The sequence below is a fragment of the Bos taurus genome, chromosome 4 (assembly GCF_002263795.3).
Source record: "Bos taurus isolate L1 Dominette 01449 registration number 42190680 breed Hereford chromosome 4, ARS-UCD2.0, whole genome shotgun sequence".
Taxonomy (NCBI): Eukaryota; Metazoa; Chordata; class Mammalia; order Artiodactyla; family Bovidae; genus Bos; species Bos taurus.
The window spans coordinates 40,361,904-40,506,082 of NC_037331.1; the positions used below are offsets into that span (position 1 = coordinate 40,361,904).

Below are 144,179 nucleotides of genomic sequence, written 5' to 3' on the forward strand. Positions count from 1 at the left end.
AGAAGTTAAGGTTCAAATGCTTTAGGCACTCACTCAAATAAACGATTCCAATTTGGAGCTTGAATGCTGCCAGCTGAAGCTGAGGGTTGTCCTTGTTTGTGTTCATCCAAGCACTTCATTAGGAGTAAAGAGGCTTCTTTTTTGAGCCAACATATAACCTCTTTATCTTCCTTATATTGTGCCCATTTATCTGAAGCTCTTGAAGTATATGAAATACACATAATCCCTCTATCACTTAGCAGCCCTATTGAAAAGAAGTACTAAACTTTTCCCATGTTAGCTTTCCAAAATTAGAATTCTGTAAGTTGCTACCCTAAGATATTGAATGGAAAAACTGTGTTCCATGCTTATGTTTAGAAAACTGGATTAAAGGAATATTGGTGGAACATATGTCATGCTTATATGTTTGGTGACTCCTCAGAAGAGCTATTTATTTTGCAACATTTCCCAAATATTTACCCAGGGGACCAAATTTTCCCGTATAGTATCTGTTATCATACCCCAGAACTAGTGTTCTAAGTTATACCATTTAGTAAATGTTACTACAGGATATTTTAGTCCTTAAATATAAGGTTCTTCAAGGTTTCCAGATTATTACACAGGTAATATGTAGGCTGTTGATGACTTCAAAGAGAACTCTAAAAACTTTGCCTTTGGGAGGGCCTTTTATTATTTAAAGTTTTTTTTTTTTTTTTTTTTAATGATAATACAACTTAGCAAACTCTCCATGGCTTAACATGACAGTAATTTCTTTCTTTCTCATAATACTTGCTGGTGAGGCTGTGCTCCACACCATCACCCAGGAAGTCATGCTGATGGGAATCTCTGCATATTGTCAGGTGTAGCAGCAGATGATAAGAACCTGAGGGCTCTGCAGTGCTTCCTAGAGAGCATTGTGTGGCACTTCCTAGGAAGCATTGCATGGAACTTCCATCCATAGACTCTCAGCCAGAATTTATTGCATAACTGCTCTAATTGTAGGGATCTGAGAGATGCAGGAGAGTGGACAAAATATTTGGGGCCACCTCTGCCTCTGCCACAGCTGACAATAATCCTTATCTCCTTTTTTATGAATAAAATTGCCATGGCATTAACAGATTGATATCTTCTGAATTTCATAATGATCTAGATATTGTACAATGGTGAATAGAGTTTCCCACAGAATGAGGATGTATTCAATGTAAAGGAAGATTAAATCATTAGTAAGATATTTCACATTTAAGGGAAGTTTCAGAAGGTTACGTAAGGAAATTGAAGTCATGTTTAGAATTCACTTAAACGGCAGCTATGTAGTTAACAGGAAAGTGTCATGTGGTACAAAAAGTTAATAAAATAGTGCTGTTACTACTATAATCAGATGATAAAAGTTAGCATGTCAGTGCAAGACAAAGAACATAGAAAACAACTATTTCAAATATTGAGAACATTTTGTGTACCTTATTCTGCTCTTGTGTTATTCAGTCACTCAGATCAGATCAGTCGCTCAGTCGTGGCCGACTCTTTGCAACCCCATGAATCGCAGCACGCCAGGCCTCCCTGTCCATCACCAAGTCCCAGGTTCACTGACACTCACGTCCATCGAGTCAGTGATGCCATCCAGCCATCTCATCCTCTGTCGTCCGCTTCTCCTCTTGCCCCCAATCCCTCCCAGCATCAGAGTCTTTTCCAATGAGTCAACTCTTCACATGAGGTGGCCAAAGTATTGGAGTTTCAGCTTTAGCATCACTCCTTCCAAAAAAATCCCAGGGCTGATCTCCTTCAGAATGGACTAATTGGATCTCCTTGCAGTCCAAGGGACTCTCAAGAGTCTTCTCCAACACCACAGTTCAAAAGCATCAATTCTTCGGCGGTCAGCCTTCTTCACAGTCCAACTCTCACATCCATACATGACCACAGGAAAAACCATAGCCTTGACTAGACGAACCTTTGTTGGCAAAGTAATGTCTCTGCTTTTGAATATGCTATCTAGGTTGGTCATAACTTTCCTTCCAAGGAGTAAGCGTCTTTTAATTTCATAGCTGCAGTCACCATCTGCAGTGATTTTGGAGCCCAGAAAAACAAAGTCGGACACTGTTTCCACTGTTTCCCCATCTATTTCCCAAAAAGTGATGGGACCTGATGCCATGATCTTCGTTTTCGGAATGTTGAGCTTTAAGCCAACTTTTTCACTCTCCACTTTCACTTTCATCAAGAGGCTTTTTAGTTCCTCTTCACTTTCTGCTATAATGGTGGGGTCATCTGCATATCTGAGGTTATTGATATTTTTCCCGGCAATCTTGATTCCAGCTTGTGCTTCTTCCAGCCCAGCGTTTCTCGTGATATACTCTGCATATAAGTTAAATAAGCAGGGTGACAATATACAGCCTTGACGTACTCCTTTTCCTATTTGGAACCAGTCTGTTGTTCCATGTCCAGTTCTAACTGTTGCTTCCTGACCTGTATATAGGTTTCTCAAGAGGCAGGTCAGGTGGTCTGGTATTCCCATCTCTCTCAAAACCCTCCAGAGTTTATTGTGATCCACACAGTCAAAGGCTTTGGCATAGTCAAGAAAGCAGAAATAGATGTTTTTCTGGAACTCTCTTGCTTTTTCCATGATCCAGCAGATGTTGGCAATTTGATGTCTGGTTCCTCTGCCTTTTCTAAAAGCAGCTTAAACATCTGGAAGTTCACGGTTCACATACTGCTGAAGCCTGGCTTGGAGAATTTTGAGCATTACTTTACTAGTGTGTGAGATGAGTGCAATTGTGCGGTAGTTTGAGCATTCTTTGGCACTGCCTTTTTTGGGATTGGAATGAAAACTGACCTTTTCAGTCCTGTGGCCACTGCTAAGTTTTGCAAATTTGCTGGCATATTGAGTGCAGCACTTTCACAGCATCATCTTTCAGGATTTAAAATAGCTCAACTGGAATTCCATCACCTCCACTAGCTTTGTTCGTAGTGATACTTTCTAAGGCCCACATGACTTCACATTCCAGGATGTCTGGCTCTAGGTGAGTGATCACACCATCGTGATTATCTGGGTCGTGAAGATCTTTTTTGTACAGTTCTTCTGTGTACTCTTGCCACCTCTTCTTAATATCTTATATTTCTGTTAGGTCCATACCATTTCTATCCTTTATTGAGCCCATGTTTGCATGAAATGTTCCCTTGGTATCTCTGATTTTCTTCAAGAGATCTCTAGTCTTTCCCATTCTGTTTTCCTCTATTTCTTTGCATTCATCGCCGAGGAAGGCTTTCTTATCTCTTCTTGCTATTCTTTGGAACTCTGCATTCAGATGCTTATATATTTCCTTTTCTCCTTTGCTTTTTGCTTCTCTTCTTTTCACAACTATTTGTAAGGCCTCCCCAGACAGCCATTTTGCTTTTTTGCATTTCTTCTCCATGGGGATGGTCTTGATCCCTGTCTCCTGTACAATGTCACAAACCTCATTCCATAGTTCATCAGGAACTCTATCTATCAGATCTAGGCCCTTAAATCTATTTCTCACTTCCACTGTATAATCATAAGGGATTTGATTTAGGTCATACCTGAATGGTCTAGTGGTTTCCCCTACTTTCTTCAATTTAAGTCTGAATTTGGCAATAAGGAGTTCATGATCTGAGCCACAGTCAGCTCCTGGTCTTGTTTTTGCTGACTGTATAGAGCTTCTCCATCTTTGGCTGCAAAGAATATAATCAGTCTGATTTCGGTGTTGACCATCTGGTGATGTCCATGTGTAGAGTCTTCTCTTGTGTTGTTAGAAGAGGGTTTTTGCTATGACCAGTGCATTTTCTTGGCAAAACTCTATTAGTCTTTGCCCTGCTTCATTCCGTATTCGAAGGCCAAATTTGCCTGTTACTCCAGGTGTTTCTTGACTTCCTACTTTTGCATCCAGTCCCCTATAATGAAAAGGACATCTTTTTTGGGTGTTAGTTCTAAAAGGTCTTGTAGGTCTTCATAGAACCGTTCAACTTCAGCTTCTTCAGCACTACTGGTTGGGGCATAGACTTGGATTACTGTGATATTAAATGGTTTGCTTGGAAACGAACAGAGATCATTCTGTTGTTTTTGAGATTGCATCCAATTACTGCATTTTGGACTCTTTTGTTGACCATGATGGCTACTCCATTTCTTCTAAGGAATTCCTGCCCGCAGTAGTAGATATAATGGTCATCTGAATTAAATTCACCTATTCCAGTCCATTTTAGTTCGCTGATTCCTAGAATGTTGACGCTCACTCTTGCTGTCTCCTATATGACCTCTTCCAATCTGCCTTGATTCATGGACCTGACATTCCAGGTTCCTATGCAATATTGTTCTTTACAGCACCGGACCTTGCTTCTATCACCAGTCACATCCACAACTGGGTATTGTTTTTGCTTTGGCTCCATCCCTTCATTCTTTTTGGAGTTATTTCTCCACTGATCTCCAGTGGCATACTGGGCACCTACCGACCTGGGGAGTTCCTCTTTCAGTAGCCTATCATTTTGCCTTTTCATACTGTTCACTGTTGATTGTCTTAGCCGATTTCAAATGTGCAATACAGTATTATTTACTAGAGTCATCATGTCATACATGTTCAAGGCTTATTTTATAACTGAAGGTTTGTACTTTTTGACTTCCTTTCCTGACTTCACCTATGCCCACCCCTTGCCTCTGGCAACCACCAATGTATTTTCTGTATTTATGAGCTTGATTTTTTTTTTTATTTTGGATTCTGTATATGAATGAGATCGTACCATGTTTGTCTTCCTCTCTTGGACTTATTTCACTTAGCATAATGCTCTCAGGATTTGTTCATGTCATCACAAATGGTAATATGTCACTTTTTATGGCTGAATAATATTCCATTGTGTTTGTCTATCTATCATAATTTCTCTGTCCTTCCATTCCTCAGTGAACACTTGAGTTGTTTCCAGATCTTGGCTTTCGTCTGTAATGCTGCAACAATATGGGGAATGCATATATCTTTCAAAATTAGTGTTTATGTTTTCTTCAAAAAATGCCCAGAAGTAGAATTCCTGAATCTTATGATATTTTTAATTTTTTGAAGAACTTCTGCTGTTTTTCCATGTTGTGTGCTCCAATTTACATTCCCAACAACAGTGCACAAGGGTTTCCTTTTCCAACACTTGCTATTTCTTGTCTTTTTAATGACAGCCATTCTAGTAAGTGTGCAGTGGTATCTCATTGTGGTTGTGATTTGCATTTCAACTACCTGTTAGGCCATTTGTATATATTTATTTCAAAAATATCTATTCAGATCTTCTTTCAATTGTTTAACCAGATTGTTTTTTTTCCTATTCGTTAAGAATTTTTTATTCTTTATGTATTTCACACATTAGCCTCTTATCAAATACATGATTTACAAATATTTTCTCCTATTCTATAGTTAGTCTTTTTATTTTATTGGTTTCCTTTACTCTGCTGAAACTTCTGAATTTGATGTAGACCTATTTGTTTTCCTGTTGTTGCAAAATTTGAAAAAAAAATCAAGATTGTTGTCAAAGAGCTTACTGCATATGTTTTCTTCCAAGAGTTGTATGGTTTCAGGCCTAACATTCAAGTCTTCAGTGCATTTTGTGTTAATTTTTGTGTATGGTATAAGATGGTGGTCTAGTGTCAGTTATTTACATGTGGCTGTCCAGTTTTTGCACCAACATTTATTGAAGAGATTATTCTTTCCCTGTTATATATTCTGAACTACTTTGTTGTAAATTATCGACCATATATGCATAGGTTTATTGCTGCAGTCTCTAGTCTGTTCCATTAATATATGTCTGTTTTTATGCTAATAACATCCTGTTTTGCTTTGTAATATAGTTTGGAATATGATGTATGATGCCTCCAGCTTTGTTCTTCTTTCTCAAAATTGTTCAAAATTCAGAATTTGTATGGTTCAACAGAAGTTACAATATTAAAGCAAAAGATTTAAGCACACACACATTATATTTCAGATTCATTGCCATTGTAGGTTATTATAAGATATTGAATATAGTTCCCTGTGCTATAGAGTAGGTATAATTAATATTATAGGTATAATATTAATTCCAGATTCCCAGTTTATTCCTCCCCTCTTTCTCCTTTGGTAGGTATAATATTAATTCCAGATTCCCAGTTTATTCCTCCCCTCTTTCTCCTTTGGTAACCATAAGTTGTTTTTTTCTCTGTGAGTCTATATTACAATTCTCTTTCTCTGACTGACTTCTCTTAGTATGATAATCTCTAGGTCCATCCATGTGGCTGCAAATGGAATTATTTCACTCTTTTTGTATGCCTGATTATATATTCTGGTATAAATTGTGCACATTTATATTATCTAGTGTGATCATAGTTTTATGCCCTTTTGGCCTGCAAAGCCAAGTGTTCTAGACTTGTGCCTTGGGTGGCACTTGCAAAAATCAGGGCTCCAGAAAAGGAAAATAGTTCTTTCCTGAAGGATACTGGTGAGGTATAATAAGGCAGAATGAGAGCACAGAGATGGTATTTGCCATGTTCCACAGGCCTCTAGATAAATGCTAATCCTGAAGTCTGACCATGAGATCAAAGCTCCAGATCAGGCAAAGAGGTCTCTTCAATAGAAAGAATGGGAGTGTTTCAATCTGTTGAATGTGCAGTGTCCTTGGCATGGCAGTCTGCCAGGAGCTGTCAGTTCAAATGTTATCGTCACATGAGAGAAACAGAAGCCACTGGCCTCTAGAGCCAGGCAATCAAGAGCTATCCCCTGGGAAGCGCTCTCCAAATCCAGAGCACCAGATGTAAAAATCAAATCACCAAATCTGTGTAAAAGCTCACTCTGAGAGACTTTGCCAACAAAAGTCCATCTAGTCAAAGCTATGGTTTTTTCCAGTGGTTATGTATGGATGTGAGAGTTGGACTATAAAGAAAGCTGAGCGCCAAAGATGGTTTTTGATGGTTTTGAACTGTGGTGTTGGAGAAGACTCTTGAGAGTCCCTTGGACTGCCGGGGATCCAACCAGTCCATCCTAAAGGAAATCAGTCCTGAATATTCATTGGAAGGACTGATGCTGAAGCTGAAACTCCAATACTTTGGCCACCTGATGCAAAGAACTGACTTATTGGAAAAGATTCTGATGCTGTGAGATTGAAAGCGGGAGGAGAAGGGGATGACAGATATTGGATGGCATCACTGACTCAATGGACATGAGTTTGAGTAAGCTCCGGGAGTTGGTGATAGACAGGGAAGCGTGGTGTGCTGCAGTCCATGGGGTCGCAAAGAGTTGGACACGACTGAGTGACTGAACTGAACTAAGAGATACTGGTTCTCCATAGCACTGCAGAGGGAGAATGTGAAATTGGCACCCACTGGCTGGAGTGAGGCAGAGGGGGAGCAAAGCATGGTGTCCAAGGTGGGGCAGGGGAGATGGCTGCTGCCTGCTAGAACAAAGCAGAACAAGAGTGTGAAGATGGTGTTGCAACCCTCTCTCCTCAGCAGGTCTCTGTGTGTGTGAAATGAGATGCCTGCCACACAGTCTGACATTTTAAGGTTAGCAGTTGAGCCTCTTACATATGCATTCTGGGCGCGTCTTGTTCTGCTGCTTTTGTACCTGGCCCTGGGGCAGGTTAATCTACATATGTGAGCCCTTTAAAAGTCATTTCTCAGTTTGTTGTACCTTTGTGGGTCTTGTGGATGCAAGACCCATTGACTTAGAAAGCTGTATGTTCAGGGGGTTCATCCCTGAGCTGTAGATCTTAAAACTCAGGGTGCCCAATTGTAGAGTCATACTCTTTGCTCCTTAGGAACAGCTGTGAATTTTACATTTCTTCCTGAATGTTGATAGCTGTGCTAGGTGTTGGGTTTATGGCAAAATTATGTCTCAGCCTTTGCTACCTGCTTATTGTTGGATTTTTCTCATTTGCTCTATGTATCAGTTCAGTTCAGTCGCTCAGTCATTTCTGACTCGTTGTGAACCCATGGACTGCAGCACGCCAGGCTTCCATGCCCATCATCAATTCCCAGAGCTTACTCAAACTCATGTCCATTGACTGGATGATACCATCCACCCATCTCATTCTCTGTCATCCCCTTCTCCTCCTGCCTTCAATCTTTCCCAGCATCACAGTCTTTTCCAAGGAATCAGTTCTTCATATTAGGTGGCCAAACTACTGGAGCTTCAGCATCAATCTTACCAATGAATATTCAGGATGGATTTCTTTAGAATTGACTGGTTTGATCTCCTTGCAGTCCAAAGGACTCTCAAGAGGCTTCTCCAACACCACAGTTCAAAAGCATCAATTCTTTGGCACTCACTTTCTTTATGGTCCAACTCTCACATTCATATATAACTCCTGGAAAAACCATAGCTTTGACTAGATGGACCTTTTCTCTACCTTTTGTCTAGGTTGATCATAGCTTTTCTTCCAAGGAGCAAACATCTTTTAAATTTCATGGCTGTAGTCACCATCTGAAGTGCTTTGGAGCCCCCCAAAAATAAAGTCTCCCACTATTTCCATTGTTTCCCCATCTATTTGCCATGAAGTAATGGGACCAGATGCCATGATCTTCATGTTTTGAATGTTGAGTTTTAAGCCAGCTTTTTCACTCTCTTCTTTCACTTTCATCAAGAGGCTCTTTATTTCGTCTTCTTTTTCTGTCATGAGGGTGGTGTCATCTGCATACCTGAGATTATTGATATTTCTCCCAGCAAACTTGATTCCAGCTAGTGCTTCATCCAGCTTGGCATTTCACATGATGTACTCTGCATATAAGTTAAATAAGCAGGGTGACAATATACAGCCTTGACGTACTCCTTTCCCATTTTGGAACCAGTCTGTTGTTCCATGTCTGATTCTAACTGTTGCTTCTTGACTTGCATACAGATTTCACAGGAGGCAGGTAAGGTGATCTGGTATTCCCATCAACTGACGACTTTTCCACAGCTTGTTGTGACGCTCACAGTCAAAACTTTGGTGTAGTCAACAAATCAGAAGTAGATGTTTTTCTGGTTTTCTCTTGCTTTTTTGATGATCCAGTGGATGTTGGCAATTCGATCTCTGGTTCCTCTGCCTTTTCTAAATCCAACTTGAACATCTGGAAGTTCACGGTTCATGTACTGTTGAAGCCTGACTTCGTGTGAGATGAGTGCAACTGTGCAGTACTTTGAGCATTCTTTGGCATTGCCTTTCTTTGGGACTGGAATGAAAACTGACCTTTTCCAGTCCTGTGGCCACTGCTGAGTTTTCCAAATTTGTGGACATATTGAGTGCAACACTTTCACAGTGTCATCTTTAAGGTTTGAAATAGCTCAACTGGAAATTCCATCACCTCCACTAACTTTGTTTGTAGTGATGCTTCCTAAGGCCCACTTGACTTCACATTCCAGGATGTCTGGGTCTAGTGCATGATCACACCATCGTGGTTATCTGGGTCATTAAGGTCTTTTTTGTTTAGTTCTTCTGTGTATTCTTGCCACCTCTTCTTTATCTGTTCTACTTCTGTTAGGTCCATACCATTTCTGCTCTTTGTTGAGCCCATCTTTGCATGAAAATTTCCCTTGGTATTTCTAATTTTCTCTAAGAGATCTCTGATCTTTCCCATTCTATTGTTTTCCTCTGTTTCTTTGCACTGATCCCTTAGGACAGCTGCCTTATCGCTCTTGCTGTTGTTTGGAATTCTGCAATCAGATGGGTATATCTATCCTTTTCTTCTTTGTCTTTAGCTTCTCTTCTTTTCTCAGCTATTTGTAAGGCCTCCTTAGACAACCATTTTGCCTTTTTGCATTTTTTTTTTCTTGGGTATGGTTTTGATCCCTGCCTCCTGTACAATGTCACGAACTCCATCCATAGTTCTTCAGCGACTCTATCAGATCCCATCCCTTGAATCTATTTGTCACTTCCACTGTATAATTGTAAGGGAATTGATTTAGGTCATACCTGAATGCTCTAGTTGTTTCCCCTTCTTTATTCTATAAGTCTTAATTTTGCAATAAGGAGTTTATGATCTGATCCACAGTCAGCTCCCTGTCTTGTTTTTACTGACTGTATAGAGCTTCTCCATCTCTGGCTGCAAAGAACATAATCAGTCTGATTTAAGTATTGACCATCTGGTGATGTCCATGTGTAGAGTCTTCTCTTGTGTTGTTAGAAGAGTGTGTTTGCTATGACCAGTGCGTTCTCTTGGCATAACTGTTAGCCTTTGCCCTGCTTCATTTTGTACTCCAAGGCCTAACTTGTCTGTTACTCCAGGTATCTCTTGACTTCCTCTGTTTGCATTCCAGTCCCCTATGATGAAAAGGACATCTTTTTTGGGTGTTAGTTCTAGGAGGTCTTGTAGGTCTTCATAGAACTGTTGAACTTCAATTTCTTCAGCATCACTAGTTGGGATATAGACTTGCATTACTGAGATATTGAATAGCTTGCCTTGGTAATGAACAGAGATCATTCTTTCGTTTTTGAGACTGCACCCAATTACTGCATATCAGACTGTTTTGTTGACTATGAGGGCTACTCCATTTCTTTAAGAGATTCTTGCCCACAGTAGTAGATTTAATGGTTATCTGAATTAAATTTGCCCATTCCAGTCCATTTTAATTCACTGATTCCTAAAATCTTGCTGTTTACTGGTGTCATCTCTTGTTTGACCTCTTCCAGTTTGCCTTGATTCATGAACTTAACATTCCAGGTTCCTATGCAATATTGCTCTTTACAGCATCAGACTTTACCTCCGTCACCAGTCACATCCACAACTGGGATTTGTTTTTGTTTTGTTCCATCTCTTCATTCTTTATGAAGTTATTTCTCCATTCTTATCCAGTAGGATATTGGGCACCTACCAACCTGGGGAGTTCATCTTTCTGTGTCCTATCTTTTTGCCTTTTCATACTGTTAATGGAATTCTCAAGGCATGAATACTGAGGCGGTTTGCCATTCCCTTTTCCAGTTGATCACATTTTGTCAGAACTCTCCACCATGACCTATCTGTCTTGGGTGGCCCTACACGTCATGGCTCATATTTTCATTGAGTTAGACAAGGCTGTGGTCCATGTGATCAGTTTGATTAGTTTCCTGTGAAAAAGTCAGTCACTGTTTCCATTGCTCTATGTACAGGAACTCCATAGATAGTTTTTAGGTGTTTTGTTTTAAGACGAAATTGCTCCATATGTAGCTGTAGATATGGCTTGTTGGGGAAAAAGTGATTTCAGAATCTTCCTATGTTGCATCTTCACCTAGAACCAGAGATAAATATTATTAACAGAGCAAATACAAATAATATAGTAAAATAACACATTTCAGCAAGAAATTATTTGTAGGAGATATTTCTGAATCATAGTGACTCAGCTGTCCATCAGTTGGTTACTCCACTCATACCCCCTCATATAAGCATACTACCTGTGTGATGGTTTCAGGGCTGCAGTGGGAAGACAATGAGGGAGGGACTATGCCAAAGCCTTTGACTGTGTGGATCACAATAGACTGTGGAAAATTCTGAAAGAGATGGGAATACCAGACCACCTGACCTGCCTCTTGAGAAACCTATATGCAGGTTAGGAAGCAACAGTTAGAACTGGACATGGAACAACAGACTGGTTCCAAATAGGAAAAGGAGTACGTCAAGGCTATATATTGTCACCCTGCTTATTTAACTTATATGCAGAGTACATCATGAGAAACGCTGGGCTGGAAGAAGCACAAGCTGGAATCAAGATTTCTGGGCAAAATATCAATAACCTCAGATCTGCAGATGACACCACCCTTATGGCAGAAAGTGAAGAGGAACTCAAAAGCGTCTTGATGAAAGTGAATGTGGAGAGTGAAAAAGTTGGCTTAAAGCTCAACATTCAGAAAACTAATATCATGGCATCTGATCCCATGACTTCATGTGAAATAGATGGGAAACAGTGGAAACAGTGTCAGACTTTATTTTTTTGAGCTCCAAAATCACGGTAGATGGTGATTGCAGCCATGAAATTAACAGATGCTTACTCCTTGGAAGGAAAGTTATGACCAACCTAGATAGCGTATTGAAAAGCAGAGACATTACTTTGCCAACAAAGGTTCGTCTAGTCAAGGCTATGGTTTTTCCAGTGGTCATGTATGGATGTGAAAGTTGGACTGTGAAGAAAGCTGAGTGCCGAAGAATTGATGCTTTTGAACTGTGGTGTTGGAGAAGACTCTTGAGAGTCCCTTGGACTGCAAGGAGATCCAACCAGTCCATTCTAAAGATCAGTCCTGGGTGTTCATTGGAAGGAATGATGCTAAAGCTGAAACTCCAATACTTTGTCCACCTCATGCGAAGAGCTGACTCATTGGAAAATATTCTGATGCTGGGAGGGATTGGGGGCAGGAGGAGAAGGGGACGACAGAGGATGAGATGGCTGGATGGCATCGCTGACTCGATGGACGTGAGTCTGAGTGAACTCCGGGAGTTGGTGATGGACAGGGAGGCCTGGCGTGCTGCGATTCATGGGGTTGCAAAGAGTCGGACACGACTGAGCGACTGAGCTGAACTGAACTGAAAGGAAAAGTTGCTACTTAATAGTCAATACATATATCTCTCACACTCTTATCAGACCTTTAATTTTAAATGATTATTCAGATATCTTAGTGGAAATATGCAACATTAATATGTGTTGATATTTCAAACAAGTTCCAGAAAAGAGAAAATTTTTAGAATCTTGCTCTGTAGTCTATATCAAAAGCTTCAGATACTTAACACTTTCTCATTAACCATACTTATTTTAAGATGCTTCCTTCAGTTCATTTCAGGCATACAGTGGTGTCCGACTCTTTACAACCCCATGGAATGCAGCACGCCGGGTTTCCCTGTCAATCACCAACACCCAGAGCCTGCACAAAGTCATATCCATTGAATTGGTGATGCCATCCAACCAGCTCCTCCTCTGCCATCCCCTTCTCCTCCTGGCTTCAATCTTTTGAAGTTTCAGGGTCTTTTCCTAGAAGTCAGTTCTTCACATCAGGTGGCCAATCTATGGGACTTCAGCATTAGTCTTTCCAGTGAATATTCAGGACTGATTTCCTTTAGGATTGACTGATTTGATCTCCATGCAATCTAAGAGACTCTCAAGGGTCTTCTCCAACACCACAGTTCAAAAGCATTAATTCTTCGGCTCTCAGCTTTCTTTATGATCCAGCTCTCACACCCATACATGACTACTGAAAAAACCATAGCTTTGACTAGATGGAACTTTGTGGGCAAAGTAATGACTCTGCTTTTTAATATGCTATCTAGGTTGGTCATAACTTTTCAAGCAAGGAGCAAGTGTCTTTTAATTTCATGGCTGCAGTGATTTTGAAACCTAAGGAAATAAAGTCTGTCACTGTCCCCATTTATTTGCAATGAAGTGATGGGACTGGCTGCCATGATCTTAGTTTTATGGATGTTGAATTTCAAGCCTACTTTTTCACTCTCCTCTTTCACTTTCATCAAAAGGCTCTTTAATTCATCTTCAGTTTCTTCCATAGGAAGGTGTCATCTGCATATCTGAGATTATTGATATTTCTCCCTGCAATCTAGACTCCAGCTTGTGCTTCATTCAGTCCAGCATTTCAAATGATGTACTCTGCGTATAAGTTAAATAAGCAGGGTGACAATATATAGCCTTGACATACTTCTTTCCAAATTTGGAATCAGTCGATTATTCATGTCCAGTTCTCACTGTTCCTTCTTGACCTGCATACACATTTCTCAGGAGGCTGGTAAGATGGTCTGGTATTCCCATCTATTTATTATTCACAGCTTGTTGTGATCCATAGAGTCAAAGGCTTTGGTGTAGTCAACAAAGCAGAAGTAGATGTTTTTCTGGAATTGGCTTGCTTCTTCTGTGATCCAAAGGATGGTGGCAATTTGATCTCTGGTGCCTCTGCCTCTTATAAATCTAGTTTGAACATCTGGAAGTTCTCAGTTCACGTGGTGTTGATGTCTAGTTTGAAGAATTTGAGCATTACCTTGCTAGAGTGTGAGATGACTGCAATTGTGTGATAATTTGAACATTCTTTCACATTGTCCTTCTTCGGGATTGGAATGGAAACTGACCTTTTCCAGTCCTGTGGCCACTGTTGAGTTTTCCAAATTTGTGGGCATATTTAGTGCAGCACTTTCACAGTATCATCTTTTAGGATTTGAAATACCTCAGCTGGAAATCTATCTCTTCATATAGTTTTGTTCATAGTCATGCTTCCTAAGGCCCACTTGACTTCACATTCCATGATATCTGACTCTAGATGAGTTATCACAGCATCATGGTTATCTGGGTCCTCAAGAACTTTTTTGTATAGTTCTTCTGTATATTCTTTCCACCTCTTCTTAATATCTTCTGCTTCTGTTAGGTCCATACAGTTTCTGTCCTTTATTGTACCCATAGCAGAGACATTACTTTGCCAACAAAGGTTCGTCTAGTCAAGGCTATGGTTTTTTCTGTGGTCATGTATGGATATGAGAGTTGGACTATGAAGAAGGCTGAGCACCTAAGAATTGATGCTTTTGAACTGTGGTGTTGGAGAAGACTCTTGAGAGTCCCTTGGACTGCAAGGAGATCCAACCAGTCCATTCTGAAGATCAGCCCTGGGATTTCTTTGGAAGGAATGATGCTAAAGCTGAAACTCCAGTACTTTGGCCACTCCTGCGAAGAGTTGACTCATTGGAAAAGACTCTGATGCTGGGAGGGATTGGGGGCAGGAGGAGAAGGATGAGAGAATGAGATGGCTGGATGGCATCACTGACTCAATGGACGTGAGTCTCAGTGCACTCTGGGAGTTGGTGATGGACAGGGAGGCCTGGCGTGCTGGGATTCATGGGGTCGCAAAGAGTCGGACACGACTAAGCAACTGAACTGAACTTGCATGAAATGTTCCCTTGGTTTCTCTAATTTTCTTGAAGAGATCTCTAGTCTTTCATACTCTTGTTTTCCTCTATTTCTTTGCATTGATCACTGAAGAAGGCTTTCTTATCTCTCATTGCTATTCTTTGGAGCTCTGCATTCAGATGGCTGTATCATTCCTTTTCTTCTTTGCCTTTCACTTCTTTTCTTTTCTCAGCTATCTGTAAGGCCTCCTCAGACAACCATTCTGGCTTTTTGCATTTCTTTTTTGGTGAATGATTTTGATTACCACCTCCTGTACAATGTCATGAACCTCCATCCATAGTTCTTCAGGCACTCTGTCTATCAGGTCTAAACCTTTGAATCTGTTTGTCCCTTCTACTGTATAATCATAAGGAATTTGACTTAGGTCATACCTGAATGTTCTAGTGGTTTCCCCTAGTTTCTTCAATTAAAGACTGAATTACGTAATAAAGAGTTTATGATCAGAGCCACAGTCAGCTCCCAGTCTTGTCTTGCTGACAATATAGAGCTTCTCCATCTTTGGCTGCAAATAATATAATCAATCTGATTATGGTATTGACCATCTGATGATGTTCATATGTGGAGTCATGTCTTGTGCTGTTGGAGGAGTGTGTTTGCCGTGACTAGTGTGTATTCTTGGCAAAACCATCTAAAGGTGTTTCCTTAGATGTTTCCAATAACTAAATTATCTTCTTTAATGCTTAGAAAATGGGGTTTGTAAAACTATATTCCACTAATTACCTATCCTGTCATATATAGTACCATCTTTCCATAATGACCATAGTCCTCACCTGTGTAGACTGAATGTAGTGTTAGGGCAGAACAGTAGCTGTAGCCTTGACTTCTGGACCCGAGATCAGTCCAAGTTCAGTTCTCTCCTCCACACTGGCCTTATTTATGCTTATATTACTGTTTAGACACTCATTCTTTTCCAGAAATAAGCCCTTGTCTTTGTATTCTCCTCCCTTGCTCATGCTTATCCCTCTCAAGACATCCTCCAGGGAAGAAATCTTTACATGCAGTAAATATGAATATTTGTCATGAATACTGTCAAACAGATCAAAGAACTCCTTCCGTAAGATTTAGAGAGTCAAGTTACTATTGCTTCACCCTCTACCCTGCCAAGCTGATTAGCTCTATAACCATCTGAAAATAGCATTTTCAGATTTCACAGAGCAAACGACAAAGCTAAGTGAAATGCTGCTGCCGCTTCTAAGTTGCTTCAGTCAAGTCTGACTCTGTGTGAACCCGTAGATGGCAGCCCAGCAGCTTCTCCATCCCTGGGATTCTCCAGGCAAGAATACTGGAGTGGGTTGCCATGTCCTTCTCCAATGCATGCATGCATACTAAGTTGCTTTAGTCATGTCCAACTCTGTGTGATGCTACAGACAGCAGCCCACCAGGCTTCTCTGTCCACAGGATTTTCTAGGCAAGAATACTGGAGCGGGTTGTCATTTCCTTCTGCTAAGTGAAATATTTATAGTAGCAAATTTTCAAGCACGATGAACTTTCCTCTCATAGCAGTATGCTTTTATAGCTTTACCCTTTTAAGTCATTCTGTAATAAATCTACCTAATACCAAGAACAAGACAAATAAAACTGTTACACAGGTAGTCTAATTTCACTGTGATTTAATGTGGGCATGTTTACTTCCTCGTGACTAGAAAACACTTTGGTATCCTACCAAACTACAGATTCTGATTCAGTAGGTCTAGGATAGAACCTGAGATTCTGCATTTTTAAGAAGTTCACAGGTGATGCTGAGGCACCTGACTCAGATTTCACACAATGAAGTAAACAAGAGTTTAAACCGTTTGTCCTTAGCTATGTCACTCATGAAGCGCTAGTTCCTTCATGAGTGTATAGACTGGAGCATTTCAGAAATATGTGGATATAAGCTTACTAGCATCTGAGAACAGTTGGGAAAAGAGAATAGGAGTTAATATGTAAAAATGTTAGATAAGGTCAACAATAGCTAATATATAGTTATAGTAGTAATATCAAATATCATTCAAATCATACACATTCAAAACTAAATAAATGAAAAGCAAATCATTTTTCTACTAAAGGAAGTTTTTATTTTCACAAATATTTAATAATGCAGCTACCTTTGAGCCAAGAAAAGAAAAAGCAGAGTATGCCTGTATTTTTTTGATGCCAGTATTTGGCACTAATTCATCTTTAGTTCATCAACTCAACTAGCTGTAAATAACTCAGAAAAACAAATATAGGCAATTCTGTTAGTATATGCAGAAAATCATAATGAATAGTGGTTAATTAAGTGGAGTGGTTATTTATAGTTGTAGGTGACCATGAAGAGGCAGATAGAGAGAAAGCAGCCACAGTGTCTCTAATACATTGAACTTCAACCAGAACACTGAACTGACAGAACACACCCGCAGCAAACTCCAGCTAGAAAGATCCTCTGTAATTCAGACCAGACATTGATAATGGGTTAATAAGATCAACAGCTTATCAAACATGTAAAAATCTAACATACAGCTATGTTTCCCCTAAGATGACACCCCCTTTAACCTCTTTTTTCTGAGTACTGAAAGATCTACACATTTTCTTTTCTTCATGTGCTCGTCAGCAACAGTAAGCCTCAACCCACTTTAGGATGCTACAGATTCTCCAGTTTATGTTAACCCCTTTGCAGATGATACAGATTTTCAAACTTTAAGTTTTAAACACCTGGGTTTTTGGGGTGATTTAACAATGTTGAATAAAAATGTGCCTCTTTAAAATATGGGGCAATTTTTCAATGAAAAAAAGCAGACTAATCCATCCATGTGTACAATTATACTTGCTCTGGGGCAATTAACTCAACATGAAGCATACTCCCCAAAGTGCCGAACTCCCGCCTCAGCACACGCATGTGGAAGCACACACACACACATCCAAACTCATTGTCATATAAAAATAACTGTCTCCCGCTTTTAAAACAGGGTATTATACTTTCTACTAGGTATTTTTAATGTATTTCATTTGTCTTTATGTATGGATTGTTTTTCCTTTTGTATATTTAAAGAGTTTAAAGAAAATATGGTAAGTAATGATAAAAATTAGAATATAGTGAGTACTATGAGCTCATAAGTCAGAACCTTTCTCCCCGCCTACCAATGCAGAAGACATAAGAGGGGCAAGTTCCATCCCTGGGTCAGGAAGACCCTCTGGAGAAGGGCATGGCAACCCACTGCAAGTATTCTTGCCTGGAGAATCCCATGGACAGAGGAGCCTGGCGAGCTACAGTCCATAGGGTTGCAGAGTCAGAAATGACTGAAGCGACTTAGCACACAAATAATATGAGGTGCATTTCTTATTTTTTTTAATTTTTAACAATTTCATATTTTTAAATATGAAGATTTAAAATCTGTGTCATTGATTGTTTATACAGTTCTATCTACCCTTAGGTGGGTATGTAATTTTTTATTCAATTCTTCTGAACTATTTCTGCTTTACATCATTCAACCCTATTTAGTTTAAGACTTAAAGAAGTATCCTTTGTATTCTTCCTAAATCAGCATGTCCACAGGTATCCTAATGTAGTGAAAGTAGACTCAGTATATGAAGACAGATGGCTAGGATCTCACATGTTGTTTTGCCAAAAGTTTTACTTTCCTTTAGGTTTGATGAATTCGTTAACAAAAGAAACCACTCCTTACTCACAAATAAACAATTTCAATTTTTTTTGAGTTAATTTCAATATACAGTCATTTTAAAAAAAGAAATACAAGCGATGAAGAAGTCACAGCTTATACACCACCAGATTGGGCCTATCTATATCCAGACTTGAGCAGCACTGAGAAGTCCCTCCTTAATCTGGAGCCCCAACAGGGAAAGGGTCCTGGGAAGTACATCCACCCCATGGGTAAGACTTCAGATTGAAGTTTTGGGATCTCCCATTTATAATCCCAGGCCAGCCACATGCAAACTGATAGCCAAATTGCAGTTTTGGTTTTTAACTTTTACAGTGCTGTTTGTTTCACCTCGTGACTCATCAACATTTCTTAGAACCCCTTGGGGGCTCGTAAGCCCTTCAGGGGTTTAGTAGATTCCAAGATCTACTCTCTTTCCCATATAAAATACTGTCTGACTGGTGGGGCTCACAGGCAGGCACAGAATTCAGGCAGTGTCCAGGCAGGTCAGAAACCTGCTCTCCTGCTCCTGAAGCCTGAACTACACTTTGTTCATTTTAATTTCTCTAACACATCCTCATATTTTAGGAGGATACTTTTTCTATTCCCAGGACATGAAAGGATATTACATCAGTATGTTTTGAATATCTTCAAGATTTTTCCAAAGATCCTTCCAAACTGGTGTTATCTCGGTTTGCAGTTTTGGGTATTTATTTACCCTGGCAACTGACATGACAAGATTATTCCTGATTTTAGTATCTAAACAAAGCAGTTACCAATAATTTATCCTATAAAACACAAGGCAGAATGTGGTCCATCGTCCCCTTCTGTGGGGAGCCTTTTTAGGAGGACTCGTGGTCTCTGCCGTAAGTGAACTTGTGCTTAAGAAAGCAGGACTACCTAGCAATACATCTTCTGGTAAAAAGGAAAGGTCTTTCATAATCTAGAATTTAAGTTCTGCACCTTTAAAGCATGACCAACTATCTTTTTATTTCCTTATCCCCCAACTGGCTCAAAAATTAGTTAAGGAAAAAGTTGTAAAGATTGAATTTAGAAATAATATTTCAAAAGGAAATATTAGATTCATACAGAAACAAAAATTCAGATAGAACAATTAGAAAACTAGAGTAAATATTTTGTGACACAACAGGAACTAGACAAAGTACAAGATTTTAAGGAACATCTTTTAATGTTCAAAACCAGTCTTTCTGAGGTGACAATGAAAGCAAGAAATTTTACAACAAATGACTATGAATACACATTCTACAGCTAGTAATCTTCCACATAATTTCTGTATTATCATTTACATCTCTTAGTACTAGCACAGCATTCTGAAGGTGCCAAGTGTAAGTTGTATGCAACTGAGTAGAAAGATGAAAATTTGCTCAGATTTCCAGAAGAGCTGTAGAACGTGGAAGATAGCAAAGTTCTCAAGCATGTCCAAATGCATAACCATTGACAAAAATATAAGCATATATTGTTATAAATACCATGGTTATAATGCCTTGCTGATGCTGTACAAAGGATTCCGTAGAGGAAAAAAAAACTTGAGAAATGTATAATAAATGGTTCATAGGCTAGTCATTTAGTTTACATTTTCAAATATCTTTCAAAATATTTGCTCTTCAGAGGCAATGTACTGACAGTACTGGGTCTGTGTTTTGCAGGGACACTGATGAGGGTAGTGATGTTTTCCTTTTGATGAGGAAGGCTAGTGTTCAGGGTCCAGGATTTGTGTAGAATGACCATCTCTCTGCTGAATTTAGCATTGGGAATAAATCAGTGAATCAGTACCAAGTAAAAATAAGTGGATCACGCTCAAGCCACATCTGTAGAAACTGAAGTCCATTCCATTGTGAACATGTTGAATTTTTAAAAGTGCTGGTTTTTCGTTCGAAGTGTGGAATTTAATGATGTCTTAATAATCCTTTTGAAATGTGCTGCTGCTTATGGGGGCAGGTGGGAGGGAGTGTCACCAGTTCTTGAACTGTAAGATAAGGTGTGTTTTGCAAAAATAAAGCATGAAAATCTTGACTTTTGTAAGGTGATATTAAGAAAGGTCCTGACATAGCTGGTTCATAAATGTAGAGACTCTTTTACTCCCTGGAAAGAAGAAAGATAAGGTACATATCAGAAATTCATGGGAAAATAGTTAAGACTCAAATTCTATATATTAAAGATGTTGTATTTTCTAGAAATCAGCCCAATTTATCCAGCTGTAGAGAAAACTTCTCTGATGTGCTTCACGGATAAGGCAGTTATTTTCCCATTCCAGGGTTCATGGAAGACTCCTTCCCAGCTCTCAAGAGCTGCACGCAGTCAGATGAGGAGGGTCACTCATTAAATCTGCTCTGCGTGAGCATTTCCACTCCTTGCTGTCCCTTCAGACCATCCTCTGTTTAGTGGTGTATGTACTGCTTCTTTTGAAAAGACTATTGGCTTATTCTCTTCGTGATCCATTGAATAAATCCACACCTTCACTCTCCCATCTTTACTTTATTCCCTCTGCACAGCGTCTCCTTATTTTTCAGTTGTTTATAAATATTCCCAAAGGCATAATTAATTACAATATTCAACATGAGGCCTGTTTAAGGAAATCTATATCTGTGATTCTTCTAAATCTAGTAAATCAAGTAATCAACCTAGAAAATTTTTCTTCTCTATTTGTAAAGAAAAAAAGACATACTGTTGTATAAAGAGCAGTTACTTTCCTTGTAACAGAAGTTTAAGCCAAACCAATATACTTGTTGATAAAGACACTCTGGAAAGTTTTCAGTCTTTTACTTTCAGCTGCATAGCTCTGCTGAATCGCTCAGTTGTGTCCAACTCATTGTGACCACATAGACTCTAGCCCGCCAGGCTCCTCTATCCATGGGGATTCTCCAGGCAAGAATACTGAAGTGGATTGCCATGTCCTCCTCCAGGGGATCTTCCTGACCCAGGAATCAAACCAGGGTCTCCTGCATTGCAGGTGGATTCTTTACCTGCTGAGCTACCAGGGAAGCCCAAGCTACATAGAGACCCAAGATGTTGGACATTCAGGGCTCATTAAGCACTGATGAAATAGGTTATGTAATTTCAATAGAGAATAATACCAAAAAATTTACAACTACTATAGTTCATTTTGAAAAGCTTATCTTCCCACTAGAACAAGTTTTGTTTTAACTTGGCTTTCAATAGATGATATTTTGGTCTATTATATAAATGGTCATATGAATTACTGTGTTTAAACATAACTTGTTACTGGATTGATGACAGGTTTTAAAGGTGATGCCATATTTCCTTTATTATAACATGAATGTATTAGCATTTTGAATACATTCTGTCCAAATAGACCATAGGCAGAATTGTTCAGTCTCCTCTTAAGGAAATATATATAGGCAGAAAGCATCAGAACAAAAGATCGAGTTGCCTTCCTCAGTCTAAGCTTTCAATCTCACGAACACACACACAAAAATTGGTCCAAAAAGGCCAGTTTGTTTTTTAAATCTTCAATTTAACTGATTCACACTTTGAAAATAGTTTTATACTGTTAAAATGTACTTTTCTGTAATGTCTCCAAAAAACAGAAGGGATGCTGATAGATCCATGGCTACTGGAAAATCATAAATTTTTATTAGGGATTAGCTGTGAAATTCATGTAAAATGGCATGATTTGAGCACATGAAGGTCAATAATTGTCAGTGGCAGCTCCAGAATTTCTATACAGGGCAGCTTACTGTCAGCAATCTGAAAGTGGAATGAGAAGACTTGTTTTAAAATTGTGATTGGTTTTCTTCAGAGCAATTTGCTGCTGTTGTTGTTCACTTGATAAATTATGTCCAACTCTTTGCAACCCCATGAACTGGAGCATGCCAGGCTACCCTGTGCTTCACTATCTCCCTGAGTTTGCTCAAACTCATGTCCATTGAATCAGTGATGCCATCTAGCTATCTCATCCTCTGTCACCCTCTTTTCTTCATTCCCTCAGTCTTTTCCAGTGAGTCGGCTCTTCGCATCAGGTGGCCAAAGTACTGGAGCTTCGGCATCAGTCCTTGCTTTAATTTAGATTATATATATATATATATTTATTTATTTATTTATTTATTTATTTATTTATTTTCTTGTTTTTCTTCTGGGCTTCCCTGGTGGCTTAGACGGTAAAGAATCTGCCTGCAATGCAGGAGACCCGGGTTCAATCCCTGGGTCAGGAAGGTCCTTTGGAGAAGGGAATGGCAACTCATTCCAGAATTCTGGCCTGGAGAATTCCATAGACACAGAAGTCTGGCGAGCTATAGTTCATGAGGTGGAAAGCAGTAGGATACTACTAAGTGACTTTCACTTCGCTTCATTTTTTTTCTTTGATATCCCAGGGAAGGAACGGTGTATAGAACCTATGGGTTAGTAGAGAATCCACTCCCCTCAGGCCATACCAATGCCATGTATGATTATTAAAGAAAGGCTTCCATTTAGAGAAAATAGGGTCTGGTATACACTCCTCTGTGTACAAGGGGACATGGGTACTAATATTTAAAATACAGAGGCCTGAACTCCCTCTTTAGTTTTGCTAAAACTCATCCATCCATATTTATCTGATTTTTCCTTTAAACTCTAATTATTTGGTTTTAGTGAGTTCAACTTTATTCTATTTTCTTGTACTCATTTAATTCTAGTTCCTGAATTATAATCATTCATCAGGGCTTCCACATGGAACATCTAGGGTGCATGTCATGATTTTGGACAGCATGTCTATATGCAGCAGCTCTGTTTTTATATTAATATGCTATTTGCATTTAAAAATAGCATATTTTTATCTGATTTTATCTCTACCATTTAGTGACTCTTTAATTCTCATTATTTTATAGCTTATCTAATTTTACTTTTTATTTTCTTTTCCCTTATAAATTTCAGTCTTCCCAAATAGCTGCCATTTTCAGTTTCACATAACGTTTCCTAGTCAGATATATTAAATTATTTGTGATTTTTAAAATAACTATCTAGAAATAATTAAGAAATAAAAATTGAGTACATGTATAGCTTTGGTGCAGCATTCTAACTTTTCAAAGGTAACACCTTCACAGTTTAGCCCATTTCCTCCCAAAATAAAGATGAAATATAGTGATCTGTTTAATATTGATAAGCCTAAGTACTCATTCAGTCTTCATTTTAACTTGCATTAAGTGTCTCAAAGTTTCAAGAATATATTAAAAATGATAGTTGACTAGACATGTTCATTAATATTTGCAGCCTAGTTTATAACTGTTTTGATAAAATGAAAACAAGTAATATTTAATGTTACTGAAGTAATATATGGTTTCTGTTATATACTTACTTAATTTACTCTCTTTGATCTGCATGCACAATATGAAATCATGAAAGCAATAAACATCACCACACCAACACTGAGCAAGACGATTTCTACCAGGCCCAGGAGGTTTATTTTCCCAGTCACTTGATTTCTGAACATTTCCGCCTTCTCATCACCAATGGTACCAGTCTGTAATCAAGTTAATAAATAGTGTTATTTGAGTAGGTTTGAGAGCAGAATACTCAAAACTCTCCACTTATGTGTATCACTTTTATCGAAACAGCACACGAATGTCAGTCATCTTTATCTGCAAGACAAGCCTGTTGGAATTCTCTTTGTATGTCAAAGAACACAGTAAATGCCCAGGTAGAATATTTAGAGAGAGAGAGAGAGAGAGAATATTCCTTCCTTTAAACATGTTATCTAGTGTTATTGAATATACTGATTTCATTGATCGGTATAGCAGTCTTACTGAAATATTCTCCAGTTTCCCAGAGGTTGCTTCTTAGTGACAGAAGGAAATGGCAAAGCTCAACTGTTTCTATCCTCTAAAGGCTTATGCAATGCATTTCCTAATTCTGTGGTTTATCGGTTCCATGATTTATATTTAAAATATCTTGTCAGGCACTAGATAGACAGCCTACATCTACTCTTAATTTGCCCATTATAAGCTTGGGTGGTTTTATTAGCACTACAAGGCTCATATTGAGTTATTTGGAGTTTAATATTTTCATGACTCTTTCCTAACACATGTACTATGACAAGAAAAATTATCTAATAAATGTATTATGAAGTATTTTTATTTTCATAAAAGTTAGACTAAGTCTAACATAATCCTGATACTTCTGTATGACTTGTTTTAAAAAATAATTAATTATATAATTAATAATATATAAACTCACCCATAGATACAATGGAAAAACAAGTTCAAATACTGTGTGTGTGTGTGTGTGTATTTAATTTTCAAACATCAAAAACTTTTTCTGTATATTAAGCTTACTGTTTTTAGTGACTAATAGATAAAAATACTAACCTCATTAAGCCAAAGAATAGGGACAATATAGTTGTGCTTCAGATTCTTCAATGCTCTGTAATAAACATTGAAAATAAGTATGAAAATATATACTAATATGCTATACACATATGACAGATATTAGTAATTACTAGTGAAAATAAATGTTCAGAAATTAGTTGCTTTTACAACCTGGTTAAGTTACGTGCTTTGTTTCCCCTGTAATGAAGCATTTAAATTTTAATATTGCTGTTTCTCAGACATCTTTCCTACATACACATCTTTTTAATACAGATTTTTAAAAATATTTATTTATTTTTGGCTGCACTGGGTCTTCGTTGCCATACGTGGGCCTTTTCTAGCTGCGGCCAGCAGGGGCTACTCTGTAGTTGCTGTGCATGGGCTTCTCGTTGGAGTGGTTTCTCTTGTTGTGGAGCATAGGCTCCAGGAGCGCAGGCTTCAGTAGCTCTGCATATGGGCTCAGTAGTTACGACTCAACAGCTCCAGAGCACAGGCTCAGTTGTTGTGGTGCACGGGGTTAGTTTCCCAGAGGCCTGTGGGATCTTCCCGTATCAGGTATCAAACCAGCGTCCCTTGCAGTGCAAGGTGGACTCTTAAGCACTGAACCATAGGAAAGCCATCTAATACAGGTTTTTTAATTAGAGTGACTTTTTCTAAGTATGTATTTTTCCTTTAAACAAATTCTACCCAGGAAACTAAAATATGAATGCTGAAACTATTGTCATAAAAATATTTGGACAGTTAGCAAAGAGAGAAATACCAGAAATACTCATTCCAAAATATGGGTAAGTACCATTTCACTACACATTAGATGTAATTCTAAATTACAAATGACAGTTATAAGCATTTGATAATTATTTAATGACATTAAGCCAAACAGAAGTTGAAATTTTATTTCCATCTCCTTTGATAGATATATCCGCATCTTATAAGAAAATTTGAAAAATCGAAATAAAACTTGTTTAAGAAACTCACTCAATTTTTTTTGCTGGCTTGACCAGCATGTTGACCTGCAGCCGTTTTGCAAACCGTAAAGTAAATCCAGTTATCTAAAAAGAGAACAAACTAATTACCAGCTTATTTTAAAAACATTCTTTTATAATATCCAGACCTTATTTTTGTTATGTAGAGCCTAAGGTGAAAGTGTACTACTTGAACCTGTGAAATTTGTTATTTATTAATTGGACTTAATCAGACATATTGAATATTACTATGAGTATATGCATATGTGTATACAGATATATCCTTGCCCAACCTAATGTCAAGGTTTAGTTAGATTTGTGATGTTTACTTGAATTGCTTTTGGGGAATTAGTAATGACATCAACAGTAGTGAAATCTAAAACTCATTTGACAAAATATATCCTGGAATTTAAATACATACTCAGTCAGAATCCATGTATCATCAGTATAATTATAATGTTACTTCTGTCATCATTTAAACTAAAATATGACTACTAAAGTCCTGACATTTCATTTAGCTGTTGAAAAGGGGAATATTAATATAAATGAAAAATTGAAACTATTAAACTATAGGGACTTAATAGATTTTTCTTGACAGTAAGAAATATATTTGATCTTGCCTCAAGTGCATGTATACCCATAAAAAATTTTTAATCCCTCATGATCTACAGGGTCCCTTCATATAAGCAATATTTGCAGTTAAGAATAAAGTACATTTGAAAGAGTAACATATAAAATCATTTTAATCCAAATAGAATGATTTTCATTATTCCTGACCTTTACTGAAAAACTAAAATTATCTTGACATTTCATAAGCAACAACAGGAAGAAATCACTGTAATTTTCCTTGAAGTAAAAATAAGTAATTTATTAAGAATGGAGTACAATAAATGTGACTAAATGTGACTGATAGAAAGGAGATAATTTAATTTTTTCTTCATTTTTATAAAATAAATCCGATCAATAAAGTATTTGCTTACAGGTTCAACATCTAAGTACGTGCTATGTTCTTCTTCATTTGGACTTAAGCTTTCAATAGGTTCTGCAAGTTCAGGACTTCCATGTAGAAAATGAGGAAGTGAAATGTACACAGGTTTTCCTGAAAGCAAGTTTTAAGAGACAGTTGGGATAAACCATTTTCCTCATTTCATATACCACCTAGGAAAGATTTCCTTGAAAACAAAGCTTTATAATTTAAAAAAAGAAATGCAAATTTGGCTTTGAAATCTAATCAGGGGATGAGAGTGAGGGAAAATTATAGTATCTGATCACTTTTGAACAAAAATAAAATGTAAACTTCTACATCATCCTACTGACTATTTAGTTAATGTCTGTTGTTCATCCCTTAAGGTGTTTATTTTCACCTTAGGTGTTTTCAATATGTAAAGCTTAGCTACTGAACACAAAGTTACAACCATATACCATCATGTTTCAGGCTGTAAAATGTCTTTGGACTGAGAATTTATTTAAAGAGGCTTTTCTTTCTTTATTCTCACCCACTCTAACATGAAGAAGGTAAGCAAAATAAGATAGACTCCAGATGCCATGTTTGAATCAATTTTTGTTTCAGAGACATCCTAAAATATACTTATTTTATTTACAGATTCTAGATTAGAATAAGAAAAATGTCAGATGGACAAGTTGGGATGCTCAAAGTATTCTCCAAACTATTTTCATTTTACCCTACATCTAAAAGGAGCACAGCCATTCTGCACAGCAAAAGAAATGGTCAGAAATGAAACGGGTAGGAGAAAATACTTCCAAAACACGTATCCCATAAGTGATTAACATCCAAAATATACAAGAATTCACGCAACTCAAAAAACATAAATAAACCATTTAAAAATGAGCAAAAGACCTAAAGAGACATTTTCCAAGTAGCACGGGAAGTATCGATAAGCATGATTATACCTAATAAAAACTAACTTTTGGAACACGAAAATAACTGAGACCCTGAAGCAAGACAAACATCAAAACAAAAATATCCTACCATCACTCTTACTTTCTGCCCTTATTGCTTTCTCACTTTATATTTCTGGTGGAAAGGAATCCTGGGTGAAGTTTACATTTTAAAGGATAATGCAAATTATGCCATGGATTGTGACACTGAGAACTTGTACTCACCTTCTTTGCATTTGCCAATGTCTAGCACACCATATAAGGTACAATTTTTTGAGATGATTTTTTCTGTGCAGAAACAGTGGTTGTCTGGATTTTGAAATGGAGATGCAAAAGCAAAGGATGGAAGAATAAATCTATACACAGGGATTCCTTTCAGATTTATTTCAGCTCCAAACACAGCATAGATGGACCTGAATACAGATAAGAAAGAGCTTCATTCCGGGAATCTAAACTTCGTTGTGGAAATTTGTTTTATCTTCTATTTAAATTAATACTATTGCTGCCTTAAATTAGAAAAATTAGATATAATCTTATTAGAATCCTTACCTTTTAGGAAAAAAAAAACTTGCAAAATTTTAAGACACACTAGAACTTAATACTTGAGTATGAGCTATTCTTATCTTTGTTTTCAAACGCTTCTGAGAAATATTTTTGCTTGTGAATTACTGTGGAGTATTTACAATTAAGGCATTCCTCACAGTTAGTTTCGTTTATGGATTAAATATTTTCTAATCCCCAGTTGACTATTTGAAGAAATGCTGTTCTCTTCAATTTTACAGATAAGGAAAAAGATTCAGAGATATTATGCTTGCTTTACGAAACAGTGTTAAGAAACCAGGTGAGCATTCAAGGATAGACGCCAGCGCTTGCGTGATGGCTACTGGGCCCCCATCAATTTGAAAAGATGCTGTATGGTCAGTGGGGCACATGGACATGGTTCTGTGTTTGTGGTATCCTCTTCTTTACAAAGACTGGGCATGCCTTTCTAGATTTGACTGTTATCACTCTTACTGCTAATTTAGAAAAAGAATGAAAAAAGTAGTTCTTAAAAATAACAAAAAGAAACTGATTTGTATTATACACAACGTCCTTCTACATCAAATTTTAAAGACTCATAAATATATTGTGTGTGTGTGTGTGTATGTTTGTATTGGTGGCTCAGTTGTGTCCAACTCTTTGCAACCCCATGGGCTGTAGCCCACCATGGTCCTCTGTCCATGGGATTCTCTAGGCAAGAATACTGGAGTGGTTTGCCATTACCTTCTGCAGGGCATAAATACATCATGAATTTCACATTGTATTTATTCTTAATAGATCAGGAAAAAAGTCCCTAAAAGTATTTTCTTTTTCTCAAATAACATGATTAATAAGCATGAGTTTCTTGGTCTGTGTTTTATCACTTAGAAAAAGAATTCTGACTTGGAAAAATACATCATTGTCTTTCTCTTACCTGCAAATATCAGAGGAGAAAAATTGCAATACCCTTGTCTTCTCAACAAAAGGTGGAAATGAGGCTGCATCTGTTTAAAAACCAAACCAGTGGCAAGGGATTAGATGGAAAGAGTGCATCTTAGACAAATCTAGAAATCTTGATTCCAGCATGGTTAAGAGAGATATAATGCAAACTGTATATATAAAATTAAAATTCTCCAGTAACTGCATTTTAAAGACGAAAAAAAAAATGTATCAAGTATATGTTGTTTAACCCCATATATCAAAAATACCATCATTTTAACATATAAAAATTAACAAATTTCTGAAAATCCAGTGTTTATACTTACCGTATTTCAGTTTGTACTAGCTGTGTTTCAAGTGCTGCTGAATTGTGACCTGTAGCTGCTGCTGCTGCTGCTGCTAAGTTGCTTCAGTCGTGTCCAACTCTGTGCGAGCCCATAGACGGCAGCCCACCAGGCTCCCCCGTCCCTGGGATTCTCCAGGCAAGAATACTGGAGTGGGTTGCCATTTCCTTCTCCAATGCATGAAAGTGAAAAGTGAAAGTGAAGTCGCTCAGTTGTTTCCGACTCTTAGCAACCCCATGGACTGCAGCCAGCAGGCTCCCCCATCCATGGGATTTTCCAGGCAAGAGTACTGGAGTGGGGTGCCATTGCCTTCTCCGATGTAGCTAGCAGCTACCATATCTAATAAGACTGTATACTATACGTAGTCATTGGTATTCTGTTTCATATTAAATTTTCCCATTCCATAAGTACAGATGAAAGTTTTTAAAAATGTCAAAATTACGTTGTCAAAATTACGTTGTTAAAACTGCAATTTTATGTTTTTAAATCTTCCATCTATCAGTAGAATAGCAATTTTTTAATCTTGAGATTCCTTTAAAACTCATTTTTGTAAATGTTGTTTGTACTTTTAATAGCGATCCATTCACCTACCCTTATGGCTGATCAATATTTTTTAAATCACTAAACAATTTCACACAAATGGTTGGAAAATGTACACATCAAACAAAAAAGGGCATTTTTTGAGCTTAGTAAATCTCTACTACGGTTGTGCTCCATAGTACACACTGGATGTAAGAAAAAATAGCTAGATAATTCCTCCGTTTGCTCCACAAATGAATATCACCAAACATGAGCCACCACTGAATGTGTTTGTTCCAAACAGTAAGACCTACCCTTCAGTTATGAATACCATACTCTTTTTCTGGTAATGGCTCTGACCTTGTGATTTTATTACATTTCACTTACATTTTTGTGATAGGTGAAATATAACAGAGGATCTCAGTGAACCTGATAGAGACATTGAGAGAATGGGATACTGAAGGTTAAATTCCCCAAATAGGTCCCTGAATGGGCCTTGCCTACAACTGCTGTCCCAACACCTTAGCCATTAATGGAAAAGAGTACATTGAAAATCTTTAAAAACCATCGGAAATATCATCAAAGATTATGTTGTAATGACACCAGTAACTACCAAGAGCCATGACCATAACATAGCTGATACTAGCAGGGCTCTCTTTTTTTAAAATACATTCAAATATAAATAAATATTTTCATTTTATGTCTTTAAACTTAATGAAGAAGATAGAGGAAGTACTTCTAAATCATGATTTAAAAATCAACTTGGATCCATTTACATTTCATTAGTCTTTTTCTCAGAGAAGGCAATGGCACCCCACTCCAGTACTCTTGCCTGGAAAAATCCCATGGACGGAGAAACCTGGTGGGCTGCAGTCCATGGGGTCGCTAAGAGCCGGACACGCCTGAGCAACTTCACTTTCACTTTTCACTTTCATGCATTGGAGAAGGAAATGGCAACCCACTCCAGTGTTCTTGCCTGGAGAATCCCAGGGACGGGGGTGCCTGGTGGGCTGCTGTCTATGGGGTCGTACAGAGTCAGACACAACTGAAGCGACTTAGCAGCAGCAGCAGCAGTCTCTTTTTCTAGTACTGTGACCAAGAATCTCCCATCAGAGTCCCTGGTCTACCCAGTCAATCTTTGCTCCTAGTTTGTTTTACTGTTATTTTCTTCTTAGATACTTTTAATTTCATGCTTGATTCTATGTATATGTTACTGTCATTAATGGATCCTCTTATTACTGTTTTAAAACTGCTCTATTTTTTGTTTTAGACTAAGATTTAAATATATTTTAAGCCCATAAGCAATAGTTTACTATTTAGGAGAAGCACACTATATTTTTCTCTTAAGGACTGAAGTGTATGCTTATGAAATTAAAGTTAGTGGTATTGGGACAGTTGACTATTTACAGAAATGAGCTACTTGGAAAGGATTTCTTCACCCATCACCATGACTCTAAAGTGTTGCGAAGCAAATTCAGCGGTGGTTTTACTGGTGTTTTTTTTGTTTGTTTGTTTTTTTAGCAGAGTGTAAACAAAATTAAATAAACCTGTGAAACTCAGCAATACCTTTGTGAAAATGAACGTTCTCTATGTTTCCTTCTTATTTTCTTTTATGTACTTTATGTATAATATTTTTTTCTTCATTGTGTTACATTCTTCTAAAGTGTTACCTTATCAACTTTACATGCACAATATTCTGCTTCTGCTTCTTAGTAGCTGGAAGATCACCTTTGATTTTAAATACCTAATGGTATTTTATTCCTATTACTTTTTAAAATTTTAATACTTAAACTAATAGGCATATGTGTACTTTGCTTTTCCTTAAGGAGAATAATAAACTGGATCTATCACACTCTGAATCTAAAGTCCTAGTACCTTCTTTCTTCCCAGCTCTAATTCACAGTTATTTTTGCATACATTTCTCATGGTTAGTACAGATGCAGCTGTGTTTTATTGTTGCTGTTTTCTTTCTCATTTTAATCATCTCATTCAAAATCTGTGTTCAGCCTTGAACGTCTCTGATTCTGCCTCATATCGAAACCTGCACTTGGACACAAGTTTTACTTTTGTATTTATCTTGATTTTTTAATTCTTTAAGTTTTAAACTATTCAGTTCAGTTTTGTCCGACTCTTTGTGATCCCATGGACTGCAGCATGCCAGACTTCCCTGTCTATCACCAACTCCCAGAGCTTGCTCAAACTTGTGTCCATCAAGTTGGTGATGCCGTCCAACCATCTCATCCTCAGCCGTCCGCTTCTCCTCCTGCCTTCAAATTTTCCCATCATCAGAATCTTTTCTAAGGAGTCAGTTCTTTGCATCAGGTGGTCAAAGTATTGGAGTTTCATCTTCAGCATCAGTCCTTCCAATGAATATTCAGGACTGATTTCCTTTAGGATTGACTGGTTTGATCTCCTTGCAGTCCTTGGGACTCTCAAAAAGAGTCTACTCCGACACCACAGTTCAAAAGTATCAATTCTGCACTCAGCTTTCTTTATGGTCCAACTCTCACACTCATACATGACTAATGGAAAAACCATAGGTTTGACTAGACGGACCTTTGTCGGCAAAGTAATGTCTCTGCTTTTGAATATGCTGTCTTGGTTTGTCATAGCTTATATAGTATTTCCAAAACGTGCAAACAGTAACTACTACTCTAAAATATTCTACCCCCTTACTTCTGTGGCCAGGAAGGAAGTTCACTTAAGTAAAGCTTTTACGAAGCAAACATTTCCCAAGGAATGCAGTAAAGGCTTATCTTCAATGGTTAATATTCAGAAATCCCATCACATTAGACTGATATTAAATAAGCCTATATATAAGTATAGAGACTCTGAATTATGTTGTAGGGATACAAAGATAAGTAAATGCATATCCTCAACTCCCAGAACATTGTAGATATGATGGAAGATTTGTGGGAGAAAGAAGGTGGTTTCATTGTGATATTACCACAAAACAGATGTCCTTACCTGTACCATTAATCAGGTCACAATAACTTGACCAATAGGAGAGATTCCTTAGGAATTAAAAAAAGAAAAAGAAAATGATCAGTCTCATTTCAGGAGCACCTTCTCATATTACATTGTCTATTATGAGTCAGTATTTCTGCAGAAATAATAACAATTAATTAGACTAGATGTGACAGGTGCTAAGTTTAAGAAATGTTCTAAGTCATTTGGTCTATGTATTGTTTGAAGCCGGCATCTTGTTGAGATAAAGGAAGAGCTTGATAACACTAAGTAGCTAGATTATAAAATAAAAGCTGCCAAAATTTGGTAGTTAGGAACAACTTGGAAAAGATAAAGTTCTGCAAAAAGAAAATTTAAAAACACGTATCAGACATTTAGATGTCTACTTCAAGAAAGTTTTTTGTTGTTGCTCCAGTGGGAGAAATGGAGTATTTCATATTATGTTGAAGTGTCCAGCTGAGGAGGAAGATACTAAATGGTTAACTGATATAAACTCATTATGAGAGAAAAGAGTAGAATGTGGAAAAGGAAAGAGATGTTTGATTAATAGAGATTTAGAAACATGTAGAAAATCAATATATACTTTTCCTCTCAACTCTTGCATGAGCTGGCATTAAAGCAGGATGAAGTTTATTAATTTATATTCTGGTATCTACATAAAATATACATGTGTGTGTATATTTATATATGGAAATAATGAAAACAACAGTAGTTATAGTTTCTCTGTATGCTCAACCACTTTTTGGTGATGGAAAAATGGTTTTGTGACTCTAACATACCATCCAGTAAGATGTCAAGGCAAGCTATTGCTTCTTTTTTAAACAGAATAAGCTGTCAGTCATGTTCAGTCGGTTAAGTTAACCTTATCATAATCTTAAATGAAATTCTTACTCCAATTTGGAGCATTTAGTAACTCTCCTTAAAAACTGGTAATATTGAAATGCAAGAAATTCTCACTTTCCTCAATATACAGAGATGTGATTTCCCTAAAATGAACATTTAGAAGTGTTTGTTTTCCTCCATTAGAATTTTCAAAATGATAAAAGACTGTGAACTCTGTAGATGAAAAGTCTACATGAGTGAGTATTTAACTGTTTTAGGCAATTTTTAGGGACACACTCAGTGTGAAGTAATGGTTACTTAATCATAAAAATATTTCATCTCTTTTGATTTTGATCACTTTATTCTTTGTCAGGAATTACTGATCTTAAAACTCTAATTTCAACTTTGAGGAGAAAAGCTTTTCCCCATTGATGTTTATTGGGCTTCTTTGTATTTTAGCTAGATGACAGATTAGGTGTACTGCACATAAACAGGCAGGAACTTGGGAGAAGTAGGAAATCATGGGTATGTGAACATATCTCATTCTACTACTACTTCATAGGAAGTGTACACTTTATTTTCAGGTTTACTATGTCAGTTTTGGAACAGGAAATAATAATTCCATTTTTTGCATTGACAATGGTTTAAAAAGCTGAATTATCAATATAGAAAATTATTTCAGGAAAATTTTTAAGGGACAAGTCATGAAAATGTTCACATGGATTCATTGAACATTCATCTTTATAGGTACATTTAATCATCTCCCTGGAATGAATGATGTTTTTTGACATGCTCAGTTAAAAAAGAAACAGGAAGATGTCTGTATTCTGACTTGCTAGATGATGAGTTGATATATTGATTTTCCTCATTTTCATTTATGTCATTGTTGCGTGTAAGATAATACCGGTTATGCAGCAGGGATGGAAGTAGTCCCTTTAGATTTCTTTATGTAAGAGAACTTGTTCATAAAGGTGAACCCTCCAGTGGGGCTGATACTCAGCAAAAATGCACTAGTGTGACCAGTCATTACAACTAAAGGATTAATGCCTGGTAGACCTAGGGAGTTTCTAGGGCTGAGATACAAAGAGCTCTGTCCCACAGGTTGTGCCTGTGCTTTACCAGCTGGTAAATAAATTTCTTGCCTGCCTTAGAGTATCCTAGTGACACACACTTTGCCTGGATACTTACTTTCTGCCTTTGTATGTGTCAATTATAGCAACTTTGCTTATGTCGTCCTTTCCATTGAAAACTTTGTAAATTCCATCCGCAGTATTATTGTACTGAAGAGATACAAGAAACAATTACTTCTACAACAAACCATACTTTCCAAGTTATTAAATATGTAATTAACTCACATTTCTCAGTGGTTGTTCATAATTATTTCATACGATTTTAAATATACATGCAATAGTTTCAAAATTATTGGTCTTTAATATTTTAAAAAGACAGAATACAAAAGGTGACTAAAAATAAGTGCTAGATGCCGAGACAAAGTAAGGTAACAAATGCCAAAGCTGTCGCGATCAAACTCTAGCGCTCTCTGTTTTATTTAATCCAGAAAGGCCATTTTGATCACTACTCCTGATATATTGAGGTGAGGCGAGAGTGAACAAGACCTATGAGAAAAATGACCAATGTCTGGACATTGTCCAAATGTTATGATCTCTAAGTAGTTACTAAGACGAAGTGCACAAAATTAACAACAGAATTAGCCGAGGAAAGAAATAAGAATATGTGAGTGAAATAATAGTAACTGAATTTATCTCCCTTAAGGCTTTCTGTATTCATATTTGATTGATATATGAACTTGCAACGCTAAAAACCATCTAAAGTAAAATAACAATGAACTGCAAAATATAATTAATATCTCATATAGTGCCAAATGGAATCACAGTAAAATTTTCCATGCAATAGTCACCTTGTCCTATTTGTAATTCAGAACATTCTGCCATAACTAAGTACATCACCAAATTCACTTTTTATCTCCAAACTGCCATTTCATGAGTTTGTAGATAGAAGTTCTTATCAGCTCTGAGCACTGCACTCACTCACAGAAGTTCTTACCAACTAAATCCGAGAGAATACAACATGCTGATGTATCAATCTTGTGTACAATTTAAGGTGACTTTTAAATTTACACTGAAACAATTTTTAAAGAATGATATGATGAATATAATTAACAAAAATAAAATACAGCTTAAACTTTTTTTTTTTTAGACAGGAAACCAAAACCAAAAACAGTATTCAAACTCTTAGCACCTTATAACCTAATTTTAGACAATTGCATATTTATCTAGGAGTGGAAACTTGATTAAATGGCCACTTCTTAATCTTAAACTTAATTGTCAAATTCAGATAAGTAAATTTTCCCAACTAGGAAAGCTAAATCCATGTGAGGTAGAGATTTTTTAAAACTTATGGTATGTATTCTGAGATCTGAAATAGGGTTTAACACACTGAATGATAAACTTATGAATTGCCAATGTGATTATATTTATCCAGTTAAAGTCTAACAGTATCAACATTTATAATTGTTACTCACAGGATAAAACACACCAATTGTAGTAGTAATAGGATATGGAACCAAATTCAAGAATGGATCCGTATAGCCCCACAATAGTTCTTTCAAAGTTCTGTTTTGAAACATAGAAGATTTGGACTTTTTGATAAATGAATTGAGTATTCCTTGCATAAATGTATTTGGATACAGCTGTGGTGCAGCCTGCAAAAAAAAAAAAATCATGGTTTAAGACACCAACTGCAATATCACTTTCTTAACAAATAAATATAAATATAAGAATTAAACTGAATAAAACAATTTCCAGCTATCTTTAAAATGACTGCCAAATCTAGCCAGGACTAAAGTATATTATTTCTTCATCTCTTAATGATTACATTTCTCTGTGGTTGTGTGGGCCACAGGAAGAGGAGTTTCAAAGTTAAGTCCTACTTTTTGACAAATTTTACTTATTTATTTCATTAGTGATTTATTTTGGCTGTGCTGAGTCTTCGTTGCTGTGCACGCTTCTCTCTAGTTGCCTTGAGCAGGGCCAGTCTCTAGTTGTGGTGCACGGGCTTCTCATTGTGGTGGCTTCTCTTGGTGCAGAGCATAGGCTCTCGGGTGTGCAGACTTTAGTAGCTGAGGCATGTGGGCTCAGTGGTTGCGGCTCCCCAGCTCTAGAACACGTGCTCAACAGTTGCGGTGCGCAGGCTTAGCAGCTCTGAGGCATGTGGGATCTTCCTGGACCAGGGATTGAACTCATGTCTCCTGCATTATCAGGTGGATTCTTTATCACTGAGCCACCAGGGAAGCCCCATAAATCCTTTTTAAAATGATACACTCTAAGTGGTCTTCTAATTAGTCTTCAGTTGTTTATTCTATCATCTTGTCATCTTTCCAAATGATCGTAATTCAAAATAATAACATAAGAAAGCATTTTTATAAAAATGAAAAAAAAAAAGATATCTAATTGCAGTTTTAATCATGAGATTATTTACAGTTGGGTTCTGGAGGATTTCAAAATCAGTAATTTTGCTGTTGTCTACTCACTGCTACAGCCAGGTTGAGAATGGTGAACGTGTCATCCTCAGTTCCAACTGATAGCGAGGGTTCAAAGATGGCGCCATTGGGCTGCAGGAAAGAGACCGTGTGGGTCTCAGGGTCCTGGGTTATATTTTCCTTGGCTAGATAACGAACTCTGAAAAACAGGAGGAACTAAAACTCAAAAGCATTGTTTCAAATGAATGTCATTCATTCTTGCAACAAATAATTTTAAGTACATAGACTAGACTGTGTCAGAAATTATGCTAAACAAGTAGACCAAAAGGATAAGCAAGCTGATGGTGAGACTCTAGACAAGGAAGGTCTTAGATGTACATACCAGGGGAGAAGGAATACATGTTATTATAGGAGGTTACACAGATTCTGTGAGAAGACAGAATAGGTACAAACCCAGGCTTGGGATGGTTATGGTGGGATAATGGACAGGATACAATTCCATATAAGTGGTTTGAGTGAAAGATAGAACTTTAACTTGGTAAAATATGGTAGAACATATAGGATAAGTAAGAACATGGTAAATAACATGTTTCAACATGGTTGGTTTACAGTGTCTGAGGAAGGGGGTGGTAGAAAACACAGCCACTGAAATGAGCAATATTTCAAAGACTAAAGGATTGCATTCTACATTCAGATGTTCACCTTTTATCTTGAGGGTGAGGGGAAAATACAGAAGTTGAAGCAGGGGAATATTATGAGCCCATTTTCTTATATTAGAAGGACTGTTCAAAGTAAATACCCTTTCTATCACTGGCTTGGATATAATTTTCATTATTTTAATGAAAGTTAAAGATGGCAATGGCACCCCACTCCAGCACTCTTGCCTGGAAAATCCCATGGACGGAGGAGCCTGGTGGGCCGCAGTCCACGGGGTCACTAAGAGTCAGACAAGACTCAGCGACTTCACTTTCACTTTTCACTTTCGTGCATTGGAGAAGGAAATGGCAACCCACTCCAGTGTTCTTGCCTGGAGAATCCCAGGGATGGGGGAGCCTGGTGGGCTGCCGTCTATGACGTCACACAGAGTCGGACACGACTGAAGCGACTTAGCAGTATCAGCAGCAAAGATAACTAACAATATATTTCCACATCACAGATCAATTCCTCTCCAACCCTACCCCATGTATGGAATAGTTACTAGTTCTGAGCTCCTGGCTGTAATCTCTAGGCAGAGTACCAACTACTTTCTAGGAATGTGGTGAAGGGTAATATCATGGGAAAAAAATATTTTGTACATACAAGATATTTACTGAGATGAAATAAGGTGTACATTATTCACTGCTCTATCAAATATCCGAATGTCTCTATCATGTGATCTAATAGTTATTTGTTGTTATCTAAGATAAAAATTGACAAAATATGGGACTGAAATAGAAAAAACAAAACCAACCAGAAAAGCCTGACCTGATTTCAATCAAGTATAATAAAAATGTAGGTTCCTATGCCATAGGTATTATGAGTATTTTGTATCCCCAAGCAGTGTCTGGTACATGGATAAGTTCTTGGTAAATAGTTTTGAATGAAGAAATTATTTTTTACATTCTTTAAAAAGAGAATTCACAAAAATATGGAAATATATATTATTTCTAATACAATTTCATCAAGCTCTTTATTGTTTATTCTCCTTGGAGTAGTGTAGACATACAAAGAATATAAATATGTGAGACATCATCCTGGAGAATCTATTACTAATCAGTTACTCTTTTATATTAGATAGTTATATGTTAAAATGATATTACATATTCATATTTAAAATTAAAATAATTTTCAGGAACATTTATATTTATATAATTGAAATAATAGCAATATAAGTAAGTGTAAGTAACTGAAAGTCACTCATTGGTGTCTCTTTGCGACCCGATGGACTATACAGTCCATGGAATTCTCCAGGCCAGAATACTGGAGTGGGTAGCCTTTCCCTTCTCCAGGGTATCTTCCCAGCCCAGGGATCGAACCCAGGTCTCCCACATTGCAGGTGGCTTCTTTACCACCTGAGCCATAATTGTGACCCAAATTGTAGTTTACTTAGTTGTACTTACATTATACCAGCAGATGGCACTCACTAACAGAAAAAAAATCCTTCTAACTGAGGTCTGTGTTTACAATGTACTTGAAAAAGAGATTATAAGTACTCAAGTTTTTGTTTAAAAATTAGAATGTATACAGGTTTTACAGAGTGTTGGTTAATAAGGTTAAAGGGTGGAAATTGCTTCATATTTTGTTTTCCATGTACTCCTGGCAAAGCAAAGTAATTAAAAAATTAATGTTCTATCTGAGAATATTCTGAAGGAGTTACCAGGTCTTCATAGAGATGATATACATAACTAACATCTCAATCCAGGAAGTTTCATGCTTTGACTCATGTCACACCCTGTCAAAGTTTCATCAAGCTCACTTCAGCAGCTAAAAGGCAAATAAGCCTGTGTGGTTCTGTTGAGGAGGGACATCCTCTTCCACTTCCAATTTCAACTGAATTCAGGGGGTAATTGATAGGAAGTAAATTCACCTCAGCACATGGAAGACTCTCAAACTATTAACTTTTTCTGAAAGGTAACCATTGTTTTTCCCATTATTTAGGGCATCTAGGTAGACAGTAAGGATTCCTTTGGCAACATCATAAAACATCATGAGATTCCTTTAGAATTGTTATATAAATTTGAGTTTGTTTACATACTTTAGCTGAAAATCCAACTTCTCCAACCCTCACCTCATTGCTTCTCCAACTAAATGAATTATATCTAATCCACTCTATTTTTATCATGAAGGTTTTAGCCTCCAAGAATAAGATATGTATCTTATCACCTATCCAGAGCAGGACTGGGACAGGATTCTATATTATGATTGTTTTTTACATTCCACAATGAATACCCTTAAAAGTAAAAACATACCCCCCCACACAAACAAGCAAAAAAAATTAAGCAAAACCTGTGATGAGACAGATCTCAAATACCACCTATTTTCTCTTATCACATGTATTCAGTTCTCTCAGGGTATGATTTTTAATCAGTTATGGTTTGGCGGTTTAGTCGCTAAGTCATGTCTGGCTCTTGAGACCTCATGGACTGTAGCCCGCCAGGCTCCTCTGTCCATGGGGTTTCCTGGGCAAGAATACTAGAGTGGGTTGCCATTTCCTTCTCCAGGGGATCTTCCCAACTCAGGAATTGAACCCAGGTCTCCTGCACTGCAGGCGGATTCTTTAACAACTGAGCTATAAAGGAAGTTTAGTCAGTTATACTTAGATTGTATTAGGTCATACGTGAGTTCTAGATTTTCAGAGTACATGTTTTTTTGGAATAAGATATTCAGATATCTTATTATATCAGGTTTTTGATAGTTATCTAAGAAGTATAAGACTGAAAAAAAAATTTTTTTTAATATTTCTGAAAGTAAGATTATTTTCTGTAACAATGAAAACCAAGACTTCTTTGACCAAGTTGTGAATAGTCATAGACATATGTCTGAAGACAGGAGATGGGAATAATTATTAGGATGGAATAGTACCATGGCACTCTACAGCTTATATATTATGTTACAGAAGCAGGCATCACCCTCCCAACTACTGTTACTTCATTATATTTGAGCAACAGTTGCTGATACAGAAATAAATTAATGCATGGAGAGGAAAGAAATTATATAATTATAGACTACCTAAAACAAGTAAGAAAGTAAAACTATGAATTATAAATCTTTACAAATATGAACTTTTGTGATAATACTTGATTATTGTCTATAACTAGTTGTAATTATCCTTGAAAAATCATATTTATATAGCAAATGATACAACAGGACTTAATTCTGTTCCCATATGGGGTCTATAAATGTCCTAATACCTGGCTAAGGTTAGTGTTTTTAGCACTTCAATCTATAATTTTGATAGGGGGAAAATGTATGCAAATATCTAGGAGTTACCAGTTTCCAGGATTTTGTCATTGTGGACAAACCATTTAACTTAACTGGTGTCAGTCTGATTTTTAAATTTACAAAATGAAAAGTTCTGGCTAATTATTTCCCCCTACATCTGATGGATCTTAGATTCTATTCAAAATGTGTTAAACTGTTAAGGCATGTAGATAAAGGTATTTTTTATTCAGTCTTTGTACTGGAGAAAATATAAGAATGAAACTACTGCATAAATACACTCTTAAGACCTGAAAAATAGTTTGAATAGAAATCCTAAGCAGCTTTTTTACTTACATAGAAGTTTAATGCTATGGTTAGCAAAACTGACTATGTACTACAATCACCCAGAGTATTTGTAAAACTCATTACCAGTCTCAAACCAAGGGTCTCTGATTCACTTGGTCTAAGGTAGGGCCTGAGAATTTGCATTTCTGCCTAGTTCCCAGGTGATGCTGATACTGCTGGTCCAGGAGCCATACTTTTAGAACTACTCATGTACCTACACTTTTCAATTTTAAGATTTTAAAATACTCATTTTTTAAATTTTTGATAGATTTTTTTCTATTTGGATGCATATTTCAGAGTTTTTAAAACATATATGCCACAAGTATAAAACACATGTGACTTGTTACATGTAGGGTAGTTAACTGATGCTGGTAAATTCATAATAAAACCTGTTTTTTAATTACCATTAAATCCTTAGATTAGGATTTTATGTAGGCAGAAACAAAATATTTCCATATATATTAATGGTAAGAAAATAATAAGTACATTTCAATACAATGACATTTGTCAAGTGGAAGCTTTTTCAGAAATACCTGTGTTCAAGGAAAGAGTGCCACGTATTTTGGGGACTCACCTGTATGTGTAAGGACCTCTTTGCTTAACTTTAATTTTGCTGCTGTTAACTGTCACTTCATCTGGATTCTGCACATCAAATATCCAAAACTGTCTGTAAACATCTGTGCCTGTTTTAACCCAATTTTTAAAAGCAATTGTGCCTTCTTCAAGGACAACTTCCTATGAAAAAGAAAAATGTTTGGGTTATTTTTTTGTAGCCAATATGGGCACCTGTTGGGAGTTTAAAATTTTTCGTTAGTCAGTGAAAGACCAAGCTGAAGTATCCTGCTCATGAAAACCTTTGCAACCTGCCACATGCTTGCAACAGAAATGTTTTCAACACATTATGGTAGCAATCTCTTTCAGTCAGCCTTTTACAAGGAAAATCAGTGTGTAATACTGCAAACATGTCTGGTGATTGTAAGCCAACCATTGGCAAGCTTTAGAGTGACCCTATTTCAATATTGCAATAATTTGTAACTATTTATTAAGCAAGATTAAAGCATTTCAAAAAAGTTCTTATCAGGTTGAATATAAATTTCTAATGTACCGTCAATGATTCAGACTGAAGAGGCAAAATGGAAAAACAGAAAAATCTAGTGGAATTAGAAGTTTTCTCATTTTCTTCAGAATTTGGATACTTCAGGGGAAAATCAGTTAACATTTGTTAAGAAAAACACAGCTTTGATTTCTCCCTTTCAAAACCCTGATCAATGAGGCTTTCCTCTCAGTACATTTGCATAAACCTATTAGTACATGTTTCCAAGATTACAGTAGTCTAATTCATTATTATTAGGTTAATACTTTAAAAATAAAAGATGAAATACAGAAGTTTTCTTTTCTTTTTTTGTGAAATCAGAAAATCCAACATTAGAAGTATCTACTAGTTTAGGTATCTTTTAGTATGGATATATAAGTATCTATTAATAGTTTAGGAGCTGAGACAGAATAGAGAGTCACCAAACCCTTTAAGGTCAATTTTATTATCTATAAAGTGAGGGAGTTACCATAGATGCTCTCCCAGGTTCCTTCCAAGGCTTTTACTCTCTGAGCAAGAAGCCTATGGCGCTCTAGCAGCTAATGGAGACAAAGGTGACTTTGTGGCAGGCAATGTTTCCAATTAACTACCTTGGAAGGAACACATACTCAGGTGTAAAGCTCCAGCTTACCCTTTTACTGCTAGAGGAAGAGGAAGGAAAGCATTTCACAGAAAATAAGCCTTAAAAAACCCACAAGAACAATGTCACCTGTTTGTTTAGTTCACCAGGAAGCATCAATTCATAGAATGATGGATCAGAAAAGGACAGTGAACATGAGCACATTTCTAGGAGAGCATGCTGACACTCTGAGAAACCAGGTATCTGGCCCGAGGGTCACTGAGGCAAATGCCTAGTGGCAGAATCACCATGAAGATCCTAATCTTGACCCTTAGGCTAGTCCTCTTTTACACTATTTTTTGTTACTATTTTTTGTTCCTGTCACCTCTGCACTTAGTTGGTAGAAGTCAAAGTGAATTAGCAATCTTCAGGACATTTGACTTATTGCTTAATGGAGAGAAAGAGAGAATTCCTTAGAGAAGAACAGGGCATCAACTAAAATGTCATTACAAAATCCTGTGCTGTCACAATCCTTTTACACTGGGTACATTGCGACTGTTAAAGCAGTGTGAGACCTTAGTACTTTTAACAAGCAATTGTCCTTGAAGATTGCCTTATTACTCCCAGAAAGTCTTAATTCCATAGCAAACCCAAATCAAGACAAAATTATGTATAGATAAGTATTATGGCTATTCTAAATGTAAAGGTGTTTACTGTAAATGAGCAGGGTTTTGAAGCTGAAATCTACATGGAAGCTGCAAGCTATTTTCATTTACCCGTTTCAGGAGACATTATGAGAGGAGAACACACATGAACATATACACATGCACATTATTGCTTTCGCACTGTAGAATCTTAAAGACTAGTATAATATCAATTGTTTATCATTACTTCTCAATACACATATTTTATTTCAATAATGTACTTGCTGCTGCTGCTGCTGCTGCTAAGTCACTTCAGTCGTGTCTGACTCTGTGCGACCCCAGAGACGGCAGCCCACCAGGCTCCCCCGTCCCTGGGATTCTCCAGGCAAGAACACTGGAATGGGTTGCCATTTCCTTCTCCAATGCATGAAAGTGAAAAGTGAAAGTGACGTTGCTCAGTCGTGTCCGACGCTTAGCGACCCCATGGACTGCAGCCCACCAGGCTCCTCCATCCATGGGATTTTCCAGTCAAGAGTACTGGAGTGGGATGCCATTGCGTTCTCCAAATAATGTACTTGGTGGAACAGAAATCTCCCTAAGGCTTGTGCATTTTATATAAAGAAACATTGTAACTGTATCATGTCTTTCTTCTAAGGGCCATGAGTTACTTTGTCTTATTTGTCAATCTGGAGATAACTTTTTTAAATGGGGAAGTTGAAACACAAAGAGTTGAAATGACTGCATTGAATTTCTAGCTTTAGAGTTAGGGTCATCAGTGTCAGACTTTATTTTTCTGGGCTCCAAAATCACTGCAGATGGTGACTGCAGCCATGAAATTAAAAGACGCTTACTCCTTGGAAGGAAAATAATGACCAACCTAGATAGAATATTCAAAAGCAGAGACATTACTTTGCCAACAAAGGTTCGTCTAGTCAAGGCTATGGTTTTTCCTGTGGTCATGTATGGATGTGAGAATTGGACTGTGAAGAAGGCAGAGCGCCAAAGAGTTGATGCTTTTGAACTGTGGTGTTGGAGAAGACTCTTGAGAGTCCCCTGGACTGCAAGGAGATCCAACCAATCCATTCTGAAGGAGATCAGCCCTGGGATTTCTTTGGAAGGAATGATGCTGAAGCTGAAACTCCAGTACTTTGCCCACCTCATGCAAAGAGTTGATTCATTGGAAAAGACTCTGATGCTGGGAGGGATTGGGGGCAAGAGGAGAAGGGGACGACAGAGGATGAGATGGCTGGATGGCATCACTGACTCGATGGACGTGAGTCTGAGTGAACTCCGAGAGTTGGTGATGGACAGGGAGGCCTGGCGTGCTGCAATTCATGGGGTTGCAAAGAGTCAGACACGACTGAGCGACTGATCTGATCTGATCTGAACACCATCCATTTTTTTTTTAGTAGTGGAAGTGGGTCCTAGAAAAACAGATATCTAATTCAATGTTGCACAATAATTTGGTAGTAGGTAATGGTGAATCCGGCATTTCACGCCAATCTTGTTTGGTTTTTATAAACCACAATTTGTACAGAGACAGAGAAAAATATTGAATCAGTCATAATAGGAATGAATTTCTTCTGATCCTAAGACTACGTAGGTACTAGAAATTTGTATAGACCTCTTTGACTATCAAGACTAAATATATCATAAGGTCCTCTTAAAAAGGAGCTTAAGTTCTTTGTGACTTTAAAAGGCCTTGATTTTAAATTGACTTTGGACTGTCTGGCCTATTTTGTGGATCTTTCAGTAAATTTTAAATACAAAGGTGAAATTATATGTACAAAAAAAAGTAATATAATTGAAGATCCTCTCCCTTGGCTGATACATACATCAGTATCTATCCCTGACTTTAAGTGTTCAGAGTATTTAGCCCTGGATTTAAGCTTAATGACTCTAGTGTGGCATGGTCTTCAGCTGAGTTGAAAGCCATTTACTTTGAAAGTTCTGTTTTGCTACATTAATTTGAAGGCAGATGTCTGGGACTGTAATACCCTCTATCTAGTCCTGTGGTCACTTGGGAAAGCAGTGCTCATCCACATGATGGGCAACTTTAGTCTAACTATGTTCCTTTGAATGAACTATATAGAATACATATGCAGAAAATAATATTGTACCACTTCTCAAGGTTCTTATATAGTACTGAAAGATGGAATCATATAAAGCAGATTTTAATCTATGAATAGATTTCCTTACCCTACTACCAACCTGACTAAGTATATTGGCTTCTTTACTCAAAGCCTAGAGTGAAAAGTGAAAGTGTTAATCGCTCAGTTGTGTCCGACTCTTTGTGACTGGATGGATTGTAGCCCATCAGGATCTTTTGTCCATGGAATTCTCCAGGGAAGAATGTAAGAGTGGGTTGCCGTTCCCTTCTCCAGGGGATTTTCCTGATCCAGGGGTCGAACCTGGGTCTCATGCATTGCAGGCAGATTCTTTACTGTTTGAGTCTCCTGGGAAGCCCAGAGTGAAGTGGTTAACAATGAAATAGATGCTATGAGTTTGATTCCCAGTTTGATCATATGCTAACCATTTAAACTTGGGCAGGTTATTTGATTTCTTGTACCTCAGCTTCCTTATTTATAAAATAGGGATAATAATAATATTGGAAATAATATGAGGTTGAATTATATGAAATTAATATTTCTGAAAGTCAATATAGGTGGAATATGGTATAATTGTATTATTTATTTCATTCATAGCATTCCTGCCTGAACCAGTCATGTGGCAATAACTCATGTAAAATCCTGTGACACTTCTGCTATTTAATCATTTCTATATTTATTCTCCATCCAGTGAAATCAAAACTTCCCTAAAAAGCAGAAACATACTGAAGAGAGTCTTTATCTTCTTCACTCACTACCACAATTTGTTCTGTTTAGAACCAGTTACAAGCAGTCTTCCTATGATCAAAACATTTTCTCCTATGTGTATACATGCTGAGAGAAAGAGAAAGCAAGGATTAGAATATTAAAGCCAGTTGTGCTAACAGTCAAAAAGTGGTTTTGGTCTCAGGTTATTATCAAGTCATCACTTAAGCCTCAGACTAACAACTGGTGGAATTGATTACATATAATGTGTTTCTGAAACTCAGGAAATCAGCCTCCAAGTGTTTATGTAAGAACCTAAAATGGGAGAGTTTTTATTTGGCATGAAAAGTATACTATGTTGATATTAAATTGGGCTGGAGGAAGAAAAGTACACATGCTGACTTGCTGTTTCTTAAAACATTTTTAAGTGATTTTATTATTGGAGTTAATATGCAAATACATGTTTAATCCATGTTTTACTATTTAAATTTAGAATTTATTTTATGTTATTTCATGTTCTCATATATTAATATTAAATTTAGAGCAAATTCTACTATCTTTAACAACCTATATATGTCTGGCACTTTTTTGAGCTTTTAGATACTATAATAAGGTAAAAATTATTTTATCATATCTAGAAATAGTCTAAGCATACATCATGAAATTAATATATATGTGTATAAAGTTTACTGTCAAATATTGACTATTGCTTTGAAATTATAGTCATTTTAATAAGTCAAAATAATAATCATTTATGTTTATTTTATCTGGAAGCATGTTTTGGCTATGAGATCATTTGTTTCAAGAATAGGGAAAGGAAATGGTGTAATTAAATGATGGTATGATTGAACATTAGTCTTTTAATTGAAAAAGATATCTTGATTTTCTATCTTGATGTTCCACGGTTAATATAATAGGTGAATTCAAACTATTTAAAATTGCCTGTTATATAATATTCAGCAGTATTAATCAAGTGATATTTTATGGTGTCAGGTGATAAATTATCCTTTGTGAGTGGTGCCAGAACTTTGACCTTTTTCTGAAGTCCTTTGATAATTTCTGCTTTCCACATTTGTGGCAGCTCATGCCATTGACTTTTAGTCTATCTAGCAAGATTGCATAAATCTGCTGGTCCCACTCAATTCCACTAGGAATCATGATCTGAAACACTGGTATAAAAGCATTCAGCTATAATGCATAAAACCCTACATAATGCATAATTATCTATAATGCATAAAAACCCTACAAAATTTCCTTTGGAAATAGTGAATAAAGAAATATAATGGTAAAATGTATCGACTGTTTTATGCCATTTCAGATATTGGTATCAGGTGTCATCTTTGAGAACCACAAAGTATCAGAGTCCCAACTCTAGAGAACAAAATGAGATGGTTTTCTTATCTTTTTAAATTAAGCACTTTAATTTTTTATGGTGCTTATATATAGGTAATAACTTTGCCAATTTGCTGTTAGTCCATTAAATAATGCAAGTTACATGCAATGAGTTTTAATTGTAGAGAAAAACTGACTGGTAATATAACATATATATATATATACACACACACACATATATATATATGTACACATATACATACATATATATATACTGCCACTACTGCTGCTGCTGCTAAGTTGCTTCAGTTGTGTCCGACTCTGTGCAACCCCATAGACGGCAGCTCACCAGGCTCCCCCGTCCCTGGAATTCTCCAGGCAAGAACACTGGAGTGGGTTGCCATTTCCTTCTCCAATGCACGAAAGTGAAAAGTGAAAGTGAAGTCGCTCAGTTGTGTCCAACTCTTAGCGACCCCATAGACTGCAGCCTACCAGGCTCCTTGGTCCATAGGATTTTCCAGGCAAGAGTACTGGAGTGGGGTGCCATTGCCTTCTCCGATATATATATGTGTGTATTTGTAAAATAGCAGCATTAACCTAAGTGCTCTTGAGGCAGGGGCAAGACACTTGGCTCTTTGTGCTTACACATAATTCAAAGATCTGACCTCTACATGTATGCCAAACAGATACATATGCTAATCTCATATTTAAAATAATTTTGTAAACTAAATTTAAAAGAAACAGTTTTATTTAAATGAAAAAGTCCCAACATCTTTACATAATTAAAATAAGCAAGGTCAACACCGCTATATGATAATCTGAGAGCAAAAGCAGGCTGTCTTAACTATACTACACAGCTCCTGACCATTGAAGGGCTTCTTATGATGTCTTGAAGAGTGAAAGTGAAGTCGTTTAGTCGTGTCCAACTCTTTGCGACCCATGGACTGTAACCTATCAAGTTCCTCTGACCGTGGGATTTTCCAGGCAAGAGTACTGGAGTGGGTTGCCATTTCCTTCTCCAGGGGATCTTCCTGACCCAGGGATTGAACCCAGCTCTCCTGCATTGCAGGCAGATGCTTTACTGCATTGCAGGCAGATGCTTTACCATCTGAGCCACTTAATCTTAACCAAAAGGCCAAGAGGTGATGTCTTAGAGATGATGTCTTAGTCTGTGAATATTGAGCTGAGTTACAGTGTGACCCAAAGATTGCAGGTAAGCCTCATTTCAAAAATAAGAAGGGAAAGCACTCTATTTCTTTATTTTATCCCACTTTATTACTCAGCACTACTGAAAATATAATTTTAAAGTTATTAGTGACTGTGTTTTAACTACTATTTCCTTAATTTTCATCTGCCTGAAATAATTTTACTTTTTCCTTAAAAATTGGCTTCAAAATAACTTCTAAAAAAATTAGTCTATTATTTTCATTGCTTCATATAAAATAATTTTTCTGTTTTCTGTTGTCTTCCTACTTACCTCTGAATGCACAAATAGCGTAATAATTTCTCTGCTCTTTTGTCTCTATATTCAAACTCTCCTCAAACATATCTATTGTTTAGTTTTATCTGTATTCTCTATAATAATGCACAAATCTCTAAACCTTCCCTTTGAAATATACACTGATGTTCTTTTCAAATCATTTATAAAACCTCTGTGCTTTATTCTTCTAAGGTATGCATGCTTCTATCAAGAACACAACTGGACATCTTGTAGTTTGAAATTTTTACTCCTCTTTTCCCTATTTATTTAGTTCCTCTATCCATTGCATTCCATCACACATCAGTTCTACATACTCCATCACACTAGACCAGAGAGCCTTTTGTTTTGTGCAAACTGTGCAAAGATCTGTTTAAAAGTGAGTGTTAAATTCTCCTTGAAAGTGATCATGTCCTACATAACATTTCCTGTTTTTGGTCTCCTCACTTTCCAACACTTTCTGTTGTAGAATTAGAGAGTGCAAAATGTATAAATCATCTCATCTCTGCCTTCAGATTGCCTAGGTTTAGAAACTAACTCATATTCCTTTTGGCTGGGTGAGTTGTCAGGTTGATTTAAGGTCTTGTGATGGTAGTACGTTCTCATTGATATTTGTGAAGATTAAATGAATTAGTATATATGAAGCTCTTAGTAGGACTAAAAAATGCTTTATTTAGTATGTAGTATAATATATTAGTATGTGTTGCATATAACTTACTAGTATATTGTATTGCCGTTTCCTTCTTCAGTATATTTGATACCCATCTCTAAATGCAGATTTTGCTATATCTAACAACTACAGGTAAATATACAGTACTATTGCCTGTCATGTCATTAATTAGTCTTCTGCCTGATGCTCAAAAGTTTCCTAAATTTTACCCCATGTTAGTATCTTTCCAATCATCTTTGCTGTTATTTCTTTGTTTTGACACATTAAAAAAAATATTTTTCCTTCTATCGTCACAATATTTAGTTGCATGTCCACAACTTTTTCCATGGCATCAAGCAGTCCCCTGACACTTTTATTGGAACGCTCTTTGGACTTTCAAAATTTTATACTTCAAAATCCAATTCAAGTCTCACCTTCTTCCTGAAGTTACTGAATACTCTGTGAAAGTTCTCTTTCTAAATAGTGTATGCTTTAGAATTCAAGTACAGAGTTTCACAAGTCTCTGTAGTTTTTTTTACAATATGCTTTTTCCCAGTTAAAATTTATATTTCTTGAGATAAATATTTATTCTCTCTTAGCCTCTATACAAATTTTTGATGTCTCAAAACTCTTATTTCCTGAAGATTAGGCATATGAACTTAGAGATAAATATTAAACAATTAAAATAGATGTTAGTGCCTCTCATGATGTCTAACAGAGACTCTGTATGTATAATATTGTTGAATAATAAAAAGAAACAATAGATGATCACTGTTCGCTACTGATTATCAAGTATGAATAAAAAAAATCTTAGTCTAAGATAATGTAACTGGAAGATTATTGTGGCTTTTCTCTTCTGAAGATTAAATAAAAAATTATAGTCTGTGTGTCAAAATTTATCCTGTTCTCACTCCACAGATACAGAAGGGAAATGAGTTTATAGAGTAGAAAGGATATAGGACAGTAGCAGTTCTCTCTAACACGTTAGACACTCCACACGTCACCATCTCCTGTCTGTCTCTATTCAGCTATATTAATATCAAGAAAACTGGGAATTCCAAGGAAGGAGATGGTATTTAATGTATAATATTTCCAGTTAAATCCATGAGGTTACAATTTTGCTGTCAGTTAGCAAGAGAAAAGATAGAAATGCCTGTGTGGTTATTAAGCAAATATAGCATACAAGTATAGAAACTGTACCAAAAATGTCCTATTTCTTAATCTGTTGTACTAAGACAACAGCTATAATAATACAGTCAGAAAATTTTTTAAATTTATAGACTAAGCATTTAGCTGAACAAAAACAAACCAAAAAAGCTTTGGAAAATAGTAACTTCTTGTCCTGGATAACTAGATTTGAAATTAAATCTTCATATTGAGTCAGGCAGTGCTTTAGTGAAAAATAATTGTAATTATTTAAACTCCTAGTAAGAGTAGGATGTCAAACATGGGTGAATGGATGAGACAGATAAAGGTCTTGACAGGAACAGAAACTCCAGTATGTTGTTGATCTCCTCTGTACATTGTGCTTACTGACATCTAGACCACTGGCATCTGAACCAGGATGACAGCTGAGGCTAGCACTCAGATAAGTTTATTTGGCCAGCATTATATTTTAAAAATAAACATACATGCCTCTGAGCAGGGCACACACTTTTAACTTCACAGTAGTCATTGTCTTGTTTTTATATTGTCCTTGGTAGCTTTTTTAAAGGCTTGTCTCCAAACCCTGAAGTTATTTGAATTTGCTATCCCTGGTTTAGGACTCCAGCAGATCTATATCTCCTTATTCTAGTCTTCCTTTACTTTATCAATTAAAGTTGGTGAGTATAAAGCTGAATTAGAAGGAACTAGGATGAGAGACAGATTCTAGTTTGTTGTGCAAAGCCTATGTATTGTCACTTTATTTTTAGTTAAATCTGCAGTGAACTTGTTTGTATACATACATATATATATATATGCACACACATATATATACACACATATACATACATATATATACTGGGATATGTTCTGCATAACATTTCTGAAAATATTTTCTAAAAGTCCGTTATCAACCTTCATCAGTAGGAAATGTTTATAAGAATCATATTAATATTATACACATATATAACAGTTTACCAAACAAAAATAAAATTTACCAGTTTTACCAAATATTCCTAAGTCAATATTAAACACAGTTTTAAGTTATATACAATTTTTCTTTAATCAACTGTAACCAAAGGGCAACTACTTTTATAAATGTACCCTCACAAAATAACACTCATTTCTCATTCAAAAGCATATGAAAAGCATATCAGCATACTCTTTGGACATAATTTAATGGAATTACTTCTACTTATCTGCATACCTATAATAGTTTTTATCAGAAATTAAATATTTAGACTTAAGATGACAGTGCATTCATACCGAGTATACATCATACTTTGATTACTTCTCTATCATGTAGAGTTTCAGTTGTTCAAAATCACCTTTGTGTTAGACACAAAATTGCTGGTTATAATGAAATATAAAACAGGAACCCTAAGCCAAACACAAATCAAGGTAGACTGAATCAGGATGAAAAGAAATATTCTTGATACCACTTGTACCTTTTTAATTGTCTTCTCAATAAGCATGTCTCCAACTGGCATTAGAATCCCTCCAAACACAGCCAGGACTGCACCAATGACAGCACCAGCAATGAGCCCACAGTTTCGATTGCACCCCATTTTTCTTGTTCAAGGAAAAACTGAGGTTCAGCACCTGCTTCTTTCCAACTCCCGGGTCTGATGAAAGTGGTTGCCAAGAGGTCTGGTTCTGTCATTAAAAGGAGATCATAAAACAGAAGCATAAATATCAGTACAAAAAGATCAAAGTACAAGGAAAACGCAACTGAAACAAATCATTTTGCCAGGTATAAACAGATTTTTTTTTTTTAGAAAAATTTCTAGATCTTTTTTTTTTTTTTTTAAACTAAACCTACCTACTGGTGGTAGAAACAATAAATATCATCACACAGAGCATTTCCTCAAAATTCTCCTCTTTAATTTTTTTTCTGTGGATGATTAACATACTGAAATCTTATCTATGTAGAAAATGCTTATGTACTCTTGCCCTATGCCTACCTTCTGTCAGCCTGGGACACTCATGGATATTTTTGCCCTCTATCTGGCTTTCCACCTAAACACAGCCATTTGCACAGCACTACATAGGGAACAACAGACTGGTTCCAAATAGGAAAAGGAGTACATCAAGGCTGTATATTGTCAGCCTGCTTATTTAACTTATATGCAGAGTACATCATGAGAAATGCTGGAAGAAGCACAAGCTGGAATCAAGATTGCCAGGAGAAATATCAATAACCTCAGATATGTAGATGACACCAGCCTTATGGCAGAAAGTGAAGAAGAACAAAAAGCCTCTTGATGAAAGTGAAAGAGGAGAGTGAAAATGTTGACTTAAAGCTCAACATTCAGAAAACGAAGATCATGGCATCTGGTCCTATCACTTCATGGCAAATAGATGGGAAAACAGTGACTGACTTTATTTTGGGGGGCTCCAAAATCACTGCAGATGGTGATTGCAGCCATGAAATTAAAAGACACTTACTCCTTGGAAGGAAAGTTACGACCAACCTAGCCAGCATATTAAAAAGCAGAGACATATTACTTTGTCAACAAAGCTTCGTCTAGTCAAGGCTATGGTTTTTCCAGTGGTCATGTATGGATGTGAGAGTTGGACTATAAAGAAAGCTGAGTGCCGAAGAATTGATGCTTTTGAACTGTGTGTGGTGTTGGAGAAGACTCTTGAGAGTCCCTTGGACTGCAAGGAGATCCAACCAGTCCATCCTAAAGGAGATCAGTCCTGGGTGTTTAGTGGAAGGACTGATTCTGAAGCTGAAACTCCAATACTTTGGCCACCTGATGCAGAGAGCTGACTCATTTGAAAAGACCCTGATGCTGGGAAAGATTGAGAACAGGAGAAGAGGATGACAGAGGATGAGATGGTTGGATGGCATCACCAATTCAATGGACATGAGTTTGGGTAGATTCCGGGAGTTGGTGATGGACAGGGAGACCTGGCTTGCTGTGGTCCATGGGGTCACAAAAAATTGACCCCATGATGATGGGGTCATCATCATCATTGACCCCAATTTCAATTGATGAAATTGAACTGAACTGAACCTGGTATTCTCCTGCAAATTGAATGTGGGTTGACTGGAGTCTATTCCATCTAAATGCTAAACAAGAATGGTAAAAATTTTTTCTTTACCTTTTTCACAATTAGAAAGATACAGTTTTTACAGTAAACGATCTGATGAGTCTTAGAAGGAGTCAGTTCTTCTAATCAGTGGTAACCTATCAGTTAAAACAAAAAAACACGAGTAAATTAGGGAAATACATTGTCAGAAAATTAATACTACACTACTTTCTAATATCACCAAAATTATAATCACTGTTAAAAGAAAATTCCATTCTCATGGATATTGATTTCATGCTTGAATTCTTTCTTATCAACTGTGTTGAAAACGTTGAAATATTTTACATAATATTTTCACTTATTTTTAATAACTGATTTTTATATCTTCTAAAGGTGAACAGAACTTGAAGAAAATATGTACTGTAGAGTATATCTAGATTCTGCAATAGGTATTGCTTTCTTACTAGCCTGAAATACATATATTTTAACATATTCAAGAGCAATAGTGTTCCTTTTGTTGTAGGGAGCTGATTCATAGGGCTTCCCTGGTGACTCAGTGGTAAAGAATCTGGCTGCCAATACAGGAGACGTGGGTTGAGTCCCTGGGTTGGGACGATCCCCTGGAGAAGCAAATGGCAATCCACTCCAGTATTTTTGCCTGGGAAATCCCATGGACAGAGGAGCCTGGTGGGCTACAGTTAATGAGGGTGCCAAAGAATCAGACATGCTTAGAGACTAAACAGCAACAACAATAAACTGATTCATAACAATTCTGTTAAAATCAACTAGACTGTGTCAGTATGTATGTCACTTAGTCTTGTCTTTGGAAAAAAATTCTTAGCGTAATAAGTAGATCCTATGGTAACAAGACTTTATCATTCAAATACCTAAAACATACTCTTTGAGCAGTTTGATTGCAGTAGGAAATCTATACTAGGGTTGACCTGACATTGATAAACAGAATGTGCTTTGTAGCTTGGAAACAAATACTCCCTACTTCAGAATGCCCTTGCCCAAGGAAGACAAAAATTGCAACAGATTGGAGGGACACACAATATTTTTGTCAGTCTTGTAAGGATAATAGTAAAAATCATACTTTGTTATGGTTTCAGATTTTTCCCTCCATGGCTTGGTTGTGGTTACAGTACCATTCTGATGGTTTTAATAGTATTTCTTTCCACTTGAGTAAGCATTTAATTTTTTAAAAGTACTAATTGCATAGCTAAGAAAATGTTAAGAATAATGTTAAGAAAATAAAGGAATAAGACTTTCCCTAAAAATGGAAAAAGGCAAATCTTACAAACTTTTTTCATTCTTCAGGATTTCCACTCGCTTATACCAAATACCTAGGATGATCCACTGTAAATCAGGATGAACGAACCGATTCACACTGAGGTCCTGGTGGCTAAGAAGTTTGAATAGTCATTAATGTCACATGTTTTTTCCCAATGTAAACAAAACACACAAGCCTAAACAAGTGATTTACTTTTCCTGTGGAATTTTATGTCTCTGAGCAAGTTGAGTTGTTGTTGTTTAGTTGCTAAGTCATTAGCAACTCTTAGCAACTCATGGGCTGCAGCACACCAGGCTCCACTGTCCTCCACTATCTCCTGGAGTTTGCTCAAATTCATATCCATTGAGTCCATGATGCTATCCAACTATCTCATCCTCTGCTACCCCTTTCTCCTATTGCCTTCAGTCTTTCCCAGCATCAGGGTCTTTTCTAATTAGTCAGCTCTTCACATCAGGTGGCCAAAGTATTGGAACTTCAACCCATCCTTCCAATGAATATTCAGGGTTGATTTCCTTTGGGATTGACTGGTTTGATCTCCTTGTAGTCCAAGGGACTCTCAAGAGTCTTCTCCAGCCCCCTAATTTGAAAGCATCAATTTGTTGGCATTTGGCCTTCTTTATGGTTCAACTGTCTCATCTGTACATGACTACTGTAAAAACCATAGCTTTGGCTATATGGACCTTTGTAGAAAAAGTGATATCTTTGCTTTTCAGTACACTAAGTTTGGCATAGCTTTCCTTCCTTTATTAATTGGTTGGGGGTAGAACCTGCCTGCCAATGCAGGAGATGTAAGAGACACAGGTTAGTTTCCTGGGTCAGGAAGATCCCCTAGAAAAGGGAATGGCCACCCACTCCAGTATTCTAGACTAGAGAATTCCATGGACAGAGGAGCCTGGCGGGCTACAGTCCATAGGGTCACATTGGTCATGACTGAAATGATTCAACACAAAGAATGAAGAATAACATGCTCCCTCCTATGGCTTTGGGTAGGATTGTCATAATACAGTGGAATAAATTATTTAAACTTGATAATAATGACCAGATATTCTCAAGTAGAATCTCTTTTCTACTTGTGAATATCATTCAAGTGTGCTCTACTGTATGTAAGAGACCATATTCAGGGGAGCTTATCAAGCACTATTTTACTGAATGCCCATCTTATAGACCATTCCCCAGTTCTCATCTGTAAGTTATATTTGAGGTAGACATCAAAATACAGGGTTCCAAACTGCTGTAATTAAGGGTGGGAGACTCAAGATGAAACCAAAGTGTGATTGGCCATTTTCTTGCCAGATGACCATGGGCAAGCTATTTAATTGCTCTGTTCCTCAATTTCTTCATGTGTAAAGTAAGATTATAAGATGAGACTCCCATTTTTTCATTTAAGCAGCTGAACTGGTTCTTCACTCAAATCCCTACATGGAAGACCAAGCCAAGTGACTTAGATTACAGCATTTGTGGGACCACCAAGACCCTGATTCCTAACTAGGTTTCCTGCATCCCACCTAGCTCTATTTTGTCCCATGTTTAGGATGCTTGAGGAGCATCTCTGTAGAAACCTGTGGATTGCAATTCATTAAAAAATTGGACAGGAAATCCTGAGGGTCAAATTCTAGTTTCGTTTATATAACATCAGGAATACAACTCAATCATCTCTTTTGGAAAGGTATTTTCTACATAAATGCCACAAAATTATTCAATATTAATGTCCTTTGCAGTTATGTCAGATGGAATATAAAATGATTTTATTTTTTTTTAAGCCCTGTTGCTTTTATTTATTTATTTTTTTTAATAGAAAATTATTTAATTAGTATACATGTGTTCCCCATCCTGAACCCTCCTCCCTCCTCCCTCCCCACACCATCCCTCTGGGTCGTCCCAGTGCACCAGCCCCAAGCATCCAGCATCGTGCATTGAACCTGGACTGGCATCTCGTTTCATACATGATGTTTCACATGTTTCAATGCCATTCTCCCAAATCTTCCCACCCTGTCCCTCTCCCACAGAGTCCATAAGACTATTCTATACATCAGTGTCTCTTTTGCTGTCTCATATACAGGGTTATCGTTACCATCTTTCTAAATTCCATATATATGCGTTAGTATACTGTATTGGTATTTTTCCTTCTGGCTTACTTCACTCTGTATAATAGGCTCCAGTTTCATCTACCTCATTAGAACTGATTCAAATGTATTCTTTTTAATGGCTGAGTAATACTCCATTGTGTATATGTACCACAGCTTTCTTATCCATTCATCTGCTGATGGACATCTAGGTTGCTTCCATGTCCTGGCTGTTATAAACAGTGCTGCGATGAACATTGGGGTACACGTGTCTCTTTCCCTTCTGGTTTCCTCAGTGTGTATGCCCAGCAGTGGGATTGCTGGATCATAAGGCAGTTCTATTTCCAGTTTTTTAAGGAATCTCCACACTGTTCTCCATAGTGGCTGTACTAGTTTGCATTCCCACCAACAGTGTAAGAGGGTTCCCTTTTCTCCACACCCTCTCCAGCATTTATTATTTGTAGACTTTTGGATCGCAGCCATTCTGACTGGTGTGAAATGGTACCTCATAGTGGTTTTGATGTGCATTTCTCTGATAATGAGTGATGTTGAGCATCTTTTCATGTGTTTGTTAGCCATCTGTATGTCTTCTTTGGAGAAATGTCTATTTAGATCTTTGGCCCATTTTTTGATTGGGTCATTTATTTTTCTGGAGTTGAGCTGTAGGAGTTGCTTGTATATTTTTGAGATTAGTTGTTTGTCGGTTGCTTCATTTGCTATTATTTTCTCCCATTCTGAAGGCTGTCTTTTCACCTTGCTAATAGTTTCCTTTGATGTGCAGAAGCTTTTAAGTTTAATTAGGTCCCATTTGTTTATTTTTACTTGATTTTAAAATTACAGATCTTTTATTTCTGAAATGGATATAGGTGTGTGTTATTTGTCTGTTCCCAGATTCTGTGCCATCACCTAGTTGAGAATCTATCTGACCTTTCCCAGAATCATTATCCTTTCTTTAAGCAGTCCCATGGACTATAGGGAAGAGTCCCGAGGGGCAAAAAGTCCCCCAAAATCTTCTGGATGACCCAATGTGTTCTTTAGCGCCTTCCTCTCTAAACATGCTACTACTACTAAGTCACTTCAGTCATGTCCGACTCTGTGCGACCCCACGGATGGCAGCCCACCAGGCTCCCCCATCCCTGGGATTCTCCAGGCAAGAATACTGGAGTGGGTTGCCATTTCCTTCTCCAATACATGAAAGTGAAAGTGAAGTCGCTCATGAAAGCTCATTATTATGCCATCCAAGGACCCTGTGCCCAGAGATGTCAAGTTATCAGCAGACCTGGGTACTGCCTAGACTCTGTCTGCTTTGAACTCAAAACTGAAGTGAGATAGTGCACACAGCCCAGTGCTGTTGAATCAAGTTCATCAGAAAACAGACGTGTCAATGATTTATTCTGCTAAATTGCATGCTTAGACAGTTACTAGTCTAACACTGGTCTGGATGATATCTAAGCAAAGATAGTAGTGTGACTCACATTCCTGCATACATGTACTGATATTTTTGACAGAAAGAGATTGACTTTATGAACTTTTTGGCCAGCTTATTTCATTATCTTGATGCAAGTTTTTTTTTTTTTTTTTTTTTTCCTCTAAAAATAGGCAAGATATTTTATATAAATGTAATCCTTCTTTGGAGAAGGCAATGGCACCCCACTCCAGTACTCTTGCCTGGAAAATCCAATGGACTGAGGAGCCTGGTAGGCTGCAGTCCATTGGGTTGCTAAGAGTCGGACACGACTGAGCGACTTCACTTTCACTTTTCACTTTCATGCATTGGAGAAGGAAATGGCAACCCACTCCAGTGTTCTTGCCTGGAGAATCCCAGGGAGGGGGGAGCCTGGTGGGCTGCCATCTATGGGGTTGCACAGAGTCGGACACGACTGAAGCGACTTAGCAGTAATCCTTCTTTATCAATGGCTTTGCTTTCCATGGTTTCACTTATCCACAGTCAAAAGCGGTCAACTGAAGCTAACTGAATCCTAGAAAGTAAAATCTTAGCACCAAACCCTAAGTAGTAAAATCTATCTCTAGGTTCAGGCACCCACTGAGGGTCTTGGGTTTATCACGCTTCAGTGCCTTGTCACCATGAGTAAATATTGTTATTATAATCATATTTCAAGCTTATGCTTCATACTGCTGCTGCTGCTAAGTTGCTTCAGTCGTGTCCAACTCTGTGCGACCGCATAGACAGCAGCCCACCAGGCTTCACCGACCCTGGGATTCTCCAGGCAATAACACTGGAGTGGGTTGCCATTTCCTTCTCCAATGCATGAAAGTGAAAAGTGAAAGTGAAGTTGCTCAGTCGTGTCTGACTCTTAGCGACCCCATGGACTGCAGCCTACCAGGCTCCCCCATCCCTGGGATTTTCCAGGCAAGAGTACTGGAGTGGGGTGCCATTGCCTTCTCACCACAAAATTACAAATACAAGTTGACCCTTGAACAACGTAGAGGGGTTATGGACAATGCAGGCGTGGAAAATCCACATATAACTATACCATCAGCTTAACTGTGGTATCCAGCCAACTGCATATATTGGATCAGGTTGTACTGTAGTGTTTATTCAAAAGATACTCCATAAAAGTGGACTGACAAAGTTCAAACCTATTGTGTCCAAGGGTCAGCTGTAATTTGTGCTTTCCCAGGAGGCTCAGTAGTAGAGAATCTGCCTGCCAATGCAGGAGGTGTGGATTTAATCCCAGGGTCATGAAAATCCCATGGAGAAGGAAATGGCAACCTACTCCAATATTCTTGCCTGAAAAATCCCATTGGACAGAGGAGCCTAGCGGGCTACAGTACATGGGGTTGTTGCAAAGACTCAGACAGGACTGAGCGACCGAGTATACATGCCACTGTAGTTTTATTCACCTGAAGCAAAGGAGGAACCAACAAATTAAATAGGACGTGCACTGAATACATGAGAAAAGTTCAGGTTACTCAGCATGCTGTACTCAATAACAGCTTTATAAAGTGTAGTTCATCTCCACTATTCTCTCAGATGTAGCTATTTAGAGCAGATAAAATTTGCATTTTGCACACTTGGTTTTCTTAGTCATATAGATTCTTTCATAATAAAATTTATTTTATTTGCTAATTTTAGGTTAAATTTTATTCTTACCCTTATTTCTTCATTAGAAATAATAATTTACTGCTTGCTTCAGTCCAGTTCAGTTCAGTTGCTCAGTCGTGTCCGACTCTTTGCGACCCCATGAATCGCAGCACGCCAGGCCTCCCTGTCCATCACCAACTCCCAGAGTTCACCCAAACCCATGTCCATGTCCAGTCAGTGATGCCATCCAGCCATCTCATCCTCTGTCGTCCCCTTCTCCTCCTGCCTCCAATCCCTCCCAGCATCAGAGTCTTTTCCAATGAGTCAACTCTTTGCATGAGGCAACCAAAGTATTGGAGTTTCAGCTTTAGTATCAGTCCTTCCAATGAACACTGAGGACTGATCTTTAGAATGGACTGGTTGGATCTCCTGGCAGTCCAAGGGACTCTCAAGAGTCTTCTCCAGCACCACAGTTCAAAAGCATCAATTCTTCGGTGCTCAGCTTTCTTCACAGTCCAACTCTCGCATCCATACATGACCACTGGAAAAACCATAGCCTTGACTAGACGGACCTTTGTTGGCAAAGTAATGTCTCTGCTTTTGAATATGCTATCTAGGTTGGTCATAACTTTCCTTCCAAGGAGTAAGCTGCTTGCTTAAAGTACTTCAATTTAGAAAACAAAAAATTCACATATACAGGAAAGAAAACTTATTTTTGAGACTTACAAGAAGAAAGATGAGAAAATAAAGACATTGTAAGATCCCACTAATCCCATACCTTTCTTGTCTGTGTCCTGTCAGTTCACAGACCATAAATCCTACTCTTTTTGTAGAGTTTGTGAACGTAACTACACGTGGGCTGTTTATTTTCTTGCTGTCAACAGTGTGTTTCTAGATGAACTTATGAGTGTTATGCCTTTCCATTATGTTGGAAACCTGGTGGTCGGAACTGAGACTAAGCTTTAAGTGTCCACATAAGTAGGTCAGAATAGTCGAGAAACTTCCCAGAGAATTTGTGATTATTTTCATCTGTGTATAGTGCTGCGTTTACTTGGAAACTCCACCCAGAAAAAGGCATGGCCAAGAGGTATGGTTTCCTAGGATGCGAACTGTGAAACTTTAAAACAGTTTCATATTACATACTTGTGCTATGAATGAATGCCAGGACCTGGATGACATTTTCTGACTCATGAGTGAATATCTCAAATTTCCTATTCTATCCATAAGCCTTCCTTCTGCTTTTCATCAGAATAGGAAACCAGATCACATCTCTGTTTTCTACTGGACACACAAGTAATTCTTTTAATACACAACCTTTTCCTCACCAAATACAGTATTTGCCAAAAAAACCCAGGTTTGGAGTTTGGGGGCGATTAATTCAACAACAGGTTGAATGTGAAAATTAGCTTTCCAAATTAAGTTCCTTTTCACACTGTTAATTTACACGATATCTAGGTGTGTTTTCAAAGCCACGATTCCCTAGACATGAGCAAGATGCAGATTCATATCAAGCTGGTTAAATCAGTTATTTAGATCTGGTTGTGTTTCATCAAGTGAATACAGAAGGTCACTAGATTAGTACTTACTTTACCTGCAATCGCAGCATATGAAGGTAGTTAAAAGAAGAACTATTCTGATCAAAGTGGGCAGGAACTGTGGCCCTTTCCCTTTCTAGTCACATCTCAGTTGGGCTCTGAGTCATCCCCACAGAACCCTAGGGCTCTGTGGAAAATGTTTAAATAACTACATTCGGAAATCTTCATCATCTTCTCTTATTGAAGTTACCATAATCTTTTTAATGTATATGGGCATTTCCATCCTATCAGAATATATGGAGGTAAATATATATAATAGAAAATGTATAGATATCATAATATAATACACTTCACTAAATTATGCCTTTCAAATATAACAACTTTTATTTTTGTGGTAATCTTAAAATACTTAAAACAGTAATTACATTGACTTCAGTATCACATTAAATGTTCTTCTAGAAACACACCAGTCTTTTGGAGTAAGTTTTAGAGTACTTGATTATAGAGATTACTGTAGATTTGAAATGATTCTTTTAGAGTCTTATCAGTTTAAATAGAATCATCTAGAACCATTCTTGATTTTTGAATCCTGATAGAAACGCTATTGTTTCTTTTTCCCCAACCCAACTCTTACTATGAACAGAAAGATAGTATAAGATTTTCAATAGTTATTATTCTGGGCTTTGAATTCAAGTAATTTAGGTTTTATTCTCAGGCTAACATTATAGTTTCTCTGTGGCTCAGTTTTCTCTAAAATGGATATATATACAGCATATATGGTTATAAATGTCAAGTAAAATTCAGTGAGAATGAATAAAATTTCCTATCATAGCACCTGTTATGTTATTTGAAATATAGGAAATATATTGAACCATAACATAACAGTAAAATATTATTGTGAATTGGCCAAGTATTTTTAAAAATTCTACTAAATGTGTCTTTTTCATAAATAATAAATGATCATTTCCAAAACTCTTAGAATACAATAAAATCTGCTGAGATGGCTTATTCTTAAGTATACAGGGGTTTAGAATATTATGTAAATGAAAAATCAACTCCTAGGTTAGAATAATTCCTCAAAACTTTCAGCCATGACTTGGGCCACTGAATTAAAAAATACCTTGTGATTAAAATCAGAAAATAGTTACAGAATCAGTTCTTTAAGGAAGAAAGAATCCACAAGATTTTTTGCCTATAGTGTTGCAACTATAACTCCCAAGATAAATTCCAAAATTTTCAGTGCATTCTGTCTAGTACCTCTCTAATTATATTTTATTCCTCTCAGTTTACTTCTATCTGATATTTGTGTATTTAATTTATTGTTCTGGTCTTGTAATGATTCTGGTAAATGAAACAAATTTCTGTGTATTTTTTTTCTCTCATGAAATCCAGTGGACCACTGGACTCTCTACATAACAAAAGTTTTGAAAAAAATTATTTTGGTTATTTTTTGATTGAATATTAAGAGCACTGTTTTTTTTTTTTTAACTAATTTAAAACTACACACTAAAGAACTGAAAAGTGCATGCAAAGATTTTAAAAACATTTTTCAATATGTTACTTGATGATTCTAGAAACTGTTTGAAATTTACTTTAGAGAATTTATGCCATTTACAGTTACGTATGAGTTCACTTACTATAATTAATTTATAACTTTTAATTTCTCCAGAATGATTTGTAATTTATTATTATCATTCAAGAAAATAATTTGCTGGTATTTGTAATAAGTTTCCTAAAAACACAAAAACTTCAATTAAAAAAAATTATATTACCAAATTTTATATAATTTATACAGTTATATAAATAAAAATCATTTGGAATTAATATAATTTACCATTCCCAGCAGCAAGTAAAATTCAGTGAGAATGAATTTTTTAAAAATGCTGAAGAGGAATATACCCAAAATATACACTGCTGTTAACCATGTAGACAAAGTCAGGTTCACCAAAATATTGTGACATTAAAAACTAGAAGACTGAATAAACCAAAGGCTCTCTAAAATAGTAAGTACTGAAGAATTGCATATTAGAAAGCATGTTGGCATAAGAGTGTCAAGTGAATTTTAAGAACTAATCTTACTAAACTGATTGTTATTTATGTTGATTTTCATTCATAATTTAAAAACCATGCATAAATACCCTGAGTAGACAATAAAAGTTCTGAAGTAACAAAATTGGATAGTACATCATTTTAACAAAAGCTGTTTATGCATAAACATAAGGTTTTAAACATCAAGAAGCAACATGATACTGATTATTGGACAAAGTTTTAGTATTTCTTAAACATAAAAGGTAAGGTTGATAACTTTGGAAACAGCACAAACCTAGCTTTTAGGAAAAGCCTAATGATTTCAAAAAACAGTTCCTGCTTACTGCTGCTGTTCTATAACTTTAAGGGTGTGTATATAGTAGTGTCATCTCCTGTCATTTAGGAGACAGAAATTTAAAAAAAATCAGTATGACTTACCTTTAAAAAGACTAAGAAGTATTTTCCGATCAAATGTTCCAACATTTGAACAGTCAGTTCTTAGTAGGACCAAATGGTGTCCTGCAGAAAACCCTACACCGAAATCCTCATTATAAAAAGTGTGTGAGTTTAAATATGCTTTAAGAAAAAAAAAAGAGAGAAAGGCAACGTCAGTCAGATCCCAGTGAGTGGTTTGTTCCAAAAGGAGTTTAAAAAAAAAAAAAGGAAACTGCACACTTCCCACTTAGATTGTGTGCGAGGGGTGTGATAGATCTTAAGGGTCTGTTTTTATATTATCGTGTGGACCTAGTACCTATATCTGAGATCCTCTGCTGTCTTTTTTTTTTTTTTTTTCTTTTGGCCATTTTCCCATCCAAGTAAGTCAGAGGCCAGAGACAAAAGGAGCTAACTTGCTGAGCAGCCTTTCATATACTTTTTTATTATATTAATACAGTCATTATTCCAGATGATAAAATGGGCTCGGGGATGGAAAATGTAAATTGGGAAGAATTACCGGACTCACTTTCCTGCTTGAAACACCTATTTCAGGAAGTTTAAATAAAATATACTTTCTATGCATCATTTATCCAAAGTGTGTCAAGCTAATGATTTTGAAAACAGTTGGACTTTGTCAATTAACAGGGATGACAAACAGACTTTAAAAAAGGAAATAGCCTACTGTTCTAACTGGAGGGTCTTCACTATTTATTATTTTCTGTTAGTCTTACAGAAATTTCATGAGCAGAGCAAAATCCTTCTATGAAAACCAAGAAGTTGTATTTCTCTTAGATCTCTTTAGATAAAAAGACAATTTTAAATAATATTTAAATAAAATTTCATATTAAAAGCCATCCTAAATAGTGAAAGTATATAATGAAGTTACTTTTAAAAGAAAGGCATTATTTTAAAATTTCATCAAAAAAGAAGGCCTTAAACTTTTGGGGAGAAAAGACCCGCATGTTAAAATCCCATTCTTAGAAAGAAATTCTCAGAATCCTACAGGGAAAATAAAAATCTTCAGGTTAAACTGTTATCTGTCAGACAGACCAGATGAATAAATGCCTCTAACTCAGCCTTGAAAGACAGCAGCATAACAATAACAGGCAGAAATACATTTACTTCATTAGATCATGTTTAAGCCAGTGCTCACTGAGCTGTTTGTGGTGTTGTGTCTAGGCATGTGTTGTATTCTCTCATTTGCTAGCTGTACAATACAACTGGAAAGGAACCCAAAGCAATGTTTTACCTTGAGCATTGCTTTCTTTTTCCAGGATATTTTTATAGACAAATTTATTTAAAAATTAATGTTATAGAAGTCTTTCGTTATATTGGGATTTTGTTTTTCCAAGTATCACTTAATTAGGATAAAGTAGAAATGGCCTTGTGTAATCTCATGATTTATGCTTTTCATTTAAAAAGAATAAAGATTTTAGATAATTTAAAAAGATGATTCCCTTATCGCTGTGACATTTTATCTTTGTTAAAGGTAATATAAAGGCTAGTTTAATAATTATTTTGATTATGAATATCTATTTTATTGTATTTAAGCTGCTTTGATAACATTTCCTTCTCAGCCTTAATTCTCACAAATATACACAAGTACACATGTACACAAATACCCTCCAATGTGACAATTTAGAAATAGCCCACCAACACAGAAGTTCAGATGCTATTTTAAACAGCCTATCTTAAATGCACTAAAAGGATAATTAAATTATATAAAAAATGAACATTGTTAGAGTTAGATATTTCAGAAAAAATACCTGTAAAATTGATACCTAAGCTGACACTGAATTTACTTGAATTACTATTTAATCAGTAGTCTAATGACATCTAAATTCTTTGTCTTTGGAGAGGAAAATGTCACACTTTCCCATGAGCAGCCCAAAGGATCAAATTTGCATTCCCAGAGGCAGCTGTTTACTGTTTTAATACTGTGCACAACAGTTCCTGATACAGGAAGACACAGGAAATCCAGAGCCAAGTAAAATCTGTAATCATATGTGTGTATTTTGAGCAAAATGTTCACCTTGAACAACAAGGCAGAAAACTGCTACACCCATTTCTCAGTAATGCATGCTGGGGTTTTCATTTTTACAAGATTATGTATATGCAATATTTTTAAGGGGTATTTTTATACGAGCGTATACCTTACCTTCTCTAAGTCCACTAGAACACTAGACAGATGTAGCAGAATGAAAGCTCAAACTGTCAGTATGCCAAGTCAGCTTAGGCACAGTGCTTTGCAAACTTTTTACCTGGAAGATCACTTAGAATTTGGAATCAGACAGACTACAGTGACTTGCGATGTACTACCACTAGCTATATTGACTGGGGATTAGGAGTTAACTAACAATTTATTCTTACTTTCTTAATCAAAAAATGGAGAAAACTAAGAGATCATAATAAGAACTAACTGAGATGGACTGTGTGCAGCACTTGACAGCCGCCTGACTGTGAGGCGACGAAGTGCTTCCCTTCCCCTCAAGTCATTGTCCCTTTCTCCCTTCTGCTCTGATTACTGGAGATCACACAGCACCATCAGACAAGCATTTGACTTTTTTTTTTTTTGGTCCTTTCTCTGCATTTGCTAGAATGTTGACTCCATGGAATGAGAGACCCTCGTCTGTTTATTGCACTGCTGAAGCCCCAGGAGCACAGAGCAGGCTCATAGCTGGTAATCAGTTGAATGACTAGACACACATGATTGTCATAACCACAATAATATTTTTGAAAGAAATGAGAATGGCCAGAAATAAGAGGTTATTATATATTTGTTCATACCACAGATATACAGTGCTTTGAGATGAAGGGCATGTGCTATGGAAGTAAATGGACCTAACTCAGAATTTGGAATTCATCCCTTCCTACAGTGTGTGACTTGTTACTACTACTTTACCTAAGTCATAGTGGAAATAGCTCCCTCTCAGAATTGTTGCAAAGGTGAGAGTAGTAATGTGACGAACTCAGTGCAGTTCTTGACATATATAGTATTTGTTTGATAAATAATTGGTATGGTGATCATTTTCTATTAAGCAAATTTTTATTTTAGGGAATTCATTAAGGTAATATGGACAAGTAAAAAATATTGAATATTATAAAAAGGTATAAAATGAGAAGTCTCATTCAAGCATCAATTTTATTCCTCAGAAGTGACCAATGTTAGGTATGTCACTACCACCTAGGAATTTTATAAATTTTAAACTTATATATATATATATATATATATATATATAAACTTATATGTATACACTTCTGTATGTTATAAACTTATAAGTATAAACACACAGCATACAGTCATCATTTTACTGATTTCCTAAGTATAAACTTAAAAGTTTATAACACACACATACACACACACACACACACATATGGACTAAACCATATACTGAATCACACTTTCTACAACTTGTCTCTTTAATAGGGACTTGGAGATCTTTTCATATCATTGATAGTGTTAACTCTCTTTTTTCTGTCTCAATTATTGAAAAAATAGTCCTAAAAATGTACCATTGTCTTTTAAATGACCAATATCATATGTAATAGAACTTTTGATTTTTCTTTTTCCATTCTGTTACACCTTTCTTCCCTGGTGGCTCAGAGTAAAGAATCTGCCTGCCAATGTAGGAGACATAGGAGACACGGATTCAATCCCTGTGTCAGGAAGGTCCCCTGGAGGGGGAAATAGCAACCTAATCCAGTGTTCTTGCATGGAGAATCCCATGGACAGAAGCGCCTGGCAGGCTACAGTCCATGGGGTCTCAAAGAGTTGGACATGACTGAACATACACATGTGATGGAAGAACCTGAACAAACTTTTGGCTAACCAAATTGTTCTTTGATCTTACAAAAGCAATGCTAAAAATGTATGTACATATATAATTTTGTTTACTGTGCTAGGACACTAATAAAGGGCAGAAAGTGAAATTTCTGGGTGAGAAGTATGTACTTGTTTTGGCAAGGGGAGTTTTACCAAATTTCTGTTCATACATGTATACAACAATATGTGAAAAGGCCCATCTTCATACATCGGTCACACTGCTGCTACTGCTAAGTCACTTCAGTCGTGTCTGACTCTGTGCGACCCCATAGACGGCAGCCCACCAGGCTCCCCCATCCCTGGGATTCTCCAGGCAAGAACACTGGAGTGGGTTGCCATTTCCTTCTCCAATGCATGAAAGTGAAAAGTGAAAGTGAAGTCGCTCAGTCGTGTCTGACTCTTAGCGACCCCATGGACTGCGGCCTACCAGGCTCCTCCATCTATGGGATTTTACAGGCAAGAGTACTGGAGTGGGGTGCCATTGCCTTCTCCGTCGGTCACACTGGCTCACAGTAAACTTTCTTTATAATAAGTACTTATTTTATTGCTAAATATTTGAGTGAAGTTTCACCAACTGTCTAAAGCATACTAGCATTTATATTTTTAAACATTTGTGATAGCTTTTCCTTATTAGCTAGTAAGGAAATAACCAGTCTTCTGACATTTGACAATTTTTTTTTAAAGTTTTTTGACTAAACTTTATTGAATTTTTAAATTACTGAAAATTTCCATTTTTATGCCGTTAACTTTCACAGTAATTCCCTTTTAAGTATTATGTCATGCTTTGAAATGCTTTCTCCAAAAATAGGAAAAATAATGAACTTTATTCTAGCATTTCTATGGTTTCAAAAATCCTTTAGAACATATTTCTAGATTAGCTGATTCATGGCATGTAACACTTGTGAAGTAAAAGAGGAAGAGTGAAGTACATTGAGTAACTATAAATATTGCAACATATCTGAGAGGCATACAATGGATGCATAGTAGAAGAGGAATTGCATGGCATGGCCCAAGTTCTGACCACAGCCCTGTTAATAATAACAATAATAGGTTTTGTGAATGAGCAGCCCACAGTCATATTTCTCATTTCCTTTCTTGTCAAAGAGAGTAACTACAGAACCTACCTACAGCCTCAAGCTGACAAGTCATACGGCAGATTTGTAAAGCTTTATACAGATTCTATGTAGTAGATAAAAACTTTTAATTGACCCTCTTTTTTTTTTAACAGTTCAGCAAATGAAAAGAATTTTAGTATCATGTGCGTTACAATTCTAGATTATATGGTTAAGCAAAGACCTATAAATTATGATGATATGCAATAACAGAGTTAACATGTATTGAGGGCTTATCTGCCAGTTGTTGAAATAAGTGTCTCATATAAGTTATCTTATTGACTTATGATACAACCTTGCTATGTTTTTAGACAACTAGTTGAGGTCACACAGCTACTATATGCCATAATAATTAAAACCCATACAGACTGACTAAAGCGCCTATAGTCTTTTCTGAAAGAAAAATGTGTTTGTGTGTGTGTGTGTGTGTGTGTGTGTGTATATATATGTATATGAGTTCTTGATCAATACCTAATTTGCATATTCTTTTCAGCACATTTGTTCAAGCTGAATAACAATTTTAAATAGCCTAATATAAAAAAATGATATCTAAGTACAATAAATAAGGAGTGAACAGTGAAAGTATTCTGTAATTAACAGTTAACAGAATTATTTTGAAATTAACTCAAAAAATAAAATTCATTCTGAAGACCTGTAACACATAATACTGCACAGATACACTGTAAAGTATCTTAAAACTTTAGTTACCAGTGTAAAACCATAAGGCAAAATTTGGTTTATCACTTTAATCCTTGGGATAGCTAACCATGGAGATTTACACACACACATATTTATGTACATGTATAGCACCACATGGTTATGTGTGCTACACAAATAGATATCTATTTTGCCAATTGCTGCCCTGGTCATTATGGAAGTATTAAACCAATGACAGGTTCTATCTGTTTTATATGATGAGGTGGGGCTTCACATACAGGAATGAAATACGTATGTACATAATTTAAAGAAGACTATTACATGCATAAGACATAGACATGATAATGCCAGTGAAAGCTTAAGAGATTAAAATGGAAGTTTTTAATATCACTTTTAAAGGAAAATTTCAAAGGACAACATTAAGGATAATGTGGAATATCTGGGTCATTAAAGTTTAGACTTAAGCTACATCATCTGATGAATCAAAGCACACGATCAAAGTATTGACAAACCTACTGCATTCATGATGTAAATTTTCCCCTATGTTTCCTAGAAGCCATGGTAGGAGCCGTGTATAAAGAGAGAACACCTCTCTATATCTGGATAGTTCTCATATGGGCAGGGCCATATAAATATGTAAATTCCACAGGCCTAAAAATGTTGGCAGATCTAATCTTTATTTGAACTGTTTGCAAAGCTGACTTTACTCTCTGAGGAGGTGGAGAAATGTCAACATTTAAACAATACTAAGAAACTTAAGAAAGTGTTAAGATTTGCATAGTTGTCAGTATAATTTGTGTTCACACAGTGGAAGGGAAATAATTAGGAGGGAACAACAGAAATCTTCAAGTAAGAGGATAGCTTGGCCTCAAAGCTTGGTGTTATGAAATAGTAGGGGGAAAAAATCAATAATCAATAACAAAATATAGTATTTAAACAGTGTCAGATTGAAAAAATTATATAAGCAATTAATTTGTAATTTCAAGTGGCAGAAATACTAAATTCTTTGAATTAAGGGTACAACAAAGTTTTCTTTTGAGAAATGTCTTCTACGTTATAAATAGTCCCTGTAGGATCTTAAAAAGGAAATAAAATAATTTTAAGAAGAGTTAGAGAATCAATTTACATATTCACAGTGGCTGATGGCTTGATCAAAATGATATGCTTTAAAATGCTAAAGGGTTTTTTTCACTCTTTTTAACTACCAGCAGAAAAAAAAAAAAAGTTGAAGAGCCATGATGAATGTTTAAAACCAGGAAAGAAATTAGATGGATAATGAGAACAGTAATTTTGTTCCATTTACTAAAAACGAGACAACCATACTCTAGTCCGTCTTTTTAACAATTTTGTTAATGTCTGTGCCAACTGATAATCTGTTAAATTTGGAGATATACAACACTTGGGTGTCAGATTCCTGAAAGAGTTAAACTCATACATGAATACACATATGCGCACACACGCACACACACATTTTCCAGGGACAGGGAAGCATAATCAAATTCCTTCTTAAAGCTGAGAAAATACTTTCTAAGAAGCATGTCATATAATAATAATTTTAGAAATCACCACATAGAAAATAGTACATTCCTAATGCCTTTGTTTTTCTGTTCTCTTGAAATGGAAAAGTTTGACCCTTCTGCCCTGACACTTCGAAAAAACATTTAGTACAAACCTTGCATTCAAGTGGCACAGCAGTATTAAACAGTCTATCAAACCCTAAAGTGAAAGTGTTAGTCACTCAGTCATGTCTAACTCTTTGTGACCCCTAGACTGTAGCCTGCCAGACTCCTCCACCATGGGATACTCCAGGCAAGAATACTGAAGTGGGTGGCCATTCCCTTCTCCAGGGGATTTTCCCAACCCAGGTCTACAGAATTGCAGGCAGATTCTTTACCATTTGAGCCACCAGGGAAGCCCATCACAGTCAAATCAAATCATCATTTTCCCAGATTTGTTCTCAGAGACTTAAGGAGAAGATCTGCTTGTGGTAAAGCCTGAGTTTTCTGTCTTTCAAGAGACCAAAGAGTTTGGATTAGAGTGCTACTTCTCAAATAAACTTCTTCGGAGAACTTGAAATGTATTAAGATTTCGAAGAATCCATAAGTATTCAAAGTTGGAACATCTTACTCTAATTGTATTTTTCATTTTGAACAAAGCTTCGTATAATAGTTTGTAAAAACAAACCAATTCTTGTAACATACATGCACACCCAAATATAGAGTGTATATCTATCTAATATATGTAATAAAACTTCTGGAAGCAAATATTTTCCTGGAAATGTTATAAATCATTTAAAATTATTTCTATATATTTTATTTTCATGACTGTATTCTGTAAATCATAAACATGAAAACCTAAACATAATAAAAATGGAAGACTAGTACTGTTTAATGCATAAGGTAAATTTCATAAAAATCCAGAATTCTAAATTAGCAGAACCCTGCAATTGTCCTGCATGTTTCTCTGTGACACATTTGATTAGCTGCTTAAATGAAGCAAATGACAACTAGTCAGGGATACAGTAACACTTTCCCCTTAGTATCTGCACAAAATTTAATAAATTTTAAGTAAAAGAGAAGTTCAACTTACCTATTAAACTTCATTTTAGCACTCACGTGTTAGTAACCACATTAAAGTTTGCTTCACATTAAGGGGCATTGACAATGGCTCGGATAAAGGAATTTACCTTAGGTTAAGTAGAAACAAATCTTCCAGTTCTTAAGTAGGTTTAGGTAACATCAGCCTTGTCTTTATGAAAGTGTCTGTCATCCTCAGTGTTCTCCAAAAGGCAACCAAGGACTCAAATCGTGCATCCTCTTAACAGATTCCCGAACGTCACTTTGTTAGGAGGTTGTGATTTAAGTAAACAGCAAGTTACGGAATCTGAATTGCTGTGGAATGTCACCCTCAAATGACTCTACTGGCCCCGCTAGTTCTGCACTGCTTGGTACATGTAGCCTCAGAGATTGTTCTAACAACTCTTTTCCTGGCTTTCAGGGCATTCAGTCGTGGTATTTAGTAAGCAAACTCTGCTACTCCACAATGCCTCCTGTTCATGGATAAAGATAAAAATGTGAATCGAGATCCTATCCCAGTGTGTTTCATTGTATTCTGTAATATTCCTTTTGTTAATGGCACACACAAAAATTCCTGTTCAGAGTGAATACACTGGGATTATCATTGTTTTCCAATCTGTGTTACAAGGTTTGGAGCACCGTCCTTCAAGTAGTCCAAGGACTAAAAACATTTTCTGGACAGGTTCCAAGACTGCTGCAGGCCTGTTTTTCCTCTCATTTTCTGCAACCCCTCAGGGAAAACTGGGTAATCACAGTAGGTTGTAGAAAAGAGGACTACATTAAAAGTAATATTTGGAGGTGAAATAAGCCCATGGAAACCACACCATTTCATGCAACTCAAAATTAAAAACCACTAAATATTTCCCATGTTATAAAGAAGCCTGTCCCCAAATACTATTTTTATAAGTTTCAGGATAGACTTCTCTCTTCCCAGTTTTCATTGTTTTCCTTTTTTTCTTCCTTGGTTACCTTGCGTTTACCTATCCTAGTTGATTTTTATTTGACATCTCATTTTTTATCTAATAGTTTTTCAAAATTCAGTGGGGTTTTATGTATATAAATTTGGAATTGCATGCAAATTAACTTACTGCAATTATAAAATCACAGCTATTCCTAAATTACCAGAAACCATAAATTCATTTGGCCCTTCACACCTTTTATTGATATGTTCACATTACCCACTTAACTGGTAGTTTTGTTGTGAAAAACATCCACCCTCCAGTGGTAGTTCAGTACACAATCACAAATTTCCATCTATTACCAAAAACATTTTGGTTATAACTGAACCATATTCTGCCATTTATTTTTTAAATCTCATACTCCCATCTTGTTGGAGTAGGAAATGGCAACCCACTCCAGTTTTCCTGCCTGGGAAATTCCATGGACAGAGGAGCCTGGCGGGCTACAGTCCATGGGGTCGCAAAGACACAATTGTGCACACACGCCTTACCATCCTGTATAGTAGAAAACATTTAAATTCTTTATGCTAGGAAACTAAAACAAAATAAAGATTGAACTAAATTTGTGCTATTTACTGAAGTTTCTCTGGCTCATTTACCATGTCACGTAGGTTAGGGAAAAAAAATACTGTAGTGATTTTCTTTTTAAGTCTTTTGGTGCAAACTAATTACAGGGAAACCTTTTCTTTTTGTGATAAACTATTCCACCATTGAAAATGTCATCCTTTCAGACAATCTTCATCCAATATTAGGTGACTAAAATTAAAATTGAAAATAGACAACATAGTTTTTTTAAAATTCCAATGCATATGTGTTGAGATATGTTTCAGGGAACTGGCTTCAGTTTTTAAAGATGAAACATAATGAATAAATATAACTAAATTCAGCCTTTTTGATTAAATCATAACCTTTGAGGGACATTTCCACATGTTTAAGAATTTCCCAGAGGAAAGGAAGATCATAATGTTTCTTCAAGAACTTATCCTAGCCTAACAGATCATTAGTATATCCTATGTATTTAGAAGTAACTTGTGTTGCAGAAAACATGAGCAACTGACTTCGCTTTCAGAGATGACTCACAACACTGAGTACAGAAGAAAAGATTCAAAAGTTTATTATCGTGGTACTGACATGATATTTCCATGGAGTCGCAAAGAGTTGGACATGACTGAGTGACTGAACTGAACATGATATTGCCTCTAAAAATGTCAATGTTCTATTTAATATTCTTTTTATTAAATCCCTATTTAATTGTTGTAAGTTAAAATGTTATAAGAACTTCAGTGTTATAAAAACATACATCTCCTCAGGACTCACAAAAGCTTTACTCTTTTGTTCAGTGTGGGTGGGAATGATCTTTTCACTATTATCTCTCCCCATCTTCATATTTATTTGTAATAAGTAAACATGTACGAATGCTGCCAGGAACCATCTTAGAACCTCAAGGAAACTAGGGTGAAAGCCAACGCCCAAATAACAGGCAAGAGCAGATAAGTTCAGAAGAACAAACAGTTTGATCTAACTGTGCCTACAGAGTGCTAACTCTGAAGTTTTTCAGTTAAGTGAGTGAGTGAAGTTGCTCAGTCATATCCGACTCTTTGCGACCCTGTGGACTCTAGCCCACCAGGCTCCTCCATCCATGGAATTCTCCAGGCAACAGTACTGGAGTGGGTTGCCATTTCCTTCTCCAGGGGATCTTCCCAACCAAGGGATCGAACCCAGGTCTCCCACACTGCAGGCAGACACTTTAACCTCTGAGCCACCAGGGAAGCCCAGATTATGGACCCCAAATCCCTAAATTGATACAATGGTTTGAGCTGAAAACACTCAAACTCATATCCTGAGATTCTATGTAAAATGTGAACTGTAGATCACACACATTTTAAATAACTAAACATCTAACCAAATTTCTCGCTCATTAACTATCATCAAGAAATGTGATTTAATCAATAGGTCCCTAAAAAAAAAGGAAATAAACAGTCCCTACAACATGGTTTTGTATACCATGTGCAACAAGCAGAGGTCTTAATATTAAGCACATACAAAAAGCCACGTGACTGTATTTATTCATCTTTATATCTCCAGAATGCTCTAGTGTCCTACTCATACAAAGTATAACAAAAAAGCTCAGTTCATTGTATACTCATTTATGACTTCCAAGGGAGAAGGTCACAGTGGAACTCTCCATAATATATTCACTGAGAACTGTGTTGGGAATATCTACTTTCATATGCCAGATTTTAAAATAGTTCCTGACACATAATAGGCATTCAAATATTCATCAAATAAATGCCAAAAAACCTATACTACAAGTATCACAACATACATTAAAGAGACATGGGTATGTTAAATACTTTGGCAGAAGAATATATTTACTTTTCCAAGCTATCCAACATAGAATTTAAAAGGACTGGTTATCTGAATTATTAAACAGTCTGGTTCCTCCACACTGAAAAATATTTATTCTCAAGGAGGGCTTATATTGTTCCACAGATATGTATTGAGTAGCTACAGTACAAGGACAAATGACTTACCACTACACGATAAGCTTTTCTCAAATATTATAAATGGTCAGGTGGACCAATTATGTTTATATCTTCATTTCCAGGAATAGACATATTGATTAAAGATTTCAAAAATTTATGAAAATAATTCAATCATAGGCCAAAAATAATGGTTAAATATAGATCATTCCTTGTATTGGGTTTTTTGCCCATCAAAAATTCTAAGTCTCCTGAATATTATACTCTACCATCTAATTGTACATGCCAATCTACTATCTCTTTATAAGCTAACGTGTGATCCCTTGCTAATAGTTTGATCCCTTTGGGTTATTTAGTGCATTTGTACTGGACTGCTCACTTATTTTGTTAAAAAATAGGCCTTTATCCAGTTGCACAAATGCACCTCTGTTGAAGGTGCCATGGTAGCCCAGTCATTGGACCCTTAAACAAGGGCCCCTGAGAATTGGCTTTTCTGTTCTGATGGCAGTTAATTTAATGAAAATAGCCCACTTTTTGTCTTCCTACTTGTTTCCATCTGTAAGATGAGATATATCATCATTACCATGGGCACTACCCAGGTAAACTGACATACTAGAGGGGTCAAAAATTTTATCAGTTGCACAATTCTGTAGAAATGATGTGTAAAGAAAAGTTGAAAGTAGCAAATGCATCCTTATCGCATAAAAACCTAAGTCACACTGACTCTTTCATTCTCAAGAGAATTTTTAATATGACAAACTCTTATTAAATATCAAAACAAAATGCATAAATGCCAAAACCCAGGAGAAAAGGACAGTAACTAAAACCTTATAGGACTCTAGGCTCAGGAAAGGCTGCTGGGTCCACCTGTGCTACTGGCTGTGATAAACATGAGAGTCGAAATCAATAAGGAGATAAGATAAATACAATTCCCACATATGAAGAGGTACCGAGGAGATTGCTGTTCTTGAACAACAATGTAAAAAACTGATAAACTGAAAGATACTATTAAAATCTCAAAACATGCCTTGAATCAAAGGAGGCAAAGAGTTGAAAATATACTACAAAGAGCAAATACTTAGACTGACGATGAGATTGCATTCCCCAGTCTTTTCCATTATTGGAAAAATGTGCTTTTCAAATAAATTAATTTTCTAATATATTTGTGTATACAAATTACAAATATAAGATTTTAAAGAGAAATAATGTGGTAAATAATTTTAAAGAAATATATTTATATGTTAAAAGGGGGTTTATAATGTAAAATATCATTGAAATACACTACATATACATGTATGGATAAATTTATGGATTTATAAATATTAATAGAAGTCATTTGTAGAGCCTTTTTATTATCACATAGATGATACACTATACTAGCCCAACTTTCCCATGCTTCTAATTTAGTGCAAATCTTAATGTATGTATAATCAAATTTAGGCAATGGGATAATAACCAGGTGACATAACACATTTCAAGTAACTAAAATTACATAGTGAGCTTAAGCTTAATTTTCTTGTATTTGCTAACTATTATAAGTTATTCTTTTCAAAATTTGGTAAACTGTAGTATTATTTAGCTTGATTGTGTGACTAATAAACAGTCATGTGATGGAAGAGCTGATCGGAATATTCATACTAGAAAAATATGGAGATTTGGCAAAATGCCAGGTAAGTTAGTTTTGCGTTCACTGATAAGTTGGGTTGCTATAGCAAGCCCATAGTCACCAGGTTTCTAAGCAACCTAAGACTCCACAGACTTGAGATACTTAGGAGTCCACTGATCTTTCATCATCCTTAAGGGAAAAATCTGAGAAATTGTGGTACCAATCTCAGTGGAAGTTTCCCCAGTTATCCAGTAGAGCAGTGACCCTTATACAACATCCCCTGTAGTGATAGATTTAATTTATTAAATAATGATGTTCATACTAGAGAATTAATTGATTACCCAAAGTGTAAAGTGGATGAAATTAGGAATGGGAAATGATCAATACCTAGTTTGTTGTGGGCAAACAAATGTGTGTTGAATGAATAAACAAGATTCAACACATAATCCAACTCTCCAAAGTGATTTACATAATGCTGGCATTCATAAAGTCCTTAACTTTATATATATATATATATAATCTGTTTAGTAGCATTACTATAAGGCATGCCTCTCAGTTTTTTTGTTTTATAATCATTTACATTTAGGTAACATACATAATTGTAAGTCTGCAATTATTTGTGAGTTTAATTCAAAATATGGATTGTCTGGAATACTTATGTAACAATATTAACTACCAAAATGTCAGTTAGAATTGTATCTGTCTAAGATGCAAGCAAAGTTGTGAATTAGCCCTTGAATAAGCTTTTATTAACATTTCTGCTGTCTTGACACAGTACTCACTGAGGCAAACCACTGCATCTAATTTTAATTTACAGTTTCCAGCTCTTTAAGGTAATCACAATGAAATAAAATTAAGGTAAGCCTTACAAAACACTGTATAATAATATAGGCTGAAATAAATGTCATTAATAGAAATGATTATATGTGACCAATAAAATGATTAAGTGTGGAATCTGTAAAATTTTACATAATTCTTATACCCGGTTTTCTCTGCCTCCCATTGTCATTTTATGTAGCTTGTTCTTGCCATGAAAAACCTCGTGACAATGATTTGCAAAGAGAAAATTGGCTTTAATTTAATGGCAAATTTTATAATGTTACTGCTTGTATCCTGCTAACTATTGCATTAAAGATTCAGTAGCCCAAGTCAGGTGTACAGTACGATGACTGAGTTTCCCTACCTTGAGGATAAAATAAAATTCCAAAGTCACCTGTCTAGCAAGTCACAGTAACCCCTAATGGACTAGATCCATTCCAGGAATGTCTCGGTACAAAGTGCCTGTGACCTCTACTGGTTGGTGCTGTTCAGTGGCCAAGTCATGTCCGACTCTTTGCTAACCCATGGACTGCAGCACACCAGGCTTCCCTGTCCATGGACGATGATAGATTCTTCTTGTTCCAAGACTGGAAAGAACAACTGCTCTGCCTTACAATCTTAATATGAGAGTCCCAAACATATACAATAACACTCATTATAATTGCCTCTTCAGGTAAAAGTGGCCATCTATAATTTAAGTCTTCCTGGGCATGTATTTTCTTTAGAATAAAAGATAGTTTTTGATCTTTTAATATATTGCTCTACTAAGATATTCCTCCATTGTAGCATGTATACAAGCACAGGTGTGTTGGAAGGTTTAGACAATTTCAAATATTTTTGAATGTCCTCTTATCATCTAATATTTAGTTATTACTGACAACATCATAGCAAAATTACAAAACCTGACCAACTCCTTCTGTTTCCTTTTAGACACAATTTCTTATCTAAAAGCTTGGGACAGGCTTTCTTAATGTCTATACTATCTCATATACTCTATTCATTAGGAGAAGAGAAAAAATGCACATACAACTTAAACTGGACAAGAACAATGCAAAAATCAGATCAAAGTAAGAGACTTTAGTATTACAGGCACTGGTTTTGAGTCCTACTTTGTTAGCTTAGATAACTTCACAGTGATAATATAGGTGTAATTACCAGTTGGAAGTCCGATGAAAAAGTGCAAGGCCACCAGTGTCAACGCACTTTCAGAATGCTGGTTGGAGGACAACGAAATTAACACTGATGACTCTTGTTGTGTCTGCCTCAAGTGCTGGGTCAAATCACCGCTGTACATCCGTCAGCCCCACCTCCAAGTATCCAAGAATGGCTGTGGAATTTTGATTGACACTCCAGTGAGGCAGTGGGATTCCTAAACCAAAGTAAACCCTGCAGCTTGTGTTTGCCAAGCTCTCTAGCTTGAAAATGAGCTTCTCTTCTCCTGGTTCTTTCCTTAAAAAAGAAACAATTACTCTGTGATGCTTAAAGGAACACAGAAGCAACTCCCTCTCCAGAGATATCCCTACTTATTTTCTTATAGCAATTCCCTTGACTGTTTCCATCCTTTGTCTTTGTGTAGGACTTTATAGTCTTCCTAGGAACCACATAACAACATTGCACACTGGCCTTCAGGATAAGAAACAAGGCATCAGTGAATGCGGAAAGCTGGAGATGATAGCAGCATTGGGCAGGGTTTTGCAAAATGGACAAGCTCAAGTTTATGCTAGTTACGACATTCTTTTGCCATGTAAGATTAGCAATGTTTGCTGACTATGCTATTATATATGCAACTCATAAGAAGAAACTAAGATAAATATATTCTAAAAGCAAATCAAGCCATTACAGTATATGCTAAATTAGACAAAAATATGTGATTTTCCTGATAGTACTTAAGGCATTAATTCTCTAAGGATTAATGTTGATGACATGTAGCCTCATACACACACCCACACACATACTTAATGAAAATCTGTTATGTGTCCACTGTGTTCTTAGAATCCTGTCATCAAGAAGAAGAAAGCCTGATCCTTCCAGTGAGATTTTCTGGAATGTACTTCAAAACCTTGAAAATAAAATGCAATGATGGAGTATTGAATACTTTTAATCTAAGTGGACAGCTAACCTAGTTGAGAATATTCATTCTAGAACTGTTTACTTAGCATGTAATCAAAATATGTATTTTAGTTGCCTTTTCTCCTAAACTCTGGAAATTTTCACAATAAATATAACAGAGAGGTTTTCACTGGTGAAATTAATGGTTTCAAAGATTTATGAACTGACCAGAAAAATTACTGGCTAACTCTCTATCCTTATATCACAGGCTATAAGAACCCACCAAGTTTATTGTCTAGCTCTTGATTTCAGGGCATTCCTGGCTGCCTGAGTGGGATTGGACAGTTAGCTGAATTCTATAGTTAGCATGCTGTGTGTGCCCCCGATGAAACTTCCAGGCAAGAACTATTGGGACACTTAGAAGGACAGAGAGTGGGTACTTCACAAATCCCATAGAGCAGGCTGGGGAACCTTGCTATTTAACTGCTTCTTTACTGCTTCTGTTAGAAGCCAGTACTGAGAGGGCTTTCTTTGTACCTGTTTTGAGAAAGATCTGTAGCTCTCCCCACTGTTATTTATTGAAAGCTACCAACATGTACCAAGATAACCCAGTAACAATGTGTGCCCAAATTGGCTTGGATAGGTTAGCAACACTTACCTTAAGGAGCTCATCTTCTAGAGATGTAGCTTAGACACAGAGGACAGTTACACATGAAGATTCTAGAGTAGACAACCACAAGGCTCTGGGCTCACGGGACATCCACATTTACTCATTTATAAATAGCTGTGACTCTTAGTTCAAAGACCTTTCACCCACTTCCATGTATGACACACTTTTTCTCTCTTGCTCGTGACTTTTTATTACAAAATGTGAAGAAATTTTAAGAGTCATCTAATCTTGGTCATTTAACAGATGAAGTTTCAGGGATCTGAAGAAATGCTCGTCTTACATTGCCCTAAGAGCAGTTAAAAAAACAAAGCCCCTCAGCTAAAATATTGCTCTCTTTTTCTCCTGATGTTTCTTTTTGTTTATTTTTATTTTGTATATTTCACCTCTTTTCACATATCTTCTCCCAGGATCTGGCCTGATATTTGCTAGTGTATTACTTTAATATTTTTTGTATGTCATTATACTTTCAGAAGTGCTAGTCAATTTAATATTAATTTCCTGGGTAATTGGAATAGTTTACACCTCTTTGATTCCCAAATACTGTACCCTGTTACTAGAGTGAGGTTAGTTTTTTTCTAAATTATTCTGGTTCCAGTGCTCTTGCCTTTTTAAATTTTATTTTATTTTAAATATGCTTTTTAAATTATCTAAATTAAATTATTAAATATAAAAACAGAATACTATTTATTCCTCCTTATAAGGACAACTTGAAAAATTCTACGAAAGGATAAAGGGGAGGACAAGTATTTGTTGATATATTATTATGGATCAGTTGTCAGGCTAAATACTTCCATGTTATTATTTAAATCTATAGAAAATTCTGTAATTAGGTATGGTTAGCCTACATTTCCTACAGAGGAGACAACTGACAGAGAAAATTTAAAAAATTAGATAAATGCTAAGATTTCCAGCATTTTCATGAAATGCATCACCTTAGGTTTATGCATCCAGGTGGCAAGTAATATCAAAGATTAGTCAGAAGACATAAGGATGCATGATCATGAAAGGCAGTTTTTGCCCGTATCTAAATCCTTACCTTGTGTCAGTATAAATCTCTCAGCAGATGCATTGTGCTATGCTACTTTGATGTTTCAAAATTATTTATTATTTTCATATACAAATTATAGTTAAAAACTCATTGGTTCACAGAATTACTTAATTTAAGAAACTATTCCTCCTTGGCACCAGATATTCCTGGGTCCAAAAATTATAAAACTCTAGCTTCATGGAATGGCAGACACATAGAAAAATTATTATGAAATCATACAAAGATGGTCTAATAGAAGGTCTATGGTACTGTGAGAAACCTACAGAGGGGGTAGCTTTCAGAAGGGGAAGCTTCATAGAGAACCTAACATCATAGCTTCTTCCTCAAGCATGAGTCAGAGACCAGTTACCAAGTACTGACTAACACAAAGAACACGTTGTCTAACATAAAGGCAGAGAATATTTCTCCATCCTTCATAAGATATGGCAGTTTCTGCCAGAAGATAGTGACTTCAAGGAAGAAACTATGAAAAGCTGCTGTGGCAACAAACATATAAGATTAAAGAAATTAATTTCAAATTAATTGAGTGTCCACTTTTTCTAGGCACTGTTAGGGAACAATATGTATATTCACCTTAGAATTTAAAATAAATTTTTATTTAAACTGCCAAAAGTTACTTCTATTGCACAAGAACTAAAAACTCTGCTTCAAAACATAAAAATTTTTACTTAATATTGAGAAAAGAAAACCATACTGGATGCCTTTTACAAGTAGTTTGTTATGTTACTATTTGGTACCTGTATAGCTTTTAGAAAGCTAATTTAAATTTATTTAAGTTTGTAAGATATATATATATATATATATATATATATATATCTTTGGAAGGATTTCAGTGATGTTTTAAATGAATATTAGACTAAGTATCAAGGGGCAAGTGTTTAAGATACAGATTTCTTGCTGCATAAGGAATATAAATTTTAAAAAATATATTGGTATATTTCTGTGTCTCTTACCAGATCCAAGGGAACATTTCATGAACAGATGGGCACAATAAGGGATCGAAACAGCAAGGATCTAACAGAAGCAGAAGAGATTAAGAAGAGGTGGCAAGAATACACAGAAGAACTGTACAAAAACATTTCTAATGACCTGGATAATCACAATGGTGTGGTCACTCACCTAGAGCCAGACATCCTAGAGTGTGAAGTTGAGTGGGCCTTAAAAAGAATCACTACAAACAAAGCTAGAGAAGGTGATAGCATTCCAGCTGAACTATTTCAAATCCTAAGGGATGATGCTATTAAAGTGCTGCACTCAATATGCCAGCAAATCTGCAGAACTCAGCAGTGGCCACAGGACTGGAAAAGTTCAGTTTTTATTCCAGTTCCAAAGAAAGGCAGTGCCAAAGAATGTTCAAATTACCGTATAATTGCACTCATTTCACATGCTAGCAAGATTATGCTCAAAATCCTTCAAGCTAGGCTTCAGCAGTACATCAATCAAGAACTTCCAGATGTACAAGCTGGGTTTAGAAGAGGCAGAGGAACCAGAAATCAAATTGCCAACATCTGCTGAATCACAGAAAAAGTAAGGGAATTCCAAAAAAAAACATCTGCTTCATTGTGACTAAAGGCTTTGACTGGGTGGACAGCAACAAAGTGTGGAAAATTCTTAAAGGGATGGGAACACCTGACCACCTTACCTGCCTCCTGAGAAACCTATATGCAGGACAAGAAACAACAGTTAGTACTGGACATGGGACAATGAACTGGTTCAAAACTGGGAAAGGAGTACATAAAGGCTGTATATTGTCACCCTGCTTAGTTAACATATATGCACAGTACATCATGAGAAATGTTGGGCTGGATAAATCACAAGCTGGAATCAAGACTGCCAGGAGAATATCAACAACCTCAGATATGCAGATGATACCACTCTAATGGCAGAAAGTGAATAGGAACTAAAGAGCCTCTTGATGAAGGTGAAAAAGGTGAGTGAAAAAGCTGGCTTAAAACTCAACTTTTTAAAAACTAAGATCATGGCATTTGGTCACATCACATCAAATCGATGAAGAAAAAGTGGAAACAGTGATATATTTTATTTTCTTGGACTCCAAAATCACTCCAGACGGTGACTGCAGCCATGAAATTAAAAGATGCTTGCTCCTTGGATTAAAAACCTGTGACAAACCTAGACAGTGTATTAAAACACAGGAATATCGCTTTACCAACATAGATCTGTGTAGTCAAAGCTATGGTTTTTTCAATAGTTAGGTATGGATGTGAGAGTTGGACCATAAAGAAGGCTGAGTGCCAACAAATTGATGCTTTCAAACTGTGGTGTTAGAGAAGACTCTTGAGAGTCCCTTGGACTGCAAAGAGATCAACCTGCTGCTGCTAAGTCGCTTCAGTTGTGTCCGACTCTGTGCGACCCCATAGATGGCAGCCCACCAGGCTTCCCTGTCCCTGGGATTCTCCAAGCAAGAACACTGGAGTGGGTTGCCATTTCCTTCTCCAATGCATGAAAGTGAAAAGTGAAAGGGAAGTCGCTCAGTCGTGTCCGACTCTTAGCAACCCCATGGACTACAGCCTACTAGGCTCCTGAGGAGATCAACCTAGTCAATCCTAAAGGGTATCAACCCTGAATATAAATTGGAAGGACTGATGCTAAAGCTGAAGCTCCAGTACTTTGGCCACCTGATACGAAGAGCCAATTCACTGGAAAAACCCCTGATTCTGGGAAGGATTAAGGGCAGGAGGAGAAGGGGATGACAGAGGATAAGATGGTTGGATGGCATCACTGATTCAATGGACATGAGTTTGGGCAAACTCAGGTAGATAGTGAAGGACAAGAAAGCCTGGCATGCTGCAATTCATGGGGTCGCAGAGTCAGACACAACTTAGCAACAGAACAACAACAAATATCTCCTACTACAGGTAAAGCATATCATCTTACTGGGAATGTTAGGGGTTAGAGAAAGCAAACATTTATATTCAAGGCTAAGGAAATAAGAAACCTGAGGTTGTATAAATGCTAACTCATAATAAGACAGAAACGATACTGCAATTGTATTTTTAAAAGGTAATAAACATGGGGAGAATTTATTTCCATTTGAAAGCACAGAGGAAAAATATTTTGAATTAAAACTTTGTTGGCTCAATAATTTTTACCATAAAACATTCTTACAATATGAATAGTCTATATTGTAGCACTATGTCATAGAAGTTGACTTTTTAGAAATATGGATTTTCCTCTAATCTCTTTTGTTCCTCTCACTTTAAAAGTTTTTTCATACTCCAATACAAACAAAACAAAACTGAGCCCAGTATATAAGAGGACCCAGAATATTTAAATTAAAAGTCATATTCAACAGTTTCCTTACTTCATGATTTCTCAGTCTTACTATTCTCATAACACAGCTCCAAGAGAACGTCCTGGTATGCCTTATTTCCCAAACTTATTTGACCATGTGTCACCCTAGGATATCTTTATTAACATCTACTGGAACAGTGTTTCATAAAGACAGTTGGGGAAGTGCTGAATTAAATTAGAAGGACAATTAACATTTTCTAAGAAAAGGCAAAAGGGAGTATATAGGCGGTATATCTGACTTGAAAGGTTAAGTCTACAAATTATCTTACAATATTTGGTAGGGCTTCCCAAGTGGCACTGGGGGTAAAGAACCTGCCTGCCAATGCAGGAGACATAAGAGACAGGGGTTCAATTCCTGGGTCGGAAAGATTCCCTGAGTAGGAAATGGCAACCCACTCCAGTATTCTTGCCTGGAGAACCCCACGGACAGAGGAGCCTGGCGGGCTACAGTTCATGGGGCCGCCCAGAGTCAGACACTAGTGAAGCGACTTAGCACACGCACATAACCTTTTGTGACCTGTATTTTTTATCTTTGTAAACAGGAAGAATGAAGAAGAGAGGACAGGAAAGACAGAGAGACAGAGAGACTTGAGATAGGGAAAGGGGCAGTCCTTTGGGCTGCAGGAAAAAAGGGAATTCAGACTGCTCTGGGTCTGGCAAGCAAATAAGTTGGTAACTATCGACTTCTTGTGAAGCCCAAATATAGCTATTGTCCACAAAGGGGTTTTATCTTGTAAAAGCTTGCCTGGCTTGATGTCTATTGATCAATTGCCTCTGGCCACACAGGACAGGATCCTTGATGGTTGGTTGGATCTTTTCTTTTTTCATGTGCTCTGGGACACACATTGATAGCCTGGGTTCTGCAGAGGAACTTTGGGACAGAGAGTGAGTGGGTAAGATTGCAGATTGTGGAGACAAGTTGCTGGGTTGATAGTGAGTATCCCAAATGGTCTTGGACCTATTGCTTGACTTCTCTGTGTTTAAGTTTCCTCCTCTAAAAGATGAGGATGATAACAATATTTATTTCATAATACCATGGAGATCAAGTAAGATAAAATATATGCATTTATTAAAACAACTAGTTGTAATTACTGGTATCATTGATAATGGTAATAAAGATGCTATCTCTGTGAAAAAAGTTTTTCTTCTTCACAATCTCAGGTCATTCATTTTAAAATCTACTTTACTGGTGCCAGCCAGTTATAATGCTTTCTGATCATATTCAATTCTAAGCTGTACTAACCTTACCAGACCCAGAGGCAGTATGAGGGCAGCACGTTCTTTCTCTGTGTAACCCTCCCTCTGGCCTCTGTCCGGCGGTGTGTCCTCGACTCCTTCCCTCTTCTCTGTTGCTCAACTGAATTTAGGTAATAAGAAGCAGAGTCTTCACAAACTTAGAAAATGAGCTCGTGGTTGCTGGGGGGAAGGGATAGCTAAGGACTTTGGGAAAGTCATGTACACACTGCTGTATTTAAAATGGATAACCAACAAAACCTATTGCATACGCATGAAACTTGTGCTCAATGTTATGTGCCAGCCTGGATGGGAGTGGGGTTAGGGGGAGAATGGATGTGCTCAGTCACTCAGTCATATCTGACTCTTTGTGACCCCCATGGACTGTAGCCTGCCAGGCTCCTCTATCCATGGGATTCTCCAGGCAAAAACACTGGAGTGGGTTGCCATTTCCTTCTCCAGGGAGAATGGACACATGTATATATATGGCCGAATCCCTTCACTGCTCACCTGAAATTTCACAACATTGTTAATTGGCTATACTCCATTACAAAATGTTTTTGGTGTTGAAAAAAAAAAAAAGGCAGAGTCTTGCTCTCCTCTATCCAATAGGTAACTCCCAAAGTCCTTGGAGACAGGGACTGGACTCTTATTACCCTGAAATTTACAGAGCTTCAATGTTTAAAACCACGAATAAACATTCAGGTATATGGGAAACCTTGTAGAATGAGATTACAGGCCAAATAATTATTTAGGTCTAATTGAAAATACCACCTAAATGGTGTCTAATGTCCTGTCGTCCTTTGACTATATATAACCAAAGCTATTTCTGATGAGTACTTTTATATTTTTTAAATATTGAGCTTATTTGAGCAAAAATCATTTTGAATCTGGAAGCATCCAATCCAGCAGATAGAAAGGAGCTCCAAATATTATGTATAAAATAGTAAGTAATGAGACCCTGGGTGTTCATTGGAAGGACTGATGCTGAAGCTGAAACTCCAATACTTTGGCCACCTCATGTGAAGAATTGACTCATTGGAAAAGACTTTAATTCTTGGAGGGATTGGGGGCAGGAGGAGAAGAGGACGACAGAGGATGAGATGGCGGGATGGCATCACCGACTCGATGGACATGAGTCTGAGTGAACTCTGGGAGTTGGTGATGGACAGGGAGGCCTGGCATGCTGTGCTATGCAGCACAGGGAACTCTATACTCAGTTTTCTGTGGTGACCTAAATGGGAAGGGTATCAAAAAAAAGAGGGCATATATGTATACATATGGAGAGTGCTTTTAAAAGTCATTGAACTTATCTCTAGAATCTTATTGGAGGGCAGCAGACAAATTCTTATTGTGTGTTGACTGACTTTTAAAATAATCACATCACCATTTTTTATTCCTTGGAAAACCACTTGGTGTTTAATGTGTGAAATGATAAAACTTATCAGAAGCACAATTTTTAAAAGCCCGAAGTGTGTCGTGTAAGACAAATGGCTCACATCGAGGGCACTTACTGCAGGCAAACACCTTTCAAAGGACTCTATATGGATTATCTAAATTAATCTTCATAACCATAATTTGAAGTAAGAATTGTTGGTTTCCTTAATTTACAAATAGTAGAAGTACCATGCAGTCCATGGGGTCTCAAAGAGTCGGACACGACTGAGTGACTGAACTGAACTGAAAAGTACCAAAGTACTGAGAGGCAAAAGGACTGAGAGGTCAAGTAAACTGCTCAAGGTCAAAGAATGCCAAGCTATGGTTGTATCACCTAGGACACTTGTCTGCAAGTAAGAGAATGCTCCAATAAAAGTAGATCAGAATATGGGGGGAACTTTACTTGTCAAATAATAAATATTAGGAAAACTATCAGCTTCCAAAATTCTAACTCTTCTCTAAAGCAGCCATTTTTAAATATTGGGCTGTCATACCATCTTGATAATACAATTATTTGCTTAAATTGCATATACACGTGTATGTATATACAATCAACTCAAAATCAAGACCATCTCCTGTCCCCTGCTGCTGCTGCTAAGTCACTTCAGTCATGTCTGATTCTGTGCGACCCCGTAGACGGCAGCCCACCAGGCTCCCCCATCCCTGGGATTCTCCAGGCAAGAATACTGGAGTGGGTTAAGGAGAAAATATTACATGTTAAGTTTTCAAAATCAAAGTTCAAAATAAAAATTAAGTCCAAGTTTCTATTGCTCTGGGAAACAAAACTGTTTAACCTGACAAAGGGAATATGAAACATAAAATTAATCTAAAACAAAGAAAAATAATCATGGTTACCTGGAAAAGGTTTTCTTTTTTGTTTGTTTTTTGTGAGAAAGAAACTTTGGGAATGGCTGCATACTGTATATTACTGAAATGGAAATGAGTTTTACAATCACAGACTCAGGTGTGCAAAAACAAAATTTTGTTGCACTAAATTTCATTTTATCTCAAACCTCCATTCTGTCTGATACAGCATATTTAGTCACTTTTAAGAAATTTCATTTTTGCTGTTCCTCAGTCATTTCAAGTTTAAAACTCTTGTTACATCTTTCTCAGTACAGGCTATTTTCAGAGAAGGAGATGAGAACACAGAGCATGCCCTCTCAAAATTTGCAGCTATGACTTTCCCTGGTTCTGGCCTTGAGCACTTTGCAGGTGGTGCCTTTCTTTTTCTCAGCTAACTTGCATAACCTTCAGGGGCCTTGAGCTCAGTGTTAGGGTCCAAGGGGCTCCATGAATCTGCTTCTAAACAGCGGCCTACGTACCACACACAGCCCTGGATACTTCACTGCCATAGTCTCTGGGGCAGTGTTTTCTGACATTTGTTCTCTCTGATAACACTTGTGTTCTGAGGTCCTCCCACCTGAGAGTTGAAAGGGAGAAGAGAACTTGCCTTTAGGAGTGAGTCGGCTGTGGAACGGATCACAACAGCTCTTTGGGATTCGTTCATGTCTAAAGTCTGTGTTTCCACTTTTATCCATGCTTCAGTTCTGTTCAGTTCAGTCACTCAGTCGTGTCCGACTCTTTGTGACCCCATGAATCGCAGCACGCCAGGCCTCCCTGTCCATCACCAACTCCCGGAGTTCACTCAAACTCACGTCCATCTAGTCGGTGATGCCATCCAGCCATCTCATCCTCTGTCGTCCCCTTCTCCTCCTGCCCCCAACCCCTCCCGGCATCAGAGTCTTTTCCAATGAGTCAACTCTTCACATCAGGTGGCCAAAGTACTGGAGTTTCAGCTTTAGCATCATTCCTTCCAAAGAAATCCCAGGGCTGATCTCCTTCAGAATGGACTGGTTGGATCTCCTTGCAGTCCAAGGGACTCTCAAGAGTCTTCTCCAACACCACAGTTCAAAAGCATCAATTCTTTGGCACTCAGCTTTCTTCACAGTCCAACTCTCACATCCATACATGACCACTGGAAAAACCATAGTCTTGACTAGACGGACCTTTGTTGGCAAAGTAATGTCTCTGCTTTTTAATATGCTATCTAGGTTGGTCATAACTTTCCTTCTAAGAATTAAGCGTCTTTTAATTTCATGGCTGCAGTCACCATCTGCAGTGATTTTGGAGCCCCAAAAAATAAAGTCTGACACTGTTTCCACTGTTTCCCTATCTATTTGCCATGAAGTGATGGGATCAGATGCCATGGTCTTCGTTTTCTGAATGTTGAGCTTTAAGCCAACTTTTTCACTCTCCTCTTTCACTTTCATTGATCAAGAGGCTTTTTAGTTTCTCTTCACTTTCTGCCATAAGGGTGGTGTCATCTGCATATCTGAGGTTATTGATATTTCTCCCAGCAATCTTGATTGCAGCTTGTGCTTCTTCCAGCCCAGCCTTTCTCATGATGTACTCTGCATATAAGTTAAATAAGCAGGGTGACAATATACAGCCTTGATGTACTCCTTTTCCTATTTGGAACCAGTCTGCTGTTCCATATCCAGTTCTAACTATTGCTTCCTGACCTGCATACAGGTTTCTCAAGAGGCAGGTCAGGTGGTCTGGTATGCCCATCTCTTTCAGAATTCTCCACAGTTTATTGTGATCCACACAGTCAAAGGCTTTGGCATAGTCAATAAAGCAGAAATCGATGTTTTTCTGGAACTCTCTTGCTTTTTCCATGATCCAGCAGATGTTGGCAATTTGATGTCTGGTTCCTCTGCCTTTTCTAAAACCAGCTTGAACATTAGGAAGTTCATGGTTCACGTACTGCTGAAGTCTGGCTTGGAGAATTTTGAGCATTACTTTACTAACGTGTGAGATGAATTCATACTTAGGGCACAACTATTTTCCTAGTCTTTAATAAGACTGAATAGTAACCGAATGTCAGTTCCTTAGGTCCACTAAAAGTTCTCCCTCAATATGCAGCTTCATATCTTGCAGTTAGAAAAGAGAATGAAGTGGGCAGAATAAAACCATGTGGATTAATACCTCACAGTATAACTTATCATAGTATAAAAAACTATAAATTGTGGGAAACACACACATGATAGAAGTTTAGCTAAGAAAGAGATCAATGGGGACTGAATTCCTAAGAATATGTTCATAGAACTCTTACATCCTTAATCTTCCCTAGAAGATGAGTTAAATGTAAAAAAGTAGAAGGAAGTGGGATTCGTGGGAAATAAAATTAGATAAATCACGTAAATCATTTAGAAATGTAATTGGTATGGTTGGAAAAAGGCATGTGCACAAGCTAAGCCTGGCTTGCCATAAAGGTTCCTATCTACAGAGAGATGGACATATTAGAGCAGTTTATAGGAGACTTAAGTACCTGAACATAATCTGACAGAAAAGATAGAAGGGAATAACAAGATATTAAGATTTAAAATTATGACCTCTGGTTAAATGTGGCAGGTAGAATACATTTTCACTTGCATCTGAAATCTCATTAAAATGAAAGTTGTAGGTAGAATTTATAAAAATAGGAACACACATGTTCAGCTCAAAGATTTAGATTAGTGAAGACAAGAAATCAGTCAACATACAGAAAGCATAATGGACTAATGGTAATTGCTCAAACATCCTACAATCCGATTCTAAACATGTAGAATCTACTCTGTCAGCAAAAAGCATCTACTCTATAAGTCCACATAGGACAATGGGGTGCATGGAAAGCAGAGTCTGAACTTGACTGAATATCTCAGGAAGTCCTAAACCTAAAGCTTCTCTCCATATGTTTTACACAGCCTGCTCTCCTTCCTCCTCATCTGTCAGAAGATGGGGTGTTTCCTCTTTTGAAACATGGAGTAAGAGATTTCTGGACCTAAGACAAGGAAGCCCAGCTAGGGATATGAGGGAGATCCATGTCGAAATAAGTTTAAGCCCTCACACTAATTTCTCTTCCACTGCCAATTCCAGAATTCTATCAAGCAAAACATTACAGAATTCCTTTCTAAGGAAACTGACACAAGATAAAACACTTGACACTATTTATTAGCTGAAGTGGAGAGGAGGTCAGGGAGCACAGTGAAATGGTCAGGACCTTCTGCTCAATCTAGAGTAGTACTGTCTGGGGCAAGTATGATACAAGCCTCATGCTAAATATTCCTTTAAAATATCCAGTAGCCACATTGAAAATGTAAGTAACTAGGTAATATTACTTTTAATATTATATATTGCTTACTACAACATCATAAATACTATCATTTAAGTAAACATAAATTATTAATGAGATTTTTTTGCAGGGGCACAAAGTGTTAAAAGTCTGGTTTTTACTTTACTCTTAGAACACATTTCAATCTGGATTAATTATGTTTCAAGTTCTCAATAGTCTCTAAGTTGCTTCAGTCATGTCCGACTCTGTGCGACCCAAGATAGCAGCCCACCAGGCTCTCCCGTCCCTGGGATTCTCCAGGCAAGAACACTGGAGTGGGTTGCCATTTCCTTCTCCAGTGCATGAAAGTGAAAAGTGAAAGTGAAGTCGCTCAGTCGTGTCTGACCCTCAGTGACCCCATGGACTGCAGCCTTCCAGGGATTCCAGCCATCCGTCCATGGGATTTTCCAGGCAAGAGTACTGGTATGGGGTGCCATGGCTCTAGAGTTGGACAGTGCAACTCTAGAATGAAATCTGTATTCATTTTGCCACAGTCTTAAATATAAATGGACAACCACCAGACATTTGAGGAATACTTCTGACTTGCATGAAAAAAGTCAAATACAAATAAACAATAAGGTTGAATACAAGAAAAAGGAATAAAAAACAAAATATTTTTGTGATTACTATCATCAGACAAGTAAGAGACAATTTTGTATCATGAAACTAGTAAAAAACCATGGGGCTTTCCTGGTGGCTCAGTGATAAAGAATCCACCAGCCAACGCAGTCCCTGGTCCAGGAAGATAACTACATGCCGTGGAGCAACTAAGCCTGTGCATCACAACTACCGAACCTGTGCTGTAGAGCCTGGGAGCCCTAACCACTGGACCTCATGCACCTAGAGCCTATGTATCGCAACAAAAGAAGCCACCGCAAAAAGAGAGCAGTCCCCACTCACCACAGCTACAGAAAAGCCTGTGCAGAAATGAAGACCCAGCACAGCCAAAAATTTAAAAATTAATATAAAAATTCTAATCATAATTTTAAAAAATAAATAGGAAAGAATCACTTTAAAAAGAAAACCATGAAATCCTAAAATCCACATAAATAAAAGGCAGCAATCTGGAAAAAGAAAACCATGATAGTAGAAGTAACACAGTGGAGCAAGCATTTGGAATATCTGAGTACAGAGGAGCCACGGAGCAGCATTAGAGTAGCTAGCTATAGAACAGACCCAACATCCACATAATGGGGTTTCCAGAGGAAACAAAACCAGACAAAGTGGAAATAAAACCAGACAAAGTGGAAATAGGATAGAATGCATGAATATTTTTCAGAATCAAAGGACATTAAATCCCCAGAGTGCAGAAAGTCGCCCATCTACAGCAGAGCGGATATAAAGGGCCACAGGCTATGACCTAGCTGCATGTTTTCACATCACAGGTACCAAAAATAAAGAGAAATTCTTAAAAACCTCTGGTGGGCTTGAGAGTAATGTCACATACAAATCGAAGAGACAACAGACAGCAGCACTGGGGATTTACAAGTCAAATAGCAATCTCTTCAAAAATGTCCAAAAATTATCTCCAGCTGTTATTCTCTGTGCAAATATATTTTCAACAAAGAGGATATAGACATTTTAATATACACACGGGCTTCCTAAATTTTACTTCTCTTTTACTGTTTTATAAGGAGCCCAAGAAATCTCAGAATATAAATTTTACTGAAACAAGGAAGTAAAAGTAGACGGGGAATTAAGGAAATAACTAATACAACAAATGAGAGGCATAGGGAATTTCCAGGAACAGCAGAAGGGAAGTTTCACAGTAAGAATTATGTCACAGGTCAAGGGGAAAAAAACAAAAACCAATTAATATTGGACCAAGAGGACAGAGGATATAAGGATGCAATTATTACCAGGAAAACATAAATTGCACCAGAAAGCAAGCACTCATTGTTTATTTCTTGGCTCTGCTGCTCAGAAAATTTCTAATGATTTACACAGTCAATACTATTCGAAAAATACCTACACTATTAGATGGAAGGTGAGAAGTATGTATATAGATGTGAAGGATGGAGTGGTATTGTATTTAATACATAAAAGTTAGATCCTTCTCTTCTACAGGAGGAAGTTGTATTAAAAAAAAAAACAGCTTTTTTTTTTTTTTTAAACATCAAGAACACTTTAAGTATGTCATCTAAAAATAGTTCAGTATTCTAAAATTTAACATGGGGAGTGGGACAGGGTGGAGCAAATAAGGCAATTGTCTGTTTTTCTTTAAGTTTAAAAATATCATTTGTCCTTTTAAAAAACTAACAAACATTCATTTGATATCTATATACATTTTAAAAACAAGATTGTAAGTGAATTGAGCTGTGCTAAGCAGTCCTTTACTTTTTTCCTATCTTGTGACTCTTGCCTTCACTCTCTTGGTTTTGCTGTGGCATCTTCATTTTCCTAAGTATTTCCCTGGAAACCTGTCTTCTCAGGATAAAGTTTTATTTCCTGCTTTAAAAAGTTTGAGGCCATCCATTATGTATCTCTTAAAATCTCTTCAAAATACAGTCCCTCCTTGACCCAGGTACTGTCATCCCTTACTTGGAATCCTGAGTTTCTGTGAAGGTATTTTTGGGCATGGAGAGTTAAGTTCATGTTTCTGTTAAGAGATTTGTGTAGAAATTTCAGTAACCATTCTACCTGCGTCATTTCTGTTTAGCTGGAAAATTTTATTGAAATCTTTACAAACATTTGCTATATAATTCTACAATCAGAAAATCAACACAAAAAGTGTAATTCTTTGTTTAGAATTTGACCAATTGCTCTATGAGTATGAGTGAACTCCGGGAGTTGGTGATAGACAGGGAGGCCTGACGTGCTGCGATTCATGGGGTTGCAAAGAGTCGGACATGACTGAGCGACCGAACTGATGTGGAATCTAGAAAAATGGTACAGATAAACCTATCTTCAGGGCAAGAATAGACATAGAGAATGGGCATGTGGACACAGGAGAGGAAGAAGAGAGTGGGAAGAATTGAGAGAGTAGTACTGACATATAATATGGCCATGTGTAAAGTGGATGACTGGTGGGAAGCTGCTGTATTGCACAAATTCAAGATAGGAGTGAGTGATATATTTGTAAAATAACAAAAATTGATTTTTAAAGGAAGAGAAAAAGTGAGAAGAAGGGGTGAAGGCCAGATGTTGAAGCTCCTTGTATAATATTTCAAGGAGATTGAACGTTATTCTGGAAGCAGAATAGAACTGTTAAGTAATTGTAAATAGGGAAAGGGACGGGTAAGTGTTTTCATTTTTAAAGGGCCAAGTTAAAAGCAGTACATTGGGATGAGAATCTACATAGAAAACTAAGCAAATACTGGGAAGATAGATAGCTCTGCACTAAGACTTGTGTTCAGTCTAATGAGGAGAAGGTGGACTCATTCCTGACAGCGTTTGGATTAGTGGGAGAATGGTGCAGTTCATGGCAGCAGCTGTGGCAAAGGGTTGTAAAACGAAAGCATGCCCTTACAGCCATCATCATGAGTGGGAGAGAGATTCTGGTTAAGCTTTTATTTTATTTTTTTTTTTTTGATGGTGCTCTGGAGCATAACAGCAAGGGTAGAAAGAAAATTAATGAAAACTGGGTAAGAACTGAGTAACAGTCCTGGTAAAAGCAGAGACAATACACTAAAGGTCAAAGGAACTGAGGGGCTTGACACTTCTTTTATATTGGCTCAGGCTGAAGTGACATAGCATTTGCTCTACAAATAGCAGAGCAGATAATATGAGCCTGCACAGACTTCAGTTGATATTAACATTAGGAAGTATTTAATCCCCTAATTTCTCACTTTCCCAATTCACATTCCAGGCTGAGGTTGGTGGACTTAGGGCCATGCTCAGCCTCATGGGAGCTGGTGAAGAGATGTGGGGATGAGAGTGAGGAGCAAAGATCAACTGCAAACAGCCATGGAAGAGTAAGCAGGAGACATCGATCCTTTGATTTACTTAGTCTAGAGTCAATAACTGGACCTTGTCGGAAAGAAACAATGGAAAAAATTATTATATGAGCCTGCTTTTTGTTGAACATGTAATCTTTCTTGTTTGGCCAGTAGATGTGTAAAATGTAGATGCATTATGACAGTTCAAAAAGGATAGGATGGAAGAGAGGAGAATCTAAGCCTAATGACAGTGGGGGAAAAGGAGACTCTGGAAGAAATCATCTGGATAGTTTTTGCAGTTGAAAACCATTGCCACTGTTTGCCGCCAAGCCTGATATGCTCCGAGAAGAAAGGAACATATGTAAACAAGAATAAGAAAGCTACCTTTTTATTCTGGCATCAGTCACAACAACGGTTTTGAGGATACCTGTGATGTGTTAAAGAGTTTTCAGAAGCACATCATGTGCAGGAATATTTCAGGTAAGAAAACGGATTGGCTTGAATCCTTTTCATTTCAGATTGTACCTGCTGCTTAAATGGGTACTCAAAATACTTCTTTTGACAAAAAGCAGTAATGTAACTCCATCTGTAGTAAACTTCTAGACAATAATATTAAAGAACACACATATCCAAAAGCACATTATACTAATTTGACCCTGCATAAAACAGACTCCAAGAATAGACTACGTTCCCAAGTAGCCAATGGATATTTATTGTATTATTTCCCTTTTTTTTACTGTTAACAAAGAATTAAATCAGTTATCAGGAGTCTTCTGTAATGTAATTATTGAACCATTCAGATTTAAGGATCCAAAGTGCTGCCTTTGATTGTACTAAAGAGTGAATAAACCCACCTCTAGGCCCATGACAAGTATCTATAGTCTTTAAAATGATTTAAGCCTTATTGTCTAATTAAAAGTTAAATATTTAACTTGAATTTTAACTTTTTAACTTCCATTTCCTGTTGTAAATTATTATTTCTGGTTCACATAAAAAAAAGCTACACATCTTACTTGAAAACAGGAAAGATGAAATAGAATCATACAGAAGAGTAAACCGTAAAGAGACAATGAAAAATGAGCATCTTTCTTGGTTTAGATCGTATCTTCAAGGGTAACTAAAGGCCAAATTTCATGAAGCTCAATCAAAACATCCTATCCTCACTAATAAGATAATATGATAAATAAAGCAGAGTTGGAAAATAAATAACTATTTCTTCTTTATTGCTTTTATTCTATTCTAAAACCAATCAAGAAACTCAAAGATGAAGAAACTTAATCTTACATATGAAACTGGTAATCTTGAGCCTATTAAATAGCTCATGTTTAAAGATCATATATGTATAAGTCAAAAAAAGTGTTATATTTAGCAATATTACAAATACATTAAATATTACATTGTGGAAGATATTTTTTCATGTGTGACTTATAGAATAAGCCTGATTTATATAAACTTATCTCCTTCTCTCTTCAGAGCCTTCCACCTGCAACACTTTCTGTACATATCTGTAACAAGTTACAAAGCAAATTATTAGCATGGGACATTTGTCAGTTTCTACTCATTTAAAATCCATACATTGCTTAAAGATTATTCAATCATGAACTTAAATCACTTAATTAGATGTTCTTTTCTTTAAGCATAACTGATGATAATGACAGTCCATTATGTAAAAGAAAAAGATTATCTCACTTTTTTTAGTAGGCATCTAGAATGTCTAAGTAGTAAGTTTTTAAACCACATTTATATGTTTAGCCTAGATATATATTTCCAGAGATATTTTGATTCATCATAATTCCCAACTCCAAAATTCCAGTCTCTGATTATTAAATTCTTTTCTATATAGTAAGTGGAAAGACCCTTTAAAATCTTCACAAGTAACTTTCACTAAATAAAATTAAAATTTTATTCCATTTATTTCCTATATGCCAATGGTTTATATTTACATAAAAGATTAGTGTTTATGGTATAAGTACAAAAAATAATCAGTTCCCTAACAATCTGTGCCCTTTGTAGTTATTATACATAGATCAATCTACTTTTGTGGTCCTTATTGATCATCATCATATTGCTAGCTTAAGAGGAATCAAATTTTGTATTAAAATACGCAATGGGTTGAGCATACCATAGGGCTTAGGGAGGAAATTACAAAGAACTGTTAGAATCTTATCACCAAAGTACAGGAAAGTGGATTTCATGGAAGTAAGTTTAATTACTGAAGTAGCAAAGAATTTTATCATGAGAGAGAAAACAGCCCCTGACATCCAGGACCTGGCCCGGTGCTATCACTTAGGTCTTGTTGTCTCTGGACACTGCCCTGGCTCTCACACCTGGCTGTGGTATCCTCATGTTGAACAGAACCAATTTCACAGAACATCAACTTTAGGCAAGGACACTCTATGACCATGAAGAGTCAAGACAAAAACAAAACGCTCTGTAATTATGTCTGAATACAGACCTCTTATGAACACTGTCTAAGCCACAGGCATCATGTGTCCCCCTTTCCCAGCTAATCTGGGTCACTGCTGCTGCATTACCAAGATAGGCTTATCTTCCCTCTTCCTAGATAAGACTTTTTAAGGCACCAAATTGTAAAATTACCCTGCTTCCTGACAACGTTCAATTCAGAGTAATGCTCTACTTCCTTAAACCCTCTCCCCAGATCACTCAACCGAAGTTCAGCTTTTATCAGAGGTTCTTTTCAACGGCTTCTGACCCCATGGTACACTTTTTCCTCTTGGCAATAAGTAATGAACTCAACTTTTTCAACTACAGGTGTCTTCTTGGTAGTCTCTGGCTTAAGGCAAGGACAGTAATAAGTCAGCTAAAAAGTTTGACCCCTCATGCCTGTGTTATCAGGTAGTTCTGATGCATTTGGTTATATAATTTCCCAGAATTTTGGAGAAGAGTAAATAGAACATCAGGCTTCCCTGGTGGCTCAGCAGTAAAGAATCCACCTGCCAATGCAGAAGATGTGGGTTCAGTCTCTGAGCAGGGAAGATCCCCTGGAAAAGGAAATGGCAACCCACTCCAGTACTCTTGCCTGGGAAGTACAATGGACAGAGGAACCTGGCAGGCATACAGTCCATGGGATCGCAAAGAGTTGGACACAACTTAGCAACTAAAACAACAACAACAAATAGAACTTCACAGAAGGAACATTAGTAGATGACACAGTGATGAGGAACAGGAGAGATTATTACGGGGTATGCAAAACGACACTAGACAAAGATTCTGAGGCTAAAGCTACTGTTTCAAGTATGGAGTGAAATATCCCACTGAGATGAAGAACATGATTCAGGGCACAAGGAGAGGCAGACCATGAGCCAAAGAACCATGAAACACCAAAGAGGCTTATAACCCTGTTTCACAACTAGAAACAGGGTTATAAGAAGAAAATTTTAAGTCTGAATACCAAGTCTTAGCCACTATGTTGAAAATATTATACTATTCTTATATGTATATTATATTGTATCTATAAGAAGCATGGCTTCCCTGGTAACTCAGCTGTAAAGAATCTGCCTGCCAAGCAGGAGATGTGAGTTTGATTCCTGGGCTGGGAAGACCCCCTGGAGAAGGAAATGGTGACCCTACTCCAATATTCTTGCCTGGGAAATCCCATGGAAAGAGGAGCACAAAAGAAAAGCTAAATATCACTAGGAAACTAATAACCCTCCCAGTAAAGGGTTATCAAGATAAGTGTAGGTTAATTTTAATAATTTAGAAGAGATTAAGATAAAGTGTGTATTTAGAAGGGATTAAAATGTTAGATAATCAGCAAGATGGGAAGATCAGGGTACAAATGTAAAAAATAAGAGTAACGATGACAATGATGATGATGACAGTTATAAAATTATAACAACAATATGACACATAACATGAGTTGCTTAGAAGCAGGCATTATGGCTACACTTGGGCTGCACGCTCTGTGTTTGCCCAGCCATAAGACTGAATAAAGAGCTCAAAGTCAGTGGCAGACACATCAGTGGTATAATGAATGGGGGATCTTACATGTCAGAAGCAAGTTCCTGAATTGACACTCTACCATGTGTGGCAGACAATGGGCAAGACATGGCAGCAGTCTGCTGGCAGAGGGCCAGAGGATGTGGAGAGGGAAGTTAGCAGTTGATATCAGGTTGAGTCATCAGTTACCAGAGAAACCAATAGAGGGGTGCATCCCTCATTCCCCTTTGATAAGCTATCTTGGTGGAGATGTTTTGATCAGGAGATTAGGACAGCAGTGCCCACTAGCTATTTTACTCAGCTCCTGGACTGTGATGAACTAGATGGGTGGGATGGGGGTGGGGCAGAGGACAGTCCAAGAGGGAGGGGATATGTGTATACATATAACTGATTCAGTTCCTTGTATAGCAGAAACTAACACAATGTGGTAAAGCCAAAAAAAAAAAAAAAAAAAGCAAAGGAAAGGAAGAGAAAGATTGGAAGAATCACTAGCTGGGGCCAGGGACAAGTTTGTAGGCATTTATTGATTAGATTCAGTGATTAACAAGGAAGGTCAGTAGGATGTGAGTAGGGTGTAGGTGGGCAGGGAATGGTTGAGCAAGGGATGTACAGAGAGCAAGAGAATAGCCTAAGCATGGCCTAAGCATACAAGCATTCTTAGTTACTCTCATGCATGCCAATATTTTGAGATCTAATGTGTTAAAGCTAGTCTGATTTAAACAACTATTAAAATTGAGCCTAGTGCTATGAGATAATACTTCATACTCTGTAGTTTCTACCACTCACCTAGTAGTCCTTATTTTCCAAAAGAAGGAAGAACTTAAAACTATGTAAGACTCTGAACCGGAGAAGGCAATGGCACCCCACTCCAGTACTCTTGCCTGGAAAATCCCTTGGACAGAGGAGCCTGGTAGGCTGCAGTCCATGGGGTCGCAAACAGTCCGACACGACTGAGCGACTTCACTTTCACTTTTCACTTTCATGCATTGGAGAAGGAAATGGCAACCCACTCCAGTGTTCTTGCCTGGAGAATGCCAGGGACGGCGGAGCCTGGTGGGCTGCCATCTCTGGGGTCGCACAGAGTCGGACACGACTGAAGCGACTTAGCAGCAGCAGCAAGACTCTGAACTTGGCTTACCCATGATGGTACATGTCCTCACCTAATCTTATCTTGCCCTCAACCTCTTGCCTACATGGCAAGCACTTGCCAGGCAGTCACGCCTGCAACCTGAACCAACTTCTTCTGATCTGGTCCTTCACCACTGGATCACAACCCAGAAGATACACAAATTCTGGCTCCATTCTTTTTGCAATGATTTTTACTGGTTCTCATAGTGGATCATTTCCCCTATCAAGCTTTTTGCATTTTTTTAAACTATTAGATTACTTTTGAAGCTACTTTCCTATAATAGTTTGAATCATTCACTTTGTTTCTCATTTATTTATGCTTTTATTCTTCCATTGACACTGGTAAATGTTTCATTGACCTGTAGCCACTGAAACAGTAAAATAAAATAAATTCCTTAAGCATTCTTAGCCTGGGCTTCTAATTGGGATGAAATGAGGGAATCAACAGGACAAAAACCTGGTATTTTCATGCAAGGAGCTCACAGAATCCCTAGGAAGACAGCTTTGTAAACAGACAATTATAATATTAATTTACTGTGACACTTACACCCAGGTGGGAAGAAAAATGGTGGTTCATGTAAGAAAGTGAAAGGACTGCTGGTGGAAGAAGTTATAGCTTACTGCATATAGTATACAGGGTCCAGGTAAGGAATGGGGAGACAGCAAAGGGATTAGGGGCATGCCCCTAAAATGCAGATGCATAAGAAATTGTACAACTGGGGAAATACAGTTTGGTAAGGCTTTGGTACATGGTACGAGTTTTGGAAAAGAAAGGACACTGAAGAGGTGGGCACAAATGACATCATGAAGCCCTAATGTAATGCATAATATACCAGGCTGAGGGTTTGGCCTGAATACTTAGGAATTCATTCTCTCAGAAATTTCTCTTGAATACAATACAGAGTCACTTGGGGATTTTAGAAGGTAGCGTGAACAGGCAAGATTGGTTAGTAATGAGCTAGGTAGAGGGCTTAAAAAACAAAATGAATTCTAGGTTTTAGGCTCAGAGCAACAAGATAAAAAGAGATCTGGGGTGGGACAGGATAGCTCTATCTAGCGTCCTCACTAACTGCAGGACCCGAGGCCAGTATCTTAATCTCTGTGAGCATGTTTACTCACACTGCCTATTTAAAACTATTTGAGAATTAAATAATGACAGTTAACCCTTCTTCAGAACTTATGTGCAAGGCATTTACATATTTTACATAGCCACTTGCTTATTTTGAGCAACTGGCCCATAAAGGCAGTACTTTGATTAATCTTATTTAACAGACAAGGAAGCAGAGATACAAAGAGGTTTAATATGTTCCCCAAGGTCACAGAGCTGGAAAGTGGCAGTTTCCAGGTTTCAAATCTTTTCAATCCAGCTGCAGAGAGTATTTCAACCAGTGATTCCCAGTGCCTCTCATTAGATACTAGGCATTTTTCATAATTATTATGAATGCCCTGAACATACCAGTAGGTTATAATTGGCTATTATAATTTAATCCAGCCTGTTAGTTTAAAAGTATTTGCAGAGTACATATATATGCATGTTTTACTGAACTTTAGAAGATACTCAGCAGAGTAGGAAACAAAACTCTATCGGGTTTGTTTGCAATTTTGAGCATAAATGCACCTCATAAATCAAAGCACAGTAACAAGATAATGTGTTGAAAGAGGTTAGACACTTTCAACTCACGAGTAATGCATCCATGTCTAGAACTTGAGCAGCAGGCACGTAAATGGGTGAGTCTAATGATCAGGGAAGAGATTGGGGTGGTGAAAAGATTTGGGTCTCTTCAACAGCTAGGTTATAGTTGAAACCATAAGAAAATAGATGTTGGTGTTGATGGGAAGGGGGAGCCTAGAAAAACTGCAGAAAGGGCAATCCAAAGGCTAGGCCCAGACAGGAAAGCTCACTTCACTTCTTTGGGCCTCAGAGTCCTCACTTGTTAAAAAAAAAAAAAAATTAGTGAATCATGGTTTAAGAGTGTGCCAGGAACTATTCTCACTTGCAATGTTTGCAGCTTTTGTTGTGAACAAATGTGAACGTTGGAAGACCTGCTGATAGGTGACTTCTAGCCTTAAACCGGAGGGAAGAAGTTCAACTTCATAGCTGCTGCTCTGCCATGGTAAATTATTATTAAACAAGTTTTCTTCTCACAAAAGCCCATTCAAATGGTTTCAATTGCTTTTATTTATTCTACAGGATTTCAGCTCCACAAATGCTCCTGCTGTTACTATGTACAGAGTTCTGCATGGGAGATGTGAGGAAGAAAACAAAATGGCATCTTTCATACGCAGGAGGAATATTAATGAGGTAGAGAAGAGGGAAGGGATCATTATGGTAAGCTTCCTTTCTGTTTGCCCCCTAAGATTAGAATTTACTTTTTCCTTGCCTAATCCTGGTTTTCCTGACTTCATCCGGTAAAACATAGAATTTTGCTGAACTGCTATAACTGAACTATATAGTATGCGAAACAAAGTTTGGATAACAGGAGACAAACTCTTAATGAGGTCAGGACGCAACTCTGACCAATGAATTGAGAAAGAAAATAGAGAATGATGTCTGTATCTCTCCATTTGCTGTGGCCATTACATCCGCCTCAAGGGAGGGCTTTGGAGGTATGTGTGGTTAGGCTAACAAAGAACATCTACTATGCTATGGTTTCCCATGAAGTAGGAAGTGGAGAAATCAAAACCTGTACTTTCCCTGTTCAGTTCAGTTCAGTTCAGCACTCAGTCGTGTCCGACTCTTTGTGATCCCATGAATTGCAGCACGCCAGGCCTCCCTGTCCATCACCAACTCCCAGAGTTTACCCAAACTCTTGGCCATCAAGTCGGTGATGCCATCCAGCCATCTCTTAGCAAATCTTAAAAATGACCATTGGACCCAGAGTAGAACTGGCTTTATCTAAAAACTTTGGTAAATGTACTGTAGACACCTAAGAAACTGAACACAGAAGCAAACATATCTAAGCTCTGCACATAGAATGGGAAATAGGATAAGATTTTCATGGCACTGGGTGAGATGAATGAGCTTCATGGATTTGGTTCATTGAGGAATTATCAGTGTCTGTGAATTTGCATACTTAGCATAGCATGAAACATAGAATATTTCTGTTAAATTTTATAATTTTAATAGATGATCTACCCTACACAGGGAGAGAGAGAGTAAAAAACAAAACAAAAGAGACATGCTGAGAAAGGTGAGGGTGGTACTGGTGATGGTAATATTCCGTGAAACTGCTTACCTGAGAATTTCTCACTCACAAAACTGCACACATCTATGTATTACTTTATGGTAGAGATTTATGTCAAGTTGGATATTTTTTAAAAAGTGCTAAGCATAAGAAATGGAGATAAAAGATTTTAAATTGTTTTACATGACTAAAAATTCTTAAGATCTAGTTTAGACCTCATTGGAAGGTGAACCTTTTGGGTTATAAAAGATTTACACCTATTTTTGAATAAATATGTACTATCTGTTTATTAAGTGCTTACTATGTATCCAGCACTAGATATTGCTGATACTAAGTCACAAATGAAACCCAGCCTTCATGGAGTTCACAGCCCAGCAAGAAGTGCAGACTCCACATAGTAGCAAAGGTCTGTAAACAGAAGCCTTATATCAAAGAACAGAGCTGGTATCTCTGAGCACTGGCCTTATCACAGCTCATGGCAATGCATTGGAATTCCCTGTCTACGTGTCTGCTTGGATGTAACTTTTGACCAAGCAGCTCTTAAAGACTGGGCTCATAAAAACTAGATATTTCCATGCAAACTAGAGTCTTTCTGCCAAGAGACCCAACTACAATTTAGATTATATTTGTCCCTCACTGCAGACAAAAACACTTCAATCAGAAATAAATTTAGGAAGCTAAGCTAAAATGGATGGGAATGGGCAAATTTAATTCAGGTAACCATTGTATCTACTACTGTGGGCAAGAATTCCTTAGAAGAAATGGAGTAGACCTCAGAGTCAACAAAAGAGTCTGAAATGCAGTAATTAGGTGTAGACTCAAAAGTGACAAAATGATCCTGGTTTGTTTCCAAGGCAAACCATTCAACATCACAGTAATCCAAGTCTATGCCCCAACCACTGATGCCAAAGAAGCTGAAGTTGAACAATTATACAAAGACCTACAAGGCCTTCTAGAACTAACACTAACAAAAGATGTCCTTTCATGATGGGGGACTGGAATGCAAAAGTAGAAAGTCAAGAGATACCTGGAGTAACAGGCAAGTTTGGCCTTGGAGTACAAAGAAGAAGCAGGACAAAGGCTAACAGAGTTTTGCCAAGACAATGTACTGATCATGCAAAGACCTCTTCCAGCAACACAAGAGATGAATCTACATGTGGACATCACCAGATGGTCAATACCAAAATCAGATTGATTATATCATTTGTAGCTGAAGATGGAAAAGTTCTATATAGTTAGTGAAAACAAGACCTGGAGCTGACTGTGACTCAGAACATCAGTTTCTCATCACAAAATTCAGGCTTAAATTGAGTAAAGTAACAAAAAACACTAGGCCATTTGGGTATGACCTAAATCAAATCCCTTATGATTTTGCAGTGGAGATGACAGATAGATTCAAGGGATTAGATCTGATAGACAGAGTGCCTAAAGAACTATGGACAGAGGTTCATAACACTATACAGAGATGTTGACCAAAACTATCCCCCCAGAAAAAGAAATGCAAGAAGGCAAAAGGTTGTCTGAGATAAGACAGCTGAGATAAATAGCCGAGAAAAGAAGAGGAGTGAGAGGTAAAGGAGAAAGGGAAAAATATACCCAGTTGATGGAGAATTCCAAAGAATAGCTTTGGAATTCCAAATATTTCAAAGATTATCTCTCCAAAGGGGACATAAGAAAGCCTTCTTAAGTGAACAATGAAAAGAAATAGAGAAAAACAATAGACTAGGAAAGACTAGGGATCTCTAGATTAGAGATGTCAAGGGAATTAGAGATGTCAAGGGAACATTTCATGCAAAGATGGGCATAATAAAGGACAGAAACAGGAAGGGCCCACAGAAGCAAAAGGGACTAAGAATAAGTGGCAAGAATACACAAAAGAACTATGCAAAAAAAGATCTTAATGACCCAGATAACCATGATGGTGTGGTCATTCACCTAGAGCCAGATATCCTGCAGTGTGAAGTCAAGTGGGCCTTAGGAAGCATCACTATGAATAAAACTAGTAGAGGTGATGGAATTCCAGTTGAACTATTTAAAATCCTAAAAGATGACACTGTTAAAGTGCTGTACTCAATATGCCAGCAAATTTGGAAAACTAAGCAGTGGCCACAGAACTGGAAAATGTCACTTTTCATTCCAATACCAAAGAAAGGCAATGCCAAAGAATGTTCAAACTACCACATAATTGCACTCATTTCACATGCTAGCGAGGTAATACTCAAAATCCTTCAAGTTAGACTTCAACAGTATGTGAACTGAGAACTTCCAAAGGTACAAGTTGTATTTAGACAATGCAGAGGAACAAGAGATCAAATTGCCAACATCTGTTAAATCATAGAAAAAGCAAAAGAATTCCAGAAAATCATTTACGTTTGCTTCATTGATTATGCTAAATCCTTTGACTATGTGGATCACAACAAACTGTGGAAAATTCTGAAAGAGATGGGACTACTAGACCACCTGACTTGCCTCCTGAGAAACCCTTATGCCAGTCAAGAAGCAACAGTTAGAACCAGACATGGAACAATGGACTGGTTCCAAATTGGGAAATGAGTACATCAAGACTGTATATCGTCACCCTACTTATTTAACTTGTATGCAGAGTACATCATGAGAAATGTTGGGCTGGATGAAGCACAAGCTGGATCAAGATTGTCAGGAGAAATATCAATAACCTCAGATATGCAGAGGACACCACCCTAATGGCAGGAAGTGAGGAGAAATTAAAGTGCCTCTTGATGAAGGTAAAATAGGAGAGAGAAAAAGCTGGCTTAAAACTCAACATTCAAAAAGTTAAGATCATAGCATCAAGTCCATCACTTCATGGCAAATAGATGGGGAAAAATGGAAACAGTGACAGACTTTATTTTCTTGGGCTCCAAAAACACTGCAGACTGCAACCATGAAATTAAAAGGTGCTTACTTCTTGGAAGAAAAGCTATGACAAATCTAGCCAGTGTACTAAAAAGCAGAGACATCATTTTTCTGACCAAGGTCTATCTAGTTAAAACTACGGTTTTTCCAGTAGTCATGTATGGATGTGAGAGTTGGACCATAAAGAAGGCTGAGCACCAAAGTATTGATGCTTTTCAACTGTAGTGCTGGAGAAGATTCTTGAGAGTTCCTTGGATAGCAAGGAGATCAAACCAGTCAATCCTAAAGGTTATCAACCCTGAATACTCACTGGAAGGACTGATGCTGATGCTGAAGCTCCAATACTTGGGCCACCTGATACAAAGAGCCGACTCATTGCAAAATACCCTGATGCTTGGAAAGATTGAGGACAGGAGGATAAGGGGGCGACAAAGGATGACATGGTTGAATGGTATCATCCTCTCAGAGGATATGAGTTTGAGCAAATTCAGGGAGATAGTGAAGGACAGGGAAGCCTGGCATGCTACAGTTTGTGGGGTCGCAAAGAGTCAGACACAACTGAACAACTGAGCAATAACAACAACAAGCCTTAGAGCACACAGTACTCTATATATAATACACAGTTATATTTTGGAGGTATTTCCATGTGTTATATATGTTAGTTACTAGAATTTTAAGAGTCAACTATGCATTTATAATGGCAACAGCAAGATGCTCACTCTGGTATCTTCCTTCTATTCCTCCAGTAACTATAGTATTATTTTTAAGTCACTTGTTTGGCCTATTTTCTCTTGATAGGTCCTTAAGGGGTCTGTTTGTGTGCAGTGGTGGCAAAGTATCCACAGAATTCAACTTGTGTCTTCATCATTTACTAACTTAAGTTTTTCTTTTTTCACTTTCATCAATAGGTTTCATTCCATAGAAACAAAATTTAGAACCACCACCTGAAAATAAAAAGATCCTGGATCCTTGTCAGTGTTCAGCACAATAAGATGTCTAATAATGTTTTCTGTAGCTTACAACAATGTCTGACACACAGTAAGTGCTCAAATATTTTTCAACAAATGCATCGAGAAATAAGTTTATCTGAAAGAGGATGACTATTATGTATTCAACCAAAACAGGTTTCTGCTGTTTTACAGTCCCATCAAAGTAAGAATTGGAGAAGGCGATGGCACCCCACTCCAGTACTCTTGCCTGGAAAATTCCAGGGACGGAGGAGCCTGGTGGGCTGCAGTCCATGGGGTTACTAAGAGTCGGACACAACTGAGTGACTTCACTTTCTCTTTTCACTTTCATGCACTGGAGAAGGAAATGGCAACCCACTCCAGTGTTCTTGCCTGGAGAATCCCAGGGACGGGGGAGCCTGGTGGGCTGCCATCTATGGGGTCGCACAGAGTTGGACACGACTGAAATGACTTAGCAGCAAAGTAAGAATACTTGTAGGAAAGATGCCACTTACTAAAGTGTATACCTACTCTGAGAAGACACTGTATTTAGGGTCCATGAGATGGGACCACTGTACTGAATAACCTTTTATTTCTTTATTTCCAAAGCTTCCTAGAGTGAGATACAAGAAAGACCCCTTATAACAGCACCTGTTACATTTCAAATAGAGTAATAATGAAGTTCTACATAGAATGAAGTGAGCCTCCAAATGAATTTCAATTAGACTGTGTTCTCATGAGTACTAATATCCCTCCCTTTTGATTTAGGCGAAATGGAAGAAATTTGGGGAAATTAAGATGGGAGGAATGTAAGATTGAAGTTTGGAAGATTTAATAAGAGAAACAACACTGAGATCAAACTCATCACTTTTAAAACTGTCCTCACTCGACTTTTAAAGTTCACAAGCACTGAAGGATGCATGGTGCTCTTCTATTTGCGCTCACTGTGGAGTCGTTGGTGAAGGCAGCCAAGCTGTCTGCTATGTCGCCTCCAGAACGTTTGCCAATTTTCTCTCATTTCCTCCTTGAGATGACAGTGTGTGACAAAGGTCTCTGGGTATATTTCAAAACATCTTAAACTATTTAACAATGTAATATCAAGCCCTAATTTTAAAGTGTTATTTATTCTCCAGAAGACTAAATTTGTCAGAAGACACAAAGCTCAATTCACCTTGCCCTGATCCATAAAGAAATGACTAGAAAGTGCACTGTGGAACCAATGGCATACTTATTACTTGCCAGATGTAATGGAGAGAAAGTTTCCAGTGGCTTAGTCAATATGTATACTTCAACATGCAACACACGAAACAGTAAAACTATTTACTAAACTATATTTCTTTTTATATCCCCAGCACACTTACCTAGTTTAGACTGTTTCCTTTTCCTGGCAAACAATTCATTGTTTGTGATTTGAGAGAATCATTTTGGATTAGGCATGATTTCAGATTCCAGGAACCTGGTGTAGACACAGCATCACTCCTCCAGCAGCACCTCCCTCCTCCCCACTCCAGATCTCTGCTTTTAGGTTATAGTAAAGTGGAGAAGGAAATGGCAACCCACTCCAGTGTTCTTGCCTGGAGAATCCCAGGGACGGGGGAGCCTGGCGGGCTTCCGTCTATGGGGTCTCACAGAGTCGGACACGACTGAAGCGACTTAGCAGTAGCAGCAGTAAAGTGATGGCACGCTTTTCAATTTTCATCCAAAGAGCAATCAACAATGTATAAACAACTGACCAATTAAAAGTACTTCTCATCTAAAAGCCCTTCTTTTTCATTTTAAAATTTTGTGAATTTTTCCTTAAAAAATTCAACTGTGAAGTTTAGTTTGTAAATACTAAGAATATTAAATTCCTTAGCTAGTGATCTCAACCAACAATCTATGCTAAAAGCAAAATTAGCCCTAATCACTTCAAGGGCAGTACATTATTATGTATTTCTTCATTCCAAGAAAAAAAATATTCTTTCATTTGATTGGTCCACTCTGCAGTCTTATATGGTCTTTGCCACTGATTTGTTAGCATTTTAAAGCCTTTTTTCCTTTTTTGTTTTTCCTCTTTTGCCTAACAATGATTCTTCTGGGTTTGGGAGCTTACCATTTTTCCCCAGGTTAAAATCTTTTTATTATTCTCAGGTGTTTGCTTTCTTTCTGTAACTCTCAGAATAATTCATTGCAAAGTCGTCATTGTCCTTTACAAAAGGATCAAATTCCAAATAATTACAGTTTGTATTGTACATCCTTTGAAAATATTTCTCCTTTCCCCTTGCCAGGATTGCAGGAGTCTCATATATTGTCCCACAAACCCTACTGCTTTTTCTTAGTCAGGTATACCTGAGAACAGGACAGGTTGCTTGTTTCTCTCCATCTGATCCAGATCCTACCTGAGTTCTTGCATAGGAAGTGAACAGAAGTTAATACTTTTAAAAGTATCAGTCCAGAGTGCTTTCCCCTGTATTCAGCACGGCTCCAAGAGACCATTCTCCAAAGAATTATGGAAGGTGACTCTTTTAAAAGGTAAAGAAGCCTGTTTATTTCATTCTCAAGACTTTGTAACAAAGCATAGAGTCAGATGGAACTGCTTTTTTGGTATCAGCAGTTGTCTCTAAAGAAGTATATCATTATATACTTATTTGTCTCTAAGCATATCCTTAAGTTTCCTGTCTGAATAAGTCTTATATAGCCATAGTATGAAATACACCATATAACAAAAATTCTGCCATGAAACAAAATTCCCTCCCCTCAAATATCTGGTGCCAACAGTCAGTATAATTTCTATGATCACTAGTGATCAGTAATTTTATTTATGGAAATATTTTTTTCTTCTAAGACTTTGTTAAGAGGATTGAGTCTTTTAGATTATTTCTTAAATATACTTGTCAGTCTTGACAAAACACCAAAAAACATTTTTAGGTCCCATGAACAAAGGTCATTCAAATTCTAATCTCATTAAAACATGTTTTTTCAACTTGTAAGCAGAAAATTGAATTTGAGAGCATCCTTTTCAAAAGAGTAACATTTTTAAAACAAGGCACACAAAAGTTTAAATAAAATAAGAAATCAGTTTAGAACAGGACATGACAGATCAACTTAAGAATCTTAAGGAAGAAAAAGTTCCACCAAAATTGTACTTTTAAAAATACTTAAAGTTTTCTGATACTTTGAAAATAAAAGATATGAGAATGTATAAATGGAAATTTCATAGGATCAGTTGAGAGACTAGTGGAAATGAAAATTTTGTCTTAAAAGTCTATCCATTTAGTTAAAAGCTTATAACTCTGTTGAAACAATATCATAAACTAAATTATTACACCAGTTAGTATTTAGCTTCTTAAGGAGTTTGAAATAACAAGTATCAATGTTTACTTGATCATAGTCCATCAACTACAAAGACATTTATAGCCACACCCCTACACAAAAATAATTGTGCTCACCAACTTTTAGAGAAGCTTGCTTGCCCAGATGTAGGATCTTAAAACTGGCTTCAGAGTGACTGTTGTAGGAGGAGATGCAGAAAATAAACACATGATTTCCACAGCTGAGAACTCAGAAATGAGGCTCAGGGTCTTGACCATTCGTCTGTCGTTAAGGTTTTCCTGACATGTGAAGCCATTGACATCCTGAGACTTCCAGCACTTCAGATGCCTAAACCAAGATAAATATAGATCCCTGACACCTGAGCCAGATGAAGTGAACTGTTAACTTGAAAAATCTTGCTCATTTCGGCCCTCCATTGAGGAAAATAAAACCTTTAATCCTTTTCCTGTTAAAACCTGTTATTTTAATTCCTTTGCTTATGAAGCACAGGAATTCAGATCAATCATACACAATCAATCTGCTTCTGTCTATTTGTTGTCATAGTATAGATACAGGTTTGAATTTCTCTTGCTTGATTAAGTTGAAAGAAAACAGTAATGATTATTAAATATTTATTTACAAACTTTTGTCAGGAGGTTTTCCAAGTGAGTCATTGAAATGTAAATATGTATTTGGTAAACTTCCTAGTATGTTTTTCTCGTACATGGTTGAAGTAGTAATGTGGTCCTTTTTGGTTTGCCTCATTTAATGATGTGGAAAGTGTCACGCACTGCCAAGGTACTCTGGCTTAAATTAATCTTTTGGTATAGTTGTATCACATGATAGATTTAAATCGAATTGTGCTTAGTACTGTTGTTAAGCATAAGAATAAGGATCTACCCTCAGTCTGATGAAAGATGTTACTCTGAAGCTATAATTGCAAAATTTCTAACAATAAGTCCCTTCCTGGGATTCATATTATTTATTAAGAATCTATAATACTATATCAAAACAAAGTGGATAAAGAAATTAGAAAAGTCATGCTGCTTTCCTGAGATTTTGAGGTATTAATTATTTTCAGTTAATACAGTCTTTACAGAATGGCACTCGAGAAAAACGATGGCTTTTGGAGTTACCACTTTCTAAATGAAGCTGAACTATAACCAGTATTACCTATCATTCCAGGCAGGAGAGTGACTTTTTTCAAATGGCCAAACTAGTATTTTAATATCTAGTATTTTATTTAGTAGATGCTGTGCACTGAGCACTGTCTACCTTCTTGGCACTTTGCTAAGTACATATCATATACTCTCATTCTCTTTTCTTAACCCTGAAACATCCTTTCAAATCTAGTTAATATTTTTAGGTCCAAATATTTACAGGAAAGAAAGCAGACTCAAGAGGATAAATACTGACAATGGACATGTGGCTAATAAGTGGTTCATATGAGAGTCTAACACCCAATTTTGACTGAAAGTGTGTTTCTTTCCCACCCTAAAATATAGTTAGAGGTTAAAAATGTTTCATCCACACATTATCTGTGTCAAAGTAATCAACCTATAAGTAATTCCAAAACTGTTTTAATTTATTGCAAACAATGTTAGGGAAAGTACAGAAGTGGTCCCTGTGGAGTATTGCTATGACACTAGAAAGTCTCCCCAGAAGCATTGTCCTTAACACAAGGAAAAGATAGACAATCTGTAAGTACAACACAATCCTAGCCAGAGATAGCTCTCATCTCTTGCATTTACTTTTTTTTGAATTGTCCTATCAGTTTGTGTAAGCAAAGTTTGACCTACCAGAGCCTGGAGGGCCAGTCCAATGGCCGCTTCTCAGCCATTAATATCATGTTTGGCAGTCTGAGGTGGATACCTAGCACAAAGAAGTGACATCCAGGTGACACAGAGTCACCTGGCAAGGTCAGGTGGTCAATACCAGAGAGATTTGGCAGCGGAAGGTCAGATTCTTATCTATCGTAGAAGGTGACACATTTCTTTATAGAAAAAAAGGTTCTATGTGTATAAAATGCTTTTCTTTTACTTGAACTAAGAATCTGTTAAACAAAATGTTTTATCAAAGAAGTCAGAAGACAAACTACAAATTGAGTGAACTCAGGATCACATATGTCTTCTATGAATCACAATAAGTATCAGAGAATGCCCACACCCTAAGCACCTGTTATCTTTGAATATGGATTCAGTTCAGTTCAGTTCAGTCGCTCAGTCGTGTCCGACTCTTTGCAACCCCATGAATTGCAGCACGCCAGGCCTCCTTGTCCATCACCAACTCCCAGAGTTCACTCAGACTCACGTTCATCGAGTCAGTGATGCCATCTAGCCATCTCATCCTCTGTCGTCCCCTTCTCCTCCTGCCCCCAATCCCTCCCAGCATCAGAGTCTTTTCCAGTGAGTCAACTCTTAGCATGAGGTGGCCAAAGTACTGGAGTTTCAGCTTTAGCATCATTCCTTCCAAAGAAATCCCAGGGCTGATCTCCTAGGCCTTTTAAATAAGAATAGGGAATGTGGAATATCCTTTCTATGAATTATATATTCATTATCACTGAATTTTTCACTCCCTGGTGACACTGACTTCTGAAGGGTGAATGTTGAGGGAGAGGGAAGATAGTGATGGACTGAGGTACAAGTTATTAGGCTCTGGGGTAACTCAGACAAGACCTCTGACCCTCTTCAACCAGAGAATTTTCATTCTTAAGCAGTTATCTTCAGAATTAAATATTTCATCACAGGATATTACTTAAACCTAGGACTTTTTCACCCCAAACTGTTGCCTTTTAAGTATTAAACTAGGCAAAATCAAAACCTCTCCTGGATTTTGTTGCACAAGTGCCATAAACTGTAAGGAATTAAAGTTGAACCAACAACCCAGCCACTAACAGCAGCTGTTGCCAGCTGTTAATAGCATGTTCTTCACAAGACATTATTGTGAAATGTCCAATTTCTGTGTGAAAATGTTTTTCTCAGAACAGCAGTCAAATTAATCTGCCCATATGCATTACCGTCACGGATACAGTGGCAGAAGTAGTCACACTCGTATTTCTGTCCTTCCCAGTTTCTATCCCACCCCTCAAATCCTATTTTCCTGATGCCCTCAGAGGGTCATCTTTTCAGATCCCTCTTCTCTACCTGACCAGCACCATCTAAGGTGCTCCATCAAGTAGTATTAGCAGCACTGACTAGAAGTCACCCTTCTTAGCACTTCACCCTTAAGTACTATGTCCTGCTGAATAGGTTTAGGCCTTTTCAATTAACAATATGATGCGTTTTTAAAAATCCCCTTCAGAAAAATTCGAATTTTAAATCAAAGATTCGCCCCTTTGTTTATATTCCTATTCACTGTATAAGTGTTAACAGTAATCTGTGCTTGAATCCTTGACTCTGTAACATAACAGGGAAGGAACAGTTTGTGGCCTTATCAGGAAATGTTGGCTTAAACCTCTGTACACACTTGAAAACAATGAGAATATTCACCAAGATACTTAAACATGTGAACCTTACTAAATTTGGGGGGAAAGCACATTTGAAAAACATCCTTGAATTATTATCAGCTTGCTTAACGTGTATATTCCGTATTTGAAAGACATTTTGGGGACTAATTTGTCATCGATTCCAGTAACACACCCTTCTTTCCAGGCTTTTTTATTTGTCTATTTTCCCGTGTTAGTGTGGAATAAATAATTTCACTCAGACATTCTTCATAAGGAGCATTTTCCTACAGGAAAGCTGGGGACAAGTCAATAATAATCTTCTCTGCTTAACTTGCTCTCCTCAAATCTATACATGTGTGAAATGCCTTTATTCCAAACATCAGCTTGAGGTAAAGATTTTACCACCATTTCCTCACAAAGTTGACTTCAGAGGTGAGTGCTGGCTGGGTTTGTTATTCAAAAGTAATGAGGATTGATGGAAATCTCTACTACTAAAAATAATCTAGCGGAGCAGTGCTCTTAAGTCTTGGAAGCCTAAAATTATTGCTCACCTGTGTATTTATTTTGCTTTCTGCCTTCCAGAGTCATCCTCATTAGTTGTAAAAGCCTTATCGATAATTTGCAACCAAATATTATAACTCCAAAGCAATATTCTTTCCTTTTAAGGTTGATGGGTTTTCGTTTAATCTCTTATCCATCCAATAGCAGGACCCACTGAAATGTGTTTTGGTATTGTGTATGGTCTTCTGCTACTCCTGTGGGGAAAATGGTGAATAAAAGGTCAAAGCTGTGCTCTCAATGTCTTCTTATTTTGTGAAGGGAGACAAGCACTATTTAATAAATCATATTATAATGAAGTAGGATAAATAATGAAGGAAAGTTTTATTGTGATAAGCTAGGCTGAAAGGTCAGAGACGTTTCCCTAATATACATATGCATTTAAATCTATAGATAGTGTGCATATATATATGTATACACACACACATTGTATGTATTTATATTAACATATTTATGTATATATATAAATGCATATGGGTATACATCTATATAATGTATGCATTTGTTTATATGTATATGTAGATATAAATGGATATATGCAGATTTTGTTTATGTATATGTGTGTTGGTCGCTCAGTCATATCTGACTCTTAGCAACCCCAAGGGCTGAGCCCTCTGTCCATGGAATTCAGTCCATGCAAGGCCCGTTTGTCCTTGAAATTCTCCAGGCAAGAATACTGGAGTGGATAGCCACTGCCTTTTCCTAGGGATCTGCCCAACCCAGGAATTGAAACTGGGTCTCCTGCATTGCAGGCAGATTCTTTACCATCTGAGCCAACACGAAAGCCCCATTTATGTACTGTCATAAACTGTGATCAATGAGGATAAATTTTGAAGGTATTTACACTATGATAAGGTAAGAGGCCCCATCACTTCATGGGAAATAGATGGGGAAACAGTGGAAACAGTGTCAGACTTTATTTTGGGGGCTCCAAAATCACTGCAGATGGTGACTGCAGCCATGAAATTAAAAGACGTTTAATTCTTAGAAGGAAAGTTATGACCAACCTAGATAGCATATTGAAAAGCAGAGACATTACTTTGCCAACAAAGGTCCGTCTAGTCAAGGCTATGGTTTTCCCAGTGGTCATGTATGGATGTGAGAGTTGGACTGTGAAGAAAGCTGAGCACCAAAGAATTGATACTTTTGAACTGTGGTGTTGGAGAAGACTCTTGAGAGTCCCTTGGACTGCAAGGAGATCCAACCAGTCCATTCTAAAGGAGATCAGTCCTGGGTGTTCATTGGAAGGACTGATGCTAAAGCTGAAACTCCAGTACTTTGGCCACCTCATGCAAAGAGTTGATTCATTGGAAAAGACTCTGATGCTGGGAGGGATTGGGGGCAGGAGGAGAAGGGGACAACAGAGGATGAGATGGCTGGATGGCATCACCGATTCGATGGACATGAATTTGGGTGAACTCCAGGAGTTGGTGATGGACAGGGAGGCCTGGCGTGCTGTGATTCATGGGGCCGCAAAGAGTCAAACACAACTGAGTGACTGAACTGAACTGAAGGTGAGAGGTCAGAGAGTTTTCCCTAAAATTTTTGTATGTACTCTTCCCTATATAATATGTATATTATCAAGATGTCTTAAAATAGTACCTGTCTGCCTTCACTAAACAGTAAGATTCTTGAGAGTGCTTTGTTTACCATTTAGTTCTACTACACCTAAATATATATGTACATATATGTATGTATATATATACATATAATATAGAGCACACACAAATACCTAAAAATGAATTGCTTTTAATTGGCAAAGAATTAAGAAAGCATTCAAAGGTAAGGATCCACCACTATAAGGAAGTGGCAGGGACAGGAAGGAGCACAGTGGAAGCCCACTGTGACTGGATGAGAGAGGTTAAGGAAGAGTAATATGAGAAATCAGAAGGGTTGGGGGAGACTGGAGTGTTACAGGGATTTGTAGTGACTTATCCTAAGAACAATGGGAAGCCTTTGAAAAATTTTAATCAAGAGAGACACATAGGTGAATCTGAATTACATTTAAGAACAAGCTCTCTGATAGTTTCATTATTAATGGATTAAAGAGAGATAAGGATGGATGTGGGGAAACCAGCAGGGCAATTAATAGTGACTTTAATGATAAGATCCTAAAATGGATGGTAAATGGAGGAAAAAACATGGTTTTGTAAAATGTGTAGGTAAAATCAACAGATTTTGGTGGTGGTTGTATATGAGGAAAAGGGAAGAAGAAGAATTGAGAAACTATTTAAACTGAAGCTATCTAGGAATTATTCTACCCCCTAACATGAACATTTATTCTTCAGATAACATATGAGAACACATCTAGCTCAATGATTGGCATATTTCAGCTGGTGCTGGAAATTTTCTTGAATAACAGATTATATAAATGGATGAGTGACAGTGAAGTTGGGTAGAATGTTAATAGGAGTGAATGCTTGTTGCAATGTATCTTCTTTTGTTTGGGTCATCATACAGAGTTTCCACAAGGCTGTGGCAAGGAGAGTCACAACACACTAAGTGATACCTTAAGAGACTAGAAATACAGGGAAATGATGAATTTTCATGCAGACAGGTCCAAAGGAAAATGAATGAACCTAGTATTAAAAGGAAAAATTTTTCAGTGACTTAGAAATTGTTCAAGTGTCTCGCACACATCTGGCTCTGTGTATAGAAGCTTGTAATCTAATGGAAATTTTAGTCCCCCTGGACCAAGAGCAAATAATATCCACAGGACATGAAGTCCTTCTAGCACAACAAAACAACAGGCTAGTAGCCAATTATGGTAGCAGCCAAGCAGATGTCTCACTGGTTTTTAAATAAGACACAGCTTTGTTATAATTATTACCTAACATGTTGTAGCATTATCTGTTTATGAAATTTTGTTTTGATGTTATCACATGATAATTAGCTAATAATCAGATAATTCTTATGTACTTTCTTGATGAATGATTGTACAAAACAGTATTTAGTGTCTTGTAGCTCTGTTTTCTTTAGGATAGGGGAAGATTAAGCAGGATGATACTGAGGCTAATCAAAATGTTCTAACAAAGCTCTAGAACCAAAATGTCCAGACTTTAGATCATACTTCAAATAGGATTCCTCTGTGCATACATTTTTCATGTAAAGATCAAATATCCATCTTCTTGATTGTCCTTTCCCTGTCCATCTTTGTGTTTCTCTTGCTCTATCTGCATTCTAAATATAGGAGTCCTCTATATTCCTGTCCTGTCCATTCTTTTTTCTTCCTATGTCTTCTCTTTCTTGGCAATATATGCTACTGTCTGGGCTCAATTTATCACTTTCGCACAGTTAATCCCCAAATCTATTTTTTACCCCTAAATTCTACCCTAATGATAAATTTACTTAGCATTTTTGAGAATTCTCTATACCCTAGTAACATATATTAACTCATTTAATTTTTTTAACTCTGGATATAAAACTACCATTTACCATTTTACAAGTTTAAATGAATGTTTAGTAAAATTAAGTAACTTAAGTCACAGTGACAATGCTCTGAGTAGCCAGATTTGGACTCAGATGACTCCAGATTTGGGCTCAGATGATTTGGGTCCAGATGGCTTAAGGCCCTTAAACACTGTGTTGTGACTGACTCATTGTGATATAACTGTTGATCAACCTTCCGTGGACATGTCTACCCTGCTGCCTTAACACACCTCCCCTTCCCTATCTTTACATCTCTACCTCCTGCCACCCAGCCTGAAACTGGTCCCCTTACACTGAATCATCTTCAAATTCCTAACAACTCTAATTTCATCATGGATTTTCCATTTGTTTCCCATGTTTTGTTTTCACTGCCTCTACTTAAGTCAGATTTCCATCACCACCTACCTTTAATCATTGCCATGGTCCCCTAATTGGTTTTCCTGCATGCAGAATTACTCCCCTCTCATTTATGCTTCCCACTAATTTTAGGGTAAGCTTTCTAAAACACAAATTTGATTTTATGGTTTATTTATTTAAAATAAAACATTAATAGTACCCATTTCCATTAACAGTACAGAATGGACTTTAAACTCCTCAGACCAGCACTGAAGATTTTTAACTATTATTTCTGTTCCTGCATGAAGTCTATCCTTCAATAAAATGGTCTCTGCATTTTTATCTTGCATTTTACACTGCTTTAAATATTTCCTCTATCTATAATTTTCAATTGTCTATATAAATGCCACTCTCCAAATTCAATGATCCTTAGTGTGGTGTGTACACTGAAAACTCTAAAAAATATATTCGTCTTCATCCTAGACTATTTAATTGAAATTAATGAATACTTTCATGTTTAAAAATTACTGTTAGTGCTACTATTGGTCTATGTGGTTAATTTGTACAAATGAAAGGAATTGCTTGTTCAAAATACTGTGATGTACTTTACCAGAAAATTGTCATTATATATCTGTGTATATTTTATATTACATTATATATAATATTATCAAATATACAATGTGAATGACATTTATTGTCATTGTTTATTGTACAAGTATTACCATATTGTTTATTGTACAAGTATTACCATATTCAGCAGTGGTCTTCCTTTAAGATTCAATGAACAAATCTCTCTTCTCTCTGTGGTTTATTCAATTCTCCTTTAGCCAACAAAACCTCTTTCTAAACTGACCTCCCATATTATTATATATGATTTACTTCCCTGTAAATTTAAATCTTGTTTTATCAAACTTAGTATATATATTTGGAGAAGGCAATGGCACCCCACTCCAGTACTCTTGCCTGGAATATCCCATGGACAGAGGAGCCTGGAAGGTTCCAGTCCATGGGGTCGCTGATGGTCGGACATGACTGAGCGACTTCACTTTCACATTTCACTTTTCTGCCTTGGAGAAGGAAATGGCAACCCACTCCAGTGTTCTTGCCTGGAGAATCCCAGGGACGGGGGAGCCTGGTGGGCTGCCATCTATGGGGTCGCACAGAGTCGGACACGACTGAAGCAACTTAGCAGCAGCAGCAGTATATATATTTAATCTCTGATTGAATTCAGGGTTTATTCATTTAATCTAGTCCACTGTTTCTATATACTAACCAATCATTTAATAAATGGATTTCATATGAATCATAGTTTAGAAAGAAAGATCTCTGATATACAGATTTGGTAGTTTTATTGATTTATTTCATTATATCTATTTCTAGAAGGTACTTAAAGCAACAATACACAACAGAAAATGAGTGAAGTTGTGAAACAAACAACGAGAAAAAATAAAGGAGGGGAGATGAATTTGGCCTAAAACCTTAGCTGAAGAACATTGGGTCACTCAAGCCAAGCCCAAGCTTGGTGTCTCCCGGCAGCCACAACCACAAGGGAACTGTGATGTGTTTTAAAACACTCATCATAAATGAAAACTTAGCAGTCCTTCAGCAGGCATCGGATTTCTTCATGAACCAAATCTTAAGATAACTGTATTTCTGGATCTTTAAAAGAGATAGACATTAAAATGAACAGTGTCTTCAAAGAGTTCTAACAACTGGTTCAGAAGTAGAAAACAGTCTTTAAATATGGGGAATCTAAAAAACCTCATCCGGTTAGCGGTTAATCTCTCCTCTCTCTTTAACTCTTACTGTGTTGTAGTTCATTCACTCTGTTCATACTATACTGGCCCTCCTGGAACATGCCAAACTACATCCTACCTCTGGACTTTCCCTTGACCTCAAACCCTCTTCTCCCAGGTATTTTTGTGCAGGTTCTGCTCCCCTCTTTATTCAGCTTCTCTGCTCAAATATTCTCTCTAGGGCCCAATGTATTTAAGAAACAATCTCTCTTCATATTCTATCTTCTAACTCCACACTACTGCATTTATTATGCTACCTTATTTTATCATATATTTGTTTGGTATTTTTAAAATCTTTAACATACACCATATGAAGATGTAAAGTCCTTGGGGCCAGGGAATTTTCACTCTCCTGTGCACTTCTATATTCCACATTGCTAAGAAGAGTACCCAACACACAGAAAGCATGCCAGAAATATTTGTGGGCTAGCTGAATATACTATTTTTATATATTTATTTATGGCATTAACCTGCAACTAAAATGTTTAAGGGAGCTTCCCTGGTGGCTCAGTGGTAGAGAATCCACCTGCCAAGCAGGCAGGAGATGCAGGTTTGATCCCTGGTCAGGAAGAGCCCCTGGAGAAAGAAATGGCAACCTGTTCTAGTATTCTTGCCTGGGAAATCCTATGAACAGAGGAGCCTGGCTGGCTATAGTCCATAGATGGGGGTCGCAAGAGTTGGACACGACTTAGCGACTGAAACAACAACAAAATGTTTAAGATTTAACATTCAACCCTTAATTCCATGAAAGAATTTCTGTGGGGAATGAAAAGTCTTAGTCTAAGAAATAGCTTTCTGGTTATTTGTTTTGATATAGGAAACAATGTGAATTAATGGAACAAAAAAATATACCAAAAGAATCCTAAAAACCCTACCATATTGACATCCCATTTCACAACTCAGTGTGAAAGATGCAACTGAATTTGGATATATGAGGATTACACAGAGGAAAGCTGGGAAGAAATACGAACTTCTAAGATTTGTATCTTTCTCCTGAACATTTCAACACAGGTTGAAACCACATGTATACTACATACAGGCTGAAACTACACTCAAAGTAGAGCAAGTAGAGAATGGTATGAAAACTTTGCATAAGGACTACTGCATCGGTAGGTATGTTAGTGACACTGTCATACCTATTATTTTTATAATTAACTTGTGCTCAAAGACTTTTGGTGGAATGTCTTTCTTAAGGGCCTATACCTAATAAGTGGCAGTTTTAAAAAATTCAAACCAAGTCTGTCTGGTTTTACAGTTAGTTTCTTCTCTAACAAATTTTGCTCACCCCTCCTCCTTTCAACTCATGTATTTATTCATCTACTGATTTATTTATACAACAAATTTCTGAGTGAATGTAAATATTAATTTATTGCATTAAGTTTAAAATTGTTTTTCATCAACTAACATTTCCAAAACTTTTGAAACCTGTGACCCATTTTAATAATTATGTACCTACAGCCTGTCATGTTAAAATTGTATTCATTTTTAATAATATGAGGTAGAGTCAGATTTCATACTATATTAGGAAATTATTAAGGATTGTGTATTCTTTGATATAGCCATATAGAAAAATAAATTTGATTTTTTTCTACTAACAAGGAAATTTTACTTCCAGATAATTAATAAGAAGCTTAATTTGTTCATGAATAAATTAAATTTTTAATGTGTTGTGTTTCACTACTGTTAGGTAGGTAGAATAGGGAAAAGGAGTCCAAAATGGCGTGGCTAAAAGACAAGGAAGGTCAAAGAAAGGTCCAATGACCAGAGTGAAAACTTCAGGCAGAACAAACAGCACTCCTGGCTAAGCCCAATTTGCATAGGGTAGGCCCAGGTGGAGGAAAAAACATATAAAAGGAGGAGCCAAAGCGCTTTCTTTCGGACTCTCTCCCGTGTGCGTGTGCTGTTTTCTTTCTCTCTCTCCCTCTCTCTCTCTCTCTCTCTCTCTTTCTTTCTCTCTTTCTTTCTTGCTCCCTCCCCACGCACTCCTCCACTCTCTTCTCTTCGAGTCTTGGATTCTCCTGCTATCTTCTAAATAAAATGGAGCTGTAACACTGATTTGCCTAAGAGCTGTAACACGGTTTGTCCAAGACCTGAGAGCTGTGATGCACCGAGGGCTTTAATGTCCGTTGCTCCAAATCTTTGTTGTGACGAGACAAAGAACCGAGGAACATACACTCACGTGACACTACCAAATACATAGTGAACAGTGTTCTGAAAGTTAACAATTTCTCTATCAGCAAACATGGACAAAAAATCCTTTCCTTCACTGTTACTTGAATTTTGCATTTCACAGTTTTAAACTATGTATTTTTTTATATTTATAATGTTTAATTTCTTAATTATGGGAGAAGAAAAGGTTAGAAGCCACTTTTTAAAAACACTTCTCCATCGATAACACTATTTGCATGTGACTTGTTTTTGTACCTAACAAACAAAAGATTAAATTTAATATATGTGACAGTATATATTCTTTTTGGATACTGACCTTGAATTTCCAGATACAACTCTTTCTGCTTTATTGAAATGTAAAATACCTGAATGCAATTTTCAAATCTGATAAAGATGATCTTGGTGCAAATTTATACATATACAAGTTTCTTTACTTCTACTTTCACCTATGATTTTTAATACCCTTAATTCTCTCAATATCTTTAGTCAATGCTTTATAAAATAGTTCTAAAAATAAGAATAATGGTAGTATACAATTGAATAAAGCTTTTCCTGTAACTGGCAGTGTTCATCTTTAATAAATTGAATGCATATCATTTGATAGCCTTTAAGACTTCAAATGTTTTTTTTTCTCTTTTAAGCAGTTTTATTTCAAACTGATTTTTAAAGTTGAAATTGAAACACATATTTACTATTTTTATTGTTGTTAAGGATTGAATATTTTAAATCAGTGGTTCGAAAAACTGCTTTATAGAAATAATGGCTAGTAATAAAATAATAAAATATGCATAAACAATTTGCTTTGAGATCTGAGAGAGAGATGAGGAAATGCAGAGGTAGCAGGTTATTAAGCTTTGAAAAATGAGTAGGATTTGAAAAAGTGGAAAAAGAGGAAAAAGGGCTTCTAGATAGAGCACACAATGTTAATAAAAATTCTGAGGCCCTTAAAGGTGTGGGATATGTACAGAAATAGAAAGGCAATCAATGTGCCTGAAGTTCTGCCAACTCAGCAAATAGGAAATAATTTTTAAATGGGGAAGAAAGAAAAGAAAGCCTGTATGTTTGCCGATCACAGAAATATCAATAGTTGAATGCTTGATTAAAATATGCATTCAGTAAGGACTGTGGTGATATGGAAGATTTATGAAATAGGCCAGCAGAATTTAATCTCTGCATTATCTTGTCTCATACTTTCCCTTTGCTTTGCTATTTTTTGTTTGTTTTGCTTTGCTATTTTTAACTCTCCTTACTTGGCTTTGAAAATTTTAAGTATCTCAGGATAGTAATAACATAGAATGATATTCAAGACATCTGTACTACATGCCCTGATATTACTATTATTATTATCCTAAATTTTGCATCCCTGGTAGCTCAGATGGTAAAGTGTCTGCCTGCAATGCGGGAGACCCGGGTTCAACCCCTGGGTTGGGAAGATCCCCTGGAGAAGGAAATGGCAACCCACTCCAGTACTCATGCCTGGAAAATTCCATGGATGGAGAAGCCTGGTGGGCTACAGTCCATGGGGTTGCAAAGAGTCGGACACAACTGAGCGACTTCCCACTCTCCATGAACTTCTATTTTCTTATTTATATATTGGCCTTCAATTGCCAAATTTCTGTTTTGTTGTTGTTGTTTTTACCTTAGAACTTGTCAACTACAAATTGGCACTTGCCCATCAACTACAAATGGACCCTTGCCAATAGCATTTGCCAGCAACTGAACAACAAGGGCATTTGCTATCTACCTGTGCTGCTGCAGCTGCTTTGACACTCCCAGAAGGGAATTCAGGGTGGAGAATGAGGCACTCTGCGCTCTAGGGAAACTGGTGGAATAGATCTTTAGATAGTTTGATGTTTTCAGGAACTGATTTCATGATCCCAATCCTTGCATCTCCTCTTATCTAGAAAAGCACTAAATCCCTTCGTGGTGACATCAGCTCCTTGTGACTAGCAGAACACCTTTTGTAAAACGAGTACTTGATTGCATTGAACTCCTCCTTCACCAAAGTCTTATATGACTTTTCCCCACTGCTTTTGGAGGACTGTCTCAGCGCTATCTGAGGTGCTGTCTTCTGGGCTGCGGTCTTCATTTTGCCCCAAATAAAACTTAACTTGCAACTTTCATGTTGTCCATCTTTTTAGCGGACAAACTCTAAGCATATCAACTGATTATTCTTTGCCACCTCATTTTCTGGTATCACCTAGGTGCATGTAAACAGCATTTTTATTTTAGTAAGTAGCTTATAACAATTTACTACTAGAGGAAGATAAGAGATAGCCATATCAAGTCCATGCACCTTATTACTGAGTTCAGATTATGTCACTGATCCTGTCCATGATTCAGCTGGCTCAGCATGTAGCCAGAAATCAGTCATAATTGTAAGTGTATAAGAAGGAGAAACAGTTGTCATAAACCCTAAAGATTTAATAACAATATTATATAAAAGGATGTTTTTATATTTTTGTGTGAGGTAAAGTTTAAATTCAGTTCAGTTCAGTTGCTCAGTCGTGTCCGACTCCTTTTCAAATTAACTGTTTAGTAATTGCATAACATATCACAATAGTCTATTTTATTAAAACAATAATGAAAACCTGTTTGCTTTCATTTATTATCTCATACATTATAAAAGTATGTTTGCTGATCATAATATCAAATTTTGGCGCTTTAGTAATAAATTCCTGAAAGATGTGATCTAACTTCGGTTTTAACTTTTGCCTTTTCATTTGTATGTAAGTTACCTAGATGACACTGATAACAGCTTTCTGTTTTTTATTTCATGTATCTCTGATGATGTTTTTATTTTACTTTTTTCCTAGAAGTTATGTGCTTTATTTTTGCTTTTTCAAGCACAATGGGTAGATTGACTAAATTACACACAGTACTCAAAGCAGACCACTCTCCACACTTGTTTATGCTGTTAAAACGGCATAATGCAGCAGTAATCATTCTGCCTGAATGGAGGCCAGGTCAAATTATATTTGAAAGTACACAGATACAAATGGGAAATTTTAAGGAACAGCTGTAGATTTACTACATGGCTGTTAGTTCAAAGAGATAAAATATAAAAACCAAAGCATAGAAGACTAACTGGGTCATTGTTTGAGCAATGGAAACTAAATGGAGCCACCCACAGATGCATGGGACTGGGGAAGCTTTTTGTTTTGTGATCCAACCAGTTTTATTAATGTATCCTTTCCACAATAGCTCATTCAGCTGTGCATCTGATGTAAATCAGTAGTATGTTCTTTAACCCCAGATCCCCTGCAACCAATCCTTGGGTGGCTTTTTGTTCTGAGACTCATCATGACTATGGACCTTGAGAATAGTTTTTCTTTAATGTTCTCCTCAGTATTTCAACAGCTAGCACAGAGAGTGGTGACACACCCAGTGGGGACCTATCCTGCATTTCTCAGTGAATGAAGACATCAGAAATTAAAAACTTTATGTGGTCTGCCAAGTGTAAGTGTCACAAACCTGCCAGCAAGTAGCTGCTGAGAAAATGCTGAATGTGCAATAATGTAATTTATTTCCTTTTAAGTACCTTGCTCAGTCATGTCTGACTCTTTGTGACCTGTGGACTGTAGTTTGCCAGGCTCCTCTGTCCATGGGATTTGCCAGGCAAGAATACTGGAGTGGGTTGCCATTTCCTACTCCAGGGGATCTTCCCGACCCAGGGATCAAATCCATGTCTCTTGCATCTCCTGCACTGACAGTTTAAAATAATCTGATTTGTGTGTGGGTGGAGGTGGAGGGTTGTTGGAGGGTCTGAGGCCTTCATTGAGGACATAGGTTATTATTCCCAATGGAATTTAAAAAAAAAAAAAAAGTCCAGTAGAAAGCAAAAAGAATTTTGCTAAGTCACTGTATCTAATTACTAGCATAGATTTAAATTTAGAATATGTGAGAAATTAGCCTACATTGCTGGCATCTGAACTCTGCTGCTCAGCTAAGACAGTCTGTGAAACTCAGTCCTATTTGCTCATTTCCAATCTGTGTTCATGATATTCTCTCATCCCACTCTGAAAACGTCTTTGACTTTAGCCTTAAACTTCATCACCTGATGCAGTGTACATATAGGTGTTTTGCCTGGAATATTGAGCTCATCTTTTTCGTAGGATTTTTGCTTAGGCTCATGCCATCGGCAAATAGGGCTTTCTAGATTTTTGAGTGGGAAACTTTCAGTGAGCTCTTTAAGTGAAAGTCGCTCAGTCGTGTACAATTCTTTGCGGCCCCATGGACTATACAGCCCAAGGAATTCTCTATGGCAGAATTCTAGAGTGGGTAGGCTTTCCCTTCTCTCGGTCTTCTCCCTTAACAGTCAGATGGTACTTCAAATGATCAGCCTGTGTACAGTTTGGTTTTAAAAATACAGTCTAGATAGATCCCTAAATTCATTTATCACCTATTAAAATGCATTTCAAAAGAGATATAAGTATTTAAAAACATTTTAAGAATTTGTTTACAACTGGTGTGTATGTCTATAAAGTTACTTGATGGCAAAACAAATCAGATCAGTTTCCTCTGATTTGTGAATTGGCACTTATGTGTAAAAAGCAATATTTAACAACTGTTTCCCCACTGACATGATTCCTTAACATAGTTTCACTTAGACTTCAAAGACGTTAGCCTTCATCCCTAAAATACAGCATCTACTTAAAAATAAAAAAAAGATATTATCTTGTCATTTTTTTTCTTTTGGAAATGTTCTAAGTCTAGAGAGTTCTTAATAAATAATGTAGTTTTTTAGACAAAAACATTGTGTAACCACTTGCAATGAGATTTAGATAAAATATAAGACTCAAGCATTCAACACATTTGAAAATTAAATGACAACTCTATTGAGATTTATTGACATCTTCTGTAGGACACTTTTGAAAAGCTGGGCAGGGTGAGGGGCGGGGGGTGGGGGAGGGGGACAGAATATATACTCGTAAATGTTATTTTATTGTCAAAAAACCAAAAGTGCTTTCCATGTAATGGGAGCCCTTGACAATGAAACAGTTCTGAATCAGGAGGTTTGAGCATGTTTATAATGGGAATGTGACTCTCCCACTTGAAGATGTCTGAGCATAGGCCACTTACACTCTCTGATGGTTAATTTTATCAATTGTAAAACACAGCAGAAAGATGATAACTTATAGGACCTGAGGAATTTGGCTTTTATAGCAGCTAATATAATCCCGACTACATTTTGATGGTGCATATATTTGATCACATCTATCAAAATTTACATCAAAGAAGCATAGTGAATGACACTGTCCATAGTTTTTTTTCCCATTAAATGATATATTTAATATATATCATTTAAATATAAAGGATATATTTAATATATTCATTAAATATTAAGCTGTGAAAATAGTCATATCCTAAAAAAAAGTAGTAAAAGTTATTAAAAGTGGTATTCACCTAAGAATACAAACTGGAATATTTCCCTATATTTTTTTTCCTTCTACATTAAGATTACAGTTAAACAAGTTGTAAGACTGTTGTCTATTTTTTTCTTAGTCTCATCTGTTATAGCCATACACTCTGCTTATTTCTTCTTTTTTTTTTCTTTCCTTTCCTTTTCCATCACACTTTTCTCTTAGAGCTTCCTTCCTTCCTTGTCCCTGAGACACTATTTCGAGCTTCTAGCTCAAGTACTCTATACTGCAATGTCTCTAAAATAACCTCATGGAAGGTGTATATTATAAGAGAAACAGTTCAGTTCAGTCACTCAGTCATGCCCGACTCTTTGCGACCCCATGGACTGCAGCATGCCAGGCCTCCCTGTCCATCACCAACAAAAATAACTAATACCAAATAACAGAAACAAGGGAAGCAAATAAGCCCTACCCAGATCTAGAGGAAACACCTGGCATCTAATGTTAGAGATATGTTAAAAAAGAAACCCAGACATGTGAGATTTTAAATTTAACAATAATGATCACAGCCTAGGAATTTGTGAATTTAGCAGTAAGATTTCAAGGTCTGTTAATCAAGAGTTATATGGTATCACCCCTTCAAGGAAACTTATAAATCACTAGAGATTGATAGTCTTCCATATAAAAACTTAATTGCACACAAACTTCTTAAAGCAGAGAACCCTTGTGTTGTTTTTTCCTTCTGATGGCCTGTGAGTCTTTCTCTAAACTTCTCTCTTCCTGTAAAATTAAACAGTTTCATACCCATCTGATTCCCATGCACAATATAGGAAAGTGGCTTTGTCTTTTGACCTTCTCTTGAACTTTTCAGAAGTGGAAATAAAGGTATAATGACCCTGTATGACCATCCCCCAGCTTCAGTAGTTATCAGATTTTGCTACTTGAACAGCAATGACTTTTAGATCTTCAGTCCAAAAGGCCTTCATGAAAAGAAAGAGAAACGTGGAGGAAACATACAAAATAAACAGATATGTAAATATTGGGAACCGGAAGCTAGGTCAGAGATTAGATTAAAGTCACAAGGATCAAGATCTGGAGTAACCAGGAAAAAACAGTTATGAATTGTATGTTGGTTTTGTATTCACACCAGTCCACAAGTCAGAAGAAATTAATCAGACTTATTTCATGATAGTATGGTAGTTACAATGTTAATAAATCTGCAGGATCAAAGAGATAATATAGCCTTGATATCAAATAGGGGTTTGTCACATTTTAATATAAATTCCCTTGGAGGTTTGGCTCAGTTTTTTTGCCAGCATTAATGAGTTTACCCTCATTTAGCACAGAGCCTTTCACTCTTGAAAGCTTTCTATCAAAATTCACTGGACAAATTAGTTCAATGAGCCATGTAAGAAAACATGTTCCTGGGTACCAAAATAGGAAATTGAGAGATTAATGTGCTATCAAGATGAAAAAGCCATTAAAGGGAGGGCTGGTTATACTCCGAGGACAAAAGTCACCCAATAATATTTTTGAGCCATGGCTCTATGAGTAAACTAGCTGAGCTTACCAGATGGCATTAGAAATCCTCCCAAACACCAATGAGCACCAAACAAACCTTAAGAACAAAAAGTGCATGTGACCAGTGACTCTCCATCTTCTTTTCAAATCAGATCAGTCGCTCAGTCATGTCCGACTCTGCGACCTCATGAATCACAGCACGCCAGGCCTCCCTGTCCATCACCAACTCCCGGAGTTCACTCAGACTCAGGTCCATCGAGTCTGTGATGCCATCCAGCCATCTCATCTTCTGTCGTCCCCTTCTCCTCCTGCTCCCAATCCCTCCCAGCATCAGAGTCTTTTCCAGTGAGTCAACTCTTCACATGAGGTGGCCAAAGTACTGGAGTTTCAGCTTTAGCATCAGTCCTTCCAAAGAAATCCCAGGGCTGATCTCCTTCAGAATGGACTGGTTGGATCTCCTTGCAGTCCAAGGGATTCTCAAGAGTCTTCTCCAACACCACAGTTCAAAGGCACCAATTCTTCAGCGCTCAGCCTTCTTCACAGTCCAACTCTCACATTCGTACATGATCACTGGAAAAACCATAGCCTTGACTAGACGGACCTTTGTTGGCAAAGTAATGTCTCTGCTTTTGAACATGCTATCTAGGTGGGTCATAACTTTCTTTCCAAGGAGTAAGTGTCTTTAATTTCATGCCTGCAGTCACCATCTGCAGTGATTTTGGAGCCCAGAAAAATAAAGTCTGACACCGTTTCCACTGTTTCCCCATCTATTTTCCATGAAGTGATGGGACCGGATGCCATGATCTTCGTTTTCTGAATGTTGAGCTTTAAGCCAACTTTTTCACTCTGCACTTTCACCTTCATCAAGAGGCTTTTTAGTTCCTCTTCACTTTCTGCCATAAGGGTGGTGTCATCTGCATATCTGAGGTTATTGATATTTCTCCCGGCAATCTTGATTCCAGCTTGTGTTCGATCTTCTTTTACTCCTACTTAAACCCATCTTCCCTTCCCCATCTTTGAAAATCTTTCCAGGCCATACAACTAAATCAGATTTCCAGATCCCCTTCCTCCTTTTCCCATGCTGAGTATTTCATTCCTAAATTCATAGGAAAAAGCTAGAGAAAATAAGTAACTTGTTCAGAAGCCTAATCTGTAAGGAGCTTGAAAATATCCTGAGGAAAGTCTCAACACTAGTGTAATTTTTCTTGAATTACTAAGCAATACTTAGATATTCTTGAGAATTGCTAAGCAGCATTATTTAGATAGGGTACATAAAAATTAGAAAAGATATTTACATCTCTACATTATGTGAGGTAGCTCAGTGTATGCCTTTGAATAATTTCATGGAGCTAATGAAAATTGTCATGATCATCTAACTTCCCATTGATCATTCTATGAATTCACAAACTTTCTTTTGCAGTTCTTTCATAACTGCTTTACAAACAGCATGACACATGGGTTTTTCTATTAACTGTTTTGGTGGCTTAATAAAACCTTTAAAGGTGTTTATACAACTGCAATATAAGAGAATTATAAAGATATATTATCAAAGCAATTACTTTTTTCTATCACCAAAAACCTACATCCTAGAAAAACTTTCACTTGTTTTAGGTTATCAATAGGATTGCTGTTGTTCTATATTTCTTAGGAGATGTCGGAGTTTCCTTTTTAAGAAAAATTTTCACATTTACACAGAGGAGTAATAGAAAGTTCCACCTTCATGGATTGCAGCCTTGTGGTGGTGAAGGGGCTTGCCTAACTCAGTGAAGCTATGAGCCATGCTGTGCAGGCCCACCCCAGACAGACAGGTCATAGTGAAGAGTTCTGACAAAATGTGGCCCACTGGAGGAGGGAATGGCAACCCACTCCTGTACTGCCTGGAGAAGCCATAGACAGTGTGAAAAGGCAAAGAAATATGACACTGCAAGATGAGTACTCCAGGTTAGAAGGTGTCCAGTATGCTACTGTGGAAGAGCAGAGGGCAATTACTAGTAGCTCCAGTAAAGAATGAAGTGGCTGGGCCACAGTGTAATCCACACTCAGTTGTAGATGTGTCTGGTAGTGAAAGGTAAGTCTGATACTGTAGGAACAATATTGCCAAGGAACCTGAAATATTAAGTCCATGAATCAAGATAAATTGGACATGATTAAGTCGGAGATGGCAAGACTGTATATCAACATCTTAGGAAATCAAAGAACTAAAATGAATGAGAATGAGTGAATTTAATTCAGATGACCATTATATCACTACTGTGGGGGGGGAAATCACTTAGAAGAATTGGAATAGCTCTCACAGTCAACAAGAGTCTGAAATGCAGTACTTGAGTGCAACCTCAAAAGTGACCGAATGATCTGTTTGTTTCTAAGGCAAACCATTCAACATCACAGTAATCCAAGTCTATGCCGAAACCACTGATGCCAAAGAAGCTGAAGTAAACTGGTTCTATGAAGACCTACAACACCTTCTAGAACTAACACCAAAAAAGATGTCCTTTTCATCACTGGGGATTAAAATGAAGTAGTAGGAAGTCCAGAGATACCTGGAATAACAGGCAAGTTTGGCCTTGGAGTATAAATGAAGCAGGGCAGAGGCTAATAGTTTTGTGAAGAGAACATGCTGGTCATAGCAAACACCCTTTTCCCATAACCCAAGAGACAACTCTATACATGGACAGCACCAAATGCTCAATACTGAAATCAGACTAAGTTCTTTGCAGCTAAAGAGAGAAGTTCTACATAGTCAGAAAAAACAAGACCTGGAGCTGACTGTGGCTCAGATCATGACCTCTTTATTACAAAAATCAGACTTAAATTGAATAAAGAAAGGAAAACCCCTAGGCCATTAAAGTATGACCCAAATCAAATCCTTTATGATTATGCAGTGGAAGTGACAAACAGATTCAAGGGATCAGATCTGATAGACAGAGTGCCTGAAGAACTATGGATGGAGGTTTATAACACTGTACAGGAGTCAGTGACCTAAACCATTCCAAAGAAAAAGAAATGCAAGAAGGTAAAGTATTTATCTGAAGAGGCTCTCAGACAAAGAGCTGAGGAAAGAAGAGAAGTGAAAGGCAAAGGAGAAAGGGAAAGATACACCCAACTGAATGTAGAGATCCAGAGTACAGCAAGGAGAGATAGAAGACTTTCTTAAATGAACAATGCAAAGAAATAGAGGAAAACAGTAGAATGGGTAAGACTAGAGATCTCTTCAAGTAACTTGAAGATATCAAAGGAAAACATCATGCATGGATGGGAATGATAAAGGACAGAAACAGTAAGGACCTAACAGAAGCAGAAGAGATTAAGAAGACATGGCAAAAATACACAGAAGAACTGTATAATAAAGGTCTTCATGACCTGGATAACCACGATGGTGTTGTCACTTACCTAGAGCCAGACATCCTGGAACATGAAGTCAAGTAGGACTTAGAACCATTACTATAAACAGAGCTAGTGGCAGTGACAGAATTCCAGCTGAGCTATTTAAAGTCCTAAAAGATGATGCTGATAAATTGCTGCACTGCACATGCTACAAACTTGGAAAACTCAGCAGTGGCCACAGCACTGCAAAAGATCAGTTTTCATTCCTGTCCCAAAGAAGAGCAATGCCAAAGAATGTTCAAACTTTATACATTTGGTATGAGAAATTGTGCTCATTTCACATTCTACCAAGGTTATGCTTAAAATTCTTCAAGTATGGTTTCAGCAGTACATGAACCGGGAACTTCCAGATGTACAAGCTGGATTTAGAAAAAAGGCAGAGGAACCAAAGATCAAATTGACATTTGTTGGATCATGCAGAAAGTAAGGAGTTCAAGAAAAACATCTACTTCTCTGTTTCTTTGACTAAAGCCTTTAATTGTGTGGATCACAGCAAACTGTGGAAAAATCTTAAAGATAGGGGAATACCAGACCACCTTACCTGCCTCCTGAAAAACCTGTATGTGGGTCAAGAAACAACACTTAGAGCCAGACATTGAACCAGACTGATTCAAAATTGGGAAAGGAGTACAACAAGGCTATATATTGTCACCTTGCTTATTTAACTTCTGTGCAGAGTACATCATGCAAAATGCCAGGCTAGATGAATCACAAGCTCAAATCAAGACTCCTGGGAGAAATATCAACAACCTCAGATATGCAGATGATACTACTCTAATGACAGAAAGTGAAGAGGAACTGAAAAGCCTGTTGATGAGGGTGAAAGAGGAGAGTGTTAGGCTGGCTTAAAACTCAACATTCAAAAAACTAAGATCACGGCACCCAGTCCCATCATTTCAGGGCAACTGGAGAAAAATTCCAAGTAGTGACAGATTTTATTTTCTTGATCTCCAAAAATATTTATACATGATGACTTCAGCCATAAAGTTAAAAGATACTTGCTCCTTGGAAGGAAAGCTATGACAAAACTAGACAGTGTATTAAAAAGCAGTAACATCACTTTGCTGACAAAGGTCCATATAGTCAAAGCTATGGTTTTTCCAGTAGTCATGTGTGGATATGAGAGTCGGACCATAAAGTAAGCAGCCAAAGAAGGCTGAAAGCCAATGCTTTCATATTGTGGTGCTGGAGAAGACTCTTGAGAGTCCCTTGGACTTCAAAGAGATCAATCCAGTCAACCCTAAAGGAAATCAACTCTGAATGTTCGTTGAAGAACTGATGTTCAAGCTGCAATACTTTGGCCCTCTGATGCAAAGAGCTGATTCATTGGTAAAGACCCTGATGCTGGGAAAGATTGAAAGCCAAAGGAGAAGGGGGCAGCAGAGGATGAGATGGTTAAATAGCATTATTGACTCAATGGACATGAATTTGAGCAAACTCAGGGAGATAGTAAAGGACAGAGGAGGCCTGCATGCCACAGTCCATGGGGTCACAAAGAGTGGGACATGACTTCATGACTGAGCAGTAACAATAGAAACTTCTAGTAATTTCGCATTGTGGCTTAAAAGGTATGTTTTTTAAAGATGTAAATGAAATGTGCTCAGAGAATATTACTAATGTCTTCATTTGTCTGTTGCTGCTCCCAGCCATGTTACAGATCAAAAATAACCAGTTGCTAATGATAATAGTAAAGCCAAAAGAAATTCTATATAAACAGCTGCTGCTTCTCCTTGGGGAAGAATTACATTAAGTTGAATGTTCATTTTCCCATGAAGCTGGACAAAATACCACCAGGAAGCAGAGAGAATTTATGAGTCTCTCTATTCAGAGATTGTTTCTTCTGATGAACTCCTGGAGAATTTCCTGTCAAGTGACACTCATTTGAAAACTAATAAATGCTGTGTTGTGTTACTACTTATAATTTTCCACTAAATTATAAGCCTCTGGAACAATGTGATCGTGGCCTTGTACTGATCACCGTTCTATAACATTTGTTGTTTTTTAGTTGCTCAGTCATGCCCGACTCTTTGCAACCCCATGGACTGCAGCACGCCAGGCTTCCATGTCCTTCTCCTCCTGCCTTCACTTTCTCCCAGCATCAGAGTCTTTTCCAACAAGTTGCCTCTTCACATCTAGACCATAGTGGGTGCACAATAATATTTTTGCATGCAGGGATTCATCAATACTTTAAGGGAATAAACAATTATAAATCAATAGTTTGATTGTATCCTGATCCTCTGTTCTATCAGAATCATGAACAATGAGTCTCTTTCATATATAAGAATTTCCTCTTTCCCAATTAAGCAATCTTAAAGTTTAGTTTTAAGATCAAACTAAACTCTTTCCCTTGGATCTCAGAATTCTCTCCAATGTCAAGCAATTCTTTAAAAAAAAAAAAAAAAAAAAACTATTTATTTATCTTCCTTTTCTTCGTGCTGGGTCTTCATTGCTGCCTGTGGTTGTGGTGACTGGGGCTTACTCTTAGTTGCGGTATATGGGGTTCTCATTGTGGTGACTTCTCTTGTGAAGCATAGATTCTCAGTAAATGGGCTTCAGTATTTGCAGCCCGTGGGTTGGTAGTTGTAGCGCACCTGCTTAGCTGCTCTGCAGCATGTGAAATGTTCCCGGACAGGGATTGAAGTCATGCCCCTGCATTGCCAGGCAGATTCTTATCTACTGTGTCACCAGGAGAGTCCCAAGCAATTCTTTAGTGACTTCCTAAGTTTGCAGTTTCCTGAAGAAGGCAGACCTTTAAGAAAAGTTCTTCTGATGACTTTGACCATAAAATCCAGGCTGGCTGATACATATACATAAAGCAATTCATTCATGGTGGATGCACCTGAATAGTGAAAATTCAATTCTGTGGTGTTGGACTGGAATTACCTATATCTGTCAGTCTCTCTCTCTATTTACTTGTGTAGCTATGGAAATGTCCACTAAGAGGGCCTGAAAACAGCAACTCTTCATAAGCAATGAGCACACCCAGTATCCAGATGTTGGTTTCTAAATAACAGTTCTCCACTGAAAAGAACCAAAGCTCTTTGGAGAAGTGTTTGACTCCAGGGTTCGGGCGGGGAATAAGGACAGGATGAGCCTGGAAGATCTTGTGTAAGAGAGGAAAAGACTATTCAAGTAATCATATAAAATCAAATGAACACAAAAGTTGACTTGGATGGGCTTCCACTGGTCAAATCTGGGACAGTTTGACTATTATGATAAAGTGATAGCAGTAGATTATAATGAATAAAACAGGGAACCATGAGCCCATATGACTTAATAAACAGGTGAGGGAGATTAAGAGGTACAGATGTCCAGCTTCAAAAATAAATGAGTCATGGGTATGAAAGGTACAGTGTGGAGAAATAGTCAATAATTATATAATGTCTTTGAATGGTAACATCATACCAGACTTATTACGGTATTCATTTTGAAATGCACAGTCGTACCTCATTATTATGTTGGGTAAAACAAACTAACATTGTATTATAGGCCAGTTATACTTCAAAAACAAACAAAATTATTGTAAGAAGAGGTCAGATCTGGGGTTACCAGAGAGTGGAGGGAGCATTTTGTGGGGTGACAGGGTGGGGAATTGGTTCAAGGTATTCAAAATGGACAAACTTCCAGTTATAAGTACTAGGAATGTAATGTACAACATGATAAATATAATACTGCTGCATGTTATATACGCAAGTTGTTGAGTAAATCCTAAGAGTTCTCATCACAAAGAAAAAATTTTTTTAATTTCTTTGCGGTGATGGATGTTCACTAAACTCATTGTGATAACAACAAAAAATAGTGCAAATTCCAGTCACACGTATGGTTTAAAATGCCTTCCTCGGTAAACTTCCAAACTCATTCTATGAGGCCACCATCACCCTAATACCAAAACCTGACAAAGATCCCACAAAAAAAAGAAAACTACAGGCCAATATCACTGATGAACATAGATGCAAAAATCCTTAACAAAATTCTAGCAATCAGAATCCAACAACACATTAAAAAGATCATACACCATGACCAAGTGGGCTTTATCCCAAGGATGCAAGGATTCTTCAATATCTGCAAATCAATCAATGTAATACACCACATTAACAAAATGAAAAATAAAAGCCATATGATTATCTCAATAGATGCAGAGAAAGCCTTTGACAAAATTCAACATCCATTTATGATAAAAACTCTCCAGAAAGCAGGAATAGAAGGAACATACCTCAACATAATAAAAGCTATATATGACAAACCCACAGCAAACATTATCCTCAATGGTGAAAAATTGAAAGCATTTCCTCTAAAGTCAGGAACAAGACAAGGGTGCCGACTTTCACCATTACTATTCAACATAGTTTTGGAAGTTTTGGCCACAGCAATCAGAGCAGAAAAAGAAATAAAAGGAATCCAAATTGGAAAAGAAGAAGTAAAACTCTCACTATTTGCAGATGACATGATCCTCTACATAGAAAACCCTAAAGACTCCACCAGAAAATTACTAGAAATAATCAATGACTATAGTAAAGTTGCAGGATATAAAATCAACACACAGAAATCCCTTGGGGGAAAAAAAAAAAATTGCCTCGTACTTGGTGTTTATGGAGACTACCGACTCAGTAGGTCTGCAGCTAAAAAAATAAAATAAAATAAAATAAAATGCCTTCCTCAAGATTCCATAACTGTAAGTTGAAGCACTGTGGCAACTCTACACTACACTGAGTTTATGTCTCAAAGTGTAACTTAGGACTGATGTTCCTTCACTGTGCAGTTTATAACTACTCGTTTACCACCCCTGCTCCTGCTGCTACACTCCACCTTGAAGCCTCTTAGCAGTCAGAGAACTAACGAATTAACCATCATATTTAGGTCTTATGAAATGTCCCTTGTAAAGAACACCATAGTGCAGATAACCTACTAGGTGACAAAACTAGCCTATATGTTATCCATATAGGATAAAATTTAAAATTTTAATTATAACATTCTTCCTTATCCTGGTAGCCACTTCTTGTTTTTATACTTACAGCTACAGTTCTGAATGAGAAATCAATGTTTAACGGATCACCCATGAAACTATATTTTCCAAACACTGTCACTTGGATGATTTTTCCAACACTCAACTGCCCCAACTAACCTTCTTTTAAAACCAAGGACCTCTTTTTCTCAGCTATGAATAAGAGCTGTGAATCCTGGGCCCTTGAAGGTTAGATCGTGCATTGCATGAATTCTACATTTGTCCTTGGGCTTATCACTGTTTACACTTAAAATTGAGATGTGTAAAGAGCCTAAAATCAGAATCAAGGGCTTTTATTTTTTGCCTTTTACTGTGCTCTATAAATATTTGCTGTCATAATATCTAGAAATAGTTGTCAAAATACACCATAATAACTGATATTTAGAATATCAGGAAATATTCCAACCAGATTAAAAAGTAAATCCAATAGAAGCAAAGCCTAAATGAATGAGGACTGAGTTGCCATGATAAACTTAGCAAGTGTAAGTTGATCTTGCAAATGAAGATTCCTTAAGGACTTTTACAGGCAATAGCGTGCCTAATTATTGCCTTCTAGCCTGTGTAGCCTTTTATCTATCTTGTACCTTTTTCTCCAAAATCATTTACACCCTCCATACATACATACAGCCTTAGGGGAAAAAATCATTTTTAAGTCCAAGAACTTTGATTGAAAGAGAAGGCAGAAGGACTTAAGAAAAACCATCTTCACTTGGGAGATCTTGTAAGTAAAAAGGGAAGACCTTTCCTCCCAAGAGAAATCAAGCCATAAATAAACAGAATGAGCTCAGATCCTAAATTTTCTGACATCCAGACATTTCTAATATACCTGCTCCAGAATGTTTCTTTTTGTAATGTTAAAGCTATTTAGAAAATCTGGGGTACAGATAAATGGTGACATTAAGTTTTCTGACAGGAAGGGTTAAACAAGATGATTTGAGAAAATACCATCTTAAGGCTCTTTCATAGGGACAAGTAGAGATATTAGTGGCTTCCCCAGGCACCCCTTACCACAATCATTTTCTCATCTTTGCTGTATATAGAGTGTACTGGTTATCTATTTTTTTAGCCAAATATGCAAAAGCACTAGAAAACAATCATTTGAGGGTAAGTAGAAAATGATAGTGCCTCAAATAGGGAAATGCGCTACGAAGTGAATTCCCTTTCCTTTCAAAATTTGAAAACAAATGACATTTCACAGATTGCCTGAAAATACATTCTAAAACTTTTCCTTTCTCCTATAATCCCTCAGAACAAGATGTGAAACAAATTTCAGAGAAAAATGAAATACAAACAGTGAGCAAACCAGGCCTCCACCACAGCTTTACTAGGGAGACTACAAGCTCTCTGGTGCAAAGAAAATGTCTACTTCTTGTCTTTGATCATTAATCAAGTGGCCCAATAACTTTCATACTTAGACTCCGGATTTTATTTAAACTTCTCTTTATCAGTAAACTCTCTGACACCATGGCTGCAGAAGGATACGACAGGCTCCCCTGCTTCTAGTGCACTGTGGCAGCAGCTCTGTGGTTTTCTCCTTTCCCCTTGACTTTGTCTTACTTCTTTGGCTCCCCTGCTCACTTTGTCCCATGTCACAGTATCTGATTACATGATCCAGGCACTTATGCAATGTGCTGGCCCGCCTCCTGACACCCTGGCACCTTAGCCAACATATTATGGCAGAGATGATCATGAGAAACTCTGACTGGGTCTATTGAAAACATGATGAAACATACTCAGTATCAAGGCCAAGGGAGAAGAGGTGCTTAGAAAACAAAGGAAAGGACAGAGAAAGATGGAGAACATGACTGCAAGTGAAGTGAAAGAGAAATGGGTGCATTTATTTTAGGCAGATTTCTTAAGTGCATTCTATATTCCAGACATGCAAGATGTAATGCATGTATTCCAGGCCCTTAAGAAGTTCAAAGTCTGGTAAGGAAGACAAGAATTGAGATAGGGCAGCATTACTATAAGATGGTATGAAAAGTAGAGAGTTAGACATGTGCACAGGGTGCTCTAAGGATCAGAATAAACTGTTTTAGGAAGCACGGAGGGCTTCTTTTAGGAAGTAACATTGAGTTGAGTCTAACAGGGTGAATAGGATTATATCTAGGAAACTAAAAAATCTTTTGCAGATTAAAGTATTATTGGTAGAGAACAGTAAGTCAGCAAGCATCTTTGCGTTCTTTTTTAAAAATATTTTTAATGTTATTGATTTCAAGTCTCTTCATACAACAAATATTCATTGCTGGTCATTATATTCAATAAACTAAAATATAATGAATTAAGTCTTCCAAATTAGAACTGTTAAGACATAAATTACTTTTTTGGAAAACAGAGGGCCTCTGGAATTCAATTCTATAAACTTAGTCATAATTATATACAATACCCAATATAATTATAGAGTAATCAACATTAAAAGAAACATAGAAGAAGCAATAAAGTGCACTAAGAGTAATTTAAATCTACCTTATGGATTTTAAGTTCTTTGTTTAATAAATCCCATCTTAGCCCTTTCTTTCATCTTACCATGTTTTTAGCCTTTAAATATATCACATATTTCAAATATGTGATACCGTACATCATGTATTTCACATATCAAATAAAGGACAGAAATGGTATGGACCTAATGGAAGCAGAAGATATTAAGAAGAGGTGGCAAGAATAAACAGAAGAACTGTACAAAAAAGATCTTCATGATCCAGGTAACCACGATGGTGTGATCACTGACCTAGAGCCAGACATCGGGAATGCGAAATCAAGTGGTCCTTAGGAAGCAGCACTACAAACGAAACTAGTGGAGGTGATGGAATTCCAGTTGGGCTATTTCAAATCCTAAAAGATAATGCTGTAAAAGTGTTACACTCAATATGCCAGCTGATCTGGAAAACTCAGTAGTGGCCACAGGACTGGAAAATGTCAGATTTCATTCCAATCCCAAATAAGGCAATGACAAAGAATGTTCAAACTACACACAATTGTGCTCATCTCACATGCTAAAAAGGTAATGCTCAAAATTCTCCAAGCCAGGCTTCAACAGTACGTGAATGATGAACTTCCAGATGTGCAAGCTTGATTTAGAAAAGGCAGAGGAACCAGAGAATTAAATTGCCAACATCCATTAGATCATTGAAAAAGAGAATTCCAGAAAAACATCTACTTGTGCTTTACTGTTTATACCAAAGTCTTTGACTGTGTAGATCACAAAAAACTGGGAAAATTCTTAAAGAGATGAGAATACCAGACCAACTTGTCTGCCTCCTGAGAAATCTGTATGCAAGTCAAGGAGCAATAGTTAGAACTGAACATGGAACAACAGACTGGTTCCAAATTGGGAAAGGAGTACATCAAGGCTGTGTATTGTCACCCTGGTTATTTAACTTATATGCAGAGTATATCATGTGGAATGCTGGGCTGGATGAAGCATAAGCTGGAATCAAGATTTCTAGGAGAAATATCAATAACCTCAGATATGCAGACTCCACCACCCTTATGGCAGAAAGTGAAGAAGAACTAAAGAGACCCTGATGAAAGTGAAATAGGAGAGTGAAAAAGTTGGCTTAAAACTCAACATCCAAAAAACTAAGATCATGGCATCTGGTCCCATCACTTCATGACAAATAGATGGGGAAACAGTGGAAACAGTGACAGGCTTTATTTTGGGGGGATCCAAAATCACTGTAGATGGTGATTGCAGCCATGAAATTAAAAGATATTTGCTCCTTGGAAGAAAAGTTATGACCAACCTAGATAGCATATTAAAAAGCAGAGACATTACTTTACCGACAAAGGTACATCTCGTCAAAGCTATGGTTTGTCCAGTAGTCATGTATGGATGTGAGCATTGGACTATAAAAAAATCTGAGTGCCAAAGAATTGATGCTTTTGAACTGTAGTGTTGGAGAAGACTCTTGAGAGTTTCTTGGACAGCAAGGAGATCCAATCAGTCAATCCTAAAGGAAATCAGTCCTGAATATTCACTGGAATGACTGATGCTGAAGCTGAAGCTCCAGTACTTTGGCCACCTGATGCGAAGAACTGACTCATTAGAAAAGACCCTGATGCTGGGAAAGATTGAAGGCAGGAGGAGAAGGGGACAACAGGGTGAGATAGTTGGCATCACCAACTCAACGGACATGAGTTTGAGCAAGGTCCAGAATTTGGTGATGGACAAGGAAGCCTGGCATGCTGTAGTACATGGGGTTGCAAAGGGTTGGACACCACTGAGAAACTGAGCTGACCTGCTGATATATCACTATATGGACCTCTTCTTGGCTTCAGGATTAGTTCTTTGTGGTTTTTTTCGTACATTCTGAAAATATCTTATATCTCCTATTTGCTAGTTTATATATCTCATTGTCCAAAATTCTCACCATAATTCATATTTTATAGAAGCTATTCTGAACTGTGGATCAATCCTCCAACACTTCATATTAGAAAGAAAGAGCAATAAAAGCAAATCATAACTCTTCATAGAAATTCCCAATGAAAATTACATTCAATAACAGTCATATAAACACCATGAATTTAGGGAATAACAAATTTTATAAAAATCTGACCTGAATGAAATGACACAAAAGAGACCATGCTAGAGATTACAGTGAGCCTGTATTTAAAAATTCCAAATCTTAATTACTACAAAAAGAAAGATATAGGAAGCTTTGCTTGTTAATTCTTTGAATATGTGGGTTGCAGCAAGATGGTTCTGTTTTAAAGAGTAATGTTATCACCTTCCTGTTTCAGTTCAGCTCAGTGCAGTTGCTCAGTCGTGTCCAACTCTTTGCAACCCCATGAATCGCAGCACACCAGGCCTCCCTGTCCATCACCAACTCCCGGAGTTCACTCAAACTCATGTCCATCGAGTTGGCGATGCCATCCAGCCATCTCATCCTCTGTTGTCCCCTTCTCCTCCTGCCCCCAATCCCTCCCAGCATTATGGTCTTTTCCAGTGAGTCAACTCTTTGCATGAGGTGGCCAAAATACTGGAGTTTCAGCTTTAGCATCATTCCTTCCAAAGAACACCCAGGACTGATCTCCTCTAGAATGGACTGGTTGGATCTCCTTGCAGTCCAAGGGACTCTCAAGAGTCTTCTCCAACACTACAGTTCAAAAACATCAATTTTTCAGCACTCAGCTTTCTTCACAGTCCAATGCTCACATCCATACATGACTACTGGAAAAACCATAGCCTTGATTAGACAGACCTTTGTTGGCAAAGTAATGTCTCTGTTTTTTAATGTGCTGTCTAGGTTGGTCATAACTTTCCTTCCAAGGAGTAAATGTCTTTTAATTTCATGGCTGCAGTCACCATCTGAAGTGATTTTGGAGCCCCCAAATATAAAGTCTGACACT

At 37.1% G+C, this 144,179-nt stretch overlaps 1 protein-coding gene across 26 annotated transcripts; it reads right to left on the reverse strand.

Annotated features, from left to right (window-relative positions):
• Window positions 1-18,397: 18,397 nt before the first annotated feature.
• Window positions 18,398-112,167, reverse strand: CD36 (CD36 molecule (CD36 blood group)). 26 transcript variants are annotated; one of them, XM_024990430.2, is made up of 18 exons: window positions 79,815-79,921; window positions 72,903-73,054; window positions 64,628-64,765; window positions 55,524-55,628; window positions 54,296-54,381; window positions 52,633-52,840; window positions 42,049-42,209; window positions 37,281-37,428; window positions 36,273-36,452; window positions 34,919-35,010; window positions 32,909-32,955; window positions 29,074-29,143; window positions 27,846-28,033; window positions 26,702-26,820; window positions 25,735-25,808; window positions 24,760-24,814; window positions 23,751-23,915; window positions 19,605-22,168 (listed from the first exon to the last, which is right to left on the reverse strand). In XM_024990430.2, the coding sequence occupies exons 6-17, from the start codon at window positions 52,750-52,752 to the stop codon at window positions 23,751-23,753; spliced, it is 1,419 nt and encodes a 472-aa protein (XP_024846198.1). In that variant the 5' UTR covers window positions 52,753-52,840; window positions 54,296-54,381; window positions 55,524-55,628; window positions 64,628-64,765; window positions 72,903-73,054; window positions 79,815-79,921; the 3' UTR covers window positions 19,605-22,168. The 26 variants fall into 26 exon arrangements, with proteins under 26 accessions (NP_001265550.1, NP_776435.2, XP_024846198.1 ...); XM_059885385.1 differs by lacking the exon at window positions 72,903-73,054 and adding an exon at window positions 77,062-77,113 and having other exon boundaries at window positions 19,605-20,542; XM_059885388.1 differs by lacking the exons at window positions 64,628-64,765; window positions 72,903-73,054; window positions 79,815-79,921 and adding exons at window positions 80,615-80,718; window positions 81,367-81,421 and having other exon boundaries at window positions 19,605-20,542.
• Between the last annotated feature and the right edge of the window lie 32,012 nt (window positions 112,168-144,179).

Coding starts and splice junctions, on each gene's coding strand:
- CD36 (NM_001278621.1), bottom strand. CDS start 52,752: ATGGGGTGCAATCGAAACTGTGGGCTCATTGCTGGTGCTGTCATTGGT. Junction 26,821..27,845: donor CATTGGCAAATGCAAAGAAG/GTGAGTACAAGT, acceptor ACTTGCTTTCAG/GAAAACCTGTGTACATTTCA. Junction 23,916..24,759: donor CTATTCTTTGGCTTAATGAG/GTTAGTATTTTT, acceptor ACTTGATTACAG/ACTGGTACCATTGGTGATGA.